This window comes from Myotis yumanensis, unplaced genomic scaffold (assembly GCF_028538775.1).
Source record: "Myotis yumanensis isolate MYYU_CA2020_CCGP unplaced genomic scaffold, mMyoYum1.0.hap1 SCAF_9, whole genome shotgun sequence".
Taxonomy (NCBI): Eukaryota; Metazoa; Chordata; class Mammalia; order Chiroptera; family Vespertilionidae; genus Myotis; species Myotis yumanensis.
In genome coordinates this window covers 29,806,113-29,947,887 of record NW_027223760.1, presented here as the reverse complement: position 1 = coordinate 29,947,887, position 141,775 = coordinate 29,806,113, and the positions used below count along the sequence as shown (strand labels likewise).

General features: G+C 44.3%; 1 protein-coding gene across 2 annotated transcripts; it reads left to right on the top strand.

The window, feature by feature from the left end:
• Nucleotides 1–21,813: 21,813 nt before the first annotated feature.
• Nucleotides 21,814–132,571, top strand: CREB3L2 (cAMP responsive element binding protein 3 like 2). Of its 2 annotated transcripts, none has more exons than XM_070423980.1 (12): nt 21,814–22,276; nt 87,906–88,122; nt 103,278–103,453; nt 104,632–104,719; nt 108,624–108,808; nt 109,785–109,931; nt 110,796–110,854; nt 112,487–112,555; nt 124,047–124,146; nt 124,386–124,512; nt 124,853–125,069; nt 127,058–132,571. In XM_070423980.1, the coding sequence occupies exons 1-12, from the start codon at nt 22,175–22,177 to the stop codon at nt 127,131–127,133; spliced, it is 1,563 nt and encodes a 520-aa protein (XP_070280081.1). In that variant the 5' UTR covers nt 21,814–22,174; the 3' UTR covers nt 127,134–132,571. The 2 variants fall into 2 exon arrangements, with proteins under 2 accessions (XP_070280081.1, XP_070280082.1); XM_070423981.1 differs by lacking the exon at nt 21,814–22,276 and adding an exon at nt 74,533–74,642.
• Nucleotides 132,572–141,775: the final 9,204 nt, after the last annotated feature.

The window sequence follows — 141,775 nt, the reverse complement described above, 5'->3', positions numbered from 1 at the left end:
AAAGAATGCAAACTGGAAACAGCACGAAAGTCCATCAATGAGTGGATCGATAAACAAGTTGTAGTACATTCATATGAAAGGAATATGTTTTGTTGCTCCTCAGCAGCACAAAGGAACCAATTCCTTATGCAACAGCATGAATGCATCTCAAAATCATCATGCTTAAGAAAAAGAAAGACACAAAAGAGCACACAAATTGTAATTCCATGAAAAGACAAATCTCATTTACAGTGATAGGACACTGGTCAGTGATTGTCTGAGGGCTGGGATGGAAGGTTGGAATTCACTGGGAAGGGACACAAGGAATCTTTTGAGATGATGGAAATGTCTCCTGTATCTAATTGTGCTGGTGGGATATATTTTGCCAAATATTATCTAACTATACTCTTATATGTGTACATTTTATTGTATGTAAATTATACCCCTATAGAGTTTATTTAAAATGTATTACTTTTAATCTCTTCTCAAAGGTTTAACTTGAACTCCATTTACCACTCTCCTGAGTTTTATATCATTGCTATCATGTATTTTGTACATATTTTAGTAGCTCCCACATTTTTAAAATTTATTTTCAGTCAATGATTATTGAGATTTACCCAAATGGTTGATTTGGGGAAGCTCATTTCTTCCCTCCCTTTCTTCCTTCCTTCCCACCCTTTTTTCCCTTTCCTGACTTTACTAGCATTGATTGAGTTATTTCAGTTTATTTCTTTTTCCTTGCAGTGGTTGCTGACCTCTAAGTCCAACCTCATGAAAGGCTGGGTGTTTAGCTTTGTTTTGGCTTTATATTATGTTTAGCAAGTAAACATGAGATTGATCTGTGATGAATCTGAACCAATTCCAGAACTCTGGGGCCAAGGTGAATCAATGTACTTTTGAAGGTTTTTTCCATAAAACCTGCTGAAAATTGCAATATTGTAGGAGAAGAAAATGCATTATTGCATAAGATCCAGGGCAATCTGATTATTCATTGATGTACTAGTATCTGTCTCTCCTAGACAATGAGCTCTTGGAGGTGAGGTACTAGCACAGCATAATGTAATAGAGGCTGAAAAAGTATTGAAATTCAATTTGTATGGATGGTGTAGCCTCTCGATAATGAAGCCAAGAACTTTAGAGTTGGAATAAACTTTGTAAAGATACTGCAGTATTAACAGAGTAACACAGTATTAATGTCCTAACTACACTATTTGTTTAATGGTTTGACACCTTTGAGGAGGAAATTGGTCTTGCAAGGCGGTCAGGCCATGAAAACTGTGAACAATGCACTGCCCTGGGGCGGGGGTTGGGGGGGGTGGGGAGGGAAGGTCGTTATCGCTGGCCCCAGGACAGATCATGGGATATGACCTGGGAACCCTCAACACCTGGGGGCCTTCCTGTAAGCCCATGAAAGGGGGTGGAACCATATCTGCAAGACAAAGACCCCAGCGGGAGATATATAGACAGCCTCTCTGCATGTTTCTTCACTCTGATTTGGAAATTATTCCCGGAGTCCACTAGTGTTAATAAATGGGGTCCCTCCCTTTCTCTAGGAAGCGTGCTTGGTATTTCTTTGCTCCTCTGTAACACCCTTATTACAGTTGAGCATCGACACATGAATTGATTTATTTAAGTTTGTTGGAGTCTTTCATTTATTTTTTGGTTATTGAATATTATTTAGATGAAAGGGAGAGGACTACGCCCTCCATCTTATCCTGTGTCCTCCATTTTGGGGCAGCCACATGCTTGGCAAGGAGCTTCTTCCCAGAAGTCTAAGACTCTGCTAGCCACACCCAGGAACAAGACACCTACTTGAGCCTGGCCAATCGGCAGAGCACAGTCCTTTCTCCTCCCCTTACTCCAACCCCCTATAAAACCTGTCTCCACACAGAGTTTTCTCTCTCTGCCACTTGGCTTGCCGTTGAGTCGGTAAGGAGGGTAGGGGAGCCAAACCCGGGTTTGAAATAAAGATTCTTATGCTTTTGCATTGGACTGGCAGGCTCCCTGGTGGGCTCTTGGGAATCTTGAAATCTGGGCATAACATTAGATAGGTGCAAGTGTGACTGTAGATTTCAGGCACCAATTAATACTTTGGTACTGTTTTTGTTTGTTTTTTGCATATGGCTAGATTGGCAAATATCAAGATGACATATACCTTTGACAATAAAATGCAATTAATTTACACTGAGAAAATTTAAATTCTTTCCCTGATGATTCTGTTATTTAATACTAAAGTAATTTGTAAAGCCATTATGTGGCTTTCTATCATCATGTCTTCCACAAGTCAGTTTTTCACAAAGAAACAAAGTTTTAATAACCACTTTATATGGATTGCTGTGTGAAATAAAACTCCAGATTACTATATCTTAGAACTTTGGAGTCTCTTACAAATGTATTAGGAAAGTCTTTTTTTTAAATTCTTTATTGTTTTAAGGTATTACATATGTCTCCTCCCCTCCCCCCCATGGAGGTTTAAGGTATTACATATGTCTCCTTCTCTCCCCAGCCACTCCCCCCACCCTCAAGCACATGCCCTCACCCCCATAGTGTCTGTGTCCATTGGTTATGCTTACATGCATGCATACAAGTCCTTTGGTTGATCTCTTACCCCGCTACCCCTGCCCTCCCTTCCCTCTGAGGTTTGATGGTCTGCTCAATGCTCCTCTGTCTCTGGATCTATTTTTGTTCACCAGTTTATGTTGTTCATTATATTTCACAAATGAGTGAGATCATGAGATATTTATCTTTCTCTGACTGGCTTATTTCCGCTTAGCATAATGCGCTCCACTGCTGTAGACCAATTCCAGCATGTCATAATTTCAAGAGTTTCATCAAAAGTTTGATGAGAGTTGGAGACTCAACAGGGTTGAGTCACACATGTAATCACCTGTTGGGAATGGCTAAAGGCATTTCCCCAAACCTGAATAGGAAACTGATTGTGGCTGCCAGACAGTTAAAGGGCATCTTAATCTACATGTTATTGCCTCCTACTGGCCAAACACCTGAACAGCCATAGGCTATTCCCCAAAATGACAATGCCTCTGTACCCTTTGAAACCTTACCCTTTGAAGTGTATTATCTCGACCTTGCCTTAGGACAAATTGTGTTAATAAAAGCAAGGGTCCTTTAGCTGAAGGTCCTCTGACCCCCAATGCCTTTCAAAATTATATCTCGTCTCCAGACTCTTTATTAGTCTCTGGATTTCTATGTCATCTACGCACAGCCTTTTCCAGATTCCTGAACCCATCTTGATGCTGGGACATGAACACCAGCATAAATGGAAGCCCGAAGTGGGACTTTCTGAACCCTGGCAGTGCCAACAATACTCCACATCCATCCATGCTGTTGTGAATGGTAAGCTTTCTTTTTTTTTTTACAGCAGCATAGTATTTCATTGTGTATATGTACCACCATTTTTTTAATCCACTCATCTGCTGATGGGCACTTAGGCTGTTTCCAAATCTTAGCTATTGTAAATTGTGCTGATATGAACATAGGGGTGCATATGTCCTTTCGGATTGGTATTTCTGATTTCTTGGGATATATTCCTAGAAAGTGGGATTACTGAGTCAAACAGGAGTTCCATTTTTTTTTCAAATTCTCAAATTGATGGCACTATTATTTAATTCCAAGAAATGAATACATTAAGAGAGAGGGGTAATCTGGTGAAATAATTGCTTGGCCATTAGGGGAAAACTCTAGATTCCACTGAAAGAACCCTATTAAGTAACCCACTTGTGAAGATCAAGTATTTATCAATACCGTCTTTCTGCGTTAGTTTTTGGGGGTGTCCTTGGATGGCCAAAGAGATCTTTCACACGACTGTGTCCCCAGCCCTCGTAGAGGGAGCCCCGGAGCCTGCACCCACCCCGCAGACCTTCCTCGATCCTGGGACGTCCTGAGTGCTTGGATCCCGGAGAAAAGGGCAGAGGGCACAGGGCTGCGGACCCGCAGCTGAATGGAGGCGACACCCACACTGAGCGGGCAGAGTGGGAACCTGCGGAGGTGAGTGAGGACTGTCCTTGTCTGCGGTTTTAGTCTGGACTCTGCAAGTTGTGAAATCAGGGCATCAGAGCCATGTTTGTCTAAGTTTCAAAAGGCCAAGTTGGCCTAAGGTGACATGAGTTGGTCACAGTGTTTATATCGCTGGAGTGGCCCTGGAAGTCGGGGTGCTGCCCACCAGGCTGTGATGTGGTGACTGTCCCAGGAGCAGCAGCGCAGGGCCTGCTCAAACCTGGACTCAGAGCTCCTGGGATTTCACACAGCTTCTCCCCAGACAGAACCTTTCTGCTCACCAGCTCAGGAACCCCAGGACTTGAACAAGTCCTAGGCTCTGGCCATTAGAAAGAGGCGGGTAGCGCAGCATTTTTTTCATTTTTCTCTTACTTTGTCTCAGGTGCATTTTCTGGGTTTTTTTTGTTTTTTTTAAAAAAAATTTTTAATTATTTATTGCTTAAAGTATTACAAAGAGTATTACATATGTCTCCTTTTTCCCCCTGCCCTTGACAATCCCCTGGCCTCCCCTGGCCTCCCCTACCCCCCAGTGTCTTATGTCCGTTGGTTATGCTTATATGCATGCATACAAGTCCTTCGGTTGATCTCTTACCCCCCTCCCTCTCCTGCCCCCCAACCCTCCCGGCCTTCCCGCCGTAGTTTGACAGTCTGTTCGAGGCAGCTCTGCCTCTGTATCTATTTTTGTTCATAAGTTTATAATGGTCTTTATTATCCATAAATGAGTGAGATCATGTGATATTTTTCCTTCATTGACTGGCTTATTTCACTCAGCATAATGCTCTCCAGTTCCATCCATGCTGCTGCAAATGGTAAGAATTCCTTCTTTTTTACAGCAGCGTAGTATTCCATCATGTAGATGTACCACAGTTTTCTAATCCATTCATCTTCTGATGGGCACTTAGGCTGTTTCCAGATCTTAGCTATGGTGAATTGTGCTGCTATGAACATAGGGGTGCATATATCCTTTCTGATTGGTGTTTCTGGTTTCTTTGGATATATTCCTAGAAGTGGGATTACTGAGTCAAATAGAAGTTCCATTTTTAATTTTTTGAGGAAACTCCATACTGTTCTCCACAGTGGCTGCACCAGTCTACATTCCCACCAGCAGTGCATGAGTGTTCCTTTTTCTCCACATCCTCCCCAGCATTTGTCATTTGTTAATTTGTTGATGATAGCCATTCTGACAGGTGTGAGATGGTACCTCATTGTCATTTTGATTTGCATCTCTCAGATGATTAGTGACTTTGAGCATGTTTTCATATGTCTCTTGGCCTTCTGTATGTCCTCTTTTGAAAAGTGTCTATTACTGTGCTTTACCGATTTTTTATTGGATTAACTTCCTTTTTTAAAGACGTATGAGTTCTTATAAATTATGGAGATTAGACCCTTATCAGAGATAATATGGGTAAGCATGTTCTCGCATGCAGTGGGCTTTCTTGTTGTTTTGTTGATGGTTTCTTTTGCTGTGCAGAAGCTTTTTATTTGATGTAGTCCCATTTGTTTATTTTCTCTTTAGTTTCCATTGCCCTAGGAGCTATATCAGTGAAGATATTGCTATGACATATGTCTGAGATTTTGCTGCCTATGGATTCTTCTAAGATTTTTATGGTTTACCATCTTACATTTAAGTCCTTTATCCATTTTGAGTTTCTTTGTTGTAAGTTGGCAGTCTAGTTTTATTTTTTTGCATGTATCTGTCCAATTTTCCCAACACTATTTATTGAAGAGACTGTCTTGACTCCATTATATGCTCTTATCTTCTTTGTCAAATATTAATTGAGCGTAATGGCTTGGGTCGATTTCTGGGTTCTCTGTTCTATTCCATGGTCTATGTATATGTCTGTTCTTGTGCCAGTACCAGACAGTTTAGAGAATAGTGGCTTTGTAATATAGCTTGATATCTGGTATTGTGATCCCTCCAACATTGTTCTTCATTGTCAGGATTGCTGCAGCTATCCAGGATTTTTTTTTATTCCAGATGGTTTTTTGGAGAGTTTGTTCTAGGTCTTTGAAGCATGCCATTGGTATTTTAGTGGGGATTGCATTGAATCTATAGATTGCTTTGGATAGTATGGACATTTTAATGATGTTGGTTCTACCAATCCATGAACACGGTATATTCTCCCATTTGTTTATGTCTTCCTGTATCTCTTTTTCAGTGTCCTGTAGTTTTCTGAGTATAAGTCTTTTACCTCCTTAATTAAGTTTATTCCTAACTTAATTTTTTTGTTGCAATGGTAAATGCAATTTTTTTTTAGTTTCTCTTTCTGTGAATTCATTATTGTTGTATAAAAAAGCCATATATTTCTGGGTGTTAATTTTGTATCCTGCTACATTGCTGCATTTATCTATTAGTTCTAGTAGTTTTTTGATGTAGTCTTTAGGGTTTTCTTTTTTTTTAAATTAAATCTTTATTGTTCAGATTATTACAGTTGTTCCTCTTTTTTTTCCCCCATAGCTCCCCTGCACCCGGTTCCCACCCCACCCTCTGACCTTACACCCCTCCCCCTCCCGCCACTGTCCTCATCCATAGGTGTACGATTTTTGTCCAGTCTCTTCCTGCACCCCTCATATCCTCCCCCCCCCCCGAGAATTGTCAGTCCACTCCCTTTCTATGCCCCTGATTCTATTATATTCACCAGTTTATTCTGTTCATCAGATTATTTATTCACTTGATTTTTAGATTCACTTGTTGATAGATGTGTATTTGTTGTTCATAATTTGAATCTTTACCTTTTTCTTCTTCTTCCTCTTCTTAAAGGATACCTTTCAGCATTTCATATAATACTGGTTTGGTGGTGATGAATTCCTTTAGCTTTTTCTTATCTGTGAAGCTCGTTATCTGACCTGCAATTCTGAATGATAGCTTTGCTGGGTAAAGTAATCTTGGTTGTAGGTTCTTGGTATTCATCACTTTGAATATTTCTTGCCACTCCCTTCTGGCCTGCATAGTTTCTGTTGAGAAATCAGCTGACAATCTTATGAATACTCCCTTGTAGGTAATTAACTGTTTTTCTCTTGCTGATTTTAAGATTCTCTCTTTGTCTTTTGCTCTTGGCATTTTAATTATGATGTGTCTTGGTGTGGTCCTCTTTGGATTCCTTTTGTTTGGGGTTCTATGCACTTCCTGGACTTGTAAGTCTATTTCTTTCACCAGGTAGGAGAAGTTTTCTGTCATTATTTCTTCAAATAGGTTCTCAATATCTTGCTTTCTCTCTTCTTCTGGCACCCCTATAATTTGGATGTTTGTTTGCTTGAAGTTGTCCCAAAGGCTCCTTACACCATCTTCATATTTTTGGATTCTTTTTTCTTTTTGCTTTTCCGGTTGGGTGTTTTTTGCTTCTTCGTATTTCAAATCTTTGACTTGATTCTTGCGATTCTTTGGTCTGCTATTGGGAGTCTATATAGTATTCTTTATTTCAGTCAGTGTATGCTTAATTTCTAGTTGGTCTTTTATCACAACATCCAGAGTCTCACTAGATTTCTTGAGGGTCTCATTAAGTTTATCGGTGGTTTCTAGAAAATTCTTGAAAAACCTTAAAAGTGTGGTTTTGAACTCTATATCCAGTAGTTTGCTTTCCTCCATTTCTGTCATTTGTGTCCTGTTTCTTTGTCTCAGCATTTTTTATGCTTTGCTGTGTTGATAGAGTGGCTTTCTGTGCTAAGTGTCCTATAAGGCCCAGTGGCTCAGCCTCCCCAATTACCTGAGGTAGACACTTGTGGTGCACCCCCTTATGGGCTTTGTGCACAGTCTTGTTGTAGTTAAGCCTTGATTGTTGTAGGTAACACTGGGAAGATTTGATCTCCAGGCCAATTGGCTGTGAGAATCAGCTGTGTCTACGGTGGGAGAACTTCTGTGCTGAAGACACCCTTCTGGGGCAAGACTTGCTTCAGTGGGGCTTTGGTGCTCACTGAGTCTGCCCCCTGAGTGTGTCCCTTATGGATCTGAGGAGTTGGAATTGGATGGTCCCACTCTGACCACTGGGTACACTGGCTCTGGGATCTTAGGAGGTGCTAATCTAGCCTCTGCCTGAGGCAACCCAGCAGAAGCCAGCTGTAAAGCAATGCAAGTTGCCCTGGGGCCTTGGGGCAGCTGCAGTTTGTTAAGTAATTTTCAGATTACAAAGGGCCGGGCCTTTCATATGCAAAAGCTTCTGTGCACGGCTTGGGCGATCAACAGGGTGGGCGGAGCGAGCAGTATGGCTGCTCTTGGTCCTGCCTTCAGAGGTCCTGGCAATCGCTGTGAGTGCCTCTGAGAGAAAGCTGCCCTCGAGTTCCTACCGATGCCAGAGTATGAGTCTGGGTCCCCAGAGACTCACCCGGAACTGGAGCTCAGAGCCTGAGACTCCCTCCCGATTGAAAAAGACAATCGTGTCCTCAGCCGCCAGCCCTCTCTGCATGCACCTCCGCACCTTTGTATTTTACTACTGCACCGCACCTCCTCTGAGTCTCAGTGTGCTTTTCTCTTTCCTTCTAGTTGTAGAATTTCCACTCAGCCAGCCTTTCTGTGTTTCTGGATGATGTCCGTTCTGTCTTTTAGTTGTATTTTTGAAGTGGTTGTGCGAGGCAGCAATCTCCGGTGTTTACATATGCCGCCATCTTGGTTTCTCTCCAGAGGTTCATCAATCTTGTTTATCTTATTAAAGAACCAGCTCTTGGTTTTATTGATCTTTTGTATTGTTTTCTTTTGGTCTCTATGTCATTTATTTCCGCCCTGATCTTTATTATTTCCTTCCTTCTGCTCACTCTGGGCTTTTCTTGTTGCTCTCGGTGCATATATTGAACCATGACTTTCTGGTTCATAGATCGACTCTAAACCACTGAGCCACACCAGCCAGGTTGGATACCAGTTCTTTTTTTAAAAATATATTTTATTTATTTTTTACAGAGAGGAAGGGAGAGGGATAGAGAGTTAGAAACATTGGTGAGAGAGAAACATCGATCAGCTGCCTCCCTGCACACCCCCTACTGGGGATGTGCCCTCAACCAAGGTACATGCCCTTGACCGGAATCTAACCTGGACCCTTAAGTCCGCAGGCCGACACTCTATCCACTGAGCCAAACCGGTTAGGGCAGATACCAGTTCTTTACAGTATCTTTCTTGCAGCAAACGTTTTAAATTTTAATGAACTCTCACATATCAATTTTTTCTTTCATGGATCTTGCTGTTGGTATTGTATGAAAAAACTCGTCGCCAAACCCAAGGTCACCTAGATTTTCTCCTATGTTGTAATCTAGAGATTTCATAGTTTTGCATTTTATATTTAGGTCTATGATTTGTTTTGAGTTAATTTTTATGAAAGTTCTAGGGTCTGTGGTAGATTCCTTTTTTAAAATTGATTTTGATAGAGAGAGAGTGAGAGAGAAACAGATATGTGTTGCCCACAGGCAACATGCCCAGACCAGGGACTGAATCCACAGCCTGGGTATGTGCCCTGATTGGCAATCGAACCTGTGACCTTTTGGTGTACAGGAGGATGCTCTAATCAACTGAGCCCCACTGGCCAGAGCAAGGTTCTTCTTTTTTCTTTTTCTTTTTGCATGTAGCTGCTCAGCTGTTACAGCATTATTTGTTGAAAAAACTATTCTTTTTCTATTGAATTGTCGTTGCTCCTTTATAAAAAATTATTTGAATATGTTTGTGCAGGTATATTTCTGGACTGTCTATTCTGCTCCATTGATCTGTTTGTCTAATCTTTTGCCAATACCATACTGTAATCATTATTGTAGCTTTACAGTAAGTCCAGTAGTATCAGTCTTCTGACTTGATTATTCTATTTTAATATGGTGTTAACTATTCTGGTGCTTTTGTCTTTCCATATAAACTTTAGAATCAATGTTTGTCATTCACAAAATAACTTGCTGAGGTTTTGATTGGGATTGTGTTGAATCTATAGATCAAGTTGCAAAGAATTCACATTTTTGAAATATTGAGTTTATGTACATGGAATATCTTTCCATTTATTCAGATCTTTTTTTATTTTATTATCAGAGTTTTATAGTTTTCTTGGTCATATTTTGTTACTTATATACTTGAGTATTTCATATTTTTGCATGCTAATGTTAATGTTCTTGTGTTTTTTTAAATCAAATTTCAATTGTTCAGCCCTGGCTAGGTTGCTCAGTTGGTTAGAACATGTCCAGATATAACAAGTTTGTGGGTTCGATCCCCAGTCAGGGCACATACAAAAAGCAACAATTGTCTGAATGAAATAAGTGGAACAACAAAATTGATATTTCACTGTCTCTCTCTCTCAAAAATCAATTTAAAAATTTCAGTTGTTCATTGTTGGTGTATTAGAAAGCAGTTAACTACTGTGTATTCACAGCCTATCCTGCAGCCTTAATTGCCATAATTACTTGTTAAGTCCAGACTTCTTTTTTTTCCGTGTGGGGAGATTTTCTACACAGTGAGTCATGGAATTTGAAAACAAAGAAAGTGTTATTTCTTCCCTCATAATCTGTATCTTTTATTTCCTTCCCTTGTGTTATTGATTTATCTAGGGCTTTCACTAAAATGTTGAATCAGAGTGGTGAGAGGGAACAGCTTTGCTTGTTCCCACTGAGCTAAGCAGGGAAGCATCTAGATTCTCACTATTAAATATTTGTTAGCTGTAGGTTTTTGTAGAAGTTCATTATTATGTTAGGAATTGCCTCTATTTCTAGTTTGCTGGTAGTTTGTTGTTGTTTTGTTTTTTGTTTTTTTACCATAAAGAGCTGGAGAGTCCCAGGCTACTCTCCTCTCTCTTCTACATTCAAGAAAGAATAACGACTACAAAATATAGAGACACTATTTCTGGTTAAGCAATGGTAATTGAAAGAAATTCCTCAAAGTTAGAAAATTTCTTTGTTATATTGAAGTCAGTTAGAGCAGAATGGATGAAAAGAAAGAACGTTAAAGGTAGTACAAGTTTGCTCCCATTCCAAACTAGAATTAAGGGGTAGAACATGTTAAAATAGAAAAGAAAAAAAACTCTCAAAGGGTGGTAGAGAGCCGCATGTTATAGAACAAAATAGATACTCATGTCTTCAGAATCCAGAACAATAATGTTCAGAGATGAGATGGGTGAGATTGCATGGTTTGATATAATAAAAGGCAAAGCTTCTGAAAAGAAGCCAGAAGTTTTTAAGAATACAAACCTGATTACCTAATCACAAATGTCTTCAACACAGAAGGTAAGGTGGCTCTATTTGGAGAACTCAGTGTTTGTTGGAAAGTACTAGATTGAGCTCTTGAATGGACATGTACAAAAGGAAGACAGAAGCGCATAAGGCATGGGATACACCTTGAAAAGTAATAACAGGGATGCTAAATCCAAAGTGTAATGAGGCCTGCCTTTTTTTTTAAGCCTATGGTGGCTGTCTGATGGGGTGGCTGTGTGCAGGAGGATGTCTGTGGGGTTGAGGACATGGTGGCATAGGTGACAGCTGCAAGTCACAATGGACAGCAAAAGCTTAAAAGCCGCCTGTGGCAGGGGTGGGAGGGAGGTGCTTGTGGTTCGGACCCAGGCAGAGGCTTGGTTGAGGATGTGCAGGTCTTAATATAAGACAGACATGGGCAGCAACATGACGCTATGGTAGTGCGGTGCCCAGAGCAGCCATGTGCTACATGTTTGACAGCTCCACGGGGAAGCTGCTGCAGTGGCTGTGCAAGGGCAACTTTGCCATGTTCAAGTGCATTCCCACATTTGAGAGCAACTTCATCCAGGTCAGCAAAAGAGGAGAAGTGAGCGATGTGCACAACAGTGTGCAAATGGTCACCGTGGGCATTGCATACCCACTGTGGGCTTGCATACCCAGCCCCGACCTCACGATGCCTATTGTTATGCTGCTGGCACGACCAGGGAAGGGGACTCAAGTCAGCGAAGAGCTTGGAGCTGACCAGACTGCCTCCTTTGAAGTCTGTAAAGCTCGGTCTACAGTCATGAGAAAAAACAGCTCACTTGAAGCTCGCCACTGGCTGCTCTTTTTACCTACATTTATGCCCCCTTCAGATGCAAAGGAAGATCTGTTTGCACCAAGGGAAGACCTGAGACCGCCAGTGGAGGCTTATAGTGGCAACAGCGTGGGACATGCTGGACATGCCCGTGTAGGAGGCAGAGGCAGAGGCAGGAAGAGCCCAGCAGTAAGCTTTGGCAGTGACTCTCAAAGGGGAGCCCAAGTGCTTCAGGGGAACAACGAAGGCTCTCGGGATGCTCTCCTGGGCTGCCTGGGAAACACTGCCCGTGGAAGGGCTCAGGCCAGATGAGCCACTGTGTGGAGGCCTTGCCACACTGGGGAGGCTCTGATTGTGTCTGAATATGCGAGGTCCCTTAGATGTGTGCTCCCCTGACCCCACACCTCATGTTGTAATGCTGTCAGCAGCATCCTGACTGTCCAGTCGGTTCTGGAACACGTAGGTATGGCTGTGGACTCAGGCAGTCTGATCTGCCATGGGACGCTTTTAATTACGAGAAAGCCTTTTATTTGTGCCATGAACTGACTTTTGCATAAATCTGTGGCAATGCAGCACACTTTGCACACAGATGCACAATTTGTTAGTAGCTACCAGGATGTAAAATGGGCATAGCTTTTGACCAGCAGTCTCCCATGAGGAATCTGTTTTGCAGACAAGTGTATAAAATAAAAGTGTAAAGATGCTTAAAAAAAAAAAAAAGACTATGGTGGTGTTATCAAAGAATCAAAGATCTGTTTAGGTGCAGTAAAATAAGAAAGGGATGTGCTTACACTAGGAATTCATGGGGTAATGTTGACAGTGACTTAATAGGCGTTATGGGTTGAGTTATGTTCCACAAAAAGATACATTGAGGTCCTAAACTCCAGTACTTGAGGGAGGACTAGAAATGGGCATTTCTGTATGCTTTCTCTGCACTAAGCGCTGGTATGAAGACCAATTAATAACTGACTTTGTTTGCTACTGTCCCATTGAACTTTTGGCTATTAAACTAAGGATGTTATCAAGGGATGTGTCCTCTAGGTGGCAGCCACGGAAGCCACTGAGCCAGCCATGCCTAAGCCACATAAGCTCCTTACATAGAGGCACCGTGACCTGTGATGGAGCAGAGGAAAAGCACGCAGATGATGCCCACTGGTCTCCTCAGTCTCTGGAGAGGATTGTAGTCAGTCCCTAGATATGTGTTTCATTAGAAGCCTGCGACTCAGGACACAGTTATGAAGGTAAGTAGTAAGCCTCTTTCACAGAAAGATGGGGTATGCGTTTTAGTCTGTTGTCTGCACTGTGCTGGAGGCAGAAGAGGGGAGTGTGGCTGGTTAGGGACTCTTTCTCCATTTAGTACCATCCTGTGGTACCCGCGAACATAAGCCCCATGGGCCACCAGAGCCAGGTGCTCATGAGGTATCTCTGGGTGGCAGCCACAAAAATTTGAGTTAAATTCACAACCTCCTTTCTAGAAGATACTGGAGTGAGGCAGAGGGAGAGTGTGAAGATAGTACCTGCTGGTGTCTGTCTTTGGAGTGAATTTCAGTAGGATCCTAGATGTGTGTTAAATTAGTGGCCTGCCTCTCACTTCAAAACTTTAAGAGAAGCAAACAGACCTATTTCACAGAATGACTGAATTCATTTCATGGACTGGCTCTTCACTGGGCTGGTGCGGGGTGGGAAGAAGCCAGATGAGTCCATATGAGTCCTTTAAGATGTTTTTTAGTTCAATATAGCCTTGTGGGTGTTGTGAACACAAGTCTCATTGGCTTTCAAAGCTAGATGTTTTGGGGTTTCATTTCTCAGGTTCAGCTCTTAAGAACTGGGGTTCAGGTATGGGATTCAATCCCTTTGTTCCTCAGGGAGAAGCAAGGTATTGTGAGTTCCCTCCTGACGGTGGGTCACTATGCCAGGTGTGGTGAGATTGTGTGTAGGGCTCTCCTACGCGTTTTGATGTGGATTTTTTGTCGTTCACCCAACGCACAGTCACTCAGCTAGTTTATGGGTTTCCTTCAGAGGAGGTTGTTCTGTATGTAGCTGTAGATTTGGTCTGTTGATAGAAGGAGGTTAGTTCAGGGTTCTCTTATGTTGCCATCTTAAGCCAGAACCTCCCCTGCCTGCTCTTCATTAAAAAAATGGCATATGCATGATTGCAAGTCATATTTTCTCATGAAACCACAAGATATTCGCCTGGCTTGTGTGGCTCAGTGGTTGAAGGTTGACTCATGAACCAAGAGGTCAACAGTTCCAATCCTGGTCAGGGCACATGCCCAGGTTGTGTGCTTGATCCCCAGTAGGGGGCGTGCAGGAGGCAGCTGATCCCTGTTCTCTCTATCCTTCACCCTTCCTCTCTCTCTAAAAAAATCAATAGAAACACATTTAAAAATTTTTTAAAAGATATTTTTCGGATTTTCTTGGTAATATTATTTTCTATCTTTCCATGTGCCATTCTATTTACAAATCTGCTCTAATGTTTTCTAAACCTTTATTATAATGATTGAGACAAATTATATCCAGAATTTAGATATAATTGATAGATTCCCGCCTCATAAAAACATAATCCACCTTTCAAAATGGCATGACACATGTGTCTTCATGCTTTCAATTTGACTGTAAATATTCAATAAATATTAACCTATTGAATTTTCCCTTTTTATGTCCTATAATTTATCTGTAAGGATGTGTTAAGTACCTGGTGAATTCCAGACATACTGTATCCACATTTTTCAGGTCTGAAACTCTCTGAAAGAAAGAAGTAGTCTTGCCACTCACCTTTTTCCTAGGAGGAAAAGGCCACCTTCAGTTCAAGTATGAAGATGTGGAACCCAACAGTGGAAAGTCAGATGCATTCCGGTCAGGTTCTTTGTCAGACTTTCCTGGAGTTGGAGATTAACTTTAACCTCAAAGCCTAGCCAGTAAATATCAAGCAGCCAAGGCAATTGAAGTTGGTGGTAGAAAGATATGATCATCTTGGTTCTCCTCCCTCAACTGGAATCTTTCTTGGGGAGTCAGTCCAATGAACTGAAGAAAGTAGCAAGCTTATCGCCTTTGTTGCTGAAAGGAAAAATCTGCCTAAGCCACTGTGAAAAAGCTGTGCAAAATAATAAGCAAAAGCATGCTTAGAGTTGTATCCTGACACCAATATACGACACAAGCCTCAAAGACTTGGTCTTCCCAAGTGAAATTGTGGGTAAGAGAATATGTGTGACACTGGGCAGCAGTCAGTTTACTGAATGGTGAGAATTATGTGAAGAGGAGGGGCAGGCAAGAGAGGATGCCATCACATAACAGATGCCTAACTCTTAGTTTCCTAGGGCTGACGGAACAGAGGACCACCACTGGGTGGCTTCAAACAGCAGAAATTGTCTCACAGTTCTGGTGGCCAGAGGTCTGAAATCAAGGTGTCAGCAAGGTCATGCTTTTCCTGAGGCCACAGGTAGCCTCCTTCCTTGTCTGTTCTTAGCTCCCGGCAGTGACTGTCCATACTGAATTTCCTTGGATTACAGCTACATCTGTCTTATCTCCGCCTCCATCATCACATGGCTTCCTCCTCTCAGTAGCTTTTATGTCTTCATATGGCATTCTCCTCTCTTTTTATGGACACCAATCACAGGTCAGGCTTACAAGAAGTACTAAAGGGACTTCTTTAAGCTGAAATGGGAGAGTAAAAATTAGTAACAGAAAAATCTGAACTATAAACCTCATTGGTAAAGGTAAATATATAATAAAATTCAGAGTAATCTACTGTTTTATAAACATAGTATGAGTGTAAAAGTAAAAGTAGTAAGACAAACTACCACTAATTTGTTAGTGGATACCCTAGGGCTTTAACATCCTACTTCTATTAATGGATAGACCATCCAGACAGAAAACTGATATGGAAATGCTGGCCTTAGACTGCACATTGGATCAGAGAGATTTAACAGACATATACAAAGCATTCCACCCAAAAGCACACATGAAACATTCTCCAGGACAGACCATATGTTAGACCACACAGTCTTAATATCCTTAAGAAGTTTGAAATCATCATCAAGCATCTTTTATGACCACGATGTTAGGAAACTAGAAATTAACTATAAATGGAAAACTGGAAAATTCAGATATATGTGGAGATTAAACAACATGCTACTGAACAACTAACAGTCAAAGAATAAGTCAAAAGAGAAATAAAAAATACCTTGAGTCAAATGAAAATGGAACTAAAACATACCAAAATTTACGGAATGCAGCAAAAGCAGGTATAAAAGGGAAGTTCATAGTGATAAATGCCTATCAACAAAAAAAGATTTCTACTAAATAAACTAACTTTGCACCTTAAGGGAAAGGAAAAACAATAACAAACAAAACCCAAAGTTAGTAGGAAGAAGGAAATAAAAAAGATCAGAACAGAAATAAATAAAATAAAGATTAAAAGACAATAGAAAAAAAAATCAATGAAACTAAGAACTGGGTTTTTTTGTTTGTTTGTTTTTTGTTTTTAAATAAGCAAAATTGTTAGGCCTCTATCTAGACTCACCAAGAAAGTGAGGGCTAACTAGATAGAATCAGAAATGAAAGCAGAGATGTTACAACTGATACCACAGAAATACAAAAGATCCTAAGAGACTACTATAAACAATTATATGCCAATAAACTGGACAACCTAGAAGAAATAAATAAGTATCTAGAAACACACAACCTACCAAGATTGAATCATGACAAAGAAAATCTGAAAGGACTGATCACTAATGAGGAGATTGAATCAGTAATTAAAAATCTCCTAATAAAAGTCAAGGACTAGATGGCTTCACAGATGAATTCTACCAAACATTTAAGTAAGAATTAGTACCAAATTCTTCTCAAACTACGGAAAAGGAGGGAACTCTTCCAAAATCATTTTATCAGGCCAGCATTACCCTGATACTAAATCCAAACAAGGAAACCACAAGAAAAGAAAGTAAGCCCTGGCCAGGTAGCTCAGTTGGTTAGCACATCATCCTCATACATCACAGTTGTGGGGTTTGATGCCCCGTCAGGGCACATAGGAGAATCAACCAATGAATGCATAATTATATAAGTGGAACAACAAATCTCTCTCTCTCTCTCTCTCTCTCTCTCTCTCTCTCTCCCTCCCTCCCTCCCTCTAAAAAGAGAGAAAATAAAATAAGAAGAAAAGGACAGGCCAATATCCCTTATGTATAGATGCAAAAATCCTCAACAAAATTTTAGCAAACTAAATTCATCAATAGATTAAAAGGCTCATACACCATGATCAAATGGGATTTATTCCAGGGATGCAACATTGGTTCCACATCCACAAATCAATCAGTGTGATGCATCACATTAACAAAATGAAGCATAGCAATCATATGCTCATTGTAGATGATTTGATGAACAAAAATCATTTGATAAAATTAAACATACATTTGTAATAAAAACTGTCAGCAAAATGAGCACAGAGGAAACGTACCTCAATATAATAAAGGCCATATATGACAAGCCCATGGCTAACATTATACTCAGTGAAATGTTGAAAGCTTTTCCTTTAAGATCAGGAATAAGACAAGGATGCCCATTCTCACCACTTTTATTCAACACAGTCTTGAAAGCCCTAGCCAGAGCAAAAGGTACATGGAAAAGAAATAAAAGACATCCAGATAAGCAAGGAAGATATACAACATTTGCTATTTGCAGATGAGATAACATTATACATAGAAGACCCTAAAAACTCCATAAAAGATTGTTAGAAATTGTAATGAACTCAGTAGAGATGCAGAATTCAAAATCAATATACAAAAATCTGTTGCTTTTCTGTACACTAATAAAATATTTTCAAATAGAGAAATTAAGGTCCTGGCAGGTATGACTCAGTTGGTTGGATGACTTCTGGTGCAGTGAAAGGTTGCCAGTTCAATTCCAGGTTAGGGCATGTGCCTGGGTTGCAGGCTTGATCCCAGTAGGGGGTACACAGGAGACAGCCAATCCATGTTTCGCTCTCACATTGATGTTTCTCTTTCTCCCTCTCCCTTTCTCTCTCTAAAAAACTCCTTTTCCAGCTTCTCTAACATCCTTTTGCTAAGTCCCAAAAATTAGAGGGAAAGGGGCAAACTCTTAACTCAAGATGTAGAATAGGATGTGAGCTAGTGAGATAAGTCTTGTATACAGTGAATGGGAGAAGGCTATATGAAACAAAGGAGGTTGAAAAAAACTCACCGTTAGGGTATGTGACATTATTATTAGAGTACAGATAAATTTAATTAAACATTTAGGATACCAATTATTACAGTATTTATTTTATGAAGGAAAGATTTAGTGGCTTAAATCAACATACATTTATTATCTTTGGTTTTTATAGGTCAGAAATCTGGGTGAGACTTAGCTGAGTCCTCTGGTTCAGGTTCACTTAGAAGGTTGCAGTGATCTGGGGCTGGTCTGCTTCCATATGCGGTTATTAGTAGGAATCGGGTGCTCCTGGGTTGTTGGACTGAGGGCCTCAGTTCCTTGCTGGCTATTGGCTGGACACCTTCCTTAGTTCCTTGCTATGTAGGCCGCTCTGTGGGGTCACTCACAGCAGGCAGCCTGCTTCCCTCTGAGCAAGCAAGGAAGAGAGGAAGACAACAAGCAAGTCAGGAGTGTAACTGCACAGAAACCTTATTTTCTTTAATGTGACCTTTTATTTTGATTTTTTGTTCCCTTTGACTCAAACTGGCCTCACCTAGTTCCCTGACTCATCAATTCCCTCTCTTGCTTAGTCATTAAGCCCTCAGGACAATGAGGTTCTGGTCAGCATCTAATAGTTGACCACAGAGAAAGAGATTCAGTCAAATCAGAGATAACACCTAAGCCAGTTGATTTCAGCTCCAGATTGACCGCACCGACCACATCCTTTTTTGTTTATTTTTTATTGTCTGAAGTTTTACATATGGGCACAAACACCAGGGGGCAGGATCATCGGTGCCATCTTAGAAGCTGCCTACCACGTGGAGCATAACCAGGGACCAACTTTCAAAATCAGAAATGTTTGGCAGATAAATGTTTATATCCAGTATTAAGGAGGGTGTACATTTTCTTACCTTACCAGCACATATTGAGTGTTTTTTTAAATTAAATTTATTGGGGTGACATTCGTCAACATGAACATATAGGTTTCAGGTGTGTGTTTCTTTGTTATAAGATCTGTATATTGCCCTGTGTGCCCACCACCCAATGTTTGTATTGTGCTATGCTAGCTACAAAAAGTGGAAAAGGTCTTTAAAAATTGAAAAGATGATCTATGAAAAGAATATGGTGAAGGAGGGAGATTATAAAATAAAAACCGAGGACAAAGAAAAGAATGAGAAAATATCATACAAGGAAGGTGCATGACCATAGAGTAGAATTTCCACTTAAGCATTAAAATATTCTCAAAAGACCCAGGAGATAGGACGAGACAAATGAAATAGTTGCCATGATAAATGCCTTCTTAAAAACAACAGTTCTTTCTTTCTTTCTTTTTTTTTAACAACAGTTCTAATACATTTGACTGACCCATCTACCAAACAATACTTGCTAAGGGGACAAAGTAGTATCTAATACCTGAATGTGCCATTATAAGGAACTTCTAGAGACAATTGGCCAAAGCTCCTTTATATTTCAAATGAGCAAACTGTATATTTAAGGACTTTATTTTCTTAAAAGAAGGAGTCTAAATGGGGGAAGAAAAATCAGAACCTTGGGGTAAATACTTTAGAAAAGGCTCTTTCCTAATCTAGGCAGGACTTGTGGTCTGGCTTCAACCTGTCTCTCAGGTCTCCTCTCTCATCACTCACTGCTGGGCACATACTGCTGCAGCCACACTGGCCTCCAGGTCAGCAGAACAGCAGTTCCTCCCCAAACCTCATTTCATTCAGTTCCCTGTTCCAATGTGTTAGGTGGCTCAGGAGGCGGCGTAGGAAATAAAGAGAATCGAGTCTATCAGAAAGAAAGAAAGGAAAGAGAATGAAGGAAGGAAGGAAGGAAGGAAGAAAGGAAAGGAAAGGAAAGGAAAGGGAAGGAAAGGAAAGGAAAGGAAAGGAAAGGAAAGGAAAGGGAAGGGAAGGGAAGGGAAGGAAAGGAAGGAAGGAAAGGAAGGAAGGAAGGAAAGGAAGAAAGGAAGGAAAGGAAGAAAGGAAGGAAAGGAAGAAAGGAAGGAAAGGAAGGAAAGGAAAGAAAGAAAGGAAAGAAAGAAAGAAGGAAAGAAAGGAAAGAAAGAAAGAAAGAAAGAAAGAAAGAAAGAAAGAAAGAAAGGAAGAAAGAAAGAAAGAAAAAGAGAAAAGGTTTTAATCTGCGTCCCCGGGCAACTCACGAACCCCAAGGCAGGGCCAGTGGATTTGCGCCAACAGGGAGGGGGGCTCTTTGTTTTATACTGCGGTTGGGTGAGGGGCTAGGGCATGAACTGAGGAAGTTCCCGCCGCAGGGGGTTGGCAGGGTATTCAGGAAGGAGTCAGTATCTGTGTGGGGGTCCTTGTGGATGCCAGAGAGGAGCCGGTATCTGTGTCTGGCACGCTGATCTGTTAGAAATTCCAGGGAGGGTCCATTATCTCGTCACACATCTGCATACATCTGATCCTGGGCTCCCTTCGACCTAACACAATGGACTTGACTGCTATCTATAATAGCATAGACCTGCCCCTTCCTCTTACCTTGCTTTTATTTTTCTTCATGGTACTTACCACTTTCTGAAATTATAGTATGCCTTTTTGTTTTTTAATCCTCACCCGAGGATATTTTTTCACTTTGATAATTATTTAATTATTTTTAAATATATTTTTACTGATGAGAGAGAATCATTGAGTCCCCTAATGGGGACAGAGCCTGCAACCCAGGCATGTACCCTGACCGGATAGGGAATCAAACCGTGACCTCCTGGTTCACAGGTAGATGCTCAACCATTAGAGAGAGTGGAAGGGAGGGAATAGGAAAGGAAGAGAGAGAGAAATAGAGAGATACATCGAGGTGAGAGAGACCCATTGATTGGTTGCCTCCCACAAAGGGCAGGGGAGGTAAGTGCCCTTGACCAGGAATGGGACCTGCGATGCTCTAACCACTGAGAAACCGGCCGGCTATTTTAAAAATCTGTTTATTGCCTGACTCCTCCACTGAGACAAAAGCTCTGTGAATTAAAGGCCGTTAGCTCACTGCTCTAGGACCTGGAAAAGCAATCCATTGCCTCTGGTCAATAGTATCCTTGAGTGAATGAAAGAGAAAATATAGTAAGTGAAGCCCATAAAAACATGTCAGCAGCAATGCATAACAAAAAGGGCGAAATGTGAAGAATAAGCAATGACAATTTGGTTGAACTGTGCTAATGCGAATTCATGTGTAAGTGGAGAATTTTTATACTTATGTATAATACGTAATTCATTTTTTAAAAATCCTGAAACACTCAAATGAGCGAATTTACTTGGAAATAGGACAATATACAAATCTTCCCCCAGAGCACTCCCTTTTCCTCTAGATGCGGTGTGCTAACTTCTTGTGGAGTATCCACCGGGAGCCTGAGCTCATCCTCCTCCTTTTAGAAAAAGGTATTCTTGTCGCTATTCGATTGGCTGGCCCTCCGAGAAGCCCTATTTTCATTGGCCTCAACACCAGGCCATCACCAACTCGAGCACTCCATTGGTTCGGTCCGCAGACAGCTGCTGCCGCCTGCTTTCCGGCGGGAGGGGTTTCCCCGATGACGTCCATGGCACCGCCCGCCCACATTCCAAAGCCGGGGCCTAGACTGTCTGCGGCCCCAGCCTTTGGGGGCGGGACGGGCGGAGAAGAAGACTTCTGATTGGGTAGGGAAGGCGAGATGCGTATCCTATTGGTCACTGCCCTGGACGGAGGTGGAGTCGTGGGTGGGTCCCAGAGTCGGGCTGAAGAGCTCTGGGGAGACGCAAAGTTTGCGTCTGGAGCGGTAGTGGGAAGTGGGCTCACCGAGGAGGGGTTTTTCTCGCGGCGAGAGCCGTTCTCCCACCTTCACTGTGGATGTACACGCAGCTTTAACCCCTGCAGCCTTCGGCCCGATCCCTCGACTGCCTGTCTCCCCCGGGGGTTCTCAGGTCTCCGAGCACCCGGGACGGGAGCCCTGGGCCGTTCTCTCCCGCGGGGGAGCGAACGTTTCCTTCCTCAGTGCACAAGCTACACGCACACGCGCGCGCACACGCACTCACGCGCGGAGCCGGATCGCCCTCCGCGGCGCCGCAGCCAGCGCCCGCCTGCGCTCAGCATCCCCGGCCCCGCGCGCCTCGGACCACCATGGAGGTGCTGGAGAGCGGGGAGCAGAGCGCCCTGCAGTGGGACCGCAAGCTGAGCGAGCTGTCAGAGCCGGGGGACCCCGAGGCTCTCACGTACCCCACGGTGAGGACGCGGCGGGGCCGGGCGGGCGGCCGAGGAGGGGGAGTGTTGGCATCAGAGGACAGCTGCGGACAGGGCGCTGGGATGGACATATTTGGGAAGAGGCTTGCCCAGAACGGAGAGACCTGGGGAGAGGCGTGTTTTTTGTTTGTTTGTTTTTATCTGAACAGATAAAGGTGGGCAGCCGGCCCTTTTAAACTTTCAATAGTCGCGATGACCCTGTTGCGTTAGCAATTTGTACCACTCCCCCGGGCCTTTTCGCATCTGCAGGATCATTTCCTATTACCGTCAGTATTGTAAAGCGGGAGAAGGGTAAGGCGTTCTGAGGATAATGCGCCTCTGTTTCAGTTAGATTTTTGTGGGAAGGCTTTTACAATCTAGACAAAATAAAGTAGTCTTTTCTTTCCTTGAGTGTCATATTCTCTCTTTTCCTTTACTGATTAATATTTCAACAAGTGCACGTGTGTGTGTGTGTGTGTGTGTGTGTGTGTTTGTGTGTTGGAAAGGCCCCTGGCATTGGAGGAAGATTGCTTTATTTGGCTCCTTTCACGGGACAGCCAAGAACTCTGCTTCCTCCCTCTTCAGAGGAAGGATCGGCGGAGGAGTGTGGAAAGTCTGAGGCAGTGGCATATTTCAGAAGGGCTTTGGAGGAGCTGGGACAGCTCACCAGTTCCTGCCTCAGAGACAGACCCCTTTGGGGAGTAAGCTGTCACAGAACAAAGACATTTCTTTGAAAGTTTTCAATCTCAATTTCTTGGTATTAAATTTGAAAAATGAAATTTTGTTTTTAGCAGCCAACACTGGGATTTTTTGTGAGATCTTTGGTTTTTTGGTTTTTTTTTTACAAACACAGAAGTTTGTAATAGAGGGGGGAGAGGTAAAAAGAGGGAAAGAGAGGGAGAAAGGGAGAGAAAACAACACCAATGAGAACAGGAGAGGCTTGGTTATTTCCCCTTCATGATTCTTTTAATGGGGTCAGTGCCAGGATATTTGAAACTTTTGCAAAATGGCCTGCAGGCTCCACCTCTTTGGCCTTTCCCTCTGCCTGACATTATTTTGGGAAAAGGGACGAGGACTCCCTATGATTCCCACCAAAGCATCAGTGGTGGCTGAGGATGACTGGTTTAAAAAATGCAGAGTGCAGGGCTGAGAAGGAATGGCCGCTCACAAGCCAGATGTGTGGTGTGGTCTGCCGAGCCTGTCCCTAGGAGACAGCGTGGGCGCATTTGGATTGGGGGCCCAGATGTGCTTCCTGTTATCAGTACAGAACTTCGAGCACGTTAGCCCTCAAAAATCTGATGATTGGGTGCTCCAGATGTTTTTCCTGACATGGGCTGCATTTTAACCATTTGCGAAGGGCAGCTCTTCTCTTTTGTTCTTACGCTGAAAAATGTCTCATCCAGCAGCTATAATGTCACAGCTTCGAGGCTGCCTCGAGCTGGTGGGATGAATTATGCACAGGCCTCCATGTTTCCTTTCTTGGACCCTGTGGCTTGCAAGTGTGAGATCACAGGCCAGGTTTGGAGATGCTCTCTGTGACGGTAACATTCACTCCTGGCAGCTTAGACTGGCGCTAACATCTTCATGCACCGTTCCAGGGACAGAGGCCCTTATATTCCTTTTGGTATTAAGGGCTCAGTTTTTCTATTCATTGTTATGAAGCAGTGATGTGTGATTATTTTTCTTCTGATTTTATTTTTTAAATGACTTGATGTTCACCACTTGAGGACACATCTCTCTTCTGGGGAGCTCACGCATATAAAATGCCTCTCACGATTGCCTCAAGTTGTTGGCAACAAACCATGTATATGAATTAGTGTTGAAAGAGGTGTTGGGTTTACTAGCACAGAGGACTGGATTATATTCCTTCTAAACTAAGGGAACTTTGGCAGAGATTTGAAAATAGATAACTCCCCATCTGTTTCTTGAACTCTGTTGGGTATCCAGTTGCAGAGCTGGTTATTACGGCCATTTGTCTGTAATGTGGAATGGACTGACCTACAGGTAGAAAAAGGATGGCCTGAATATGCATTCATTCAAAGGTTTACTTTTTTTTTTAATGAACAGTTATTGAATGTCTTCTGCATGCCAACACTGTTCTAAACAGTTTGCGATACATCAGTGAATAAAAGGAGGCAAAAAATTCCTGATCTTGAAAAGCTCACATTCCAGTGTGTGTGTGTGTGTGTGTGTGTGTGTGTGTGTGTGTGTGTGTGTGTTTAGGGGAAGATAAACAAGTGGAGGCCAGTGAAATAGCGTAATAGACAATATACGTGCTATGGAAAAAGTAAAAGTAGAACAAGGTGTGGGAGATGGAGGAAGGGCAAAATATGATATTGAATTGAGCAATCAGAATAAGCTTCAGATACAAGGGGATCTGAACAAAGGCTTGAAGGGGGAGAAAGTTATTTCAGTTGGATGAAAAGCAGAGCAAAGGCCCTAAGGTGGGAGTGCACCTGGCATGCGCTTATGGTAACATCATTTTCTATTTTAGATTCCCCCCATTTTGGTCAATTATTTTCCCTGTTAAGTGCAGGCTACTTATGAGGCACAGTGCCTATGTTTGGAATGACCCAGTAAAACTCTTCAAGTTGAGTGGATTGGGCATTCTATAGGAATAGGAGAGCCTGCAGGGAGGGTAAGACACAGATATAAATTAGGGAAGTGGCAAGATATGATAAAGGCTACCACCTATTGAGTATTTATTACCTGAAAGGGAGGGCTGGCTTCGTGAGCCTGCTGCCTGTGCAGCCCCACAGGCCACTGTATTTGGTTTATGCTCTGCTGTCCCTATCTTGCAATCCTTAACAGTTTCTGAATAACTTTCCATTTTGCATTGGGTCCCACAGATCATGAAGCTGGTTCTACTGAAAGGCATTGTATGCAATGCTTTTCAAACATTATACCATTGAACCCTCTTCATGACCCAATGAAAGAGTCATTTTTGTTATTTTCATTTTACAATAAAGAAAACTGAGGCTTAGTGAGCTTAAGCGACTTGGTGAAAGGTCCCACAGCTAATTATTGACAGAACCGGAATTTCAATTCAAGTCTGCCTGCTTTCAAAGCCCAAGTTCTTGCTTACCATTTCATCTGAATGCAGGGTCCAGAGTTAAACAGGAAGAACAGAGTCGGGGGCTGGGAGAAGATGCTGAGCCCGAACGCTGCTAATGTTTAACTGAGGTGATGGTGTCAGTCACCAAGACTTCCTAGCGTGATCACTCTATTTGCTCTAAATGGAGATTTAGTTACCACATGCATGATTGCTAATGCCCTGTTGTAGCAAACCCGTGACCAATCTGATTTTAAAAACATAGAAGGTTTAAGTTGCCTGAGGCTGGGATTTTAAGGTCTCTCCGGCCTTCTGTGAGCCACCAGAAACAATGCTTTTCTCAATCATTTAGTCATGAAGAAGACTCCTGGTCCAGGAAGGACAAAGGCCCAAAGTCTACAAAATAATGAAGCATGAATAGAGTGAAAATGGGCTTGCTTGTTAGATCCTGAATTACTAGGGATTTGGCCTTCCTCTTGAAGCTTAAAAAATAGTTCCTATACAGATGATGAAATATAGTACTTTTATGAACGTGACTTGGGGGACCAGAGGTCAAGAGAAGGCGGGAGGGAGAAGGAGTTATTTACACTCTACCCCTTTGTACTGTTCAGATTTTTAACCCCTGAATATATTTAGAAAATGACAAATGATAATTTAAAGGCACTACATAAAACTGGACTAGAGGTTATTTTAGCCTGAATTTCCTTGAAGGCAGAGGGAGATCTGGTGTGGTATTAACACTCAACACCACTCCAGCTGAGGGAGGCCTTGGGTGAAGAATAGAGAAGCAGGAGTGCTTGGTGGGCAGGTGGAGGATTAACAGTGGGTTTGTATGATAAACTTCCTGATCTTGATAACTTTCTTATATCTAAGTTTAATGATCTGGAAACAGGAATTTTTGTCAATTATTTTATTTTATTTTTTAAAGTATACAACAGGAACTACCAAGTCTTTCTAAAGATAATGACAAGTTCTGCTTGTTTTAAGTGCAAAATTCCTATAAATCCAGTTCTTTGTAAAATGATTTGGTTGTTATACTACTTAAATGTTGCGTCCAGTTGGATCTTAAAGGGAAATGACTGATCCCAGACAGTGCTAGGTGGGGAGTTAAGGGGGATGGTCAGCCTCCCTGGTGTCCGGATGTGAAGGTCATCTGGTTTCCACATCTGTCACTGATTGCCAGGATGGAGGTGGCTCACCTCACAGGCTGATGGTTTCCCCTTCCTCTCCGCTGGTCCAGAGACAGATAGGGCTCCAGTGGGACACTGAAACTTGCCATTTGTTGTTTGTCTCCTGTTGTTGGCCCCTGGCTAGGTTCTGGGGGAAACCTGGGTCCTTGTGGCTTGAGAATATCATCACTTCTGGTCACCTGACCTCCACAAACTGAATAGAGGTGACGATTTCCAGAAGGAGACAAAACTCTGAAGTATAATTTGTCTTCAAGGCCCTCCTTTCACCTTTTTTCACCTTCATCTCTTTTGTGTTTCCTTTGTTTCTTGGACCCCAAGTGCTCACTATAATAATGTTCTCTTTCCAACATTTCCTCTTAATTTTGCTCTCAGGAAAGATTTGATAAGCTTACACTATTTAACAATAATTACTTCAAATCGAAAAGTTGAATCTCTAAATGGAGAGTTTAAGGCACTAGTTAGGTAACAGGGGAGAAATATTTGGGGAGTTGGTGATGAACCCTCACTACCCCTCTTCTATTCCATACATGTGGCTGTTATCCATAAAGTAGCCTTGCACATGTGTTGCTTATTTATCGATGTTCTAAAGGATTTTTATTGGCTTGGTGAGAAACCTTTGACCTATTATATTATTGTCTCTGAAATTGTTCTTATGCTGTTAACACGAGTTGGGGAAAGGTGGGCTTGGGCATAGTCCTGAAAGATGAGAGTATGGTACTTGCCTTCTTTCTTGAAATATCCTGAGTGATAATATTCTATGCAGCTCTGATATGAAGTTGTTCTTGCAAGAGAAAAAAGACATTGCATGTTGATTAATAATTGAATTAAATTACAATGCTTGTAGCTGCAAGTAACTGAAAACTGATTGAGATTGCTTATATAATAAGTAAATTATTATGTCATATTGCAAGAGGCCTAGAAGTATATCTACTTGTTTGGCCCATTCAGCAACTCCTTAGTGTCATCATGGACCCAGATTCCATCCATCTATATGCAAATGCCATTTTGGGGGCAACCTGAAGGCATCTCATATCCATGTGAGTTACAGGTGTTCAATTCAAAATGACAATATCCAGAGGAAAAGAGGTTGTATCTTCCTTGTGTTCCTTCTTATGATGGACGAAACTTTTTTCAGAAGCCCACCAGCTGATTTCTCTTTGAGCTTTATTGTCAAGGATTGGATCATATGACCATTCCTTCATCAATGACTGGAAAGGGATTTACATGATTGGCTTAGTCACATGGGGATGGAGGAGATATTGGAGGCTCAATTACTGTGACCATTTATAATGACTGTTAGTAAAATAAGTCTGAGTTGGCAGTTTTTTTTTTATTAAACTAAAAGATAGTTTTTGTTTAACCAATGGCTTTTTTATCATAAAGATGGACTAGCAAATAGAACATATTTTAAAATCCACAGTTAGCCTTAGGAGCAAATACTGTGCCACTGGCAAAGCTTTAAGAACATTATTTAGCTTGACCAGTTTGGCTCAGTGGATAGAGCGTCAGCCTGCGGACTGAAGAGTCCCGGGTTCGATTCCGGTCAAGGGCATGTACCTTGATTGTGGGCACATCCCCAGTGGGGAGTGTGCAGGAGGCAGCTGATCGATGTTTCTCTCTCATCGATGTTTCTAACTCTCTATCCCTCTCCCTTCCTCTCTGTAAAAAATCAATAATATATATATATTTTTAAAAAGAACATTATTTAGCTGTACTAATAGTATCCAATGAAGGAAGACTAGAGAGGTGGCAGTAGTCTCTGAAATGCATGCAGAGGTTATCATGGAGGGAGTACTGCTGCGTCCCAATTCACTCACTAGGAAATCTAGAATTAACAATATTATCTGAGCTCTCTGCATCAGAGTTAAATATCAGGGCTGGAGTTAACTAGCCGAGCCTGTCAACGTGCTCACCATGCAAGACAAGAGTGACTTGTACTGTTCCAGGTTTACACAAGCTCACATCAGCAGGTGGGAAGCTGAATGTCATTTTTCAAAGAAGCTGTTTTTCCAGTTGCTTATGGCTATTCAAATATTGATAAGGGTGTGCCTGTTTGCAGGATGGCTCTGAGCTGTCTGCTGATTGTCTTGGGAAGAAGGCCTGAGGCCTTCCTGGGCAGTTGGTAGGCGAAAGGGTATGTGTGAATGATTTTATGAATGATGGAGTAGTGTCCACATTCCCTGCCTCTGTAGAGTTACATTTGAAAAGAAATGATGAGACCCACCATGTTTGTGTCAACCTTGAACCTATTGCTCCATCTCCCCGCTCACCACATGCTCACAGGCTCTTTCAAGTGAAATTCCAAGTGACCTCAAGTTTTCCCTCAATGGAATTGTCTAGGTTATCCATGAGGTACATAGGAGGTAATGAACCGTTTTATCTATGGAAAATCTGAAGCCCAGAGCAATAAAGAGGTTTGCTCGGCTGAAACACAAGCTCTTCTAGGACAGGAGACTTGACCTTGTCTTTTCTGTGTTCCCACAACGCTTAACCAAGCACAGGATGCTCAGAGATACATCATAACTGCTCGATGCACTTTAAGTCGAGTGAGGCAGTCTTGGAGAATGGATAAGCTCGGGGGCCTTTGTTATTAATATAGTTTTTAAACTGCATTCTTGTAACTGCTTCTGCAAATCTGAAATTTTAGTGACTTGGGTAATTCCATGTCAGAATCTTCCCTTGTTTAGTTGAGAGAACAAGTCCTCTGATGACCTTGGGCATATTGCCTCACCACTGTCTGGCCCATAGTAGACACCCTTTTCTACCCTCTCCCCGAAGTCAAGTGTCTTCTCTCTGGGACCTCAGGAGTCTGACATCATTCAGAAAGCACAGGGACCTATGATTATTCTCTCTCATGTATCTTCATTTCCTCTCCGCCCCATCTTCTACCTTCTGCTATAAACACAGGTCTCTGCCTTAAACACATGTTTGCCAGATGCCATTACTCCTTCTTGCTCATTTTTCCCCTCTTGTTTACTGCTAGCTTTCCTCAAACAAGTGGTCAATAGCTACAGCCTTCATTTCCTTACTTTCTACTTCACTCCTGCATCCTGTTTTCTGGTTTCTACTGCTCCCAGAGGTGCTCCAACTTCTCCCTAACTGCTAAATCCAGTCTTTTCTCTGTCCTTGCCTGCTAGGCCTCATGGAAATATTTGGCGATGTTGACCACCAGGTCACCTTGTAACTCATTCTTTGGCTTCCATGACAATCCGGTGGGTTTAATTTTTCCTCCTTCACTGGCTTCCTTACCACCTGTTCAAATGTGAGCACTTGGTACTTGGCCTTCTGTAATCTCTGTACAGTCCCCTGGGCTCCTCTATCAACTTTAATACAGGTGGTTCTCAGATCTTCATATCTATTATTTTCAATTGATGGACAGTGGGAGATCTTTGGATCCAAACTTGTATGACCCAAGATTCTTCTGAGCCCTCATCAGCTGCAGAAAAGCTCTGGTTGGGTAACCCTTGAAACTTCATGATGCGTTACTCAGACTAAGAAGGGCTGTGGTACACTTTGATCCTCCTTATCACTGCACCCCGTTTATCTCAGGGAATGTTTAATGACTCAGCTTCCCTGCAGTGTGAACCTGTGAGAAGCTCACGGGTCATTACTGGGACACAGCTGTTTCTAGAGTCAGTGTCACCCATCAGATGCAGACTGTGTTTTGTCTGGCCTTGTGCTTATTCTTCGGCAGGGGAAACCCATTGTGCTGTGCCCCAGTGGTATGTCTCATTTTTTTCCAGGACTATGAAGGTCAATGCAAAAGTCAGACTTAACTTCTTAGATCATGTACCATATATTCCTCTGGCGCGTTAACTGCTGGAGAGCTCAGTTACAATTGCCTCACTCTGAATTGCATGCATTTGAATTGCTCTATTCTGGAGTAATGTATTAATCCAAACTTTGCTGACATTACTTTCAATTTTTTTTTTTTTTTTTTTAAGAATTGAGATGGGTTCCTCTAGCTACCCAAGTTTCTGTGCCTACTTCTTGTTAGTGGCTCTTGGAAGAGAGTTTTTCTTTGGAGAATAAAGCATTTTGATGTGTGAGCTCATTATAGCACAAGTTACTTCATGTCCCTGATCTCAGTGTCTCCATCTGTAAAATGCAGCATTTGTATTACACAGTCCCAAAGGTTCCTCTCACTCCCAGTTCCTGGTTGAGTTGTCATGCTCCTCTCCTGGAAAGTCTCTCATCTTAAAAAAAAAAGAGGGTGATTTAAGACAACAGGATTCTGTTGATTGCCTAGTAACTAGGCCCTAGTTCATTGGACAACTAATTGGCAGCTGTAGTTTTGCATGTTGCAGCTTCTGTTTTCTGACTTAAAACCTTGCCTCAGTAAAACCCAGACAAAATAAAGAATGGAAAAACAGAGAGGCACAGAGGTAAGAAACATATTTTTAACATCAGAAAAAAAAAATCCCTCCTCAGACTTCTTGGCAAATAAGAGGAGTCTGGGGGGGAGGGGGGAGGGGAAGTCCACAAACAGTTTCCTAGTTGTCTGAGTGGAAAACCCTGGTTTTGGACATTTCATATCTTGGAAATGTCTGAATAGTTTTTGTTTAAAGGGAAATTCCTTTTGGCTGAGAAAGAGCCTGCAGGATTCAAACTGATAGGGCGATGTTTTTAGAAAGCGTGGAGGAAATAAAGCTTTGTGGTAAAGGCTTCTCACTGGCCAATTGTATTAAACAGAAATGTAAGTCCATGTTTACCAATCACAGTGTTTTAATGGTTCAGCCTTTAACTCCGTCGTTCTCGCTTCCTGTCTGTGCATCCTGGGGAAGCATCTCCCACGGCTGGTCTTTCCTCCAATTTGACAAACTTAATGAACTGCTTTTTCAAGCCTATACATGGTCAAGGCAGGCAGATATACATTCTTGACCTTGTTGCTCTCCCAGTGGAGTGGGAAGGAAGATATGTAAACAAGCCATTAAATTATAATCATTAAATACCTGGTATACATTTTGCATTAGAGTGGTATTCAGAGTATTTCTGGAGCACAGAGAATGGAATAACAATTCTGAAGGAGATGGAGAATTGGGGAATACTTCACAAAAAAGGTGATATTTGCAGTGGGTCCTGAAGTTTAAATTGGAGTTCTCTAGGAAGTGGGAACAGCAGGTACTGAGTAGGAATGTGTAAAACATCTTGGTTGAGTCTGGAAAAATCCAAGTAGTTTTATGCAGGTAGAGAGTAGTGTGCTCTGTGGGGGAGTTTTGGGAGATAGGACAAGATCATAAAAAGTGTGCATGCTTTGTTAACCATTTGGACAATCTTTTGTGAGAAGTAGGGTGGAAGGCTTTTAAGGAGAGAGGGCTGGGAGAAGAAATATGTTTTAGAAAGGAAACCCTAGTGGTTATGAAGGATGGGTTGGAGGGCAGAATTAATGGCAGCAAGATTATCTGCTGGTTGTTTCGTATGTGAAGTAGATACCAAGAAGGCCTGAACAGGGAGGAGCACAGGAGCCTTGTGACCCCAGGGGATGATCCAGAGATATGGGAGACTGCCTGTTTTCTGACTTGGTAACTGAGCTGATGGTGCTGCCATAGACCTAGAGGGGGAACATTTAGAGGAGGAATGGGTTTGATGGGGAAGATAATGAGTTCAGGTTTGGACATGGGGATTCTGATGTGCTCATCGAACATTCTGGTACCTAAAAGGCATTTGGAAATTTGGGTCTGGAGTTCTGGAGAAAGATCTGAACTGGAGATGTAGATTTGGCTGTTGCGAAGCTAATATCTCATACTAGAGGCCCAGAGCACAAAATTTGTGCACGAGGAGGTGGGGGGTCCCCTCAGCCCAGCCTGCACCCTTTCCAGTGCGGGACCCCTTGGGGGATGTTCGACTGCCGGGATTGGGCCTAAACCGGCAGTCAGACATCTCTCTCACAATCCGAGACCACTGGCTCTTAACTGCTGACCTGCCTGCCTGCCTGGTCACCCCTAACTGCCCCCCCTGCCAGCCTGGTCTCCCTCAACAGCCCCCCCCCCCCCCAGCCTGGTCATTCCTCACTGCCCCCCTCTGCTGGCCTGGTTGCCCCTCACTGCCCCCCCTGCCAGCCTGGTTGCCCCAAACTGCCCCCCCTGTGGGCCTGATTGCCCCATGCAGCCTGTTCGGTCGTCCATTCAGTTGCGATGGTCACTTAGGCTTTTATATATATAGATAAGATGGTCCTGGGAGCTCAGGCTGAGAGTGAGGAGTGTGACAGAAAGGCTGAGGATGGAGCCCTGGGGGACACTGGAGGGGTTAGCTGGGGAATTGGAATCTGCAGATGGAACTCAGAAAGAAAAGGCAGGGAAGTGTGGAGAAAGTCCAAGCCAGTCCCATCACAGGCCCCAGAGCAGGAAGAGTCGCTGCAGGGTGGTCAAGATCAGGGCTGAGTGTGCTCTCCAGCTGCCCTCTAAGCACTCCAAGCCCAGTGTGCGAGGTTGCGCAGGCCAGTGCCTGCGTCTTGGCCACAGACGCCTCCCTGTGCTCTGGACCCGCGGGCATGCTGTGTGACATTGTGCCTAGGCAGTGGAGACCTTGCTTCCAGGCGAGATTAGAAGCTGCAGAAGGGCAGGGACTGAGGAACATGCCTGGTGGATAAAGTGCAACACTGCCTCTTTCCTTCATTTTTCTCTTGTGCAAGATTAAAAGCAATCCTCCAAATTGCCCCTGGAAGCCGTCACTGGTACCCGTGCAGTTTTATGGGGGTCCTTCCTTCATTCTTCTCTCCAGGCCGAGTCCATCTATCTCTGATGTCCTTGTCACCGGTGAGGAGAACTTTGTGCCTTGTGCATGTCATTTATGGTTCACAGGCTCGGAGGTATGCAAAAGAGTGGTCTCTGGACTCAAACCTGTGAAAGAGTGGTCGGATTTATAAATGACTGTAAGGTTCGAACCTTTTCCTCTATTTCTTCTGATTCTCCCACTGAGATAGTATCAGGTGGACCCACTGGCTGCCAAAGATGAGTTTGATCACAGAGCCATCAGCAATATTCAAATGACAGAAAAACAGGAAAAAACTCATTGGCTCTGTTTTTGCAGGACATACTAATGGGGGCAGGAAAGGACAAATGGTTGTGTAATAAGAATATGAGTCTGAGGACGTTCCAATGGAAGGAGCATTCAAATAAATAGTGCAGCTTCAAAGAAAATGTGTAGCTACCAACAGGACTTACAGAGGGGCCTCTGGTCAAGCCCCCTGCAGCCCTCCCCATGCCCCCTGCGTGCTGGGGCTGGCTTCCACCTCTGCTCTCTGCTGCCCGGTGTCTGGGATGTTGCTTTTATCTCCAGTTTGCTCTGGCCCTGGGAGGTCAGGGGCAGGCATAAGAGGAGGAGCTCTGCAGCCAGGGCTGAAGTGAGGGCCTAGGAAAGGGAGCTGGAGTGTAAGGAGAATGCTGCTTCCCGCCTGCCCAGGGAGGAGGCAGCTTCACCCTGCAGTTCAGCTGTCATGTTGGTTTTGTGATCTCTTGGCTGCCTGGAAATCAGGTTAGTTCTTATTACATTATCCTATAGAATAAAAGCCTAATATGCAAACTGCCCCCTAGGGTGCTCGTTCCACCGGGAGTTCAACAGCTCGCTATGATGTGTGCTGACCACCAGGGGGTGGCCCAGAACATGGCGGGTGTCGGCGACACACTGTGACTCCCCGGCTACCTGGGGGTGGGGGTGATGGGGACAGAAGTGTGGTGAGAATGCGGGGTGTCCGCCCGAGCTTGCTCTAACCCCCCCTGCTACACTCTCCCGGGATGCCAGGGCTCATGTGCTGGGGAAGCCCCTGTGCTCAGGTGCCAGGTGTCCACAAGGAGCCCGCCCCGCACCTGCGCGGCCTCTTTTGGGTGAGCCGGGCTGGAGCCACAGGGACCGCATTGGCCGGTCAGGCTCCTGGTGGGTTTGTGCAGGAGCAGGTCTGCAAAGGCGGCTGGGAGCGAGCGCACTGCCCGCCTGGCTTCCATGCGGTGCCACTGGGCGGCCAGAGGCCCACGCTGCACCCTGGCCCGTGGTGTCTGTCCGTGCTCACTGCATCTCCGTGTGGGGACTCAGGTGCTGTGACTCACACAGAGGGGGGCACGTGGGGGTATGGGGTCCCAGGTGCTGCCTGCGGCCCAGAGGTCAGCTGGGACCTGCCCTTCCACGCCAGATGCTAGCGCTTCGATTGCTGACCAGGCCTAGGGACTGCACACGTGCACCAATTTCGTGCACTGGGCCTCTAGTTTCAGTAATAAAATGTCTTGGGAGGTTGAAGCACCTATGTTACAAGCTATAAAGAAATAGACTTAATTTTTTAGAACAGTGTTGGGTTTACACCATTAGGTTAGAGCAGAATGGATAGAAAGTGTTCCCGTGCACTCCTTATTCTCTCCCCGCCATGCACAACCTCCTCCACCAGCAAACATGCCACTGTTATAAACTTTTGGGTTGTGGATTCATCAACTGGGGTTACCTGTGGCAGCTTTTGCTTTTAACTTTGCTTTTAAAAATTAGTCACAGACAAGCTTCCTTTTGTAGTCCAAGAAGACAAATTGGCCCACAAGAGTCTTAAACATGTTTGTGTGTGTGTGTGTGTGTGTGTGTGTGTAGGATTTTTTTTTGTCTTGTTTTAATAAAAACTTATTAAAACAATTTAGGATCAGACCTATAGATTTCAGTAGAATACCATTAAAATGTTGAAATTTGGTGTAACTGCCCCTCTCCCTTACTTTCCATTTACAAATGGCTTAGGCCAGGGGTGGGCAAACTTTTTGACTCGAGGGCCACAATGGGTTCTTAAATTGGACCGGAGGGCCGGAACAAAGGCATGGATGGAGTGTTTGTGTGAACTAATATAAATTCAAAGTAAACATCATTACATAAAAGGGTACGGTCTTTTTTTTTTTTTTTTTTTTTTTTTTTTAGTTTTATTCATTTCAAACGGCCCAGATGGAGTTTGTCCTTGGAAAGGAATGGATCAAGTGAGGGAAACGCTATATTTTTTGTAACCAAAGAACCCAAAGCCCGTCTCTGTAGCGAGGACTTTTAACTTCCTAGCCTGAGCTGGTATTCATTTCTGAGGCACTGCCAGGAGTTGTTTTTTTGGTTCTGCTCTGGATTTGCAAGTTTTCTTTCCAGGGCTCTCCTGCAGCCGTGACCTACATTTGGGAGCAGATGGAAAGCCTGGAGCTACTTTGGGGCTGAGGGGGTCCCCCTGAGGAAACCACAACCATACCCAGAGGGAGGCAAACCCACAGGGCTTGGGCTCCAGGACATGGTGTCTTATCCTGAGGCACCCAGCAATCCCCCCGAGAATCTGCATTTTCATGTGTGATGAGAAAGAGAGGCAGAAAAAAAGCAGTAAACCATTTGGTCTTTCAGTGTTTACACAATAGAAACTTGAGGTGGGTTGAGACCAGTGTTTGCTTTTGATTTAAATGCAGACTTATAGGAGGAAACTGAAATTAAGCCCGGCCCAGCTGAGAGGTGGGTTGGTTGCGTGGATTGAGCATGATGAGTGTTTAGCTTTCTGATTCCGACCCTTCCTGTTTCTGGTGTGGGAATCTGCACGTCCTGTGGTCTGCTGATGGCTCACTCACTGGGGGAGAGGGCTGGTAGTGAAAAGGAATTTTAGAGACAAAATAGGCAGCTTTAGGGAGTCTTAGAAATAAAGAAGGTCCATGGGAAAGAATAGGTTTTTCCTATTTGGAGGCCCCTTTCCAGGGGTCCTCTTTGGGGACACCCCTGCCCAGATGGAGTTTGTATATGCTTCCAATAAATGTCTACATTTTTATTAAAGAAATCTGTTAGTCCACGAATTTATTCTTCATCTTCATTGGATAAGGACCCACGAGAAGAAGTCTGCACCCCCAAGCCCTACGTTTCAGTAGGAAAGGCAGGAATTTTGGTATCAGCACAAACTTTATAGGCCTTATTACTACTGGCAGATTATTTGTTCAGTGCTTTCCCAGCTCTGTCAGCATGGCAGTCTTAGCAAATAATGATGTCTGCCTGGTGCATTGAAGTAACGGATGAGGCTGATCACAGTTCAAGGGCCCCGTCAGCTCCAGTTTCCACAAGGAGAACTCCATAGGCACATTCAGAAAGCTACCAGAAAAGTGCCACGCACATCATAAGTATCCAATAAAATATTTGATGTATGGCCCAGCCTGTGTGGCTCAGTGGTTGAGCACCTACCTATGAACCAGGAGGTCACAGTTCGATTCCGTGATCAAGGCACATGCCTGGGTTACGGGCTCGATCTCCAATGTGGGGCCTGCAGGAGGCAGCTGATCAATGATTCTCATCATTGATATTTCTACCTCTCTCTCCTTCTCCCTTCTTCTCTGAAATCAATAAAAAATGTATATATATTTTTAAAATTTAATGGATGAATGGACTCTGGGTTTACAATATGGTTGGGGCACTCCCTACTCTGGGTACCTTTCTGAGACTATTTTATAAGGCTGTGATAGAGGATGAGTGACATGATGTAAATAGAGTGTCTCCATGCCTTGTCTATGGTCACTACCTAGGAGATATTAGGTCACTGCCCTTCGTTTTCCTACATTAATAATTTCAGGGAAGCATATGAAGAAAATCCTTGCTGGATTGTAAACTTCAAGAAAAAAATTAGTGTTAGAATAAAACCTCTTCAATGTGACCTAATTGTTTGTATTTATTTATTTATTTATTTATTTTCTCCTGTTTTATTGAGATATAATTGACATATAACACAAATGGACAACATAATGATTCGATATATATATATATATATGTATATTGTAAAATGATCACCACAGTAAGTTTAGTTAATATCCACCACCTCACGTAGTTATAATTTTTTCCTTATGATGAGAATTTTTAAGATCTACTGTCTTAGAAGCTTCCAAGTATGCAACACAGTGTTGTTAACCATAGTCATCATGTTATACATTCCATCCCCAGGACTGATTTATCTCATCACTGGAAGTTTGTACCTTTTGACCACCCTAATTGTGAACAGTCATCTAGGAGGGAAAATACCCCAAAAGCTCCCTTAGTTCCTCCCTGAATCTTTTTAGGTTTAAGGCCCAGTATTGATTTGCATGACCTGATTCACACTTCCATGTTTCAGGCACCTGCTTCGGCAGAATTGACATTCTCTGTAGGTTTTGACGGGGTGGGTGGGTGGCAGGTGTCACCAAGTCACAAGAGGGAAGGCAAAAAGAGGCAGCCCTTTCCCTGACCCTGTCATTCCCTGAAATACCCATGTGTGACTGGACATGGAGATCATTTATAGTGTTGTTCTAATACAAATAGCGTTTCTGGGGATGACTGTGATAGGACTCCATTAACACAGGGGAGTGGGGAAGGAACTGTAAGTGAGGCCTGGACCAGCCCCAGTGGTCCAGGAGAAGCGTGGAGGGCTCACTCTTGTCTGCTGTGACACTCCCATGCTCTGGGCCTTCCCAGCAGAGTAGCTTTGAGTGCTTTTGATAGGCTGAAGCAAAAGACACTTAACCCCAACACCCTCTCCTTCTGACCCATTCCCTGAACTACATTCAGCTTTTGACTTTCCAGAGTAGTCAATGTAAGTAGAGTTCAGTGAGACAACTACCCTGAGTCTGCTTTCTTGGGAAGCAGGGTTCTAAGTTGGTCTTCTCTGCCTTCCTTTTATCTGGACCAACCAGCATTCTATCTGCGGAAATTCCACGGAGTTCTGGCATGAAAATGGACCCCCTCCCATAATGCCTTCTGATTATTTTGGCAATTTCAATTGGGGTTTGGGAGAGCACTGTTAGAAGCCTGTGCCCAAATCTCCATCCTCTCTGGAAGTTGTGCATTTTATTTCAAACAGCAACAAAAAATCATTGCTGATAATAGGACTGATTGTGAAGGAGACCTCCTTTGTGATAGAGGCTAACATATTTGAATGTGTTACCCGGTCCCTCTCTATTAGCTACATTACTGCAAAACAGCTGGCACCTCGGAGGACTGGTTAGCCCTTCATTGGTTTTTCATGAAATGCAGACGACTTCCCATGAAGTTTGTTCTATGATATTTGCCAACCAAAATAGAAATATCCTGGTGAGTAGATTGTCCCCCCCCCCCTCCCCATTGCCCCTTTGAGAAACTGTTACCTGAACCAAATATGCTATTAGAGGAAAAAAAAAAAATCAAAACGAAACCAAGAACGAGAGTTTCAAGGTTGCCAGTGTCTATGTCACTTAACTCGAAGTACAGTAATGGAAACCTTAAGGACCTCCATATCTTCTGAACCAAGAAGCCCTGAGCTGGGCCTCCCAAGACTCGTGTAGTGGTTGAACAGTGCCAGTGGGGCCCAGGGTTGTCCCACCTTTTCATTCTGCCATCTTTAGCAGGGAGACCTTTGTCCTCATGAGCATTGCCTCATGACTGCAAAATCACTGCTTCACCTCCAGCATAACATCCAACTCCCCGGTCCAAAGAAAGTGTGAGGGCAAAGCAGAGGGACGTGGTACCTGTATTAGAAAAGCCAAGGCTTGCTCTGGGGTCCCCAGCAGAATTCACCATGGGTTTCACTGCTCAGCCCTTGCTCTAAGAGAGGCCAGGAAGGCAGGTGTTTTAGCTGGATACTTTGCCACCCTGAACAAGATTGGCATATCTGAGAGTGAGCGGGAGGGCAAGGTGAGTATGGAGATGGAGTGGTCAAGCAGCAGTGTCTGCCACATTACAGAAACCCAAGCAGGGAGAGTCATAGGTCAGGTAGGGACCTCAGAGATGGCCAAGCACAACCCATTCATATCACAGATAAGGGAACTATTTATTTCTTTTTACTTCTGCGCAGTGTGCCAAAAATCCAGTTGTACTTTTCACGACTCGGGGGCTGGGCTGCTCATCCCCTGTGCCTGGAATGTGAGTGGGTTATAAGGAAGTCCCTTTCATTGGAGAGGAGAGTGGCAGGGACACAGGTGCTGTGTGTATGGGAATCAAAAGGTCTGATTATGCTTTCTCAGGAAAAGCAGCTGGCCAACAATAATTACTGGGCCGCCTCTGAGTTCAGAGCCTGGAATCCAGCCTCCTGGAATGATCACAAAAGCCCTAGAAGGAAAACAGCCCTGCCCTTGAGGAGCCAAGCCTGGCAGGGCTGCCAGGACAATCGCATGCGCGAGACAACGCCGAGCCGCACACAAATGGTAAAGAACGTCCAGGGCAGGCCCTGGAGCCAGGCTTGGAGGAACTGGCTTTGAGCGGGGATTTGCGAAGGTCTGTTATTTGGTGGAGAGCGATGGTGTTTAAAAGTTTGAGAGTAAGCAGCTTTGCCTGGTTGGAGCCATTTAATAATACTGCCCTGAGACCTGGTGTGTTTTCTTTAGAAGAGCAGCCTGGAGCCGACTGTGTTTATGGACTCCGTGCTGGGTGCAGTGGAGGTATTACGTGAGCTGGCGTTACTGGAACGTGCCTGGAAGACCACCAGCTCTGCCCCAGCTTTCCCTTTGACCTTTTGATTTCAATCCTCTTATCCCCTTCCCACATTCTAGGGCTGCCTGGAGTCTCCTCAGTGCTGGACCAGTGTGCCCAATAGCACTCTGGAGGGCATTCTCCATCCTTGCCTCCGGGCCATGTGGTAGAAGGGGCAAAATTTGAGGGGACCCTTGTCTCAGAGGCTCTTATACCTCACAGTGGACCAGGTGGAGGTGTTTGATGGGGACAGTATCTAAGTGTCTTAGTTGGCTTGGGATGCTTTCACAAAATATCATAAATTGGGTGGCCTAACAACAGACTTCTATTCCTCAGAGTCTGGAGACTGGGAAGGACAAGATCAAAGTGCGGCAAATTCTGTTCCTGGTGAGAGCGCTCTTCCTGGCTCCTTGCTGTGTCCTCACATTGTGGGAAGAGAGAGAACGAGAGCGAGAGAGGAAAAGCAAGCTCTGGTCTCTCTTCCTCTTCCATTAAGGGCACTAATCCTATCATGAGGGCCCCACCCTTGTGACCTCATCTAATCCTAATTACCTCCCAAAGGTCCCATCTTTAAATACCATCCCATTGGGGATTAGGGTATTAACATATAAATTTTGGGGTGACACAGTTCAGTCCATATCACCCTCTAGAATGGTTGCTCTTAAGCTGGGTCCATGGATTCACGGGGGTCTGGGAATCTCCTGAAATGCTCTCCAGGAGACTGACATGCAGAGCATGTGTGCATTTTCATTACATTTTCAAAAGGGATTCATGGCCTTGAAGTGTCCTGGATATTGTACTTGTAACATGGAGGCTGAACAGGATCAGGTCTAGGCTGAGAGGGATCAGGTCTGTGCACAGCCATGTCCACTATGTGCATGAACAAGTACCCCCACCGGGGTGCTGTCCAACCCCCAGAGCATTCCAGAGAAGGCCTGCTCCCTCCTGCCACTGGGCACTAACTACACCCTGACCACCGACAGGTGAGCTTACCACCTCCAACTAAAGGGAGCGCTTCATTGGGATGCTGCACCGTGTGTCACATAAAACTAACCGTTTGTCTGTGTATGTGTGTGTGTGTGTGTGTGTGTGTGTGTGTGTGTTTAAACAAACTGCTATTTTTGGAGAATGCATAAAAAATGAGTGGCTTACATCATAAGTCAAGAAACCATCTTGCTTATTAAAGACATTTCACAGTATTCTCAAGATTCTTATTCAAAGTAGGAAAAAGTTAAAGTTGTCTTTTCTTATCATTAATGGAGGGCTTTGGTCCTCATGTTCATTCATAATAAAAACCAGGACCAAAGGGAAGCTCTCGCCCTGATTTTTCTACTACCTGGTCTTCCTACTTCAAGCATTTTGCTCTCTATCCATTTTGAATTTTATTTGACCTTTAAATCATTTTTGAAACATAGACAATATAAATTTTAAAAACATTGCCCCTCCTAGAATCTGGTCTTAGCCTAGAGCTGGCCCACTCCTGACCCAGGCCCAGTCCCTAAGGGACCCCAGAGCCATTTGCCAGGGTTCCGTTCCACTTTCCCACCGGGCCTTCCTTCTTGTCTTTTTCCTTTCCCTCCTTTTCCCTTCTGTCTTTTCACTCTGCTTCATCCTTCTTCTCACCTGGGCCTTTCCCTTCCTCTCTGGCTGTGCTCTAACTCTGCCACTGTTTCTAGAGCTTTGCTCAGCCCTCAGTCTGAAGACCCAAACTCAGGGTTTGGAATCTGTTCTTAGATTCTCCTGCCTCTTTGCAAGGATTTGAGGTCCCCAGCCAATGATGGCATCCTGGAGGATGTCATATTAGTAGTGTGTGTTGCTAAGAGTCTTGGGTTGTGGGGAGGGAGTGTTGGAAACTGCAGCATTTACTTTCCAAATGTAGGGAGTAGCTGGGGACTGAAGAGCATTCACATTGGGCCAGCATGAAACACTGAGGACTTCTAGCCTCTTGTTTTACCAGTTCTGGAGTCTACGTGAGCCTGGTCCACTGGTTGGGGAAATCTCGATCTACGTTTGTATTTACAGTTGTCTGTAATGCTTGGGGTAAGCCCTGGGCTCCAGCAGCCCTTCCTACCCGCTTTCTGCAGTCATGTTTCTCCAGGACTAGGGGTGTGGCCCACCAGCCTGAGACCTTAACAGGGCCTCTGGCCACCTTCTTGGCTGACTTCACCCCCGAGTTGCTTTCGGCCAGATGAAACCCCTGGTACTCTGAAGGCACCTCCTGTGATCATCCCCAATGCCAAGAGCAATGGCTCTTAATCTTGGCTGCACCTTATAATTACCTGGGGGCATAAGAAATATTGCTGCCTGGGTCCCAGCCCAAGAGGTTCTGATCTAATTGGTTCTGGGATGCGGGGTGGGCAGTAGGAATTTTTAAAAGCTCCCCTAGTAACTCTAAAATGAAAAAAAGCTTGAAAACTACTGGCTTGGAGCTTTGCTACTCAAAGTGTGGTCCGTGGACCAGCAACATCAGCATGCCTGGGAGTTGGTCACCGATGCAGAATCTCAGGCCTTACTCTCTCCAGACTATCTGAATAACAATCTGAAGATTAATAGCTCCCCCGCTGATTCCCAGGCACATTAAAGTTTGAGAAGCACTGGTTGGGTGTCCTAGTGCCCATCCCATGAGGCTGATTGGACCCAATCCTGTCACACCTCACCAAGCACTGATGCCAGGTCAAGCTAGATGGAGCCCAAGAATCTGACTTAGCCCATGAATCCTTTTTGGAGGTCAGTTCTACATCTGATTAGGCTCCCTGCTCCCTCCCATTTTGAACTAATACCTGTCTACTTGGAAGTCCCAGCATGTTTCGATGCCAGGGATGCAAGGATCTGGGCAACCATCCTATTCTGTAAGCAGTGGCACTGGCTACAACCTGTGCTTTGGGATATCTTGGCCTGATGGCCTGACCTTGTAGTGCTTTGCCTAATCTTGACCCTGAAGTGTGGAAGTAGGAAAATCAGCTTAAATACATCAGTGTCATGAAAGACAATTAATAAAACATGCTAGAGCTGGAATACCTGGACCAGAGATGACAGGTGCAGAGCATGGTGGTGTTCCTCCCTGCAGCAGACACCTCGCTTTGAACCCAGCTCTCTCACCTTCTGAGCTCACACTGGACTCTACTTCCTCTCCCAATAGGGCACTCCAGGCAGACATTGTCAATTTGCTCAGCCTTTGTGCTTAAAATACAACTTTTTTGAATTTTTTTTTCCAGAGTAGCTTTAGTTACTACTCATATTGTGATTCTAGAGTTTTGTCGCAGAATTTCTGAGTTATCAGATAACCTCTGAGATGCCATCAGTGACGTTGACCTCATTTTCCACTCTTGTCTCTTCAGGCCCTCACAGGCAACTGGTGAAATGAGCACACATGTCGCTGAGATTGCTATGCATTCTCCATTCCACAGGGAGTTCTCCAGCAACTTTAGGGGTCACCAACTGAGTGGGTCCAGCCCCCTGCCCCCACTGATTCACCCCTGCTGTCCATCACTCAATAGAAATTATACTGGAATAATTCAGCTTCCTGTTCCCCAGTGTCACTGCCTGGCCAGTGTCCCACACTCTTTTCTACTCTCCATTATTTGAAAACAATGTGACCTGATTTACTATCTTAATGTAGCATCATGGCTGACCACTACCACCTTCCTACACCACCTGCCTTCATGGTGACTTGAGCTCAGGAGTCAGGCAGGTAAACCATAGGGAGGAGGAGGGACTGGAGAGACTGGGAGAGGTCAGGACCTGATTAGAGGAAGCAGCAGCCACTTGCTCAGCTGCAACAGACTCACCAGACAGGGATCTGACCCAGTGTTGGCAGATGATCTGGCTTTGAAAGAAGCAAGAAATACAGATTTTGGTGTAAATTCTTGCTTTTAAAAGTTGCCTCTTCATGCCCCACCAATAAATTAAAGAATTGAAACATAAAGTTAGGTATCTTTATTTATAGATAAATTGTGCTGTCCCCAGATTCACAGAAATCCAACAAATGCTCCAACCCACATAAGCTGTGCTGAGATTGTCCAGACTGAGGCATGGCTCTTCCGGGTTGTAGTTTATCAGTTTCATAAAAACAGTGCTGCTTCTCCACCTGTCTGAAATGCTTCTGGAATGAGAACCAGAAATGGCACCAGGACATTTTTTTTTTTGCTTTGTCCTGACTGCTTTACAAGCTCATCTTTCCCATTGTTTAGTCAGTGTGAAGAGGGATTCTTCTCCCCAGCTTTGGTTCCAGCTGTGCAGTGCTGCCCGATTATAAAAATGTGGCCAGAACATAGGTCATTTACATTCTTGGGGTTCCTTGAGCACAGTGGTCTCTGATTTAATTTTACATTTAAGCAAATGTATCCTGGCCTCATTTGCTTCATTTGTAAAGTGGAATGATAATACTCGTTGATTTCGCGGAGTTAGTATGAGGATCAAATGAGGTTATTTATGTGGAATCACTTTAGAGAAAGTCAAGGGTCCTCCCTAATTGTAAAGTGTTAACGTTCATCAACCGAAGGACTTGTATGCATTCATATAAGCATAAGCGATGGATGCAGACAACGGGCTGAGGGTGAGGGCAGGACTGGGAGGATGAGGGGACTATGGGGGGATAAAGACACATTTGTAATACCTTAATCAATAAAAAAAAGGCACTGCTGGCCACTGCTTCTACATTTCTTAAAGAAAACAAAACAAAGTTTATTAGTGTTGTTTCATATTATCTATCATTTATCTATCTATCATCTATCATCTTCAGCAAGAAATTAATACGCAGGCTTTTCTAATACTTACCCTAATTATTTGATTAGGCGCCCAGTGAGTCATTCCAAGGTTCTTCTTATAGTCACTATTTGCCATTCTTTTTCTGAACTGTAGGTGTTATCTGTCCCCACAGGTTTATCTGGAAATTGTTGTGTTGTTGCATAACCACGTCATGTGTGTGCTCTGGGTCTCTGTGGGAACAGAAATGGGCATGCTGCTGCCACTGACACATTCTGCTTGCAAAACCTAGGCCGGGTTTTTTGCTAGAGTTTGAGAAGACCTGCAAGGCCATTTCGGTGCAACGTTCCACAGGAGATTGGAGGCAGTGTCATGGGGAGAAGGGAACTGACGAGGATGGAGGGAGGCAGCGGGCAGGGCGATGGACCAGTATGCAAGCTCAGGGAGTGTCTAGATCTGAATCTCCCCTGCTGCAGCCTCAGTTCTGAAGGAATGAAGATAAATCTTTCCAAGACCCGCCCCTCATCCTTTGCCCTTTGTGTTTGTGGGTGGTTGGTTGTATGTTGGTATGCCTGCTGCATAGCTGTGGCATTCTCCACTCCACCCTCTGACCTCTCTTACTCTCATTGGTCAGGGCTCTGGGGAGGAGGTGTATTCTCACCTATCCCTTTGCCTACACATTTGAATTACCTGCAGAGGCTTTTTTAAAAGTACTGATGCCTGAGTCCCAGTCAAGACATTAAATCAAGATTTCTGGAGGTGGGGGCAGAAGAATTTTTAAAATAGTCACCAGATCAGATTTGTACTTATAAACTAGGTCTGGAATTTACTATGTAACACCTAAAAATTAACGCAGAGTAATGGATGGTTCGACAGATGGATGGCTTTGTGACAAGAACAGTAGAATGTTAATGGTCGAATCGAGGTGGTTGGCATATAGTATCCATTATACAGTTCATCTTTGCTTTGATTTACATTTTTCAAATTAGAATGTTGGCCAGAAAACCCACCCACACTTCTCCAGATGATTAATTTGGGGCTGACGCCATCTAAGGCTTGATGGTAGAGATGAATGGAGAGAGATGGCATCTGTACGGGAAAAGAGTGTCAGGTCAGCAGATTTTAGCACATGCCTGGTGGCTGGGTGGCCATTGTATATTTAGGAAAAGGGGCCCCAAGAAGGCCCCAGAGAGAATGTGGGTGAGAGCAAACTCCTGGCTGATGAAATACCCATGTTGAACCCCAACTGTGATTAATTGGAATTCGGAGTGCCATTGCTTTACATATTAGCACAGAAAAAAACATGTTTTTGAAAGACTGATTCTTTTAGAGAACCATCTGGTTATTACACACGGGAGCAGAATCTTGGGGCTGGAGAAACCCCCGAGGCTCATCTAGTCCAGCCTCCCACTCATTGTCTTTCCCAATGGCCTGCGCTGAGCTGTGTTTGATTTGTGCAGCTGGGCGGAGTGAGTCTAAGGTCACTGTTTTGAGGGTGACATCACTTCTCATTCCAGCACATGAAGGGGTTTCCTAAGAGCAAAATAAAAGCTTGTTTGTGCAAGGCTCGATTGCCTTTCTTTTTCCTGCTATTTTAGAACTGGGTGTTGAGGCGATGGGAGATGAGGAGCGAGGGCCTCAAGAAATGTGTTGTGTAGTCCTTATGCTTTCACTTCTCACTGAGCCACGGGTGTTGGTCCTGCCCGAAATGTGCAGAATGAAGTCTCTTTCTAACTTTCCTGCTCCCCAAAGTCTGTCTTGCTTTTAAGGAGTACAGAAGCAAAGAGCCTTCTGTCCTGCTTGCAGCTCTGGGGAACAAGCGACAAAGGCCCTTTAAGGGAGGAAGAAGGGTCAAGAGTCCTGCAGATGTGAGGTTCCAGTGTGTCCGCCAGGCCCCTGGGAGCTGCAGCCAGCTTGTTGCAGAGGCCTCGGCACAGGACTCATTTGTGGGTTTTCAAAAAGAAATACCCTGATTATGAGTAACTCTAAGCCCACTTCCCAGAGCCTCTTGGGCTCACAGAGAACTTAGACAGTCTGTTCTCCTGAGTTTTTGGAGCTTTGATGTAGATTACACTTCTGCCCATTCTCTTCTCTTACAACTAATGCCCTTGTTGACCTTGATCTGCAACTTTTCTTTCAGTTTCTACATCTATAAAATGTGGAGAACTATCTCTAAGCCGTTTCAGCTCTTATAATAACTGATTTATATAGTACTTTGCAGTTAGCAAATTCCTCTCATATTCATTATCTCCTTTGAGTTATACAATCTGAAAGGGTTTGAGAATCTCAGGGCTGGATGCTGAACTGTCATCTCTTCTCATTCTGTACCCTTTCCTTGGGCAACTTCCTATAACTTCAATTACCATCTGTATTATGATAGGCCTATAATTTATATCTTTAGCCTGCATCCCTCTCAAAAACCTGATTATCCAGTTGCCATCTTGCTATCTCAATGAAATATATCAATGACTGAGCTGTGATGGTTCTCTCCCCCAGGATCCACCCCAAACCTGTTCCCTCTCTCAGCGAATAGTGTAGTCATCCATCTACCCGGGCAGGTCAGGCACCTAGGAGCCATCCTTGACATCATCTTCTCCGTAAACTGTCATGTCTAATAAGTCACTCAGTCTTATGGACCTTTCTGCCTAAATATCTTGATTCTACCTACTTCTTTCCATCTTCTTGGCTGCCTCATTAGGACAAAGCTACCTCCATCTTTTGCAAGGACTACTGCAGTAACCTCCATCTCTTTTGTCCTCTTTCTCCTTACCATCATTCTCAAATTTGGGAGAAATCTTTTCAAAGTGCAAATCTGATTAGGTTACTGTCCTTTAAATATCTCAATGGCTTTATATTGTTGTTAGGAGAAAAATAGTCTCTGACGAGACCTACAGCTTCCCCTCTAGTTTGACCTCTGTATCTGCTTCATCCATAAGAACTCCTTTCCCTTTTTATAAGGTCTTTAAATATATTCCTTCCTGTCACAGGGCCTTTGCATATGCTATTCCCTCTGTCTAGAACTCATTTCCTCCCCGTCTCTCCTTTGTTGCTTACCCTTTAGATTGACTCAAGCCTTAAGGAAACTCTTCTTGCTCTTAGAGATCTGGGTACCTTTATTTCAGAGGGGTTATAACATTTTATATTTATTATTTTGTTTGATGGACATTTTCTTTCCCTGTTAGTGTAAGTTCCAACTGAGCAAGGATCCGTTTGCTTTTCACTACCGTTGTACCCCACTACCCAGCACTCAGAAAAATTTGTTCCATGAATTAACCCAATGGGGTTTGGCAGGACTAGTCTTTTTATTCACATTATTTTTACACAAGGATGTTTTTATTTTACGAAGGCAGATACTTGGCATGATTTATTCATAATTTTGTACTGCATATATTTCCCCCTTTAATTAGTTCCTTCTTCCACCATTTCTCATTCCCAGTTGACTCCAACTTTGCAGCCAGAGTTAATAGCAGATGTTCTATAGTCAAGAAAGTAGTAGCATAGGCCCATCTGGCACCAGATATGTTACTATGTCCGGAGGCTCAATATGATATACCTGAGACACCAGAATGGACAGGTTATTTTTCCTAATGCCATGCAGACAAAAAGTGAGAATGGCAAGACCCACTTTCATTGTTAATCAATTATTCATACAGAGCTTCCAATTAATGACTCTTCTATCCATATACACAGTTAAACTCTCCAGTAGTTAGCTGTGCAAGTTTTCACAAGATTTCTAGCAATATAAAAACATTTGATGAGTTGGCACTGTATGTTTGAAGGAGCACATCCAAACCATTGACTGTGCTGTCTAAAACTATTTATACAGGAGATACACACACACACACACACACACACACACACACACACCAACAGAAAACTGAAGAAACAGGCTGGTATGAAAGACTAAGATGGTTTGAAATCCCTCACCTAATGAGGGACTTAGTCATAGAGATCCCTATTCTCATTCATTTGTGTGTATAAGACTTGGGTTTTAAGGGGTGGAGACCCTGCTATTTGAATCCACAAGCCCCCAGTGGGTATGTGCTCAAAGTTGATAAGCTTTGACTAATCAGTTAGTACTACCGCCAGGGACAGACAACAGTTTCCTAGACAGTGACCCACAGGTGCCTGTTCTCTTTCACACAATGGATCACACAATGGATATCCATGCGTCCCTTGGCAGCTAGAAGGAAGCACAGCTAGACTAAGTTAGTTGACTGCATTCCCCAGAGCAAGTAAGCAGCCAGAGGTCCTGGAGCCAACCTCTATCCTTGTGTGGGTATTTGGGGTCCTCCCCCAAATCAAACAGGAGGACTCTGTTGCCAGAGTATCCATATGGGAACCAGGTGGTGTAAAAACACTCCTTGTGTTGGCTGAGCCACAATGTATTTATTGATGAATGTTACGATACCTGGTTTTTGGTTCCCTTAGATGACTATGGAATTCAAAACCAGAAATCTGCTCTTATCCCAGATTCATTGTTTGTTTTCTTATTAAGAAAAAGCTGTTATTTATTTCAGTATTGTTCATTACAAGAAGAATATTACTCCATTGCAGAAACTGGGAAACTCACTATCACTGTTGTTAATTCCTGTTGCATTAGCATACACTTTTCTATGAACATTTCTTTTATTAGCCATAATTCATAGTTTTTATATAACTTTTATGATAGACATTTTTCTTACTTTAATACTTATCTATTACTCTTTAATGCCTCTATATTATTCATTTTGTGTATGTTTTATATGTCTTAACTAATATCCAAGTGTTAGAATTTTAGGTTATATTCCTTTTCTCTTTTAAATTTGTTGGCTTAATTTTTAATTAATAATTTCAGAAAAGTAAAAAGAACCAGAATATGCATAATAAGCATTCTGTGGCTCTTTGTGACTATCCAGAGAAGTCACGATGAAGAGCAGAGGAACATATGCTAAGCTGGTCTGCAGTGGGAAGGAAGGAGACCCCAAGCAAGGTATTCTTATCAGAGAGGCAGGACTTGAACATCCACTTGTGACAGCATTGCCACAGAGAGCGAGCTCCACGTGTCCACCGTCCCCTTACGTTCCCTCTAACAACTTACATGTCTCTCTTTAATTTTTTTTATCTGTAAGTCAAATTCTGGGACTAAGTGGGCAACTTTAGGCTGTGTGGACTTGATTATTTCCTTTTAAATTTGTGTGCATCACAGTGTTCCTGTTAATGTAATTCAGGAGCCACGATCATCCTGATATGAGAAGCATGCCATCCACGAGGCTTTTGAAAGAGTATAAAGTAAGGGCAGTATAGGTAGGTGCATAACAGGTCTCCTAGAAGCTGGAGAAATAGCCAGAGGAGAAATCCGTTCTTAGAACAAGGCACATGCTGCTGCTTCCAGACATTCTTTCTTGCTGGAGGACACAAAAGTGGTGTTTAACGGCCGCTGGCCCCACGCCTGCTCTCCAGCCTGTGGAATGTGCTCTGTCTGGGCCACACTCCCAGTCATCAAGGCACTTACTGTGGGGAGGGGAGAAGCCAGCCCTCCAGGTCCTTGGCCGGAGCTTTTCCTGCCAGAAGAAGGAGCCTGTTTTGACTTTGGACTTCTCGCTGAGCCCTCCCCAGCTCCATGACTGTCCGGCTTACAGAAGGAGGCTCATTTTTCTTTCTTAACAGTTGCTGTGTCTTCTTTGCATGTGCTTCAGCCTGAGTGTGAAGTTAAGAAAACAGCGTTTATAAGAAACTTTGTTTGATAGAGAGGCATCACCCTGTTCTCCTGTTAAAGATGTGATGTGTATGGATTGGTTCCAATTTCTGTGGTTTCTGGCACACGCCAGCTGAGGTTGCTTCTCTGTGTTTTACATAAGAAGAAGAGAGAGAAAAAATTTCGGAACAAAATATCTTATACTTTGGGATTCTATTTGGGCAATTTAAGTGGGAATGTGTTATTCTGTCCTCATATCAATAATAATAATAATCTATACTAATAAAAGAGTAATATGCTAATTAGACCAGGAGACTTTCGGACAAAGCCATGGTGGCAGGGCCAAGGCAGAGGCAGTTAGGGGCAATCAAGCCAGGAGGGGAGGGCGGTTGGGGGCAAGCAGGTCGGCAGTGGGGGGCAATTGGGGGCGATCAGGCTGTTGGGGGCAAGAAGGCTGCAGTCAGAGTGGTTAGGGACAATCAGGCAGGCAGGCAAGTGAGCAGTTAGGAGCCAGCAGTCCCTGCTTGTGAGAGGGATGTCCGACTGCCGGTTTAGGCCCGATCCGACTGCCAGGATTGGGCCTAAACCGGCAGTCGAACATCTCCCAAGGGATCCCAGGTTGGAGAGGGTGCAGGCTGGGCTGAAGGGACCCCCCACCCCTCTGTGCACGAATTTTGTGCACCAGGCCACTAGTAATAATAATAATAATAATAAACAACTTGTGAATTGTTCCCCTTAACTCTCTGAGTTAGGTACCGTGCTATCTTTGGCCCATTTTGCAGGTAAGGAAACTGAGCTTGAAGGTGTTAAGTAACTGGTTCTGTTCATCAGTGATGGTGTCCCAGCGCAGGTAGCCTGAATCCAGAGCCGGATGATAGTGTCACATAACAGTGCCTTCAGGGGCAGGTGGAGGAACGTATTAGGTAAATGGGGATGTCCAAAGGTTTATGGACATTTTACTTCTTAGGTTGTGGCTAGTTTGTAATTTTTCCCCCTAACCTTTTTCTTTTGAAAAATTTCAGACCCGAAGTTGTAAAAATAGTGTAATGAAGACATATCCTTCATCTAAATTCACCAATTGTTAATATTTTACCATATTAGCTTATTTCTCTCTTTCTCTGTGTGTTTTGTTTTGCTGACCCTTTAAAAGTTAGTCGATATATGACATTTAAACTCTAAATACTTTAGCTAGTGTCCTTGAAGAATAAAGACATAATCCTGAACGACCTCAATAAAAATTATATTGCTCAAAAATGTTTAACATTGATGCACTGCTATTTTCAAATATGTCCTTGTTCAAATTGCCCCAGTTGTTCCTAAAATATCCTTTGTAGCCGTATTTTTAAAAATCCAGTATCCGGTGAAAGAGCAAACATTGTTTTTATGATTTGGGATCATGATATCATGCACATTCTCTCTCAGACTAAAAACAGTTTGCTTTGGCTTAACGAGGAAGACCAGGGACTTGCTATGGTTCCAGATTTTCCTTTCCCTCCTCACTAAGCAGCCCCACAAATGTCCTTATTTGACACATTGTTTTACCGGGCACCATATATTCTTTCTTCCTTTTCACTCTTACACTCTACTTTTTTTTGGTTTCTTTTTCTTTCCTCATTCTCTTTTTACCTTTCTTCTCCTTTCTCCCTACACCCCCCGCCCCCCTCCCCACCAGCCTGGTCCCTGTAATATACACAGGCATGTTCTCACAGACTGTAATTATTTTATGCTTTAACTTGGAAACCGATGGTGTGGCAGGTGGGAGCTGCCAGGTTGGATTCCTTTACAGAGACCATGTGATGGGGTTGAGGGGGAGGTATGGGGGGGAGGGGGCTGACCTAATGTAAACCCTGTTGGAGGAGGCTCAGAGAAACCAGTAAAGTTCTGTTGTTTATAAGCTCCTCTGTGTTATTTTTTTTATCGCTGCCCAAGTGGACTGAGACCATGCTAAAGGTTAAGAATTCCTGCTCTAGGCTAGGAGGCTAGATTCAGTGTCTTGATCTCCCAATTGCCAATTTTGGCATAAATATCAGCACTTTCCAGGAATATATTTCTGCTGAAAATAGATTGTGATAGCCCTAACCGGTTTGGCTCAGTGGATGGAGCGTCGGCCTGCGGATTCAAGGGTCCCAGGTTTGATTCCGGTCGGGGGCATGTGCCTTGGTTGTGGGCACATCCCCAGTCGGGGGTGTGCAGGAGGCAGCTGATTGATGTTTCTCTCTCATCGATGTTTCTAACTCTCTATTCCTTTCCCTTCCTCTCTGTAAAAAATCAATAAAATATATATTTAAAAAAAATAGATTGTGATAAATTCTTATTTTGCGCTTCCTCAGATGCAGAATCAGACCATGGTAAGTCGAGTGAGATTTACGGTCAGTGCACTTGACCTTAGAAGAGAGCAGACTTTTGCCCAGGCTTGGCATCTTTCAGATGGGAACCCCTGGCTTCCTCTTCTGCTCTTTGCTCCTGGTATGGGCCGTGCTCCATCTCTGAGACTGTTTCATCTGTGCTTTCTGGGGCCAGGGTTCTTTGTAAGGTGGCCTAAGGAAGTATCCCAGAAGAACCACTAACCTTGGCCTCATGGATGTTTAGTCTCTAACCACCTGTGGGTTTGTTACAGGTACAATGTTCTTGTGCCTGATGCTTCAGAAGAAAGGTCAGTATTCAGTATGTCAGAGTTTGGCACAAGGAAAGGTTTATTGATCAAGAAGGCCCAGTTTGAGAAGACAGGAGACCTAATCCTCCAATGTATCTTCAGAGAGTCTGGAATTCAGGTGTCTTCTATTGTCAAGGGAAGGGAGAGGGAACAAGGCAAGGCATGGGTGTGAGCCTAAGACAGGTAGATGTTAGAAAGATTCAAGCTGGAATTTCTAAATCCCTTTGTTCTTGGCTGGTCCTTGACCCCTGGTAATCTGAGTTCAGTTCTGGAGACTCCTGTAATTCTTTGAAAAACAATCATTACTTTGCGCATAATTCTCCACCTCTTTGCTGACAAGGGCTGCTCAAGCTCAAGCAGAATTTCTTTAGTTAATTAGCATATCTACAGCAGGAGCTATCCTTTGCAGGGTATCAGAAAGAGCATTTCTATTACATGTTCTCTTAATAGTTTAATAATAATGTTCTAATAGTTCAGAAGTAGATCCCAAAGCCTCAAAGTTAAGTGGCTTTGATCATTGATTTCATATAATTATTCTAGAGGGGGGAAAATCAAATGCTTAAATTGGCAGAATTCCACATTTTTTCCCCCTGTCTTTTTTGTCTTTTGTAATGAGTGTAAGTGGGTTTGTGAGCTTATGTGTGTATGATGTGTGTTTGAGAGAGAGGGGGAGGAGAATGGAATTTCTACTTACAGGAAAACGTAGTTACCTGAAGGAGGGGTGATTACTGCAGTTGGCAGCTGTTTGAACAGTTGTGGGTACTGCCCACCACTGTGCCCCTTGACCTAACTGGTTTTGGAGAGCTCTGGATTTTGAGCGTCTTTACATTGGCAGTTGCCTCATCTATCTTGTTTCCCCTATTGGACAGTCTCTGTAGTAGACATAGACCTGCAGTGGAACTAAAATCACTAGTGGTTTGTGATTTTCTATGATCTGAAGAAAAGGGTAGGATTTGAAGAATTTGGAAGCGGTTTGTCCAGAGAATTCAGTGTCTGGTTACCTTGCACATCACAGCTGTCAACCTCTTTCCCTCCCTGCAGGCAGGAAGCTCAGAGAAAACCTTTATTCAGTGATCTGGTTTTTCTTGGTGGCTTAAAATTCTTGTATTCGATGGATCCATAGCCTCAGGTGCTTCAGTACCTGTGCTGAGTGTGGGAAAGTAAACATCTGAGGAAAACAGTCCCCTGTCAAAATGCATGATTGGTTTGTTGTGACAAGTGTTTGGGAAGCCAGGGTGTAGATATGTTGGTAGATTAAGTGAAGGTTGGTGTGTTTTTTTTTTAATGTTGTAATTTTAAAGGAGATAGGGGGACTATGTAGACTTTCCAGGAATATGTTTCTGCTGAAGATGGATTGTGATCAATTCTTATTTTGGTGGTGTTATCACCTTTTGTTCCTTCAGCAGACATGCCAAACACTGAGTAAAATAGACTTAAAAAATCAAACCAAACAAAATAACCCAAAAACACTAAGCGAGGGTTATAAACACAAATCAAGTAATACTTAGACATAATTATTCCTGTATTATCAGAAATTGAGGTAGAAGGATTTTAAATGATCCAGGGGAAAAGCTAGGTAAGCTCCATGGTCAAAGACTCTAATATAAATACAGGGGTGGGCAAAAGTAGGTTTCCAGTTGTAAGTATGTGAAACATTGAATTTATCCTTGTATTATTATTTATTAATTATTGTATTATTTTCCATATGAACAACTGGAAACCTACTTTCGCCCACCTCTGTGTAGTTCATGAAGCAGGAAGTTAGGAAAAAAAATAAATTCAATCTATAAAGAACAGGAAAAATAACACAAAGATAGGGAAAGCGACACCAGAGAGTGACTGGAAAATTCTCTGGTATGCTCAGATTTCAAAAGAATGTATCCGATGATAGAAGGATTGATACTTATTGTAAGACAAGTACGAAAAGTCTCATGAGTTGCTAAAGTATAAGGAATATCAAAGTGAAGTATGGGTTACCAGAAAAGCAGAGTGAGGTGAGTACAGTATAGATATTTGAAAAGTGAAAGATTTTACATGAATACCTGGTAAATATCTAGAGGTGATTATTAAACACACCCTTTGTGGGGAGGAAGCAAGCAGTGCTGGCTAGGTGGTAGCATGGATTTGCCAAGATGAGACCATGTGAATCTGGCTTAGAGCCAAAGGAGAGGGCAAGCTTTCGGAGGGCTGTATCTGTCATCTTTCTTATCAGCAAATTGGAAGGTGACATGGGCCATGTACTTACCAAGGCTTTTGTTGGGGTAGAAAGTTCTGGATTAAAAAGGCGAGTAAAGTAGGTGGTGGTGTGAAGGGAGCAGGAAGGAAAGAGAAATGGAGGAATTGAAGATTCAAGGCTGAGGGGGGCCACTCATATGTCAGAATTAGTCTTCAAATCCCCTTGTGAGCCAGGAACGTTAGGTGAGAGCATATATGTAATGTATGTGAGTGCTGGTGGATGTTGAGGGCGGAAGGGGGTGAGAATTCACTTATTGAATAGATATTTATGGAGTACCTGCTCTGTGCCAGGTACTATATTCTGGGTGCTGGAGCTGATGTGCTGGTGAGGGAGATGGAAAACAAACACACATGGATGAAATTTCTCAGGAGGTGACAGTGTTATGGAGAGCAGTAAAACCGGTGGATGGCCCAAGGACTTAGGATGGTCAGGAAGTCCTCTGCTGTTGTGGCACTACCTGAAGGCAGCGTAGGTGAAGGAGCACTCACCAAGATGTGTGGGTGGAGGCGAGGGAGTGGCTCCAGAAGGTGTGTGCTGGTGCATGGGGAGCAGTAGGAGGCCAGGTGTGCCTCATGCCTAGAGCAGAGTGAGCGAGGGGAAGTGGGGACACATGAAGGTGGAGGGTGGAGGGCAGAGCAAGGAGGGTCTGGGAGCCAGCTGCTCACTGGATGAAATTCGGGATGTTAAGCAGAGGAGCAACACGATCTGAGAATACTCAGGGTCCTTTGCGGCAGTCTTCAGAGAAGTTCCAGAGACAGTGCTGCAGTCATCCAGCGAAAGTGGTAAGGGGACAGCTTGTAGTTCGCCTTGTGGTGGCTTAACAGTTAAAGATGCTCAGTGGTCTGAGCTACTTTGTGAGTCTTCATCCTCAGAAGTGCTATGTATGCGTCGTGTCCCTGTGTTGAGCCTGGTTTTGAATTTTAAAACCTGCAAGTTCCCTTTCAATGTGGGTATGCTCTGATTCTTCCTCCTCCGAGGACAAGAGTTTCCTGACTTTGGCCCTGACTCTCGGTGGGATGGCAGATGGGGAAACAGAGCAGGGTGTGGATGTGAGTGGGGACGACAGGAAGGACAAATGCAGGGCTGGAGGCAGGTTCACAGAGACTCGGGAGCCGTTTGAGTTCCCAGGAAAGGGATTTTGTGGTTCAGAAAAGTTAGGAAGTCAGGCATAGAGGGAGGGCCAGCTGAGCAGTGGGAGCAGGAGGAGGGTAGCATCCTAAGATCAGGTGACAGAGTCCTGGACAGTGTACTGGGGAAGTGGGAGTTGGGAGGGGGTCCTTTAGCAAAGGTTGAGCCTGAGACTTTCCAGGGACAGAGTAGAGACAGTGGTCAAGGTGATCATTGACAGGCCTGTGAAGTGTGCCCCTGGGCAAGATAAGAAAGAGCTTCATTTCTCCAAGGGACCAGCATACCCAGGGGCCTGGCGCAGCGAGGGGGAGATGTGATGGGACTGGGGAGTGACTTAGGAACACCATAGCAAGAGTGGGGGCCTGCTCCCCAGAAGGGGTGCCCTGAGTGTCCTGTTAGTGTGGAGGGGGGAAGAAAGGAACTCCCCCAGAGCGGGCAAAGAGGGGAAAGGCTGAGATTCCTCCAGCTTTGGGCCCCTGGGTGAGGGAATGACAGTTGACTCAACCAGAAAGAATCAGACTCAGCTTTGCTTTGGCTGTAAGGGAGGGTCCCCATGGGGTGCCTCCCCCGGTTGTAATTCACAGAACACGCACTTTCCCCCAGATTGCTGCTTCCTGATACCCTGGCCTGATCTCGGGGACACTGCACTCATTCATTTAAACTGTGAACATTGGAGTCCAAAATTTTAAAAATGTCTTATCTCTCCTCTCCAGTTTATAAATAATTTGGAGAAAGGAAGTGAATTTAATACAGAACATAAAGATTTAATGTAAAAATTGAAGTTTCTTACTAAAACAGATTTTAAGCCACATTTTTTTTGAGTAAAAGAAAAAATTCAAGTTTAGGTCTCAAATAATTAATAAGATTAAGATTATATTTATTTGTTAATTTGAATAGAACGTATTTGACTTTAGTAGAGGTTGTGTTATGATAAAACTCTTTGCAAGTATACACAATTAGCCCGTGGCACCTTTGTGAATTTTCGATGGTTCCCCTCCTAATGTCTTCAGGTGTGCTTCAGGGTTAGAGATAATTGGTCCAATTATGACTTTTATTGGATAATGCCAGGCTAATGTACCACTAATCCTAACCATCTTATATTTCTGTTTCTCTCTTCTTCCTCTACGTCATGGAAAAGCTTTGGCCAAAATCAATAAAATTCCAGTTTTGGGGGGCAGAATTGCAAGTTTGCATAGCTCTCTTTTATTCTTTATCACACACTGCCCCCCCCATACATATCTATATTTATTTATTTTTGCACTTATTTATAGCCACTGTATTTTAAGCTTGCATTCTCATGAGAAGTCTATGTTATGAGCTCAGCACTTATTATTGTATTCCATAGAGACAGTGCTACGTAATGGGAAATTGATAAACTTATGTGATCACACCGATGGTGGTTTAAATTCTAGCTCCAGCACCTTCAAACCATGTGACCATGGCAAGTTACTTAACCTCTCTGAGCCTCAGTTTACTGCTGTATAAAATGGGTCTGATCATACTCACTAATGTGGTTGTAAGAATTCACAATACCAGTATAATGTGTATAAAGTACCTGGTAAAGTGACTTTACAAGTGGAGGTTCATCTTCATGTTGTTTTTGTCAGAGAACTACAATGGGGATAGGAAATAATGGGAATTTTAAAAACGAGGGAAGGGGAACATGGAAGAGAAATAAAGAGAAGGGAGTTAAAGTGAAAAAATTATTGAGCTAATTGAGTATTTTATCATTCAATTTTCTGTTGTATGATAAAATACTGGCAAGCTCGGTAATAAAATTTCTTTAAATTTTCTAAATATCATACTCTCTTTCCTCATTGGATGGTAAAGGATGTAATTTACCTAGAATAATTTAAGTTGATCTTTATGACTTTGATTTTCATCATGATTTCATTTATCGTAATTTGTAGAAAATTTGAGAAACCTTGGTCTAATTCCCTGTCTTCAAGGAATTAAATGCCATTCAGACATATGATCACCAAAAAGTTTTTGAAAATAGTGTATGAGTTTTTGCTGCATGACAAATTAGTGACTTAAATTAAAACATACAACCATTTACTTATTTATTTAGCCCACAATCCTATGGACCAGCAATGTGAAAGCAGTTCAGATGGATCCTACGTCTCATGGGCTCACTCATGAGTCTGTGGCCAGTTGTTGGTTAGCTAGAAAGCTCTTCTTCTGGAGGATGGCTGGCGATCAGCTGGAGTGAAAGGGGAAGGGAGTGGTTGGGGTGCTGGACCTCGGGTCTCTCATCATCCAACGGGCCAGCCCTGGCTTGTTCACAGAGTAAGTAGCTCAAATTTCTCAGAGGAAGATTGGAAGTGCCAGACTCTTGAGTCAAGTCCATGTTCAGAACTTGGACAGTGTCACCTCCACCACATTCTCTTGGCCAAAGCAACTCAAAAGGCCATTCCAGAATCAGAGAGCAGAGAAGTGGAGACCATCTCTTCATGGAAGGAGCTGCATAGTACTTAGGACATTTTTTCCAACCCTCCCAGATGAGGACTATACAATCTTCATTGATAAGTCAATTCTAGTTCCTTGGAGTCTAGTTCCTTTCTCAAGTCTGCCATGGTGTCTTCTGCTTTAATTTTGTCCCCATCACCCACCCATGAATTGCTGTTCTGAAGACTGAAAAGATGTGCTCAAGTTATTACTTCTATTATATTGCAGCCAGAGCTCAAGTTTGTAAAGTGCAGGCACTAAAAGTTAACCCTGACCTGCTGGACCTTCCTTGGATTTCACCCCTGACCAGATCCACTCATCCGTATCTAAGCAGTGGCCAGGCAGCGTGGGGAAGTGTCAGCTGGATGACCTTGCTGGAGGCTGCTCAGGTGGCCTCGGCTCAAGGGCAGCTATTTTATTGTTGTCTGATGCAGAAGGCGTGTGGGAAAAAGAGCCCAATTAACTGGATCACTTGGAACATTGCATTGTAGCACATGCTAAGCAGAAGAGTCAGTTCCTTAAATACAATTATTTTGGACTCTTTTTAGTCCATCAGATGATCTCAGGCTGCTGGGTTTGTTTAAGTAGCTAAGGATTTTTCCTGATCATTTTGAGGGAGTGGACATTCCAATCATTTTCCCCAGATACCAGATTTGAGATCTCAGTGGTTTGTCTCTAAGTCCCAAACTCAATGGGATCATTTTTTAACCCCTTGAGTGCCGGGGGAGCGCAGTCACGCTCCTCCTGTCTTTCGCCAAAAATGCCAGGAGAGCTATTAAAGCTTCGAAATGGCGTCCAGTTCTAAGTCTGCTTTTATTAGTGATGATGATATTGCTAAATATGTCAATGTAGTAAAGGTTTCCTTAAGTTTTTGAAATATGTAACTTCATTTACTTGCGATTCATAATTTTTTTTCCTAAACTGCTGTAAAATCAGCAAAAATGCCTTGGCAATTTTAGCATAGTTCCTAGGATATTGGTTGGCACTCAAAGGGTTAAAAAAAATGCATGCTCTTCTAACTGTTAGTCTGTTAGCCATACCCTTGGCCTTGTATGCCTGGGGTAACAGGAACTCCCTGAATTGTCTTTTGGCCTGTAAATTCTAAACTCAACTATATTCCCACTAACCCCAGGGAACTACATGAGCAAGGAAGGAAGAGGAGGGGTCAGGGAGCTGCCTACTTCCCTCAGTGACCATGGAGGGTAGGTACGGTGATGGCCTGGATTTAGGAGGAAACTAGAAAGTGATTGTTCAATTTAACAGACCTCAAAACTTCAGTGAGTCAGGTCTAGTATGCAAGATGCTAGACACGATGCCTTCACCTTCGGGGAGGAGATGCTGTACTATGATGATTATTCTACCCCATGAGACAGCAGACATCAATAAGGGCTTATCTGAAGTATTTTTGCTTATTGATAAATTATTACCTTGGCAGAGTCAAGAGATACAGGCCCCTGCATTTACCACTCTTCTTTTACACCTGATCATCTTTCTACAGGTGCGTTCTTGGAGAGAACTTGAGGAACAGGTAAATTGAACGGAGGGAGTAGAATTATTTGGATTAGAAAAATATTCTTCACTTTACAAAAATGAAGAAAAAATATCCATCTTCTCTTGAGTTTAAGGATTCTTTATTAGTTGAAGGAATGGCTTGGCTGTTTCGGTTGCAGGTGCTATATTTTTTTCTGGTGGGAGGTAGCCCGGGCTGAATTGAGATTTCAGTGTGAAGGGTGACCTGCAGTCCTGTAACTAGGCAGCCCTGTGGATGGACAGGATACTGTGCAGAGGGCAGAGAAAGCGATGGGGCGTGCCTTTCACCTATGTATACAGCATGTATTCGGCTTCGGCGGTGTCCAGGCCAGGGGTGGGCAAACTTTTTGACTCGAGGGCCACAATGAGTTCTTAAACTGGACCGGAGGGCCGGAACAAAAGCATGGATGGAGTGTTTGTGTGAACTAATATAAATTCAAAGTAAACATCATTACATAAAAGGGTACGGTTTTTTTTTGTTTTTTTTTTTAGTTTTATTCATTTCAAATGGGCCGGATCCGGCCCGCGAGCCGTAGTTTGCCCACGGCTGGTCTAGGCACTGTGTTAAATCCTGTGTCACATCCCTGAAGAGCAGGAAATAGATAAAAATGCACCAAGTAAGAGATAAAGGCAGTCATAGAAGTAATAATCAGGGGCTCCGGGGGCATTTTGGTTACATAGCAAGCAAGATGACTTACTAGGTGAGTGGGAAAAGGCTCGGTATGAAGTTTTCCAGGTGGAGAAGGCAGAAAAATGGAATTCTGGGCTGCAAGCCTCTTGTATCTAAAGAGAGGGGGGTGTGATGAGCACTGTCTGCTTGGGGAAGTCCACATGGCTATGTCTGGCTAGACAGCGGTTGGAGCTGTGTGAGTGCAGAGGCAGGAAGAAAGGAAGAAGGACATTTTGAGAATTTTAATGTACATCAGGGGGCACTGGATTAAATTCACATACTGTGTTTGGGGAACGGCCTCTGTTTTACAAATGAAGCGTTGTTCATAAAACAGCTTTTCACAGCTGGGTTAATTGAAATTTGCCATTTTCCTGCAAACCACAGATTACTTTTCCTAGAAAAAGGCGAACAGATTCACTGAGCCCTGGGGAATGTTGTTCCACCTGTTTGAATGGTCTGGCTTTTCAGGTCAAACACTGTGCTGTGTGTACGGATCATAACATTCAGAATCTGGATTGTGAGATGCCGGTTAAAATAAAATAACTAGCATGGTTATTTGGGGCTGTCTCAATATGGCATTTCTGGGCTTTGGCTTCTCAAAAAATATTCAGCCCGACACTCTGATGAATTCCCAGGACCCCAGAGATGGAAAATGTAGAGTGAAATGGCAGGTGGAAAGGGGTGAGGTGGGCTTGAGAGAGCTCAGTTTTTATTTGGAGGGAATTTGAAAGATGTTTTATATGAAAAACTAGAGGCCCGATGTACGAAATTCGTGCAAGAGTAGGCCTTCCTTCCCCCGGTTGCTGGCGCTGGCTTCCCTCCAGCACCCGGGACCCGGGCTTCTGTTGTAGCCCCAGCTTCATCCGGAAGGTCGTCCAGAAGGATGTCTGTTCTAATTAGCATATTATGCTTTTATTATTATAGATGTCAATTATATAGAAATTGTACTCTACTAGTTATACATTGTACATTTGACACAATCACTGCCTTTTAATTTCATTTCCACTTACTTACAAGCAGGAAACAACTGCTTATAAAATAATTATAAGGCCTTTTGGGTCCTTTTTGATTTGCAGTTTTACATTCCCAAGGGGAATTGACTATTCGGTCTTGCCACCAAATATATGACATCTGTTAGCATTTGGTGGCAGCAGAATCTGAGTCCCGGAATCATGTGCTTGGTTAGTGTTTTAAGTATCAAATGAGGAATGATTTCAAGTGGATTCTAAGGGACCAGGGAAAGGAGGAATTTTACTTGCAACAAGGATAACTAAGATTTGAATTCCTAGAGACATTCCCTGTGTGACCTTGGGGGATGTTATTTAATCTCTCTGAGATTTCAGTTTCTACCTTCCTCTGGTACCTGCCGCTTTGAGTGGGGTTTCAGTTTTATCTGTCACATTTCAGTTCTTTTTTTGAAAATCTGAGGCCAACATAGCAGAGTCTGGGTGGTGAGCTCAGGGCTATCTGTTAAATTATTTTCTGAATTAATCTTTAGTTCAGATTTTTTCCAATTAGAACAACTTTTTCTTTGGTTAATTCTTACCAAGGATATTTTTTCCATTGATATTTAGAGAGAGTGGAAGGGAGGAGGGGAGGGGGAGAGATGTGAGAGACATATGAATTGGTTGCCTTCTGCTCGCTCCCCAACCTGGACCGGGGATCAAACCTGTAACCCAGGTACATGCCCTTAACCAGGTATTGAAGCCTTGACTTGTCGGTGGGTGGGCCAGTGCTATAACCACTGACCAAGACTGGCCAGGGCTAGAACAATATTTTAATCACAACTTATAACCAAGGGCCAGGTGCCCTTACACAGATTTCTGCGCTCGGTGAGTATTTTTGAACCTGATGTTTGTGTTGGCTTGAGGAGCTAAGTGGGAAATGAGTGAGGTGGCAGTCCTGAGAACGAGTCATAGACTCACCATTGTCACACTTATCCTCTGGTTCTTAGCAAACGAGGCTTCAACCTGTTTCTATCCGCCAGGCCTCTGCTCTGGCTTCTGAAAGGAAATGTCTGTGAAAGCACGCTTTTTCCATGCCTGTCTGATGGCTTCCTACTCTGTGAGGGTGGAAAATGGGCAAGGACTTCCAATGAGGGAGGGGTAGTGTGAGTGCCAGCCTCTTACAAAAGGCTTTCCTGGGACAGTGGAGGTCGGGAAAGTGATTTATTATGGCCATCGATTATGTTCCTCCGTCTAAATGTAGGGGAAGCGCTGGAGGAATGGTGTCTCTGGCCGTGGCGGTGCCAGAAGAAGGCTGCGTTTAGAGTTCTTTTATGTTAAACAAGAGCCCAGTCCATTGGAGAGAGCAGCACGGGGAGGCTCCACATCACCGTTGCCGGCTCACTGAGTTTTAGAGCGGACACTTCGGAGCAGGGTTGCCAAGTCCGGACTCTCCGTGACTCAGTGTTGGCTGACTAAGTACGCCTGTGCTTAGGCAACGTCTGCGATTTTCTTCCTCCTCTTTTGTAGGTTGAGCAGTAGTCCTGGGCTGCTTAAGACTGAGGAGTGTTTCTAGATGCGGGGCTTTCAGTGCTGAAACGTCCGAGGCAAACTGGGGCGTTGGTCCCCCGCTTCCAGCCCCGCTGCCTGTCCCCTCTCTCTCTTGCCTCCTCCCACTGCCCCAGGCACGGTGCGCATCCCAACTCCTTTATTCACGGTTCCAGATAAACCCTACTTGGGGGATCTGGGAGCTTGGCAAAACAAAACGATCGGGTTCTAAAGACAGGGGTGCCCCGTAAGTAGCTCAGACCTGAGGAATGACTGTTCTTGTAGAGGGTGACACCGCCCTGCAAGGCCCCTGATTATTCCTTTTGCTGAACGTTTGTGAGACTAGAAAGCGGGGGGCATTGCAGTTAGAACAGGGGGTAAAGAGGCACCTGTGAGATGATGCAGCCACAGCCCACCCTGGTTCCACTCCCACTTCCCCTGGGTAGCTGGGCTGTTCTACCTGGAGGAACAGGCATCTTAACTGTGGATTATGCTCCTCGATTGATTACTGGACATACGATTATAGTAAAGTGAAATAAACATGAAAAGCTTACACTTTCATCCCCAGTGATGCTTAAATGCTATGGGTCATTTCACAATTGTAGTTATCGTGGTCAACATAAGAAACATCCAAAATCTGTCGAGAATTGTTTTAAATATATATGTAAATGCAGGATGTTCAGTGCTAAAACATCTGAGGCAAACTAAAAGGCTAATATGCTAAGTGTCTGACCAGTTGCTATGATGCGCACTGACCACCATGGGGCAGACGCTCAACGCAGGAGCTGCCGTGAAGCACACTGGCCATTTACAGAGAAACGGCACCGCAGACCTGGCACCCACAAAGCAATACTTGGCTTCCCCCAAGTCGGGCACAGGCCCCGCCACCACCCTGGAGCGATACCCCACCAAATCGCAGCTGATGCTGCTGAGACCCCGCGGCACAAAATACAGCTCACAGCCCAGCCCAGCCTGGAAAACCGGTCACTGTGGGCACCGGTAATGACGTCACGTAGCAACGAACGGCTTCCTCTCCCTAGTGACTAGCCTCCTTGCAGTTTCTGCAACCCAGGAACATGACTTGCTTTATAGCCAGGTGCAAACATTTCATACTTTAACCAAATGCCTGTGAAGTGTTTTCCCATGCCTTATCTCATTTGATCCTCACAGAAGTCCTGGAGTAGGTAGATAGGAGACTCGGTAGAATCCTATTTTCTTTTCATTAGCTGGAAAATGCAGATTTAGGAAGTTTAGAAACTTGACCCGACTGAAAAGAAGTAAGAAATGGTGGACCTTGAAAGTGACTTCAGGTTTTCTCACTGTGCAGAATATAGTCAAACACTGCTGCAGTTAAATATTTTACCCTTTGTTCTCTCTGCGTGATCTACAATAAAATGTGGTTTGTGTTGATATTTACTGCTGTGTTGCTGACAATTACCTGAAAGAGAAGTTGAGGTGCTTCACTAGGCTGGGAAAAGTTTAGCGACATCAGAAAGCAGGTCTAATTAAGCAAGTTTATCTATATATATAAAGCTCTTGTTGGTGCCAGTCACACTCGTGTGTTTCCATCTGTCATTGTCGATCGTGAATTTGGTTGATACTTCTATTATAGAGAAAGGGTGAATAGTGATATTAAAATATTTCCTCTAATTAATTTCCTTTCAATGTGCACGAATTCATGCACCGGGCCTCTAGTAAGATTATAAGAGTTTATTTGAGCCAAACCGGTGAGATTGCCAGAATAACAGTTTTGCAGTTACTTTTAAGCATTTGGAATTGAAGACAGAATTATGGAAGATTACATGAAGGTGGGAGAAAGCAAGGCAGGGATTGGATTACAGGAAAGTTAACAAGATTATGTTTTTTGTTTTTTTAAAAAATTATCTTTATTCTTTCATGTGCTTTTTTGAGGGTGGTTACACCTTTGAGGGGTATTACTTCGGGCATTTCCAAGGTATGTCTAACCTAGGTGCACAAGAGCAATAGTCAGGGCTGGCTTAAAAACCTTTCACTAACGAAGTTATAAGTCTGGGGCCTAACCACTCACCATGATCTGACCAGGGAGGAATTTATGATCAGATCATGCTGTGAAGTTACTTTCCCTAGAACTCCTTTTTGTCCACATCGGATAGTTATCCCTCATGCACAGCTAGAACAAATCCAACTTGTATCTCAAGATCAAAGGGCAGAATTCCAGGTATGCCTGTGGAACTTCAGAATCCCAGATAGAACGCTGTGCCAGGGCTGCTCAAGTTTTTGATTTTCTCTCTATTCAGAGTGACTGGATTTTTCTCTCCTTATGATTCATCATAAAAAGTTCCATTTATTCTTCTCTCTTTGCTGCTCACAAGCCCCTGCTCCTTTTTCCTCCAGGCAAAGTTACAAGGCTGTGTGATATTGCTGGGCTGTGTGAAAACCCATTATCATATCAACATCAAGGGGTTGCCTGGAAACCATTATGAAAACAGGATTAAGTAAAGCGGTTTTTTCCTCTATTACAGCTGCTTTCTGATGAAGACGTGATGTTAGAAATAGCTCAGTGTCCTTCATGGCTTAAAACACACAGGTGAAGAAAGCATTTTACAACAGAGAGAAAATGATTTCTCCATAGTCACTTTTCCAGATGGTCATCACCAACCTAAATGTCTCCTCCTCCACAATTGCACACACCTCTCCTTCAGGAGGGTCATGTGTTGGGGATTGCTGGCCCTTTTTAAAGAACATTAACATAAACCAACAGCAAATCTCAGACATTATTATTCACCCATCAGTCCAGGAGGACTTCAGCCAGACTGGAGTGTGTGTAGAGAAGTTAGGAGACTATCGCAGTAATTTGGTCATGAAGAAGGAATGTGGAGTTGCAGTTAGCTAAGTGATAAGCAGGTTTCCAACAAAACACCAGCAGGGCTAGTCTCACTGTAAATCAACTGCAGTGAGTTTCAGAAAACTAAATCTCTAATTCTGAACCTTGTTGTCTCCCAGAAATATATCAGGATGGAGTCATCAAGAAGTATAAATTGAGCCCTAGCCAATTTGGCTCAGTGGGTAGAGTGTCAGCCTGTGGACTGAAGGGTCCTGGGTTTGATTCTGGTCAAGGGCACATGCCCGGGTTGCCGGCTCAATCTCCAGTAGGAGGCAGCTGATCAATGATTCTTTCTCATGATTGATGTTTCTACCTCTCTCTCCCTCTCCCTTCCTCTCTGAAATTAATAAAAATATATTTTTTAAAAAGTACAAATTGAGAGGACATATTCCATGATTGACATATTCCTAAACTCCTCCTAGAAGAAGACAGACAGGTAAATGAATAATTATGGCTGGTTTGGGGGCAAAAGAGGAAAAGGAATCAGGAAAACCTAAGAGTCAATAAGTCAGCAAATACTTACTGAATATTTCAGCCTTCTAGGTGTGGTGGTGGGCGGGGTGGGGTGAGGTGGCTGTGGAACAATGAGCAAGATGACAGTCCCAGTGTAGTCCAGTGAGGGGGCCAGAGGTCAGGCAATTAAAGGTGGAACAGATAAATAATTTCAGATAATAGTAAATGCCATGAAGGTTATAAAACAGGGTCCATGACTAGAGTTGGAAACATAGGCACTGCCTTTCTGTGATGACATTTGAGGTGAGGGGCTGAGAATCAGAGGGCCTGGGAGTGACGTCATACCAGTGTGGGGAAGTAGGGGAAGGAGGCTGAGTACATGATAGTGGAAATCAAAACAGGAAAGGACCTTCAGTGTTGGATGATACATCAGATCCATATTAGGAAGTTCACGTTCAAGTTTCTCAGAAAAGTGAATCAAACCTCATTAGTCCTCCCGATGGTTCTAATTACCTTTGGGCTAGTTGCCAACATAGCTTTAGTCATAAAGTTCACAATAAGGACTTATTTATTTTTTCTCACAGATATTAATGGTAGCAGTTATTTTCCATTTCAAGTTGTGTTTTTAAACCAGGAAAATACATTACCTATGTTTGAGGAATACAAAAACTTCTATATTTTCACTAACCGAGAGACACTATTATCTATTTCGTATATTCCTTCCAACCCTCTTTCATGTTTATGGTTTTAGACAGCTAACAGGTAGTCCTTTAAATGCATAACAGGTATTTTCCCACACTTCCTGAAATTTATATTTTGTACTTACAAATTTTAATGACTAAACACAATCAGTTCTCTGTTTGGAGGTAGCTATGTCCTATAAAGTTCCGTGAACACTGAATTAGTGAATACTGAATCGTTGCCTCTAGGGGAAGTAGGTTCCTGTGGGCCTCTGGTCACAACATTTGCATCAACCAGTCAATACACAACCTTGTTTTATGCGTGTTTCTGTTTAAAGACCTTATTATTTAACATATTTTGTTGATTCATTGACATTGAACTCATGCCAATATCCCTATAGCTCATGCCTGAACCAAACTTACCTAACACAGATTTTCTCCATGGGGCACAGCAGTTTTCTTGCGCTTAAGAGCACTAGCCAGCCCTTTAGCACAATGCTTGGGGGTCATTTTAAACAGCAAAATCACCAACACCAAGTGCAAAAATGTGAAAAATGTGGCACTAAGTGGACCATGAAAAGGACACTTGTTTGCAGTAGGAGGTCTGGAATAAGAAGGCAGAGGGTTGCCTCGTTCAAGCTCAGCTGAGAGCCTGCACTTCAGGAAACTCAGAGTTTTGTTGCTCTGCGTATTTGTGAGTGACTGAGAAAGCACTGCAAGTATTGATATCTAGGTTACAAACATAACAAGTAGGTGAGTACTACTCCGGTGTCTGTGGAACCTCCACAGTTCATCTTCACTCCCCACCCCAAACAAACAACCCTGAAAAAAGCACAGCCTTTCTGCGGTGACATCTGAGGTGAGGAAGTAGCTCAGATGCCGGGGAGGTGAGAAACAGCCCCCTGGGTCTCAGTCATCTCAGTTGGGGATAAGGGTAATGATCCCACCTTAGGTTTATAAGGGCTTTAGCATTTGCAAAGTTCTTTGATATGGTCTATGTCATCTTATCTTCATAATGACCCAGTGAAGGAGATGGGCTTGTTACCTTCATTTCACCAGAAAAAGACACAAATATGAATTGAGGGTAAGCTTACCTGACCATACCTATCTTTCTGAAATGACTATCAGGTATTTTGTCCCCAGCAGAGGCCCAGAGAGTGAGTCTTGGTTTTCTCTTTGATAAATGAGAACAGAGGTTCATTGGAAAACACAGAACCTCTCATATGTCCACATACATGACAACAGTCACCCACATTTTAACCATGAAGGTTCAAGAGGCCTATGGCTTTCACAGTCAGAGGGACTCATTTTGATTTCTGGCTCTGTCTCTCCCTCAGCTGTGCAACTTTGGCCAAGTTATAGAACTTCTGAGCTTGCAATTTTTTATTGGTAAAATGGGAGAAATAATATGACTTAATACATATATTAGTTGTGAAGATTTCATGAAACAATATCCTTAGCCACTTCCCTCATCCTACCTCTGATGATAAGAACTATGTTGATAAGGAACTTATCAATAGATTCTTAGAGAAAATCAATAAGTAATCTTGTTAGTGACCTTTGTTTCCTAGCAACTGTGCCTGGAGATGACACCCCTCCCCCAATACCACCATTATCGAATAAATGGTGTGCATCGGCCTCTGCATCAGTGAGTGTCTAAGCGAATGTCACTGTTTATTTTCAGTTTTCCATTAACACATTATTTTCCCCTAGTGCAGTGGTTCTCAACCTTCCTAATGCCGCGACCCTTTAATACAGTTCCTCATGTTGTGGTGACCCCCAATTTCATTGTTACAAATTGAACATAATTAAGCATAGTGATTAATCACAAAACAATATGTAATTATATATGTATTTTCCGATGGTCTTAGGCGACCCCTAAGGATCGTTCGACCCCCAAAGGGGTCGCTACCCACAGGTTGAGAACCGCTGCCCTAGTGGAAAAAAACATAAATGTTTCAAAATAAACATTAATGAAGTCTCCTTTAGATTTTTCCCCCCCTTAATCTTGGTTGGGATGTTGACAAACTTTATGTACACACTAGAGGCCAGGTGCATGACATTTGTGCACTGGAGGGCGGAGTGGGGTGAGTTCCCTCAGCCCGGTCTGTACCCTCTCGCAGTCTGGGATCCCTCTGGGGATGTCCGCCTGCCGACTTAGGCCTGCTCCCCAGACCTAAGCCAGCAGTTGGACATCCTCTAAGGGGTCCTTAGCGCTGCAGCGAGAGAGGCTGCCGCCACAGCCACTGTGCTTGCCAGCTGTGAGCCCAGCTTCTGGCTGAGCAGCGCTCCCCCTGTGGGAGTGCACTGACCACCAGGGGGCAGCTCCTGCATTGAGCGTCTGCCCCCTGGTGGTGAGTGCACATCATAGCAATCAGTCTTTCCAACATTTGGTTGATTTGCATATTAGCCTTTTATTATATAGGATTAACTATTGAATAAAGTGATGGAAGAGACTTGCTATAGAGACCCAGGTCAAATAGGTGGTGTGGAAGAGGCCAGTATGACACTGGTACCCATTTTACTGATGGGAAAAGTGAAATATAAGGAAATGACTTGTACAATAAGATCCCCAAACTAGATATAGTCTTCCCAAGCAGCCAACCTTTGAATTACTAGGACTGGAAGAAGTATAAAAAGGTTCCTGTTCTCCTGATAATTTTACAATTAAATGAGAATATGTGGGTCCTTTATCAAATGATTTGAGATTCAGTTTACGCCTACACAATAAAGTTTCCAGCATGGTTTTTTTGTTTTGTTTTGTTTTGTTTTTAACATCTGTGTAACATTAGCAGATGAAACCCAACTGCTAGAGTGCTCTTAAAGGGTCACTGTAAACCTCACAGTGGCAGGGATGATGGGGTCAGTAATCTGAATGTGAAACTTCAGGTCCAACTGTTTCTTTCTGAACTTTCTTTATGAATGTTTCCTTCTGAACTTTGATAGCTGGTATCTGCTTGAGGGAAAACAACATCTGTTTTTGTTGGGTTGGCCTTTGAGATTACTCTGAGACTAGTGACCTCTGGACCCTGATGTGAGCGATAGGTTCAGTTCTCAACTAGAAAAAGGGATGCCTTTATGTAGAACTTACTTGGGACTTTTCCCATTCTCGTGTAAATGTCCCATTATATTTCTACTAGAGGCCCGGTGCACGAAATTCGTGCAAGAGTAGGCCTTCCTTCCCCCAGCTGCTGGCACCGGCTTCCCTTTGGCACCTGGACCTGGGCTTCCCTTGAAGCCCCGGTGACTTTTTCCAGAAGGACATCCGGTCTAATTAGCATATTATGCTTTTATTATTATAGATTGACTCATACACCACCATCTTTAACAAAACTGACATGGACAATTCCCAGGGATCGTCGATGGCTTTCATTGTCATCACTAGAACTCATTTGAGTGGCCACTCACCCATCGTGTTGTGCAGATCACAGAATAAAGGCAACAACATGCATCTAGAATATCTTCTAGGAGCTTGTGGTTTAAGACAGATGATGGATGGGGATGGTCAACTTATTTTCACGAGGCTATTTTTCAGTAAAACACTAATACTCATGCTTGTGGATTTGATAGGAAAATTCAAACTGAAGAATTCTTGTGTTGAGCCCAGCACACATTTGAGTAGTCAGGGTTAATATTTACCTCTACTGATTCATGTTGGCCAAGGCAAATCAATATTTGATTTCCTCCTGTCACTTGCCGTGGGTATCTGATAGTGAGAAGTCAATAGGGAGGTGGCACTTAGACACTGAAATTCTATGACCTTTCCCCCTCCAACTTTATAGAGGATACTTATAGGAAATAGAAAGGTGCAGGTCAGGTTTGGACCCCACCATGGTGCTACTTTGGCTAGTAGCTAGATGAAGCTTAGACACTAGCTGAGAAAAATAGGTTGATCATGAATTGAGTTTTGGAATAATATACCAATGACATATAACAGTAATATTATGTAATATATTATAGTAAACATTATATTTATATAGTATACTACCAATATTAATAAAATAATGTGGTACTGCCTCAATAATGGACTAGTAAGCATGTTTTAGGCAGTCCCAGGAGGCCTTGAGCTTCTTACAGCCTCTCTGTGTCTCTGGAATTCAGCATGGTTTTCTAACACATAGTGAATTCTTAATATCTTACATGAATCAAAGCCCAGGAGATGAGAGAACATGAGTAAGACACAGGAGCACAGAGACCTAAAGACAGTGAATGAAGCAAAAAGTGTTGTCTTGTAAGGCCCCCGTTATGAGGCCTGGGAGAGGCATTTTTGAGGTTGGATAGGGGAGTACCTTGTTCATCCACTCAGCTAGAAACCAGAGCAGGAGGACCTGGAGGGAGGCTCCAGAGCCAGAAAGGTGCCAACTCAAATGCAAGTCGTGCCAGAGGGAGACTGGCACAGTGTGAGCCTCCTGTAGAGACAGGGCCGGGAAGGAAGCGGATGTGGAGAGCAGTGTTCCAGGAGCGGCACCGGCCAAGCCAGGCGTGACTAGCCTTTCGTTAAGTCAGAAATGTGTCCTATGGAAATGCATCTGTCTTCATTCCCAAAAGTGCTCCTCCTTCTTCCCCTTAGTTTTCTTGTAAAAGTTTCTTTAAAAAAAAAATCAACTTGGTCTTGGCCAGACTATCAGGAAAAAGATTTATGCAAACATGGATCTGTGCTCTGGGAGGCCAGGTATGAAGTCACAGCTGCCATCTTAGCTCCACTTCCCAGGAGTGAATAGAGGAAGGTGAGGCCAAGCATCAGGTTTAAGAAACAGGTGGGATGCCTCAGATAAATCGAGGGTGGGGGTAGGGGGAGGGTGGGTGGTCAGGGCCACACTCCCATGTTTGAGACTGATTACAAGGCTCACAGAGACTCCAGACCTACATTTATTCTCAGGATTAATTTTTCCTCCATATGAGCATCCTCAGTGTGGACAAGAAGAGTATGGGCAAGAGAATGGACTGATTCATGGCCAGTTCATAGATATATTAGTTTCCTGTTGCTGCATAAATTACCACAACTGAGTGGCGTCAAACAAGAACCTCTCTGACATCTAGTGGCGTTAGACCCACTCAGGATAATCTCCCTTTTGATGAATTCAAAGTCAGTGGAATTGGGATCTTGAGGCATTACCGCACAGTGTCCCTGGGTCAGGAATCTGGCCACAACTCGCCTGGCTCCTCTGCTCAGGGTCTCCGTCACCACCCTGCAGTCAGGTGTCAGCTCCTCCACTGAGCATGGGGTCCTCTTTCAGGCTCACAGAGCTGGCAGAATTCAGTTTCTGTAGAACGCTTGGGGGCCTGCTTCTCCCAGGCAGGAGGAGAATCTCTCTGACGTCCAGATCTTCTATGAACGGGCTCACCCCACTCAGGATAAGCTCCCTTTCGGTGAACTCAAAGTCAATGGAATTGGGACTTTAATTATTGCTGTAAGATTGCCTTCATCATAACATAATCTGGCACTCATCAGAATGCAGCCATGGTCCTAGGTCGTACAGGTCACACTCAAGGGGATCTTAGGGTATGTCCCCATCATGCCGACAAGCAAAATTGCTACCATATATTTCTAAAAGCAAAAGAAGCTAACTTTCAATACGAAGACTCAGCTGGATCATGAGGAATCTTGATTTCCACTTAGAATCTTGGGGTCATCTCAGACTTCAGCTTACTACAGTGGGTGAGAGAAAGCGAGTGGCTGGTGCTAGTCTATTCTCTGCGTTTAACAGACTGTAATTTGGGAAGGGAGCAGGGGAGTTGGAGTGCAGGATCAAAGATACTATTTTACGTATTTGTGGCTGGTGGCCCCAAGTCATGAGAGACCAGCAACCACACCTGGATACAATCTCAGGATAAAAGCATAATTGTAGTGGTCAAGGACAGAAATTCTGATTTATAAAGAAAAAGCGTTATTGATCGTGCAGTTGTTGGAGACCAGTCAGGGCCCACCCTTGTGGGGGGGGGGGGGGTGAAGAAAGGGGAGATTGTTTCGAGCATTCTCAGTTCTATTGCGTCCGGAGTTCCTGACTGAAACTGTTCGTGAAGACAAACCCTGCATGTCCACTGGCTTATTGGAGAAAGGCCCCGGGTGACATGGGTCCTAATTGCTGTCAATGTGGAGGACAAATGAGAGAGGTGATTTCTGTCCATTTAACATTGAAAGCTTCAGGGGAAAATGGGGTGTAATTGTCCTGGGAAACCTGTCTTTAAGCCTGCACCTGCCCATGGATTATTATTACGTATCTGTGGGTTTTTTTTTTTTTTTTTAATTATCAGGAGTGAAAAATAGAATATCCATCTTCTGGGCAGAAAATGTCTCTATTCAGCAATCCTCACGTTCTTTGTTCCCTGGGGACTATGTAAACCAGATCTCACTTAATTTGATTAAATGGAGTCTGTTTTGTTTTTGTTTGTTTTTTTCAACAAGTGCTTTCCCCCCATTATAAACCTGTAGGTTTTTATTGTAGAAAATATTGATAAGAAGAATAAAAAAACACATCTGTTACACTATGCAGAAGTACTATAAACTTTTTTTGCCAGATATCCCTCTATAAATTTCTACATAATAGCATTTGTAGACAGTTCTTTACTTGATAATTGAAAATATAGGGAATTCAGTTTTTGTAATATATTTTCACTTTGATATAGAATGTGAAAATTCTATATCAAATAGCAAATAGCTTTCTACAATAACATTTTATTTTTTTATTTTTTATTGATTAAGGTATTACAAATGTGTCTTTATCCTCCCATTGTCCCCTCATACAATAACATTTTAAATAGCTACTTGCTTAGGAATACTGTAATGTACTGAGATTATCTTATATGGGATATTTTAAGTTTCAGATAGATAAACGACAGCTATCAAGTCAGGGTTATCCACCTTCGATCAGTAAACTTTTCTCAGTAGTCATGATCCTGTTGTTTTCACCCACTGCTCACTTCATTTGTCTCCATCTGCCCGGTGCTGTAATGTCGTTGGTGCAGTGTTTGCTGCTCGCACAGGCTAAACTTGTGCTTTCTGTTTACTTTTCCCCTGGTCTGTTCCCAAGGCTACGTAGAGTTTTTAAATACCACTTTTGTGAGCTCGAAGCCCTAACAAACAAACCACTTTGTTGAGACTGGAGTATTAGCACTGGCACAATTTACTAATTTTACTGCGCGTTACAGACTTCACGAGTCAGCGAGGTGGTCCAGCTGCCCCTTCGTTTTCCACACAGACTCTGTGTACGGCTTTGTGAGTTGCTGTTTTTCTTTCCCTTTCCCTTCTAAATGGGCTGCTGGTGGCAAAAATCTGTTTAAACAAAGGTGAGGAAAGGATCACTTTATTACAAGCCCAGAATGTTGAAAGTTAGAGGTTTAACCTATTAGAAACCCAAGCTTTGCAAATGTTGAAAGTATTAGGATTAGTGGGGAAAGGGGCACCCAGATATTGGTGGATTTGGGGCAGTGGAGGGGATATAATTCAGTGACTCAGGTGGTCACCAAGAGAATTTTTTGACCGTGCGGTGTTTCTCATGAATAATGAAAACAGACCCATGGAAAGAACCTGAGTTAACATATAGATTCCTCACGATCCAGCCAAGTCTACATATTGAAAGTTAGCTTCATTTGCTTTTAGAAACATATGGTAGCATTTTTGTTTGTCAGCAGGATAGGGAGGGGAAACTACAAGCATTTAGTGCATAGGACCCTGTAATGGGCAGGACAATCCCAATCAATGAAGAAGCTTTTTGTCTACAATGATAATCTTTTTACCTCAGCCAACATGGTCTGCTTGAGACCTTTTAACGGCTTGAGAACTGTTGGTTTCTTCTAAGGAATGAAGCAGAAAGCATGAAACTATGGCCAGGAATTTTTCTGGGCTTTCATAGAATTGTCTAGTCCCCTCTCTCTCCTCCATTTCTCGCGGAGATTCTGTGTAGCTAAGGCTAGAAGGATTTGGGTCCATGTAAGGGGGTGCAAATCATGGGAAAACACATAACACTTTTTAAGTCTGATATTTCTCTCCATCTATACTTGGCCTGTAAAATTGAGTCTTCTCCCTCTCTCCCCATAAAATCCTGTCAGGTTGTTTGTCTCATAGACCAGCTGTTCAAAGGCAGGAACCAGCCAGTACTATCCAGCTGTTAGCTCAGCCATCCTTAGGGGAATTAGTTCTTTGCCAAAAGAGCCTCAGAGAAGGCTAGAGAGGGAGTTTCAGGGAACATTGACTCAGGCTTAAGATTTGTTTTCAGGCTATTTTATTCCCGTAGGCTTCCGACATAATAACCGGTCTCAGAATGTCAGAGCTGTAGTGGCCTTGGGAGCCCAACTGGTCCTACTCTTTTATTTTATACTAGAGGCCCAATGCATGAAATCTGTGCAAGGGGCTCAGCCCTCGAAGCCCCAGCTTCATCCAGAAGGCCGTCCGGAAGGTCGTCCAGAAGGACATTTGGAAGGTCGTCCGGCTGTCCAGTCTAATTAGCATATTATGCTTTTATTACTATAGATTCTAAGGAGAGAGACTTGGGTTCCGTGACTTGCCCAAGGTCACAGAGCCAAGTGTGAAAGAGTTGGGTCCTAACCCAAACCTTTTCATTTCAAATAGAGCATTCTTTCTACTACAATAGCAGCTGCCCTGTTGACCTCTTATTTATTAATGAAGCTTTGCTGACTTTCTTTCCAAAATATTCCCCACCCACACCAAGGCATTGCATCATTATCACATTCAAACCGTATGTAATTTCTGAGACCATCGGCTTCATGGGTAACTGAAAAGAATCTTTTATGACCAGAAAGCAAATGCTCCATATTTATGATGCAATAAGCAGTTATCCACACTGTCTAATCATGAAAAAAAGTAGAAGCATTGTTCTAAGTTGTTTTTTTGGGAGAAAAATGCTCAATTAAGCTGTTTGGTAACGAGTTTTAACAGGTGGTGTTTGCACCTGTTTCTCAGAGGGACTGAAGAATAGTTTCAGTTTGCTTTTTTTCATAACAGTTCTGAGATCACCAGGTTCTATTTATGGTCTTTTGCAGAAAGAGAAGAGTATGGCCTCTTTTTTTCACCTTTCTTAGACATTCTCCAACTCTTCCAGGTTCAAATGAAGAGGAAGGGCAGGGATGTAGCTAGATGATAGGGACTATCTGGTGGCAAAAACACCGAGAGATATACCTTTTGGAGCACCTGGGCTCCACATCCAGAGCAAGACTTGAGAACCTGAAAATGTTCATCAATTGGGAAGAATTTGCCCGGCTGCTGCTTAGTCAGGGTCAGGAATCCCTGAGCATGTCCAGGACATTTTCTCACAACCAAACTGCTCAATTTTTCTTCCTTTCTGCTGGTGCTCTGTCATGAACTCACAATTGCCTGCTGGGTGATGATCTCATTCTTCTCACCTTGGGTTTTCTGCGCTTTTTTTTTTTTTTTTTTTTGGTCAAGGGTGCCGCCAAAGTGGAAAATTGGTAATCCAGTTTGGCTGTGACCAGTTATCTTATAAAAGTTTGAGTGAGAGGTTTTCATACAAATTATTATTGCTGGTCAAAACAAAAGGGCACCGAGAAACATAAGGATATGATGGTGGTGTTGGTGATCTGTGGAGGACTTGCATGGAATAGGAGAGGTGTCTTGAGACTGGAGATATGGGCCTGGTTTTCAAAAGGGGAAAAGGGAGACTTATCAATTATGAATTGATGAACTGAACATTGAGCCCTTTGGAAAGCAAGTGGGCAAACTAGAATCTAGCATGAGGTCACTAAGAATAAAAGGTATTTAATGAGCCTCATTTTCCTGTGTAGTGTTAATAGGCTGATGGGTCAGAGAAATGCTGAATAATTTGTCCCAGTTTCAGCTAGACATGTAGTAATAACAACAGTAAAACAGCTAAGATTTATTCCACTCTTAGTGAAAGGAGTTGTTTTAAGTGAAGAGAGATCAGACTGTCTATGTATTCATTTTATCTTCACCACAGTTTTGAAAGGCAGATTGTATTTTTCCTAATTTCAGATGGAGTGGAGAGTGTGAGTGATTTGCCCACGGTTACTGCTAACAGGTACAGAGCTGATCCAGAACATAGATCTTCTGACTCATGAATCCAGTGCATAAAACACTCCTTCGGGTGGTTCAGATCCTCTGGTGTGTTTGAGCAGGCCAGTGTTCCAGAGGGGTGGGCGTGCCTGTGAGACCTGACAGAGCAAAAGTCTAGATGGCTGTAAGCCAGAACCTGCGGGGAGTACGGCATCGGGTTTTGCAACCTGTGGGATCCCTGTTGCTCTTATCTAGGGGTGAAAGGGTGCCTCCTGGCAGTGAGTCACTCCCTGTTAATTTAAACAACAAGCAGACAGAGCCTGGCCCGTCCCTGTGAAGCACTCTCCCTTTTCCCTGGAAGATGAGGTTATCTCAGTAATAATGATGACACAGCTGGCTCTTTAATAAAGGAAGGGTTTTGAGGGAGGATGCCATTTTTTTTGTTCCTGAAAACTTTATGGCTCCTATAATTTTATTTATTTATTTTTTATACCTGACATCTTGCGCATCGGGTCTTGACTCGGAGATGGGACTGTTGTACATTGCCGAACACATGTCCTGTTCATAGAGTTCCCTGGAGGAAATCCTCCGTGTGGTGATCTTTATGTTTGGTCACCATCTTTCTCGTTACAGAATCTACAGTGTAAAGAGGTTAACTCTCAGCTCTTTGATTTCATGGACTGCCCTGGACCTTGGTTTTCTCAAATTAGAATGACCGGGTAGGCCCAGATGATGGCCAACGTTTCTTCACGTTTCACCAGTCTGTGGTTGAGAGCCTGTTATTGTAATCAGAAGTATAATCAGAAGTTTTTTTTCAGAATGGCAAAATACCCCGTTTCAGTTATTTTAGGGTACAAACAAAGACGACCTTAGCTCATGCCTTCCTTGAAGGATATGAGGGAATGCCCTGATTGTCTCCTGGGTGCTTCTTCTCCCTTAATCTCATGGCTGATTTGTTTCCCTGACACAAAACAAGGAATTTTTTACAATATCAAGTGTTAAGCTAAGAAGAACTGCTATAGACCATTCAGAATTAGATTGCATTTGGAGAAAGTGTATTGTTACCTGTTTTAATGATGAAAAATTATGTAATTTAAAGGGAATTAGTATTAATGCATTTCCTGTGAACAAAATATCCTATGTAAAAATTCCTATTTACGTAAATAAATTAGGGGTGACTCTTTTTACCCTACCAGTGGATTTATAATAGGGGTTCCTTTAAATAAGCATCCCCCAATGCCATTATAATTTGATCAGCCTATTTCACATACTTCTTTTACAAAGAAAGGTGCATCTGGATACCCCAAAGTATGTATGTTTTGAAATAGGGCTCTTTAAAAAATAATTTCTGCTACTGCTTGTGAAATTTCAGTAAACCAAGTATCAGTTAAAAAACAAAACAGAAAACCCTCCAAACCTCTTGTGCAACGGAGTTCCCAGCTTCTGCCCCAAATGCCCTATTTAGAGAAATATGTAATGCACCTATGTTTTGGTACTAGAAACAAATTAGGTCTCCTTGAAATTTTACTGTAATTGGGTTTGACTCTGAGCCATTTTTTTCTTGTGGTTTTGATAAAGCCACCATTTCCCTCCTGGTGGGCATCTGGCCATTTTCTGTGTGTAAGTGTGTAGGGCACATGCACACAGGGCACATATAAAGTGGAAGAACCCCTCCAGTCTAAGCTGCCCTCTCCTCGAAGGGAGACCTCATTCCTTTTTCCTCCCTCTTTCCTCCTCTTCCTTCTTCCTCCCTCCTCCCTCCTCCCTCCTCCCTCTTCCCTCCTCCTCTTCCCTCCTCCCTCCTCCCTCCTCCCTCCTCCTTTCTTCCTCCTCCCTCTTTCCTCCTTCCTTCCTCCTCTTTCCTCCCTCCTCCTTCTTCCCTCCTCCCTCCTGCCCAATACAGACAAGCTGTTTTTTGCTGGAGGGAAACCTTGGTTTCTAAAGTGAACTTGAGGCCTGCCCTCTGAATTATTTCTCTGCATTTCTTTGTGGCTTTAGGGGTGGTCAGCTTGTCCCCACCACATCCCCTCCCTCCATGACTCCAGTCTCTGGAGTGTTCTGTGTTCTGGGCAAGGCTCCTCGCTGCGATTTTTCACTAAAAACCCTTCTTTCCTTCTGCCTGAGAGCAAAGCATCAGCCAGAGGCCAGCAGCCAAGGCAGCCGTTTCCAGGCAGCGGGCCTAGAGAATGAGGTCTTTGTGGGGCGCAGACAGCGGAACCTGGCAGGCCTAGGGTCCCCACTCTTGCAGGGGGTCCCCTGGCTCTGCTTTCTGAACCCCTCACCTCCTGCCCTCAGCCTGCTTCACTGCTGGGCAGAGTAGCAGGGGACAAAGTTAAAACCCCCAAGAAGCAGCCAGAGGGCGTTTCCCCTGCTTTTCCAAAGTTGGAAAGCTTTCCCATGTTCTATTGCTTGCAACATTTCACAAAATTATAGGGTGTTAGAGCTGAATGGCTTGTTAGCAGTGACCTATCACTATTTGTGTGTTACTGCTATTCCCTCTGCGGGGAGTATTTAACTGGGGACCCATGGAATCCTCCTCTGCCCACCACGGGCAGGCTTCAGGGCGTGGGTGAGCCACCTGGAAGCCAGCCCGTGTTTGTGTGTAGTGCCTGTGGGTATATTTTGGGTGGGAAACTTTCTTTAGATACTCAAAAGGGTTCACACATTAAAAAAAAAAAAGGTGAGAAACTACTGATCAAGTATAAAGTATACACTATCACTGAGAGAGAGAGAGAGTTTTACAGACAAGGAAACTGAGTCCAGAAGAGGTGGAGTGACAGCGGGTGAAGTGCAGGACCGGATTCGCTCTCCCGTCCTTGCTCTGGTCCACTCTTCAGTTCGCTCCAGCACAAAACATGCCTGTGGGCCCGCCCTGGGAGGGCAAAATGGCTTTGAACATGCTCTGTGAGCACGTTGGTCCACAGGGGAACAGGACATCCCTTTCAGGTAACTCATAGAGCACGGTGCCTTGCTCGGAGTAGCTGCTCACTGTATGTGTTGAGTGAGCGGATCTCAGGAGCAGGACGAGGAAGAGAGCTTAGTAACTTCATGGAACCGGTTGTTCGAGCTCAGGAATTATGAATCCTTCATTTTCCTCCTACTTTATTTCCCCTGCCTTACCCCCATGGCCTGTGTTCTTGGGCCAACTGTTTGCAGCAGGCGGCGGCCCAGAACATAAACCACTCTCTCCTTGCAAGCTCCTCTCACAGCTAGTTAATGAGCTTCAAGCACAAGTGTGAATGCTTCAGAGCCATGGCGGTTTGTTATGAAGGAACTGATGTGAGGTTAGCAATGTCTCCCGCTCATTTACCTGATTTGTAGATTTGGCGGTACACTGCAAACAACTGATCGCACTTATTTATCACTGTTGGGAGGCCGAGGCTGTAATTTGGATTTGTTTTCTGTTTGGCTGGGATGTTGGAGAATGCTAATGAAAACGAGATAGTTTGTTGATGAGCACACACCATCTATGATCTGTGCCAGGCTCAGGGGGTGGGGAAAATGTTGACATCTGGGTTATAGTTTATAAGGCCTGACGACAAAAGATTTTAGTTGGCTATGAAAGGAACATCAAGGAAAAATAAAACCATCAAATTAAGTAACTCTTCTTTGAAGGGCTGGAGTGGGTCAGGGAAGTAAAAGATCAATTAAACTGTGTCTGTTTAGGACAGTGGTTCTCAACCTTCCTAATGCCACGACCCTTTACTACAGTTCCTCATGTTGTGGTGACCCCCAATGTCATTGTTACAAATTGAACATAATTAAAGCAGAGTGATCAATCACAAAAACAACATGTAATTATCTATGTGTTTTCCGATGGTCTTAGGCGACCCCTGTGAAAGGGTCGTTTGACCCCCAAAGGGGTCATGACCCACAGGTTGAGAACCGCTGGTCTAGGATGACTGAAAAGAAATAGATTTGTTTTGTCTTAGTTTCCTGATGGGTAGAGAGGAAAATGTAAGGATGTTCTAGGAAGAACATTGTGCAGGTAGAAAATGCCAACATTTCATTGCTTTAATTGTGATAGCGTTTTGTGTTTTTAAAGATTTTTAAAAAAATGATTGCTGTGTCAGTGAAGTGCTAAGTGCATTACATGTTATTTAATTTAATCCTCACAGCAGGAAGCTGGTGTTGTTGGTATCCTCACTATACAGGGGGGATTATCTGAGGTTTTGAGAACTGAAGGCGCTTGTGCAGGTCTGCACAGGGCTGTCTGGTTCCACAACCATATTGTTACAATGTCATAAGAAACTCCATTAGGGTTGGAATGAAAGTATCTTGTATTTATTCTAAGGGAGTCAAGACTTTGCAGGATATTTGGGGCCAGGTTGGAGGGTGTTATATGTTGGGTATTTTGTAATTGGGAGACAAGACCTCGACACAGATTCTTTTTTTCTTTACATTTTATTTTTTGATAATCCTCACCCAAGGATATTTTTCCATTGATTTATAGAAAGAGTGGGAGAGAGAGGGAAAGAGAGAGAGAAACATTGATGTTAGAGAAACACATCAATTTGTCGCCTCCTTTGCGCACCCGACCAGGGTCTGGGCCAGGGAGGAGCCTGCAACCAAGGTATGTGCCCTTGACCGGAATCGAACCTGGGACCCTTTGGTCTGCAGGCAGATGCTCTATCCACTGAGCCAAACTGCCTAGGGCTCGACACAGCTTCTTAAAGGAAGTTGCCAAACGTCTTCCCTGAGGCGGGGGAGGAACATCCATGTCATGAGGCAGGGGTTTAACCCTGTCAGGAGGTTTCTTCCGACCTGGAGATTCTGAACCGTTACTTTGAACCCTTTGGCAGACCCATGCACTAGGGGCAAGTAAATATTTCCATCCTTCTTGCCGATGTTCCATGGAAGTGATACCAGGAGCCTCTCCATCTAACACCCTTCTGGCGTGTTTCTACACTTTGAATGTGGAAGACTGTGTGTGGATGAGTGAGTGCATGGGCTGTCAATAAGTCTGGCTTCTTCTTTTCTTTTTTCTTTTCTTTCCTTTTCTTTTCTTTTCTTTTCTTTTTTTTTTGTTAATCCTCACCTGAGGATGTTTTTTCCATTGATTTTCAGAGAGAGTGGAAAGAAGGAGGGAGGGAGGGAGGGAGGGAGGGAGGGAGGGAGGGAGGGAGGGAGGAAGAGAGGGATAGATAGATATCAAAGTGAGAGAGAGAGAGACACGTCAATTGGTTACCTCCTGCATGTGCCCCAACTGGGGTTGGGGATCGAACCTGCAACCCAGGTAAGTGCCCTTGACCGGAATTGAACCTGTGACCCTTCAGTGCATGGGCAGATGTTCTAACCATGCAGCAACACTGGCCATGGCTTTTCTTTTTTTTTAACTCTAGTGTCCACTGTGCATCAACTTTAGAACTTGACTTTAATGAAGCAGCATGCTGTGGTAGACAGTGCATGGGCTTTGGAATCGGCTAGACTTGGGGTGGAATCTCAATTCGGCCTTTTACAGTTGTGCAACCCCAACCCTGGGCAATGTGCCTATCTACTCTGAGCCCCATTTTCCCCATATATAAATGGGACATGTCTACCTTATAGGAAAGTACCTAGCTCAGTGGTTCTCAACCTTCTGGCCCTTTAAATACAGTTCCTCATGTTGTGACCCAACCATAAAATTATTTTTGCTGCTACTTCATAACTGTAATGTTGCTACTGTTATGAATCGGAATGTAAATATCTGATATGCAAGGTAGTCTTAGGCGACCCCTGTGAAAGGGTCATTCAACCGCCAAAGGGGTTGCGACCCACGGTTGAGAACCACTTACCTAGCTCATTTTCTGAAAGTCTAACATGTTCAAGCACTTAGTTCATCAGGTGAGTCCAGCACCCTATTCTATCAAGATCATCAAAGACTAGCATCATGGTTTATACTTGTTAGAACATCTCCATGCATTTGGATTGTGACGCTCAAATATTTCTTTCTTAGAGAAACAATGTGAAAAAGTTCAGTCAATCTGAAATAAGTGGACTGTTGTTCAAGGTCTGTCTCTTTTTTAAAAAAATATATTTTTATTGATTTCAGAAAGGAAGGGAGGGGGAGAGAGAGAGAAATGTCAATGATGAGAGAGAATCATCTATCAGCCGCCTCCTGCACGGCCCCCACTGGGGATGTGCCCTTGACCAGAATGCAACCCAGGCATGTGCCCTTGACCAGAATGGAACCCATGACCCTTCAGTCCGCAGGCCGACACTCTATCCACTGAGCCAAACCAGCTAAGGCCAAGGTCTGTCTCTTAATAGTAGGTGACTGAGATCTTGGACAGTGGGATTGTTGTGAGCATTAATGAGTGAGAAAGCTAAGAAATTAAAGTGAGCATTAGATTCACTGGTGGTGGTGCCTTAATATAGATGCCTCTGGCCAACTAAATCAACCCCTAAAACTTGTAAACCCTTAAAACTTGACGGTTAGGCAGAATGGTGAAATGCTATTGTGGCCATGTTCTTGAAAGAGCAACTAAAATTGCTTAGCCCTTGGGTTCACATGAGTAATCCTTTGTTAACATGTGTTCACTTTGCTCCTTTCTCTGGTGTTCGGGCTCCAAGACCATCTGCCCCTCTCTCACTGGCTGACATTAAGGATGGGCCAGTTCTGGCTTGCCCTGCACCAGCAGTGGGATGCTGACCTGTCTGCTGAGCCCTGGAGCCCGCAGCTGTCAAGGAGACCCAGCTGAGGCTGGTTGCTGGGCCCAGTCACCGCATCTGGTTGGGACAAGTTTGGCATATCTTTTCCAACACCACTGTCTCCTGGGAACTACTCAGTGCTCACCATTTTGCTAAGTTCCTAGGTGTGCTGGGTGGTTAGGCACAGCTGGTCCCTTCTTCTGAGGAGGTTCGTTAACAGGGGAGAGTTTATCAGAATGCTTTTGATAACAACTCTGAGTTCTTCAGGATTGATCATCATTTAGGGCTAAATTGTTTGGTAAGATGATAATTACTACAAAATCCAAAGTAGGGGATTCAGGGATGGTTGGCAGTTTGGGAAGGTTTATTATTGGTTAGCCAGGGATGTTCATGGAAACATTCATTAGTGCTGCACCCGGGTATGAAAACAGTGTCAGCAGAGTAGCCCAACCTGGCAACTTCCATGGGAAAGCGAAGCCATCAAAGGGAGCCTTGCCTCAGGACAGAGTGGATTCCAGAGGTGTAGCAGGGCCAGCACAGCTGGCCAGAGTCGACATTGCAACTCAGGGGACAGAACTGTGGTTTGGAAATGCAGGGATTGCGAGTCCAACTCTTGCTTTTGCATTTTACATCCTACGATTTATTTCTCTTTTGTTACCTTAACTTTGGTCCTAAAAGGAAGTCCGTCAGGCACTTGCAGAATATTTACCATCAGGCCACCAGCAAGTTTGTCTTTGGGGAGCTGTTTAGGGAATCAGAACAGGTTATCCTGGAGTCAAGGAAACCTGGGTTCTGATCTGAGCCTGAAGCTGTTCTGCTCCTCGCCACAGCCTAGCAGCACCCCGGGGGCTTCTTAGAAATGCAGACCTTCAGGCCCACGAGACTTGGGAGTCTGCATCTATGTCTTAAGGGCGATTCGTAGCACATAATGTTGGTGGGCTCAGGGAAGGCATGGGCTTTTTCTGTCTTCTTATTTGTTGTTTTGTATCCCCAGTGTCTATTTAAAGTCTAGCATGTGTAGCTGCTAAATACACGACTCTTCCTCTGACCTGGGCACATCTGAACTTCTAGGGACTTGGTAAACTTCGAGGGACTTCACTGTGAAGTGGGGTGGGGAGGGGCGTGGGGAGTGGAGGTGGGGCCGACCTGCAGTGGTTCAGAAATTGAAGCGAGCATTAGAACCACTGGTGGTGGTGCCTTTGGCCAACTAAGTCAAAATCTCTGAAGGTGGGTCACAGCATTGGTACTTTTAAAAAATTTCCCTTCGTGTTCAAGAATGTTTATTTAGTATCATATGGAATAATAAAATCTTTACATACTCCTCAAGAAGAAATGGGTAGATACAATGGAATACAATTCAGAGGTTTAGATGAATGAAGTAGAACTACATGTATAAACATGAATAAATCTAGAAAAAAACCTTTTTGGGGGGAATAAAGTTGCAGAAGGATGTGTGAAGTACGGTACTACTTACTAAAGTTTAAAAAGTTCATATGTGCACAATGGAAACATACACACGCAGTAAAAGTGTGGATGGGAATGATAAACACCAAGTTTAGGGTAGTAGTTAACTTTGAGAGGGAAGAGGACAATTGAGTGGGAGTTTTATAGTCCTTGCATATTTTATTTCTTTAAAAAAAGAGTGAAGAAAAAAGGTTGCAGCAGCAAACATGAAAAAAATAAGATTTTTTCCCCAAAGGAATGAATACCTGATTATTTGTGGCACTATTCTCTATAATTCTTCCAATGTTTAAAATGTTTCATTATAAAATGACTAAAAACTGTTCTGGTAATTGTGATGTAGACAGTTGGCATCTGGGAATTCTTCCCTTTGATATTCTGAAAGGTCCTTAGGATGCCAGTTTTAATTTTAAAAATATTTTTATTGAGTTTGTTTGTTTTTTATTAGAAAAGGGAGAGGGAAAGAGAGAGAAAAAGAGAAATATTGATATGAGAGAGAAACATCAAGAGAGAAACATTGATCGGTTGCCTTCCGTACAAACCTGACCAGGGATCGAACCCACAACCTAAGTATGTTCCTTGATGGGGAACCGAACCAGTGACCTTTTGGTGCATGGGACAATGCTCAACCAACTGAGCCACACCAGCCAGAGCAGGACCTTTCAGTTTTAAATGTATTTGTACGCAGAGAATTCTCTCCCAACCATGCTGTTTTGTTCTCATAGATGACTGATGCTGATTAGGGCGAGCCAAAGTCCTGTGACGGTCTTGCATTCTGTCCTGATGGGATGCAGCCATTTCTCATGTCTGGGGTGTTGGTGAAAGCCACCAATCTAACTCTGCTTTAGGGATCCAGCCTACAAGGGCCTCCTCTGTGTTGTCTGCTTTTCTCCTTTATTACAGGAGAAGTTCTGCCCTAATCTTAGAGCTCTCACCATAGAGCCACCTCCTACATCCGTTCCCCAAGCTATATTCCTTTTCAGAACACTTTCACTGACACTCCAGTTCAATGGTAGGACTTATCCATGTCAATCCTAAGAGTTTTCATTGCCCACTCAAATATCACCATTTACAATCAGTTCTCTTATTGCTGTATCTGCTTTGGTAACTTCTTTTCTATACCAGAAACATCCCTAACGTTTAATCAATAAGGATGACATGTTAGTCTGTCCTCTGGATAAGTTAAAAAGGAAGAAATGGCTCTAACAGCTATTGTCAGAATGGACTTTTAAATTGAATTAACTCATCATTATTTTTAATATACTCTATAGCAGTGGTTTTAAACCAAGAATGACACTCCTCCTGGCTCCAGGACATTTGGCAGTATATGGAGACATTTTTCATTTCAAAAATAGGGGGTGCTATTCGCATTGAGTGGATAGAGGCCAGGGAGGCTGCTAAACCTCCTATAATGCACAGCATAACCCCACTCCCATAATAAAGAATTATCCAGTCCAAAATGCCAGTGGTGCCAAGGTTGTAGGATCCTGCTCTACAGATCCTCCTGCCATGAGCATCCCCCTGTCAGTGAGGGAGAGTGGATGGGGCTGCAGCTTCTTCACGGTGAGACAGTGGAACAAGGGATGTAGAGATCTCTGTGAATATATGTATGGATTATTCCTGTATCATCTTCATGGTAGGGTGGGGGCTAGGGAGTTGGTGGTGTTGGAAATGGGGGATAAAAAGAGATTAAGGAAAAACTGGAGAGGAACAAAGCCCAGGTGGTGGGGAGAACGGGGGGGGGAGCTGCCTTTAATGCCTTTGAACTTGGCACTTTGCTATAAATAACAAGATAGCTATTTTAAAATCTTCCCAATGCAGATGGTGGTAGGGAGTTACAGTGATGGCCCCTGTGCGTCATGCTGACACTCTCTTGCAGTGTGACTTTGCCATTCCTTCATTGAGAGGTGGAATCTATTTTCCTACCCCCTGAATCTGGGCTGGCCGTGTCACTCGCCTTGACCAAAAGAATGTGGAGGGAGAGATGATCTGTGACTTCTGAGGTCATTCAGCTTCGTTTTGCTCCCTCTTGGAACATTTCTACCACCATGTGAGCAATTCCAGCCTGAGGAGGCCTCTTTGAGCAAAAAGCCCAGGTGTCCACTGTCCTGGCCCAGCCCAGCCCCCAGCCAACCTTCTAGCTCACTATGGTTCTATCACGGAACCCAGAAGAAATCAGCTCACCCACCCAGGCGACTCACCAAGTGTGAGAAATAATAAACTGCGGTATTTTAAGCCCCTGAACTTTGGGGTAGTATGCTGTGTAGCCATAGGTAACTGGACATTGTATCTCAGTGACTTCAATTAAAGCTCTGGATGATATATTTGCTTTCAAATTCGTGTGTAAATATCAGATCCTGGTACCGAGAAACTGAGTTCTTCCTCCTTTGTTTCTTGCAGCACTTCTCAGAACTCCTGGATGAGTTTTCCCAGAACGTCTTGGGTCAGCTGCTGAACGACCCTTTCCTGTCAGAGAAGAGTGTGTCCATGGAGGTGGAGCCATCCCCAACATCCCCAGCCCCTCTCATCCAGGCCGAGCACAGCTATTCTCTGAGCGAGGAGCCGCGGGCCCAGTCACCGTTCACCCACGTTACCAACAGTGACAGCTTCAATGATGGTAAACTCAGAGCAGGCGCCTTGGCACCTTTGACTCGGAGCAACTTGAGGGTGTGGAGTGTGGGCTATAGTAACATCAGCACCCACGGTCGCCACATCTTACTCTGTGTGCAGCTTTGTGCTTGGGTTGTGGGGAAATGCAGAGAGACACAGGGCACATTTCTGTACCCCAGCCTGTGTACTCTGGGAACGTGCTCTCACTGGATGATAGTAATTGTTTTCTGTGATCCTGTGAATCGGGCAGCAAAGCATCCTTTTACAAACCAGGATGGCCCATCTGGTTGATAATTCCATGAATTCCATTGTTTCAAGAGTCCAAGCTCTTTTTTTTTTCTTATTGTCTAAAGTTTCACATATGTCTCATTTTTTCCCCCACTTGACTACCCCGCCCTTCCCCGGCAGCCATTCCCACCCCAGGCAAGCCCCCACCACCCCAGTGTCTCTGTGCATTGGTTATGCTAATATGCATGCATACAAGTCCTTTGGTTGCTCTCTAGTCCCCCCTCCCCTTCCCTTGCCATTTGTCTCTGGATCTATTTTTATTCATCAAATTATGTTGATCATTATGTTCCACATATGAGTGAGATCATGTGATATTTACCTTTCTCCAACTGACTTATTTCACTCAGCATAATGCTCTATGTCATTTTTTTATGAGAGTTTTTATGACTACCCTTCTCCATAGAAGCTTCTTGGGCATCCTCTTCGTCCACTTCCAGCATGTTCTGTTGAGCCTCATGTATATGAGATCTTGGTGATCATTCCTAGACTTTCTTGATGGTGACCCTTTCATGTCCATCATCAATGCCATTGGGATGGTATTTGTTGAAGGTCTAATTTTTCTGGTCTCATAGATAATAAGAAGACCATTGCTCTATAGGCCTTTAATTGGTACATGCCTTATCTTCCAGACTCTCTAAGGCAGTGGTTCTCAACCTTCCTAATGCTGCGACCCTTTAATACAGTTCCTAATGTTGTGGTGACCCCAACCATAAAATTATTTTCATTGCTACTTCATAACTGTAATTTTGCTACTGTTATGAATCATAATGTAAATATCTGATATGCAGGATGTATTTTCATTGTTACAAATTTAACATAATTAAAGCATAGTGATTAATCACAAAACAATATGTAATTATATATGTGTTTTCCTATGGTCTTAGGCGACCCCTGTGAAAGGGTCGTTCGACACCCAAAGGGGTAGCGACCCACAGGTTGAGAACCACTGCTCTAAGATATATATATATATATATCTTTTATAATTAATTTTCTATGTTTTGTTTTCTCAGAAGTATAACCAGCTATTTAGTACTTTGCATAAGTTTTAAAAACTGTATCCTCTAATCCTAGTTCAGCATATACCCTCATTTCACGGGAGGATGATGTGCAGGGGAATGCTTACTAACGCCACCTCCTCTGGCTTGACCTTGACCTGGGGTTCCTCCCCTCCTTATTCCACTGAACATATGGCAGAATCTTTAGAAAGTGACTCCCTACAGAACAAGTTCCCCCATGCTTCCCTTTGGTTAAAGGCAAATACCTGTATCTACTTCTTTAAATAGGGGGTTATCTTTGTGGTGAAATCCTTCCTCCAGGAGGGGTTCCGAGATCCACCACTGGCCTCTAGAAGAACCGACTCTGGGGCAGTAAAACATGATTTCTTGAGATAGAGAATGCTGTAGGTTTTTTCTTTTTCATCTCAGATACGTTCTTCCTTTGACTGGAGGTGTACTGATCAGCAGTCTAGGAAATTTGACTTTATATCCTCAGGGAAGGGAATGCCCCAAATCTGTGAGTAGATTCTTTCTTGGCTGGACCCTGCTGGAACCTAGACTATGTGCTCAGATTTTTCCTGAAAAGAGGTTAGGTGCATGATGACTTAATCCTTCTCTGTAGCTGTCCACTTTCAGGAGAATGGGGTGAGGGGAAGTCTCTTGCGAACAGGGGGAGGAAGAAATAGAACTAAAATAATTTGAGGATGTGGAGTTGTGGTGAGGGTAAAATGAGCTGATATATTTAAAGAACTTAGGACAATGCCCACCGCATAGCATTTCAGTTAATCAATATTTTCCTTCCTTTCTCTCCTCTTTCTTCTTCTGTTGTAGAGTTGCTATAATTGTTGTTCTTCTTTTTCCTTCTTTTCCTCCTGCCTCTGCTTCTTTTTCTTCTCCTCTTTTTCCTCCCTTTCTCCTGCTCTCTCTCTTTCTCCTCCCTCAATTCTTACTAAATCACTTTCAGGAGTGACCTGAATTCAGACTCAGGAATGTGGTCTCTGTTGTGACTGAATACTCCTCATGCTTCTGCTTTTTTTACTTCTCCTCCTCCCTCCCTCGCCCCTTTCTCCTGCTCTCTCTTCCTCCTCCCTCAATTCTTATTAAATCTCTTTGAGGAGTGACCTCAATTCAGGCTCAGGAATGTGGTTGGTCTCTGTTGTGACTGAATACTCCTCATTTGTGTCACTACAGGGAGGAGAATTATAGGGAGTCAACCTTCTCCTGGGTTTCAGCTTAGATAAATTCATGCAATGCTTGCCTTCATTTTATTATTTTAAGAATGAACTTTAGCATTAGATGAAAGGTACGAATGTCCTTTAGATTTGTTCCCATCCTGAGGTTCTGTGTGGGTGTGGTTTCTGTGTAACATTCGTACCTGCCGTTGCTCATGGTTTCTCCCCATACTTGCTTTTCTGCTTTGCCTGTTATTTCTACAATTTTTTTTGATGGCTCTGTTTCAAGCCCTACTTCCTTTGTGGAAGTCATTTCCATGACCTCTTGTATTAGTTATCTATTGCTGTGTAATAAACCTCCCAAAATTAATGACTGAAAACAATAATTTTCATTTATTATCTCTCATGATTTCTGTGGATTTTAGAATTCAGGAGTGGCTCACTTAGGTGGTTCTCATTCAGGATCACCCAGGAGTTTGAAACTAGATGTTGGCCAAGGCTACAGCCATCTACAGAGTTCTCCAGGTTGAGAAGGTCTACTTCCAAGGAGGCTCACTCACATAGCTGGCAGTTTGATGCTGGCGAATTGGTTCCTCTCCCTGGGCTTCTTGAGAGTCATCACAGCATGACAGCTGGCTTCCCAAAGAATGAGGGATGCACTGGTAGTATAGTGGGGAGCACAGCTACCTTCCAAAGAGTGAGGAATCCGAGAGACCAAGGCTGGAGCTGAGATACCTTTTCTGACCTAGCCCTGGAAATTTTCTGTCAGTGCCATAGGGCAGTCCTGATTCGTTGTGGCAGGAGACCCACAGGATGTGAATGTCGGAAGGATAGGAAACCTAGGGGATATCTCAGAAGGTGACTACCACACTTCTTGCAGTGGTATCTGTGAAGTGACTTCTTCTGGGTCTGAACTCCTTTAGCACATATTATCTGTGCCTTACGGTGTAGCTGTTCACCCATCTAGTGGTTCTGGACTTGTTAAGGACAAAGGTATGCAAGACTGAAGCAGGGCCCTAACCTTTGGTAATGGCCTCAGAGGAGACACCTGCTCTGCTCTCTCATGCACTGCTTGCCCCCTGTCTGTGCAGACCCACTGGGCTGCATGTATTTGATTAGGTGCAGTGTCTTCAATAGGATCAGTGCCAGGTAGAGGTAGGTGTTTTATTAATGCTTTATGATTCATTTTTAAATTTCATTCCAAAGCTATTTATTGAGTATCTATCTTTGCTTAACCTGCCAGGGATTTTTCTAAGCATTACTGAGTAAAGGAGTACGTATAATTTACTAATATAAAGATCTCTGCTCCATAGAATTTACATTCTATGATGTGAGGTGAGGAATAGAAAAGAAGAAAAATTAAAAGTAAAACATATAGTATATTAGATGATGATCAGTGATATACAGAAAAATAATTTGGAAAAAGGGATAGGTAGTTCCTGTGTTGGGGGTGTATATGTCTTAGTCATCAAGCTGCTGTAACAAAATACCACAGACTGGGTGCCTATAAACAATAGAAATTTATTTCTCACTGTTCTGGAGGCTGGAGGTCTGAGATCAGGGTTTCAGGAGGGTCGGGTGAGGGCCCTCTTCTGGTTGTAGACTTCAAATTCTATTCTCACTCGGCAGAAGGAGCTACAGAGCTCTGTGGGTCTCTTTCTTAAGGCACTAATCTCATTATGACCTAAGCAGCTCCCAAAGGCCCCACTTCCTACTACCATCACCTTGGTGGTTATGATTTCAATATATTAATTTTGAGGGACACAGACATTCAAATGATAGCAGGGGTGTGTTGAAATTTTAAATAGGATAATTGGGGAAGGTCTTTCTTTGAAGGTAACATTTGAGCAAAGATCAGCAGGAGATGCAGGAAAGAACTACTAGTAAATGTATAGCTCAAGGAAAGGCCTCCAGGCAGAGCAAACAGCAAGTACAATACTTACTGTATATTGTATTCATATAATTAACATTCGTGTAATTAGCCATTCTGCAGCCCTTGCCATTCTGGAATATGCAGATTAGAGATGACCTAAACCAGTGGTTCTCAACCTGTGGGTCTCGACCCCTTTGGGGATCGAACAGCCCTTTCACAGGGGTCACCTAAGACCATCGGAAAACACATATATAATTATATATTGTCTTCATGATTAATCACTATGCTTTAATTATGTTCAATTTGTAACAATGAAATTGGGGGTCACCACAACATGAGGAACTGTATTAAAGGGTCGCGGCATTAGGAAGGTTGAGAACCACTGAACGATCTAGCAAACTAACTGTCCCCTTCAAGTCTACATGCTTGTTGAACACCCACTGTGTGTCAGGTACCGACCTAGGCTCTTACGGGATGCAACAGTAACATTTAGATCTTCCCTCTGTGTAGCTCAGAGCCTCATGGAGATGCCAGGTACCCACATACTTGATCAGACAGTTGTGAATAATGTTCCAGGAGGAAATGAAGCTGTGAAAATTGAGAGGAGAGAGCACATTGAAGGTCACAGGAAAAATTGCCTAAATGAGGCAGAATTTATTTGGGCCTTGAAATGTTGAGTAGAATTAAAACCCTGGCGATGGTAAAAGATTCCTGGTGAAATGAATGAAAATTAGCAGATTTCCAAAAGTTCAGGGTCCCTTTCTTTTCCGTGATAACACCGTTGTTATTGTTATTGTTGTTATTATTATTCTGGGGCTATATCACAAGCTTTAATGCAGTGAAGGGTTTGGAGAATATAATTTAAATATTTTTTATTTTTCAGTTACAGTTGATATACAATACTATATGAGTTTCAGGTGGTCTATCTCTTTGTTTTTTAAATTCTAATCAATATCAATGCAAGGTAATGGGACTCATGGGTGCCACCTATGCGAACGGCTCAGTGTGAGGAGAAATAATCAGTCCATCTTTTCCAGGAAGCCTATCTAGTCATTAGGCCAAAGCACACATCCTGCAGTTCCACCAATTGGCCCCTTGTTCTATTTATAGATCCAGTGTTGCAATAGGTTGTGCTAGTACTTTGCTGAGAACCGGTACAGCATGTCAGATATATTTTGTACAGTTTCTGACCCCCAGTTCATCTTCATTATTTGCCAGTTTCCCTCTGCGTAAAACCTACCTTCCTATGCCAGCAAAAGCACTTTTATTAGTAGGGGATAACGACCATGGGAAGGAACCATTTGGGTGTGTGAGTCAGGCAGTAGGCGTGAGTGGATGGCGAACTTGTTCAGGGCAGCTTTGTCTAGGTCTTAGCTTCAGTTGTTTTTCTGAGTTTTGTGGATGGCCAAATTTTTGGGAACCGAATTATTTTATTCATTTGAACCCCATTCTACATCCCCCTTAAGGGAGGAGCAGTCCACAAGGATCCCTCTTGATCCAAGTGCTCTGTCGGGCAGATCACTTACCTGTTGGAGGAGGAGGATGGTTCCTTAGGCAACACTTAAAAACTGCTGTTCCCACTAAAGTTCACATTCTTCACCTCTTGCATTGGGAAAACAGCTTAGCAAAACTAGGAGTTCTTGTTTCTAGTGATGATAGTATGTATTTCATCACAACTGGGAAAGCCTGTAAATCAGATCATCTTGTCCAATTTTATTTAGATTAAAGGCAATCTATATATATAAAAGCCTAATTTGCAGTGTCCCCTTAGGAGTTCGACCCACCGGGAGTTTGAGCGCTCGCTATGACGTGCACTGACCACCAGGGAGCGGCGTGGAACAAATGAAGGCCCTGGCCGGCAGCAGCTAGGGACCCTACTCGTGCATGAATTTCATGCACTGGGCCTCTAGTTCTTTTATAATTGCTTCTAAGCCTGAAGCAAAGTGATAAGATAAAGTTTGAGTAGAGACTCCAAGTTGATTAGGATTTTCCTCTTTCTTTTTCTCCTTCTTCTTCCCCTTTCCCCTCTGTTTTTCTCCCACTCTAGCCATTCTTTCTTTCCTTTCTTCCTTCGTTGCTCTTTCTCTGCTAACTCTCCCTTCTTCCTCTCCCTCCCTCCTTGAACCCCAAGCCAATTATACAGGGCATTATATATATGAGATGTCCATACCCTACTATCCTATCATGGACACCAGATGGACTGTAGACCCCTAAAATTGTATACAAAAATTTGGGCTATCAACATGTGTCAGTTTTTCTGTTGAGAACATATTATAACTTTATTTTTAGATTTCAAAAAAGTCTGTGAACAAACAAACAAAAAAAAGCTGGGAAACACTGGTCTAAGATTACATAGGAGTCATCTGTCTTCAGAGCTAAATTTGTAGACTTTTCTGAAACACTCGAGCTAAAGAACTTCATGTGGTTCAGCAACCACAGGAGCCAGTCCTAGGAATGTCGGCTCGGCCTTCAAAAATACCAGAAAGACACCCTACATCCAGCCCAATCCTTTTTCCCTGTGATTATGGCTGTTAACCAGATGCTAGGCAGGGTTTTCTGTTTGGGGGGAAAAAAAGGAAGTTATAAAGAGATAAGCAGAAACATCCAAGTAAAATGTAAAATGGCTGTGGCTATGTCTATGCTTTGCTTGTGGAATACAAGCTGATATTTGAATGACCAAGTCTTGCGTCTCACCACGAGTTACTCTATCTTACTCATGTTTCTTTGTAATTAAATAGGGAGGCTAGGTATTCATTTGCTTTGCTCCTTAATTGCAGTCTTCTTTCTAAGGAGAAAACTTAGCAGTGCTGGACTAAGGCTGTTTGGAGAGAACTAGATATGGTCCCTGTCCTCCCAGATGATACAAGAACAAAGTTAGAAAATATATGAAAAATCAACAGACTCAGCATAACATATACTAATACAGAAGTGGTCTAGTACAGTATTTGTACCATGCACAAGTCAAGGTAACTTTATTTGGGTGGGATAAGGGACTGTAACTGTGGCTGTTTCAAGTCTAGAGAGGTGGGATCAGGGACATAAATAATCACTGTTTTCCTTCTGATTAAGCTAGTCAGGTTTCTAGCAGGGGCTACGGGTGATGGGGTAGCTGGCGTAGTATAGATAAACTAAATTTATGGAGCTGTTTTGACATGTGGGAATGAAAACAGACTACTGTGCGCTATAGATGAGCAATGCTGCTGGTATGAGGTAGCCTGGGGGAAATGGGACTGCCTGCTGGAGGCAGTGAGTGACTCAATGTTGGTTGGGCAACAAGGCCTTAGGAAAGTGGGATGGAGGTTTCGGGAGACTAGAAAAGAATGTCTCCTGGCTGATGATGGCAGAGCAGGGGAAGTGTACATGGCTGTAGTAATGCCAGGGAAAATGGGAAGGTGCATAGTATGCGTGACAAAGAAAACAGTGGGTTTTGAAATGTTTAAATGAAACCCGGGGCAGAATGTGCACACGATAGAGTATGCTGAGGACGGGGTAGAGGTGAGTCATAATGACGTAGGTTTCCAGTCTGCAGCGTTGGGGATGCTTGATGTTGAAATGTCCCAAGGAAGTGGGACCCAAGGGACAGTCACAGAGGAGTGATGAAGAGCTGTGTCTTCATCGTGTTTAGTTTGGGCCACTGACAAGAGCATTAGTAGGAGCCATCTTAATTAGAGGGGGTAGATTCACGTGCAGGGGTTGGGGAGTGGTGGGGAGATGTGCAGGTCCTTTGTTTACAGAGAGTACTGGGTCCTCTGACACGGATTGGCCGAAGAAAGAACCTGTTGGGTTGAACAGCCCAGGCTTGTGATATATGCTCTTTGGTTATCCATCGCCATTTTGGCATTGCCTTTTATTTCCTTTTTCCAACAGGTAAAAAGGATAATAATGCTTCTCCTTTAAAAAAAAAAAAAAAAGTGAAATGACTTCTTTGTCTGCCTAGTCATTGCAATGCTAGACTAGTATAAGAAAGCAATGTTTTCATCTATCTCACAATTAAAATTACTTTGGAAATTTATGAGTGAGAGTCATAACTTCAGAAATAAAAAAAATGTTTATTGCTAAATAAATCTTTGAAGTCAATCCTCTGCCCCACAGATATTTAATTCATATTCTAACCACTGTATCCTGCAGGAGGACCTGAGGTGCTAAAAGCAGAGCATTGTCAGAATATAGCGGTTCATCTCCAGAGTTAAATTGCCTGGATTTGAATCTGGGCTCTGCCTCTTACGAATGGTGAGATCTTGGGCAAGTTGCTTAACTCTTGTGCCTCGCTTTTCTAATCTTTAAAATGGGAATAATAACACTTACCTCATACTGTTGTGGTAGAGATTAATAATTAATAGTTAATAACATGTATTAAGTAAGCATTTAGAAGAGTGACTGGCAATTAGTAAGCACTAAATAAATGTTAGATATCATTATTATTATTTATGTAAATTACTGCATAATTAAATACATAATTTACCAACTGGCCATGATATGAATGACTGGAGTAAGGCAAGGAGGTGCTGTATACCCAAGCAAGAAAGAACAGTGAGGGAGGTATCCGAGAGAAATTACTAGTATACTGGATAGTTATCTAATATAGCGATTTCCAACTGGTCTGCCGCGAGACTTTTTAAAACATGCAGTACTCGACTATTTAGTCAGGGGCACTGACCTCTTTTCCCTTAGATTGTCAAATAAAAAATGACAGCAGCCGACACAATAGCTGTCCGGTGTGAATAACTAAAAATTGTACCTATATTTTTTGTCAGATCAGCAAAAAATATGTTTTGTTATGCTGCAGAATTTTAGTAATTCGTTTATGTGTGCCATGAGAGGAAAAAGGTTGAAAATCGCTGGTCTAATACATGGAAATATTTAGAATGGGGCTGGGCATAGTGAGCACTCAGAATGTTTTAGCAATTACTGGGTTATCTTAACCTGGAGTTTTTCACCTTGTGGAGATTAGATTAGAAATCTATATAAACTAAGGTAAGCAACATCAAAAGGACCAATATTTCACCTTTTGTAATGGCTAATTATGGGCTCAAGATAACATTAGTGGAAGAATAATCACTCTTGGTTACAGCTGTATTTAACCATTGACACCTTCCTGAAAAGCAGTATACTAGAGAGGCCAGAGCACAGGCTGTGCATGTGGTGTGCCTTAGTGTGAATCCAGGTCTGCCATGTACCAGCTGCATAACTTTGGGTGAGTTATTTAATCTCTTCGTTGTCTGTAAAGTGGGGGTAGTAGTAGCACCTGCTTTACACCGCTACTCTTAGGATCAAATGAATTAAAATATGTAAAGCACTTAGGACAATATTTAGCACCTAGTAAATACTCACAGTTAAGTGTTTACTATTTTTACACTGTCCTGCCACTCATGGCTGAAGGTTATTTCATTGTTAAGTCACCCAGGGAGGGCACTACGGGCAGACAGGCCTCTAACTTCCATTTGAACGTGTAGTTGGTTGTAGTTTCGTATGATTCCGACATATCCCACTGAATGCTTGCCCTCTTCCAGCCTCTAGAACCCAGCCTTACCGTTTTTCCTTGACGAGATTTTTACATCAAAAACTGATCAAGATTTGCTAACTCCTTTGAAAAATTTCAAAGAGCAAACAGTTATCAAATGCTGAGGCATATTTGTTTAATTTATAAAAAGTTTCTTTTCACTTTAGACATGTTATGTAATTAGCAAATGGATATATCTTATAAGTGGTACTTGTCACATGTGATTTCTCTTTTTTAGAATACACACACACTATTCGTATACACATATGTATATGCACGCACATGTATATACACGTATATACACATAATAACATACATATATAGTATAACATTTATACATATACCATGCGCTCCTAATTTAGAGTTGCATCTTTTCTTTCCCTCTCCCCAGGAATCAGTATCTATCCAATGCAATTATTTATGCAGAACACATGGAAATGATTGAGGACCTGCATTTTGGTGTTGCCTCCACATTGGCTTAGATTTCACGTCTTCTTCAGCTCCTCTACTCACCCTGCTGTGTGAATGCCCCTGGCGTCCACCCCCACGGCTCACGCTGCTCCATTTTGTCCTTGGTTGTGGAGGACTTGCTCATCATCATGTGACAGTGGCTTGTTTTTATTTTCTTGCTGATAGCTGAGTGGTGATGCTGAGGAAATGTGCCAGCCGAGTCTGACCTCTGACAGGAAGCTGTTTAAATGAAATCAGAAGACAGGCAGGGCTTCTTCTTACTCCCCACTGTGTGCACTGCTGACCTTATTGGGTGATATTCTCCTTCTGCAATGAAACTTAGAAGGCGTGTAAACACAATTTAGAGGAAACATTTTTAACTCAATATCTGAGCTTCAAGCTTTAGAAATTAGAGGGTGTAGCATATGTGTTGACACTTGCTTTTGTAGTTTAGCCAATAACCCAAATGTCTAAGGATAATTTCAGTTCTAAGCCATGGTGGTCTTGCTGATCTTTTTTGCCAATGAAATAAAAATATGAAAATAAGGTCGGGTGGAAACTTATAATACATGTTCTACTCATTCCCTTTTACTCTATCCTTTGTTAACCTCATACCTCATAGGTTACATTTGTCATGTTGTTTTCTATGATTTGATATTTATTTCCACTGAGGGACAGAGTACAAGCCAACACCCAGTAAGTAGTTCAGAATGAAAGCCCTTTTCTCCAATTCCAACTGCCACTGGAATGCTGAGGGATTTAGATGAGGCATACTTATTTAATTCACAAAAAGTTTGTTCTCACCAGGTTTTTTACTGGCTGATTTTCTTCTCATTTATTCTGTGACATAACTGGTAGGCCTAATGAGTCCGTCGAAAAATATGAGTTGATATGGTTCACAATTGATGGTTTAGAGGAATTATTATGGAAATGAGGTATAGTTATTTGGTTGCAATAGGTTCTGATGAAATGATTTAATTTCTTGAATATATATTCAATTATATTCTATCAGCCAGCTATGTTACTTCATAATAAAATATGCAAAACTTATTAGCTTTAACGGCAATCATTTATTATTACAGCTCACGTGTCTGAGCCTTGGCTGGAGGCTGGCTGATTTGGTGGGGGCTAAAGGGGAGGGCAGCTGAGTGATTTTGCTGGATGCACTCACATGTCTAACGCCAGCTGAGAGAGTTGGCTAATTTTAGCCAGGCTTATTTGGGGGTAACTCTCTTTTGTGTGTCTGTCATCCTCCTGGGATCAATAGATTGTTCTGACACATCCTTCTCATATGATGGCAAAAGTACAAGTGTGTAACTCCAGCTGTGCAAATGCATCTGTTGTTATTTTGTTGTTGTTGTTGTTAATCCTTATCTGAGGATATTTTTTTCCATTGATTTTTGGAGAGAGTGGGAGAAAGGGAGGGAAGGGGAGCGACAGAGAGAGAGAGGGAAACCATCAATGTGAGAGAGACACATCAATTGGTTGCCTTCTGCACATGCCCCAGTGGGGCCGGGGATCGAACTTGCAACCCAGGTACAGCCTGTTGACCAGGAATGACCCTTGGGCGGGTGGGCTGATACTCTATCCACTGAGACACACTGGCGAGGGCTGTAAATGCATTTTAAGACTCCACTTGTGTTAGGAAGCTAACATCCCATTGGCCAAATCAAATTGCATGGCCAGTCCCAAGATGGGTACTAGTCCACAGTAGGAGGGTACTACAAAATACATGGCAAAGGACACGAATAGCTGGAGGATTGAAGAACTGGAACCAGTATTGCAATTTATTCCATATATATTGAGGTACTCATTGACTCTTGTTAATTCAAAGGATGCTGAATGGACCTTGAGCCACTGGAGCTTCTATCTAATAATTACCATCCTAAGGCATAAAGTAGTGCAGGAAGAAGCAGGCCATCCCCATGTGTGAGCATCCACATACAATGTATACTCAGTACAGGCAATTTAGAAAGAGCATAAAATTTAAAAACAAAAATGTCACATGTGTTCTGAATTATTCTCCAGAGATACGCTTTCGGCATATTTCCTTTAGTCTTTTTTTTCTATTACTTTCTTCATTAATAGTATACAAATTAATATCCAGGTTTGTTTCTTAATATTTTATCACAAATCTTTGCCGTGTTATTAAAAAGGTTTGATATATGTAATGTTAATGGATATATAAATATTCTATTGTATGGGTACGCCATAATTTGTTAACCTTGCCCTTGCTCTTCAATGTTTTGGTTATTTTCAGTGATTTGTGATTAAAAATAATGCTGTCATGAGCCAATTTGTGCACAAATATTTGTCTGCGTGTTTAGCTGTTTCCTTAATGGCAAGGATATTGGTTGGGTGTGCAGAGATCTGGGTCCCGCATAATTTGCACTGTGCTTGCATGTCAGTTTCCTCACCTGGACAATGATATATTTGCACTTGATGGTCATAAACTTCTAACTCAAAAAGTATCTTTCAAGTAGAGGCCGAAATTACTCTATCAGAGTGGAGGAATGAAGGCAATGCCAGCTGTTTGTCCTCTAAAAAGCTCAGGGGAGGAGAGGCAGCTTCCTCGGCTTCTCCCTGGAGAGAGAGTTCAGTTGTGTTTGAGAAAGTTTTGTTTTATAATTCAAGTATCATGATTTGTCCTTCAGTCCCGTCTCTGATAGAGCAGTGACTTTATATGGATAAATTTCTTTTAAAACGGGGGAACAGGACACTGAACATTGAGAATGTAAACTATCTTGACCTATTTTATAAATGTGTGCCCTTTGAGAATGGCTTAGTGAGATTGGAGGAACCAATTTCATTACCTGTCTTCATTTTGTCATAACTCTGTATTTGCTTTTTGTGTTTATTTTTTGCCTTTTCGTTTGTTTGACTTGTGCCTTAAGTTTTATCACCGTCATCATAACTTCATGGCCAGGGGATCTGGCCTTGCCATACAATTTCCTGGTAATTGCCTGAGGCCTTTTTCTCAGGGATGTCACCTGACCGTTAATTTTAATAAACACGGAGGCTATATATTTCATCATCCTGTCTCTTTCAGCTAAATATTGCTCATTGTGGGCAGAGGAGACATCCACATGCCATTGCTGAATGGAGAACGTGTGATCTCTGCTCTCTCTCCGTCTCTCCCACCCTCCCCCACATCTGCCTTCACTGTCTCTTTCTTGCAGGTGACAGTCTTCTCCTTCCTAAGCTCCTTTTGGGAGAGGCATTGGAGTCTTCTCTTGGCTCCTCATGCAGCTGCTTCTCTGAGCTGAGCTGGGCGCCCATCTGGCCAGCAGAAATCTGTGTCAAGTACAGTGTGGTCTCCCTCCTCAGGCTGCCATCAAAGGCCCTTTGTTCCCTCCCCTCACCTCCCCTCCCCCTCTGCCAGGATGTGGCGCTCACCCCAGAAAAAGATGGAAACTCTCCATCACTCCACCACACTGAGCAGCATTCTAGAACTAGCCCTGAAAGCAAAACATCTTCTTGCCCGTCTTCATTTTACTTCAGCAACCAAATGGGGGCTGGGATAATTAAGTCAATTGTAATTTGGCTTTAGGGGGCAGATCATTTTCCTTTGTGAATGGGAATCTCACTCTTTCCTGTGTTGGAAGGAAGTTGCTTATGAAATACCATTTATTATTTGTAAACTTTAGTTTTTAGCTTCGGTGCCCGCGCTTCCCACCCCTGGCAGTAGTGGGTGATTTCCTTGTGCTTTTTCATGAGAAAACTTGAGTCCAGTTCTTGAGTGTAAAATCATTTCATAATACGAATAACTGCTTCCCTGAACAGTCATGACTCACCAAGCATGTTGTGTGAGTGTTTAAATTATCTTCATGAAGCCTGGGAGCCTATCTCTGTTTATTTTCTCCTCATTTTAGTAAAACTGGGATTAGGTAAGGAATGCTGATTCTGGAGAACCCCTCACTTGTTTTTTCTTGTTCTGCGCCTGTTTGCAATCTCCTCGTCTTTCCTTTCCTGCTCTCCTTCCTGCTCTTCCAGGGCTGTGCTGAGGCGGTATGTCTGAAACACGGTGCTGTGTGGTGTCCTGGGAAAGTGTGGGGTAAGTGGTAGAGGAGCTTCTGTCTGCTCTGTTGTGTTGCTTTGTTGCTACCTCCAGGCCTTGTCATGATCACGAAAGCCAGTAGCAAACCAAGACTCAAGACTCGCCAAGACTCAACCCTTTTGTCTGGATGCGTATGTAGTCCGTTTCGGCAAGGGCCAGGCATTGGTGACTAACTCTGCTTTCCCAGAGGGCTAGTAAAGTTCTGGACGTCTAAGTCTGGTTTAAAGCATACGTGGGGTTGTGGGAAAACAAAAGACTGAGAGTGAGAAGAAAAAAAAAAAAGAAAAAAGAAGAAAACAAATAACTGTCCATTGGGAGAAGGCTAGAGATACCTCCTAACCATTGTCTGCAGTCCTCTCTCCTGAGACCCTGGTGGCCAACCACTTGTCTCTTTTTATTATTATTTTTAAATGTGCTTATTTATTTATTTTTAAATAGATAACACATTAACTTGGTTTGAAAACCAAAAAGTATAAAACATGACACATTGTAATTCTCCCTCCTATTCTCTTTCCCATCCTCCCAGCTTCCTTCCTGTCTGTACAGGAAGCCAAGGTTCTTTCTTTTTCATGGACCCTCCTAGAGTTTCCTTAGCGAATGACGCTCACATGAATGCAAGTATGGTTTCTTACTTTGCCATTGGTTCTTCTATCCATGTCTCACACCCTCATTATATTTCCTTTTATTCTACTCTCAATCATTCTTTGTTGGAGCCTTTTTTTTTTTTTTTTTTTTTTTTTTGAGGAGAAAGATGAGAGTGGTCCTTTGTTTTACTTATGCCTGATGCCCGGAGCCAGTTCACAGGTGTGCTTGTCTTTTTCCCACAGATGAAGTGGAGAATGAGAAATGGTACCTGTCTACCGAATTTCCTTCAACCACCATCAAGACCGAGCCAATTACGGAGGAGTCACCCCCAGGACTTGTTCCCTCTGTCACTCTGACCATCACAGCCATCTCCACCCCGTTTGAAAAGGAGGAACCTCCTCTGGAAATGAATACTGGGGTACTCTCAATTGTCTTCCATATAAACAAATGAGATCAAAAGACCTAGCTTCTCATTCTCTAATAAGGCATTTCATCTGTTTGCAGCTAGTGGCTGTATATGTCTAAGGATAGCTAACTATGTATGTATGTATGTCTGTATGTATGTATCAAGGATATGTTGGTTTGGTGTCAGCATTGATTATATAATTTCCTTTAAAGGCATTGTCCAGAAAAATTGGTAGCAAGTGTGATTTATTTTTTCTGTGATTGCTCTTACAAAATAAACCAACAGCTGGATATCCATGGTAAATAAAGGAAATCCTCCATGTATTGATTTTTAAGGCAGTGGAAAGGTCCCGGTTAAGATGGTGGGGTGATTCATGGCTTACAGAGCCACGGCAATCGGGAATGCTAGTGCCTGTGCTATATTTTACTTTCCTACTGAAATCCTGAGTTGCAATGGCTCAATTCTTGGATCACACACCTACCAATTCTTATTGTGTTGCCCATGGAAAACATAAGAAATTGGGAATTTCTTCCTTGCTCAATTCCATGCCGACAGCAGGTAGAATTTCACCTTCTCTCTGGGTATTTCCAGTGTCTGCCAATAGACCAGAATCATAACTTGCTCAGTAGCTACCTGAGTCTCTTCACTGGATGGGGCTCCTGGCTATTAGAGGAGTTGGTTTTAAGTAGCTAGAAAGGTCAGGGTCATGGCCTTGCTCCCTGTGCATGAACCAGATACCTTTTCTCTTTTTCCTACCGAATAGTTCATGGGTAGATATCGCCAGTCATCAGGCAGCCTGGAGAGAATGAATGAGGGTGGTTCACCCAGTGCTTACTCTGCACAAACTGGTGCAGGCCTGTGGCTCGTTAAACATTTCTGACTATTTTGTGATAAGATGCATTTCTATTCCCATAAAAACAGTAGAAAAAGGACTAGTAAGTGAGCCCTGGGCTTTTAATTTGAAGATTCTGCGGGTTCCATCTGCTGGAATGCCAGGTTTGGCAGTGAGAGAGGGGTTAAGGCTAAACCAGCTCCTTGGCAAAATCGCCTGTGTTCAGCCGGGCCTCAGCCGGCTCCGGCGATGCGGGGCTGCCCCTCAGAGAAAGACACAGATGACAAATAGCTCCCTGGGGTGTTTCATTGAGGTTGTTACTGGTTTTTAAAAACTGTGTTTGAAATTCTTCCTTTAGGTTGATTCCTCGTGCCAGACAGTCATCCCTAAGATTAAGCTGGAGCCTCACGAAGTGGATCAGTTCCTAAACTTCTCTCCCAAAGAAGGTCTGTCTCCTCTCCCGGGCCCCTTCAGTTTGGTGTAGGTCGGAAGAGAAAGGCAGTGTGGGAGAAGTGCTGGGGTCAGTCGGTCCCAAAGCCATAGCTTGCTTCATGAACTAGCTCTGTTCTTAAAAACCTTGATTCTAAATACACATTTTGAAAGCGGCATTTTATTTTTTCGTATATGTACAGACTTCATTTCCCCCTAAATCTTTTACGGGACTTGGACTCCTAGCCAGGGTGACTTTTCAAAACCTCTCTAGCCTGCTGTGACTCCGACGGAGAGGAACAAGAACACAGGGGCCTCCTGCCGTCCTGGTGGGACCCTGTGCACACAGCCTCCTCCCGTGGGGAGTGGTGACCCACAGAGACCAAGAAGCAGAGCAGTTCTCATGGACACACAGTCCTCCCTCATTCCACCAGAAATTAAGTTAGGATTTGATTGGGACCATTTAATCAGGGTAATAATGTGTTTGCCTTTATTATCAATTTAAAAAAAAGATTAGATTTTAAAGCGTAATAATGTTGACTAGAGTCCATATTGAGACAGTATTTCTTTGCACCGGGTGATATACATTTGTGCCTTTCAGCTTTAGATTCGGCTGTAGTTTTCTTCATTTTTATGATTCCGGTTATTATTATCAGATACATGTCGCTGTTTTCATTTCTGTTGCAGTTTGCTTCAGAAAGCGTGGTAACTACTAGCGCGTCCCAGGGTGGCCTCGGAATCCGGGTCACTGGAGGAGAGGTGTCTTGAGAGTAAATAGCAGCCCTTCCTCGTTAGCCTGACAAACAGATCAGGAAATCCAATATCCTTGAAGGCCTCTGAGCTTCTAGGCAGAGCCGCTGATGTCCCAGCCCCTTTAGTAACCTAGGAGCTGCATTTCAAATGGTATTTAGAAATCTGAGACTAAGGCACCTGTGGCCAAGTCTACTAGTAACTCTTCATGGGTAGGAAAGAGGGAATTCAAATTTGCTGCACTTTTCCTGTCTTGTTTTGTTTGTGGGGCACTCTCTGTTTAGAAAGGAGAAAAGTATTAGAATAATTTGGGCTGTGCCAAGTAAAAGGGACAGTTAGCACTAGGAACTCCTGGCTAGTCCCCCAGAATGTCATACACAGCCCCAAGTCTGCTTGGTTTTTGTTGTTGTTTGTTTACAAGCACTTTACAGTGCTTTTTTAGAAGCATTATTGAAAAGTAAACAGGCATATTTTACATTTTGAGTTTATTTTGAGTAAAGTTGATCGGAACCGGCAGCACCAACCTGGAAGCGGTTAGAAGTGCTCCACCAACGAGGTGGGGAGAGATGCACAAGGAAGGGGCAGAGCAAAGGGAGCAGGTTCCGGCTGGCTGGAGCGTAAAGCCTCGTTGGCTGTTTGTGGTGGGCGTCCTTAGGTTTCAGTTTGGTAACCTTGAAGCATTTGAAGGCTTGGCTCGGGGTTGCTTACGTAGGCCGTAGGCCGCCACAGCACTGGAGGCCCCTTGGAATCATGGCCTCCTTGTTGAGTTCATTTAACACCATCGAGTGCCATAGGTTTTCAAGGCGTTGGGGAAACCCTGGCAACACACTCAGGACTCGTTTCTAGGTAAGCACATAGCTAAGGTGCATACCTACCCTCCTTAGCTGCCTGGAACTGTTGGCAGGGGAGTTGGCAACAGAGGTATATAGGCTTGTTCTAAAACAGTGATGGCGAACCTTTTGAGCTCAGCGTGTCCGCGTTTTGAAAAACCCTAACTTAACTCTGGTGCCGTGTCACATATAGAAATTTTTTGATATTTGCAACCATAGTAAAACAAAGATTTATATTTTTGATATTTATTTTATATATTTAAATGCCATTTAACAAAGAAAAATCAACCAAAAAAATGAGTTCGCATGTCACCTCTGACACGCGTGTCATAGGTTCGCCATCACTGTTCTAGAATATTCTTTAGCTCTAAGCCTATAGACACTAAAAAGCCCAGGGAGCTCTTTGGCAGAGAAAAGGGGAAGCATCTAGCAAAAAAGTAGCGTGTTAGAAAAAGAAAAGAAGGGTTAGAATGAGAGAGAATGAGAGGGAAAAAAAATGTGGGCTGTGAATGGAGATGAGACCCCGTGGCCAAAAGGGGTGGCTGAGTGGGCCCTGGCTTATCGCCTCCCCCTCAGACATTCAGGCATTTCAGTGGGAGAGAGAGCCGCCTGGCTGCTGCTTGTCACCCCAAAGGCAGCTCTGGCTGGGGCCGTCTTTCTTAGGCCCTTTCCATCGACAGTGCATCAGACCTTCTCTGTCTGAAGAGGGGAAGGCTCAGGCCTTCCCATGGCCCTGTTGATGTAAGAAATGTCCAAACTGTAAAGGATTTTTGTAAGTTGTTTTTTTTTTTTTTTGAGCCAAATTGACAACAACTGCCAGGAAGGAAATCTCAACAGATTGAGAAAATGCTCCAGAGAACTGCACCTTATTTTATACATTAGAATCAAAGGAGGAGGCGGAAGGAGGGTTACATGAAATCCACTGCTGGTAGAATAAGGCAGTGGGAAAAAGCAGAGTGGGGGAATCTCTGGGGTTTGATCAAAGGCAAAGCGGAGGAACTCACTCACATTGGTGGGTACAGGATGGTTAATAATTAACGTATGTGGGGAACAGGATAGCACTGAGGGTTCTGTGGTCTTGGCTCCGGTGTGGGTGGTTGAGCCCTCAAGGCGTAAGCAAAGGAGATTACGCTGACATTTCAAAGATATGTTATCCGAGCTGCATAAGAACAGTGGGCAGAGCTCCCTTAAGATAAAGATTGACCTTTGCTAAGGAAGCTGGAGGCCTGGGAGGTGAAGACGTACCAGGCCCGCCCAGGCAGGAATTTACCATCAGACCATCCTGGGCGGTTACTTTTGGCCACTGGGCTGGGCGGGCCTGCCATGTGGTCCCCGAGCTGGCAGGTTTATTGCACGTCCCCTTGTTGTCTACAACCCCTGGCAGTCCTCTGGCCAAGCCAGCCTCAGTGTGTGTGAGGCACCGTGCGGGGTTCAGAGCCCCTGTGCTAGGGACTGTGGTGGCCCCCTCCTGGGTGTGAGGTGACAGGCTGACCAAGGTGCGTCCCTTGGCTCCATAACCGAGGCTGGCTCTCAAGGTATTTCAGCACAGCGGGAAGGTCCACCGTTCAGACAAAGGAGGGAGACCCCCTCAGGTTGAACTGAGAGTGGATTCTCTCTTCCCGAACCCATCCATCCGCTGAGCGAGTGATACTGACCCAGGCTCCCGGGTCCCAGGAGGGTGCGTGTGCCTCCTTGAAGACGGGCAAAGGATGGACTCAAAGACGGGGGACTTTACAGGAGAAAGCCCCCCGCCCCCATTTGTTTTCAGTGCCTACCTATCTGTCCACAGATGGATTTAGTACTTTCTAATGAAGAGTGCCTGGCATCTCACCTGCAGGCCTACTGTGCACACTCCTCCGGAGACAAATGAGCTTTCCTCACATCCTCATGGGCTCCCAGGGTTTTGTTTTTGTTTTTTAGAGATTATAATACATTTATAAGGTTTACAAATCCAACTATAGAAATGATACAAAATTAATACAGTGAAAAATCATGCCAGCACTTTCCTCATCCCTGCATCATTCGATTAGTTTCTTCTCTATTTTCCAGCGTTTCTTTATGTAGATACAGCAAATAGAACTCTGTATTCTCTTTTCTCCCTTTTCATATGAAAGGAGGGCTGCTTTATATACTCTCTGCACCTTGGTTCCCCGCCCCCCCCCCCCCCCCCCAGCCCCCTTTAACAATTCATCTTGGAGATGTTTCTGCATCAACTCGTGCAGATCCTCATTGCTTTGTTCAGTCACCCCACGTCCCGCTGTGTGGATGTGCAGGTTGTTTAGCTGCCGAAAATCCTGCTTGGCTGCTGTCTGATGTGTGGAACCCGCTTCCTGTTCCTCAGCCTCCGTGGACCACCTGCACCTGCCGCCCACCCCTCCCAGCAGCCACAGCAGTGACTCAGAGGGCAGCCTGAGCCCCAACCCGCGCCTGCACCCCTTCGGCCTGCCTCAGACCCACAGCCCAGCCAGAGCGGTGCCACGGGCCCCCTCGGCCCTCTCCAGTTCCCCGCTTCTCACGGCGCCTCATGTAAGTCTTCGCCCGTCTTGGGACACGAGCTCTTTGCGTTCTGTCACCTGGCCCTTCACCCAGAGTGGCTGCCACTCGAGGCCACGTGATTATTACTCTGGCAAGGAAGTTTTAGGTCTAAAGCAGGTGATACTCTTACAGAACGCTTTTAGGAATGGCTCGTCACCTCACCTGGTGACACAGTTCTCTTCCTGTGCACGCCTCCCATTTTGTTCCTATGTTTATTTTACATGGCTATGGCATGAGGAATACAAGTGCGTTGTTTTTCTCCTCCGAATCATCTCACACATGTTTACATCCATGTAGGTGACCCTTACGACCTGCAGTAGGAAATGCCCTTGTTTTTTAAATAAGCAATCTTTGGTGAACTTAAACATCTCCCAGGGATTAAATGTTTTGGTGTCTAAAGCTTAAAAATGTAGAGTAACCTTTCCCCCCCTCTGGTACGCCTTTAAACCCAGAAACAAGTTAGAAGTCATGGCACCATTCATCCTTACAATATACAAGGGCACCGTTTTCCAAATGAAAAATAGGGGTAGATAGATCATTAACTTCTTATTGTACTGAGGAATTAATTGGTTTCCATTAATTCTTAAACATTATCATCAGTTTATTGAATTTATAATATCAAATAAAGAAATTTGAATGGAATTGGATAATTAAAAATTCTGTAAGAATTGCCTATCAACACAATTTTGAAAATTTGCATTTAGTCCCAGTAAGTTCTCTGGCCGGGAATTGAACCGTGACCTCCTGGTTCATAGGCCGATGCTCAACCCCTGAGCCACGCCAGCCTGGCTTTCTCCATTTCTGCTACGACTTCAAAGTACCTGTTCCTCACCAAGAGCAGATGGGGCAGCCTTTTCTCTCGGCTGTTTGAGAGGATGGTATACCAGCCTTCGCACCCCTCTGGAGGGCTGGCCTCAGCGTGCCCAGCTGTCCCTTTCTGACCCCCTCTGCTTCTGGGTTTGCACAGAAACTGCAGGGCTCAGGCCCACTGGTCCTCACAGAGGAGGAGAAGAGGACACTGGTCGCCGAGGGCTATCCCATCCCCACCAAGCTGCCCCTGACAAAATCAGAGGAGAAGGCCCTGAAGAAAATCCGGAGGAAAATCAAGAACAAGGTGAGCCCTTCAGATGTAGGTCCTTCCGTGAGCAAAGACCAGGAGCAGAATCGAGCCCACGTGCCTTCCCTCCCTCCCATCGCCAGCCCTCCCATCGTGGGGCCGAGGCTCAGCCTTCCCTTCCCTGGGCCAGGAGCAGCGGGAGCGTGGCCACCTCCTGCCCCTGTCTTCCTCCAGCCCCGCCCTCCATCCTCTGGGTCAGTGGACTCCCCATTCGGGCGTGCACGTGCTTGGTGCCCACGATGATTCATTCAGGGGTGGGAGGAAATCGTTAGAACATTAATGTAAATCATTTTAAAAAATCAGCCTTTCAACTGTTTTATGATGTACATGATATTTCCCTCTAGTAGGCCTGTCTGTAATTTATTTATTTATAATAAAAATTTTATTTTTCAATTACGGTTTATATGCCATAATATTTTGTATTTCAGGTGTACAGCATAGTGGTTAGACAATCACACACTTTACAAAGTGTTTCCCCCAATATTTCCAGTACCCACCTGGCACCATACATAGTTGTTACACTGTTACTGATTATATTTCCTGGGCTGTACTTTACTAGTATATCCCCACGACCCATCTGTACTGGTCAATTACTTCACCTATTTCACCCAGTCTGTCTATAATTTATAAATAAATATAAATACTTATGGGTGCTTACTTAATCTTTTTTTTTTTAAAGATTGTGGGGTTTTCTTTATTAAAATAATTCTGCAGACCATTGTTTTGTGTCAGAGGAGTAAGGAGTGGCCACAAAAGTGAGCAGGGCTTTCGTGGTTTCTGTGCTAATAGCTGCCTCTCTTCCTTTGACACAACTGGCTTCTGATATAACTGGAGCTTAATCCTTTCCCCCTTATACCTCAGATTTCTGCGCAGGAGAGTAGGAGAAAGAAGAAGGAGTACATGGACAGCCTGGAGAAAAAGTAGGTCCCTGCCAGACTGTTGCGTCTGTTGGGCAGTATGCACAGAGGAGGGTGTGTGTGTGTGTGTGTGCGTGCGCGTGCAGAGCTGAAGTCCCGCCCAGCTGCCAGTGTGAACTCCTTGCTTAATCAACTGGGTTTCGCCTGACACCTAGTGGTTTTCAAAGGCAAAGCTTATATAATGGCAAGAAGCAAAAGTACACTCAATCTTTTTTAAAAATTAAATTTATTGGGGTGACAAATTTAAAAATTAAATTTATTGGTTGATAAGATTATGTTTCAAGTATACAATTCAGCAACACATATCTGTATATTACATTGTGTGCCCACCACTCAAAGTCCAATCTTCTTCCATCGCCATGTGTTTAAAGCTCTCTCCCCTTTACGACCCCCCACTCCCTTCCCTCTGGGAACCACCATACTGTTGGCTGTGTCTATGGGTTTTTGTTTGTTTGTTTTTCTTGTGCTCATTTGTTGCTTTCAGTTTTATATCCCACATAGGAGTGAAGTCACATGGTTCTTTACTTTTTCTGTCGGACTTATTTCACTTAGCATGATATTCTCAGGGTCCGCTCAGGCACGTGATCTTAGGGGCATTTGGACCACATTCGTTTCCAACCAAAGATCTTCCAGTCCCTGAAGGCTTCCTTTTAAACGTGTACAGATATTCACAGTCACGCCCCCTGCAACAGCCAAAGGGAGCAGAGCTGATTCATCAGAGCCACGCCCCAGGGAAAGCAGGAGATGGAATGTCAGGTTGGCCTTGTTATTTCCTGCCCACTGTAAGTCGGGCGGCAGGCAAGAGGATTTTCACAACAACACTCGAAGGCAGCCTTTGCTCTTCTGAAAAGCCTGGGATTTCAGAAGGGCTGTTAGAAAATATGATTAAATACAATACAATGCACGCACAAGTAACACATGCACCTGCACTGGCCCTAGAAAATAGTTAACTTCAAGCTAACTTCACTTTTAGATGGGAATGGGGCCCCGGACACAGAATGAATCTTCATGTGTACCTGGGGGAAGGAGTGGCCAGTGAATCCTGGCTGGTTCTTGAGGTTTCTACTGAAAGTTAGTTTTCCTTAAGTAGTCTCATTCTGTCCCCTCATTTCTGTAGGCATCCAGAGGCAAGAAGTTTCTATGAAGATCTCTTTTTTGTCTCTTTGGGGCACGCATGCTCCAGCACCCGGATTCCTTCTCTTGAGGTCCTGTGTTCCTCTCCTCCCCTTTGGCCCTGCCCTAAGCCTCTTGGCTTCCGATGAGTCTGTCTGGCCAGGAGTACAGCTGTCAGCACCCAGACCCCATAGTCCAGAGAGAGAAGTGTGATGGGCATTGAGACCATTAGGGAAGACGTGAGAGAAAACAAGGTTGGAATACCCGAAGAGAAGTTCACGTTTTGTACCATCCAGTTCATTTTTTATTATTGAGGCACTTGTTACTAAACTCTTTCTATTTTTTTCTTCTGTCTTCTCACCCTTCTTCCCAATTCAGGTTGTCCAGGCTCTTTCCCTCACCCTCCTGGGGTAGCTGATGCTCTGTCTTCTTTCTCTGCTCCCCAGTTACCTCCACCTGAGTTCCTGGCTCAGCATTGCTCTACTGATCAAATGAATTTGCTTCTTTCTGCTCCCTGTTCAGGGTGGAGTCTTGTTCAACGGAAAATTTGGAGCTTCGGAAGAAGGTCGAGGTTCTGGAAAACACCAACAGGTAAGTGTTGCTGGAGTGAGGAGCTGGTTGAGCTGCCTAATGGAAAGTGAGAAGAAGGGGGCAGATAGATCCAGGACCAGGGCTGGAAGGATAGTGGAAGAGATCACATTGAAAGTATAGTTGTATCAGGATGCTCAGGATGGCTATCCTCTACCACACATAGAGTCAGATGTATACATGAAATGCACACGTGTACACATACATGCAATCACACACAGAGAGACACACATGTGCACGCACAAGTAACACATGCACCACGTACATTAACACAGATATCTGTGCACATACATGGGATCATATCAAATACACATGCACACATGTGCACACACCCATGCACATGTTCTTTACCTTTTCTAAAACACGTGGGACTGATGAAGACACTGATTCTGACAAGGGCTGTGATTAAGGGGTTAAGGAGAGGCGTGGAGGAGAATAGTAATAAGCTTGATTCTTCTGAAAAGGTCATCAAACTTTAGAGGTGGACAAGGAGGCACTGGCCATTTCATTGTCACCCAAATTTAGTAATAAATGGTCTTTATTAGTGGGGGGAGGGAGAAAATCAAATTTGTTTTTTAACTACTGTTTTAAAAATTAATTACCGAATTAATTAATTTCAAGCCCATTTTGAAATATAACTAAAGGACAGAATGAGTTTAATTACATTTCAAGCCCATTTTGATATATAACTAAAGGACAGAATGAGTTAATGAGTTTCTCTAGGACTCCCTGTGCCAGGAACTACTTTCAGCACTTTATAGATATTAACTCATTTAACCTTCCAACAGCCCCATAGGTGGTCCTATTACTATCATGATACAGAAGAGGTAACTCAGAAAGGCTAGGTCAGTGGTTGGCAAACTGCGGCTCGGCAAACTGCGGCTCGCAAGCCACATGCGGCTCTTTGGCCCCTTCCGTGTGGCTCTTCCACAAAACCGACTTCTGTGCATGGGCCACGAAGTTTCAATCACACTGTATGTGCGCACCCGCACATGGCATTTTGTGGAAGAGCCACACTGAAGGGGCCAAAGAGCCGCATGTGGCTCACGAGCTGCAGTTTGCCAACCACGGGGCTAGGTGATTTGCCCGTGGTCACCCAGTAAATGCTAGAGTTGCATTTGAATGCAGACAATCTGACAGTGATGTAGGAGGACCACACTGAGCTTTAGCCCTGGGTCATATGCACGAAAAGGGGCTAAAGTCTAGGTTTAAGAAATGGGCAGTCAGGGCGTTTCAAACAGAATGCGTGTTTGTGTGTGTACATTGTGTATACCTATGCTTTGAGAGTAAGGGGATTCGTTATGGAATCCTGTTGATCTTTGTTGTTATAGATCTGACAATTCAAGCAGAGAAAAATTGACTTTTAGGTAAGCAAAATGTTAATCATTTTAAGGCTTAGCATTAATGCCTTCTAACAATTTTGCAAATGCTAAAGGATCAGGTTAAATCTACGTGCCTGTCATTTGATAATAGCATCAAATCATGGTTTGTTGCTCAAACAGCAGGCTGATTAATCGTAAGTTAAAATTACCAGGAGGGGGAATAAGGGACATTGTGAACCCACTGAACTTCCCTCTGTATTTCTGGGAACGCACACACATATGGCAGAGCAGGGCAGTGGCCTCAAGTGCTCTGTAGACAGACAGCAGAAGTAACTAGCCATCACTGGCTCCGTGTGGCTCACCTTGACCCCCTGAGGCAAAGGAGATGCTCCAATACCACTTTCGTTTCGCGGTCACCATTGGCCACTAGTCTCCTGAGGTTTCATCCTTTCTTATCTCCACCCTCACTCCTGCTGGAGTGGTTCTCTGGATCTTGACCCCCCTACCAGGGTCTGTATCCAACTCTTTAGCATCAGGAGCAGGTAGGAATTCACAGGCCCGTCCTCTCCTAGCACTTCCTGTCACGGAAGCCTGGTATTCCTGAGTGGGACAAGTCCAGGCCATGAACCTGTGAAAGAGGATGAGGAATCTATTTAAGATAAAACCTTGGCGTTTGTCTGGGGCTTCGCATGTTATATCTCCTAACAGCCACACGGCGGCGGCAGAGGCACAGCACGAGCTGTGCTGCGAGCAGAGCAGTGGGTTTTTGTGATAAAGAGTCATCTCTCCTTTCCTCTCCAGGCTGACCGTAACACAACAAAACCACACGTGGCCATTGTAGAAAAAATAAGAAAATGTAGTCAATTGTTTTATTGCAGCCTTTTTACCCAAACACATATTTACGTTTTGGAATATTTTATGCATTTTATAAATTTGGAATATTTTATGCATGGATGCATTTCTATTGTACACACTCTTTTGTTAAGAAAATTTTCCATTTAACAAAATATAATGGCCATATTTTTAAATCAATGAACATATTTCTACAGAATCCTTATTCCTATCAGATTTGGTAAAGAGCTACCATCTGAGGAACATTGGCACATCTGAGTCCATGGAACAGCAACCTGAGTTTTGCCAATTGTTCTTATCTTTTTAAATAATGGCCATAGCTATGTTTATATGATATTAAATATTATATAACATGAGGTATGGGAACTTACGGCGTATTTGAGCATGGGGTCTGCATGTCTCATGTTATTCTCTGTGAGTCAGCGATGGGTTTCCTTCTGTCTTCTTTACTGTGTGGAGCCTTTCCCCAGCCATCAGTCTGCAGGGACCTCCCCTGGGAAAACCAGCCTCATGTCCATGGTCTCTGCTCTGACTTGGGACCCTCAGGAGCCTTCACTGTGACTTCCCCCACCTAGGCCCTGTGTGCTCTCCTGGCATTTCTTCTCCCCCAAGACTTACCTTTCCTGATAGACAAAACTTTTACGGTGATAACGGCTAACAACTGATTGATCTGCCATCTTCCCACAGATGATCTTGCCAGGGAGCTCCTAGGGTTGTCCTTTCTAAGTCCAGCAGCTTTCGATGTGTTTTGACTCAAGAGGTCAGGAAATGAAAGCAGAGCTGCTCTTGATGCCACAGGGATGTGGGCCTGCGTTCCCTCTGACTTCTTCCCTCTTTCCCGGCTCCCTGCCAAGGCCTCCCTTGCTCCAAGGACACCGCACAGTCTCCTGCCCTAAACCAGGCCTGAGGAGTTGGTGTTTGGGGTGTGTGGTAAGGGGAGACTTTTGGACCCTTTCCTCACATCACATCGTGTAGGTGACCCTGTGTTTGGAATAAGTACAGGGCTGGGCCTCATGAACACACACCTGTGTTTGTGTTCTGTTTATGCTTCTTGTATCATTGTCCTTTGGAGGTAGCTGGACAGAAGTAGAGGTGACTGCTGAGTGACTAGGAACCTGGGTCACCAGAAGGGGGATGGGACACCTTGGGTGCCATTGTTTCCTATGACAGGACATGGTGGGAAAGGTGAATAAGAATTTCATCACTGACCAAATTAAAGAAAAAATTACACCTCTTTCATGATACTGAAACCAGACAACCAATGGGTCTGGGCTTCCTGTCACTCTTTGAGCCAATCAGCAGAGACAGGGTTGAATCATATATGAGCGTTTATTCCAATAATGCTGGCAGGATAGGAGAGCAGCAGGTCATCCACAAAAATTTGCTCTCTACTCCCCCTCAACCCCCCCCCCCGCATAAGTCAGCTGCTTATATTGGGTAGAAGGACAAAGATTACATGGGGAAGTGGGCAAAAGGAGTAGGAATGGGTATGCAAAATGGGTGTGATGGTTACAGTTTACAGGTAATGTGGGCTGGGGGTTTGCAAAGGGCTTGGAGTTTGCAAAGGGTTGGCACCTCTGGTTTCTGCAACAAGGTTGTTAACCTTTCCATGATAATAGGCAGCTCCCTGATGTGGGGGGAGGGGCTGCAATTCCAGGTGAGCCCTCAGGTCCCGCATGCAACTCCCAGCCGGTGACATCGTGCTTTCTTAAATCAGAACCGAACACTCAGGCTTAACAGGGCATGGTTAATATTTCTTATTTTATTTCTTATAACTGATAGCTAGTCCCCAATATTCTATTTCTGCCTCTAACATTACTATTTCTGTGCTGCACCCCACAAGGGACTTTTCCATCCAGATGAAAATGAGTGCTCAGATTAGTCAGTTCTGAATCTTTCGGTTTATACCGCCCTCAGCAGCAGCCACCTCACATAGTATAGGTTTCTAGGTGAAAAGGCCCTGTTAGCTGAGCTCAGAACTGGAAGAGGATGGGGACAGAGAGGAGATGAGGTCCTCTCAACCCTCCTGCAGCCTTCCCCAGGGGCCTCTGGAGTGGAGCTGAGACGGTGTGAAAGCACCTTCGCACTTCTGCTGAGGCGATCCACTAATTGCGTGCCCTCAGGAAATGTGTGAGATGAGAGAGAATTTCCCAGGGGGCCTCCTTCCTATGCTCAATCAGGAAATGCATTTTCACTTATAAAGTGTAGGCGAGACGTGTGTGTGTCACTCCCCAGCTTTAAACTGCAGGCTCTCTGGCCCTGCCCTGGTCTCGTTCCTGAGAAATCCTGTGTTTCCCCCTTTATATTCTTCTGCACAAGTGATACACACACTCACACACCGCCTAGCCCAGTAGTTTTCGGGATTTGTGACTCAGGTTGTTCTATTCATTTTTTATTTTGCTGGGAGTCCCCCTCCTGGAGCCCTGATTTGTAGAATCACAGGAACTTGGATTTCAGTTCTATTTTAGAAATCATCTTATTTAACTTCTAATCACTTCATTTCTCAGAAGGGGAAACTGAGGCACAGTGAGGTTCAGGCCATCCAGACATTTAGAGGTAGAATGGGGTTCACTCAGCTGCTTACCTTGGTTTCTGGTCTGCTGTGCCCCTTTCCCCTTTGAGGACACTGCCCTTCCGAAGCACAGGGCCAAGTTTAGACCTGAACAAGAAGGCCTTGCTTCCGAGGACCCTGGCTCTCCTCTAGCCACACCCCTCTGCACGGGATGAGTGGTCAGCAGGACCAAGGGGATGTGTCTATCCAGAGCTCTCGCTGTACCCCTTCAGACCATACCCTGGTACCTGGGACCCTGGAATTCTCTGCTCCAAGGGTCTTAGTCCATTTCCAGGGCCTGTGTGGCTCTCTACGCAAACAAAATCTGTTCTATAAAGGGTTGACCAGGACATCAGAAGGCCATCTCCATTAAGCCAATGGGTGACTAAATGCCACTCGTTGTGAGCACTGAGTATGGAGTTTGAACCTTGGCAGTGTGTGCCTGGAATCCTGCACTGTGTATCAGCTCTGGGGTTGCATTTGGTCTGATTTACAGAAGTCATGAGATTCCTGGGCCAGAGACTCCAGCACAGCAAGCAGCATGAGCATCGATTCTCCTGGCCCCCACGTTCCATGATGAATCTGGGAAGATGCAGTGTTCTCAGTGGCTTTCCGTTCACAGCTAAGGAACCCTGAGCTTGGGGAATCCACTGCTTTTATAGCAGGCAATAAATAAGCCCGCTTTTCCACTCAGGGGGAGGCATTACCTCATCTCTCAAGGTTACCAGCTTTATAAATAACTCATGTTGTATCCCATGGAAAAGAGGGCTCAGGGCCTTGCAATCATGGCATAGTCAGTACAACATGTAGGAGCGTGAGAGACCCAAGGAAGACTATGTCTGCTGGCTGTTGTGGGGCACAGCCAGAGATGAGAAGTGGAGGGGAGCAGGCTGTAGCCAGAAGTCTTCTTCCCTTACCACTGCTTTTTGGCAAGGAACCCTGGGAGCCCAAGAATTCTAAACCTGGCCTTGGAGGGAGGTGGAAGAAGCAGGTGCTGGGGGCACCTGAAGGCAGAGTTTGCCTGGCTTGGGGTCAGTTGGATGAGAAGATGGGTGGTGTGTGGGTCTCATTTCTACCCTTTCCCCAGACCTCATGGGAACCCTGCTTGTCCTGACATATATCTCTGTTGTTGTCAGAAATAAGAATTCCTTAATTTTTCTCTGTGACCTTCATACTATATAGTCTTCTCTGTCCAATGCTATTTTTCTTGTTCTTTAAAAGTATATCTATGAAGAGGGCCTGGTCTGAAGCTGTCAGCACAGCAAGTAATTGGGAACCACCAGTTCATTCTTCTTCCCCTGTCTTGGTTTCTGACTCCAGTGGGAAATTAGGTACTTGAATGTTCAAAGTATAATGTGCAATAACGTTACGACTGTTCTCTCTCTGTAAATTAAGGAAGCAGAAGAAAACAAAATTAAACCAAATACAAAGAAAACACATGAGTCTGTTGATACATTTCCCACTTATTATAAGATTGTGTCTCACACTGTCGCTACTTTTGAAGGTTTTGCCCAGTTTCCTTTGATACGCCCCCCAAAGATACAGGGTGATGCTTTATTTTGGGCAAGACTGGCAGCTTCTCTCAACTGCTCTTTTGCAAGGAACTGTATGAGGACAGCCTCTAGGCTTATTTTTACATCTCACCACAGGACAAAAATCCCCATTTTCAGTTTGCGTGTGGGACACTCCGATTTAACAAGTCGTGTGAAATCTCTTGGCCCAGATAAACGATTGCTAAGAGTACTCCTTTCTCTAAATTAAGACCTTACTCCCAGAAGCCCACGAATTCATTAAGCCATAATTAGCCATGATCACTGATGATGTAGAATATAGTGATCCAGGAGAAGTTATATTGAGCTTTGGACGCACTTTTGGGTCTGCCCTCTGGTTCATTTTATAGCTTTTTGTTTTAAAATAGTTCTTTCATTCATCTGGTGGCTGCCGTTTCTCTACCTAGCCCTTCCTGAAGCAGGGTCACAGTGTTACCTGTGCTGGTTGTGGCCCTGTCCCGGGGACTTCTGGGAGAGTACCGCCCATCCCGGAGCACGCCATTTCGGAGTGCCCAGGCGTTCCCGTGAAGAAGCCTGGCTTCGTCTGTCACCGTGGAGAGACACTGAAGCACTCTTCAAAGGGGTGCTGCTTCAGCACACCCAGGGTCCCCCAGAAGGGGTTCTCTCGCCACTCTGTCAGCTGATGAAGTCTAACTTCGACCAGCGGCCTAAACTTGGGACTTACGTAGTTACCAGATGAAAGGCACAGAGCAGTGGCACTGAGATCTAAGCTCAGGTTCCTTTGCTGTGGGAGCCTATCCCCCTCCCACCCCCATAGTGACTGTATCAGCTTAGCCATCCTCAAGCCATCACATCAGCTCTTTGGGGGGCCACGGAGAGATGGTCGTCTAGTTTCTGTTTCCATAAACGAAGCCCAGGTTTGAGTTCCAGATGCCTGAGGCAGGGTGTGGAGCACCCGGGAGTCTTCCCTGCCTCTTGCATCTTATCTTGGTCTCTCCAGAGAAGTGCCTCGAAGTGTGTCGTGTGCCCTTATTGTTTGTATTTGTGTCATGGCCACTGGAACTTGGTTAGTACATGTCTCCTTGCCACAGGCTGGGCTTTACTGTGGCTCTTCCAGGTGCGGCTTGGTCCGTGTTGATAGGAACCTTCTGTTCTCTATCGGTGGGCTTATCTCTTGGTTGGGCTCTTGTTGATATGATATTAATATCACTGGATTTAAGAAAAATCTATTTAGCTAAATAAGTATTTTGGAGGCTAATTGTATGAGGTTCTAGATTGGGGTACCAAGTTGTTGGAAGCACACAGGGTGTGGAGTCAGGTTTTGGTTTCCGTCTTAGGTCTTCCATTCACTAGTTCTGTGTCTTTGAGACAATTACCTGGTATCTCAGCCTGTGAAGTTTCCAGAACTCCATCGCTGTTGAGCTGTTGATTTTCTCTCCTTATGACAAAAATGAGTGTTATATGAATGGATATGAATTTCCTTGACTTTATCAGACCACACAAGTCTATCTAGATTTTCCGGGTGGGTGAGCTAACTCACTTTCCTTGAGGGGCGGGTGGGGGGGTACCACTCCCAGCTGCTGATGGGTGTGGCCTTCGCAGCCCATCACTTCCACTATCGGTCCAGGTCACCTTCACCAGTCCCAGTGAGAAGCAGCAGCAAACAGCCGTTATAAGTCACTGTTGCTCTCCAACAAAATTTCAAACTAAAGTATCTCTTTTAAACCACGTGTTTGCTCATCTTAAAGAATTGGATTATAAACTGCCGGAAGCCAGGGACCACTAACCACCCATTCTCGCTGGCAGTGGATTCAGAGTGTAATTATCTTTGAGTCTGCAGAGGATGTGCGGCGGGTGCCAAGAAGGGGCAACCCAAACCGTGGGCAGGCGCCTTCTCTGCTTGCCCAGCCAGCCTGAGACGGTCCTTCTCCCAAACCCGCAGCATGTGGCCCAGGCATCATGCCACTGGGGTTCAGGCATATCTGGCCTGTGAGCGGTCTGTTTGTAGGAGGGACGGTGGAGACTCTTCCTTCTAGGGAAGGGAGTACCAGGCCTCACGATCTCAGCCAGAAATGGAAAGAGAAGAGTGACTTCAAGGATTGGATAGACTTGGTTTCCTTGGTGGTTCACATTCTAAAGTCTGGGCAGGAGCAGGGGATGGGCAGGGGGGAGGGTGGGAAGGTTGCAGGTGATTAGGGCCAATTGGTAAAAACAGAAATGGTGGTCTCACTTTAAAAACACCTTAAGACTTTAGAGCAAAGTAAACGGCTTTGGCACCACTGGGAAAGCTGCTATCTTACAGAGGCCTGGATGGAGAAACGTCCCCCACTGTGCGCAGAGCACAGCTGAATTTGGGCACCTCGGCTGCTAGCAGGAGAGCCTGTGGGGCGGAGGTGCCCAGCAAAGGTGGCAGCCGTCACTCATAGATGTGGCTCTTCAGCAGGCAGCCCAGGAAACAGGGAGGCCCCTTGCCATAGTTTAGCTGGCAACAACCACCTTATTACCTGGTGCCGCAGAGGTGTTAGAATACAAAAAAAAAGGGGAGAGGTTTGTGCACGTGGCCCACCCAGGTCTTTTCTGTGTACTCACCTGTCTGTGTGCCCCAGGACTTCCAGAAAACATCAGAGAGAACCCAGCGGGGCTTTGGGGGTGGTACAGATGGTGGTTACTAGCATGCGTGCTCCTGCTGGCCCCAGCTCAGCTCTGCAAACCAGAGTTCGCCAGGAAGTGGGTGTGCAGTCGGTCACTCAGCTCTCAATTTAGAAAAGGCAACCGCGCAGGGGAAAGAGTGGAGTGCTCTTGGGAGGTGCCGGGAGAAGAGAGAAAAAGTGCGATGAGGAAAAATACTTGCTGTGTCATGTGATCGTTTGGTTGCAGATGTTTTCTTTTTTCCAGCCTTATCGAGGTATAGTTACCACATAAAATTGTAAGATATTTAAAGAGCACAATGTGATGATTTGATAAACATATACATTGTGAAAGGAATTCCCACACTGTGTTAATGCATCTAATACCTCACATATTTACCTTTTTATTTTTAACTAGAGGCCCGGTGCATGAAATTCATGCACAGGTAGGGTCCCTAGGCCTGGCTGGCAATCAGGGCTGATCTTTGGGGCAACCAGTGGGGCAATGGGGGAGGGGGGGCGGCTGGCACCCGCCTTGGCTGGCCTAGGGCCTGTGGGGTGGGGGCAGCTCCTGCATTGAGCGTCTGCCCCCTGATGGTCAGTGTTCGTCATAGCAACCAGTCCACCACTCATTCCACTGTTTGGTTGATTTGCTTATTAGGCTTTTATTATATAGGATATTTTGGTGAGAACATTTAAGTTTTACTCTCATAGCAAATTTCAATTATACAATACAGTGTTATCACTATAGCCACCATGCTAGACATTAGATCTTACACCTTATTAATCTTACAGCTGGTAGTTTGTACCCTTTTACCAACCTCTCCCTGTTCTCTCCTCCTCCTAGCCCCAGCAACCACTTTTCACTTTTCTACTCTGTTTTTCTGAGTTTGACTTTTTTTTGGGGGGGGGGGGGGTGGATTTCACATATTCCTGGTATTTGTCTTTCTCCGCCTAGCTTATTTCACTTAGCACAGTGCCCTCCAAGGTCATTTATATTGTCACAAACGACAAGATTTCTTTAAGTAGAATTTAAGGCAATCATGCTATCAGTATTTCTCAGCTGTGAGTAACGTACAGAACACTTTCAATGACTGAATCAGGTCTCAACTATATGTGATTATATTTCTAGATAACCACAAAGCAACAAATTTACAACTAAGACCTTAAAAATCTCCATTTAAGAAAATTTCAATTAATGATATTAATTAATGGGATGGAAGACTTTGTTTTGCTTGAGTTAAAATCATGGCACAGGGTAAAAATACAGTGTCGTTGGGACCGCACACAGGTGTTTGGGTTCAGCAAGCCTCCCCTGCATGTGCTCAGGGTGGCTCCCATCTGCCCCCACTCTTAGCCATCTAACTGCTGAAAGCAGTATTGTCCTATAGCCAGCCCGTCCTTAACTGGTTTACACCCAGGAGACACCTTTCATTGGCACCTGCCGGGGAGAAGCTGCAGCCCCAGGTCCACCTGCCTGCCCTTCAGGCCCCTGGACGTTATTCAGGAGATAGACGGCACCGAGGGGCACTTACCCGCGCGAGCCCGGCTCCTGCGAACGAGTGGTGGGTTAGTGTGTCCCAGTGAACTCGCCTGGCGTTCTAAAGTCACATTACAGAGTGAAACCCTTTGAGACTCAAGGAAAAGCATCTGCTTGTAAAATCTTCCCACTTTGCCTTGTGCGTTGGGCTTGGGAAGAGGGGAAGAGCTCATGCAAAATTCAGCTCCGAGACTCTGATTCAGGAGAGTGTGCCGTAAACTCCTCGCCTGCGGCGTGCCGTGTGCAGGGTTTGCCAGGAATTTCCCCACCTGCTCTCGCTGTGATCTGAAGGTACTCAGAGCAGAACAGGCTATTCTCATCCAAGCCCTCCCCTTTTAAGATGATGCACAGTCCAGTTTCAGGGGCAGGGCGACTCCTTTTGCTCCTGCTCTCCGTCTCTTCCGAGAGAAAGATCAGAGCCAGAGTCTGGCTGGTTCCTAGTGCCTGCTCTGAGCTGCCCGACTCTTTCATGTTGTGGCTTCACCTTTGCCTGTGGCGGTGCCCTGAGCCTCCAGAGACCTCGGGCTGCAGGGCCCGGCTGTGTGCCTCCCGGCCATCCTTGTTTGCCGTCCTTCTCTCTTTCTTCAAGTCTCCACCGAGTGCGGCTCTGTGAGAGAGGTGTCATCGCCAATCATGGCCGCCACCTCTGCTCACTGCTCCCAGGTTCTCTGCTGGGCATTTTCCTCCGCTCTTTGCTTTTCTCCTTCCTCACGCCTCTTCGGTGTTTCTCTTCTTTGGGCAAATGAGTTCCCTGTGTCACCTGCACCAGCTGGTCAGAACGGTCTTTCCGCTTTTCCCCCCAGTGGCTGACCGACGAGTCCTGACATGTCAGGGATGATTTGGGGTGTTCACCTCTTAGAACAGCACCAGAACTGGGCAGCGGTGGAAGCGACTGATTTTGATCCCCAGGGGGCTCCGTAGCACCGGCCCTGGTAGGCACTGGTGTCCCCTGTTCTCCGTGGGCGACTGTCCTGCTCTCTCTCCTCAAATTCAGACACGAAGTCACGGCACCTGCCCTGGAGCTGGGGCCCGACCCCCCACAGCCTGTGTCATCTCCGAGACGCCTCATGGTTCTGTTCATTTACACGCAGGGCTCTCCTCCAGCAGCTGCAGAAGCTGCAGACTCTGGTGATGGGCAAGGTTTCTCGCACCTGCAAGTTGGCCGGCACGCAGACGGGCACCTGCCTCATGGTGAGTTTCCCGAAGGGACTCGCCCTAACCGCCCCGCCCGCTCCCCAGTCTCCATCTCTGCCCAGCCTGCCGCGCCCAGGGGCCGTGGGGTCGGTGGAACCGCACAGCTCGCTCCCGGTCCGGTCCGCCTGCTGGCCGGTGGGGGGAGGCTTTCTCCCCGGGCCTCCCGGGGCAGGGGGTGGAAAGGTGTGCTCGGTGGGCCTTGGAGTCGACCGCTCCGTGTTGTCCCTCGCCTGCAGGTGGTTGTGCTCTGCTTTGCCGTGGCGTTCGGCAGCTTCTTCCAGGGCTATGGGCCCTATCCTTCTGCCACCAAGATGGCCCTGCCCAGCCAGCATTCCATGCCGGAGCGGTACACAGCCTCCGTGGGTAAGGCCGCACTCAGCACGCGGGGAGGGTCTCCGTTTCATTCCTCTGGAGCTTTCTGGAAGCTCACCTTTCTGAAGGGAGTCTTATGTGAACGTTTGATTTTGAAAACGTGATGAAAGTGTAGCTTCTCCAAAGGTTCCTCCTTGTGCCCCCCGCCCTCCCCCCTCGCCCCCCGGGGCTGAGGCACCGCTGGGAATTTTGTAGAACTCAGCGGAGCCCACTTTACAAACTACTGCTCACGACTATGTTCCCTGGCAAATTGTCAGCTGCCCCAGCCCGGGGGGATGTGCTGTGCCCTCGTGGTGTCTCCCTAACACCCGGTGCTTTGCTTTGTCCTCAGTGAGATCCAGGAACCTGCTCATCTACGAGGAGCATTCTCCCCTGGAGGAGCCGTCCAGCCCCGCCTCGGCGGGGGAGCTTGGCCGCTGGGACAGAGGCTCCTCCCTGCTCAGGGCGTCGGGGCTGGAGTCCAGGCCGGACGTGGATCTTCCCCATTTCATTATCTCGAACGAGAGCAGCCTGGAGAAGTCAGTGCTGTGGGAGCTCCAGCAGCACCTGTGAGTCCGCGGACACAGACCGCTCTCCTCCGCTGCGCCGGTCAGGGTCAGGGGTCAGCAGCCTGCACTGCGGGCGGAGACTCTCACAGGCCTAGTCAGTCCTGCTTTTTCAGGACCGATTTCCAGGCCCGGGGACTCTGGAGGGTGTACTATTTGCCAGTAGCTGCCTTTAGTAGAGATGGGAAAAGACCCCCCTGTCTGCTCTGTCATTGGCAGCAATGGTTTCAGGATGTGGGGAAAGGGCTTGCCCCACTTCCTCACTCTCTCATCGCCCCCTCAAAGCCGCATGAGTAAACACACAGTCAGTCCCAGAAGGATGCTTGCCGTGCAAATGCAGCCTAAGACACCTTCTCTAGCTTCCAGCTAACATACATGCTATGCTATATGTCAGTATGTAGTTTTATCATTTATATGTAAGTGAACATGCACGAGTTGTAATTACATATTTCTGTTGAGGGCACCGTTGAAGAGACACTGTGCATGTTCGTGCTTCCGTATTGAAAGCAGCACATTTGGCTCCGGTTCTCCATGAGTTGTTGCCCTCAGTCACGGAGAAACGTCCCTTTGTAAACATAAAGGCTTACGTGGGTGCCAGGTGTTGTTGTGTGAGGGGAGGTGCCTGGGATGGCAGACGGCACAGGAGGGGGTCTGCGTGCACACTCCCGCTCCGGTCGTGTGGTGTGGTTGGGGATGGAGCTGAATGGCCTCATGGCCTCTGCCCCGGGCCTCCCAGAAATGCCGCTATTCCAATGGAAGCGGGAGAGATTCCGTTTCTAATTCTTCAGCTCTGCCCCCATAATGCTGTGGGAAGGTTCCTGATGACATATACCTTCACAGGTTTACATCACACCTGCATATTGAACGTGTCCTGGCACTTAACCATTTTAAGCACTAAGCAAATATGATACATAAATCTCATTAATTACTTTAAGAGGTTATTATTATTCCACTATAGAGAAATTGTAGGGCTATGGAGACTCAACTGCTTGAGTATTTGGTTCATGACACAAGTCGCCTCCCCTCTCAGCTCAGCTATCCAGGCCCCATTGAAATGTGCTTGTTTGGGATGTCTCCGGGGCACTGGACCTGCCTGTTCCTCCTCCGAGTGCCTAGGACTCTCCAGGCTGTTACACAATCCTTATATAATAAAGAGCTAATATGCTAATTAGACTGGGCAGCAGAATGACCTGACGAAATGACCAGTGGGTGCGGGGGCGGGGCCACGGGGCTGTGAGGCACCCAGGGCTGCAAGGGCGAGTCCCTTGCACGAATTTCGTGCATCAGGCCTCTAGTTTAATAATAATGTAGTTATTTTCTGTTGTATTTTTATTATTATTTCCAGTTACTTATTTGGAAGCTCTAGGGCAGGGGTGGGCAAACTTTTTGACTCGAGGGCCACAATAGGTTCTTAAACTGGACCGGAGGGCCGGAACAAAAGCATAGATGGAGTGTTTGTGTGAACTAATATAAATTCAAAGTAAACATCATTACATAAAAGGGTACGGTCTTTTTTTTTTTTTTTTTTTTTTTAGTTTTATTCATTTCAAACGGGCCGGATCCGGCCCACGGGCCGTAGTTTGCCCACGGTTTCTCTAGGGGGTCTTTATTGGGATTATTTGCTATGCTAGAACAGGGATCAGCTTTATCCTTCTGTTTTGTCCTTCCCAGGGTCTAGCCATCCTCAGTCAATACAATACTTTAAAGGACCCTCAATAAATGCAGCCCTTTAAAGCAGTGTACAACAGATCAGTCTGAAACCGCCATCTCTAGTCTCTGGGCTGGGGTACCTCCCCTTGGGTGGGGATGGGGGAAGGTGGTGAAGAGGACAGTGGCCAGGCTGGTAATGGGAGGCTTTGGGAACAGAGTTGCTGCTGGGTGGGAAGGAACAAGGGCACGCTTGGGCCAGCCCACAACGTTGCAGTCAGGGAATTATCGTGTCTCCAACCCAGCGTGGCTGAGACTGCTTTTTCCTCTTGTTGCCTTCACAGGGTCGGCGCCAAACTGGAGGGGAACGAAACACTAAAAGTTGTCGAACTCGACAGGAGAGTGAACGCCACCTTCTGAGAGGCGGTCTCCACCGCCCTCTCTCTCTTGGCTCTGCTTTTACTTCCCCAAACCACCTTTGTTATAAGCTTTTCCTTTTTCCCACCCAACACGGATGAAGACATGGACGAGCAGTGGAGCAGTCGTGGCTTTGGCTGGGAGGACAGCCTGCGATTTCCACCTGCGGTGAGAGCCCTCCCCCTGCAGCCCCCAGGTCCTCCCTGCAAAGGGAGCCCGATCTCTCCCTCCCTTTCGCTTCCTGCCTTAGGAAATTACGTTAGGGTCAGGCGCGGGACAAGTGGGCTTGTTTCTACCAATCGGGCTGCAAATCTACAGCCTGGCTCTCACCTGGGGGTGTGACCACCTCTTTGAAGAAGATGACTCTTATTCATTGGAGACCCCACGCTCTGGCCATCAAGAGCCCAGGATGCCTGTTGGGATCTGGCGAAGCAGTGACTGATGTCCCGCCTCCCTCAGCCTGGTCTCCGGTGTGTCCGCCCCGTCAGCCCCGGAAGTGCCAGTGTGTCCAGTGAGCGCCCCGCCACTCTGCTCTGTCCAAGCCCGCCAGCCCTTGCCTGTGGTCCTCGCTCTGGACCAGGGCCCCTCACATTCTCAGGCCGCAAGTGCAATGCCTGAAGGAATCAGGCTTCTCTACTCCAGGCGAACCTGCCCGTCTTGTTGCTTGTAGGACTTCTCCATAACCTGTGTTCCCTCACCCATAGATCCGCCTCCTGGCTTCTCCTCCCCATTTGTAAATAGTATTTATTAGCTTGCGAGGCTTCCCGCTAGCAACCGCTGAAGAGATCCTCCCGCCAAGCCTGCCAAGTCTTGGGTTGGACTTGGGCGCTAGGAGGGCAGCCTAGGCTCTGGGATTCCCAGTCCTCCAGGCCCTGTTTCATTTCCTTTTCTTCTCTTTGTTCCTGGAGGCCTATCACTGTAGGTGGGAAATCCTTGTAAGCATGTTCTCCCTAAGATGAACTCCGAGGAAAGATGGCTTAAGCTTGTGATCTGTGGCCAGATGCATTGTTGTCCTGTGCCCAGAACAGAGCGGGGAAGGCCTGTCCCGACAACAGGCACGTCGGACAACCTTGCTAGCATGTCTCGCCACACCTGCTCCTGGCCCTCCTCCGCAGCTCCCCCTACCCCCACTTTTAACCCCCTCTTCTGCCTCAACACAGGGGTTGGGCCTGAGGTCTGCTCCTGGGGTCGGAGCAGGTGACATTGTTATCTACAGTCTTACCTTTTATAGTCAGGTTTGGCTACTTTGCAGCTCACCCAAAGAGACGTGACCCCCACAACCTACTTTATTATTATTTTTTTAATGATTAAAGTAACTTTTGTAGTTTTAAAAAAATCTCTCCTCTTTCATACAGATAAGACATGAAGTTGCCTTTTTATTGTATAATGTAGACAGTTTGCCTTAAGTGTTTTCCCCTAGCTTGTAAAGGAATTAGCTTACATTTTGTATTTTGTTTTTAGTAGAAGCTGAAGGGCCTTTAGCTTTAACTCCTCCCTCTCTCTCTCTCTCTCTCTCTCTCTCTCTCTCTCTCTTTCTCTCTCTTCCACATTGTCATTGGAACCTGTACTTAAGAGGATCAAGCCCACAGCTGGGCCTTTTCCCTATCCAGTACAGGATTTGGTGTCATTAACATTGGCCATCATATCTCATAAGCAGATCTGTTTGTCTGTCTGTCCAGGTACATCTGGGGCTCACTGTCAGGGACTCCTGTGTGTCCCTACTGTGATGGAGAGTGTTCCAGACCAGGAGATGGCCAAGTTCATCTTCTCTGCAGTGTGTGAATGCAGGGTCAGGACTGCAGTGGTCCTGGTGGCCCTGCCAGCCCTTCGCACAGTTCTCGCTGCCCTTTACACTGGCCAGGGAGGGCTGGGACCCTCTGGGCTGTGCCTCTGGCTCCAGCTTCTCTCTACTCCCTTCTCTCCTTTCCTTCTGCTCTGGATCCTCCGGGCCTGGCTGGTGTCTGGTAACCGTGGCCCACCACCTACCCATCCCTCTCTGTAAAATGTTGTGTAATGATCAGGCATAGGCAGCCTGGGGTGGGGGCAAGAAGTTAAAAAGGATTAACTCAGATAGTATTTGGATGATGCGAAAAGGAAGGTTCATAGTTAAGGGCAGAAGTGTGAAAATGGCTCAGCCTACCCACCTGTTGCACCAGCACCAGATGGGGCTTTTAAAGCTCCTAAACCAGCCAGCACGGGGCACCTGCTTGTGTGAGTGAGGAGGGCGACGGGAAGGGGCAGCACACTGGGAGCCTGTCCTTAGAGCCTCGAGGATTTCATTCTCTCCCTTGCCCACTCCCCCTTGATATCACTCTCTCCAGTGCATAGGTCATGTGTCATAGAGATATATCTTGAAACCTATGTGATCAGATTAACCAATATCACCCCAATAAATTTAATAAAAATAAATGCAAACAAATGGCTACACACTCCGCCCGAACTTCTGTCCAGCAGGGCATTCTCTCTGAGAAACCGTTCTTCTGATGAGAATCTGTCACTAGAGATGGGGGACATGAGCTGAGAGCTCAAATGGCCACTTTAAAGGGTTCCCAGAACTAATATTGCTGTTGTGTTGAGAAAAACCTCTGCCCTCCACTCCCTGCTTTGGGGAGTAAAGGAGATGAACCACGCTTTTAGGAGGATGTAAGGGGGTCAGGAGACAAGAGGAGTTGGACAGTAGTAGATGGGTCCCACATCATTCATGGATGTGCGCACGTTTCTGTCCCGGGTAAGCCCCGTTGTTTCCCCCACAGAGTGGTCCGCAGACTGGTCAGCCCTGGTGAGCCCTGGCGATTTCAAATAGTGACAAGCGCTGGCTTCCGAATTTCAGTTTTGGAGAACATGACACTGTTAGTGCAACCATAAAGCACAGAGTAAATACCTCGCTTATACAGATGTTAATTCTATTTCTCATCATGCAAGCAGCTTTTCCGCTTCCCTGTCTTTGATTCCCCCATTGAAGGAGATTGTTACAAACGATCAGAGAACAAGTCCCTGTTTCCTGGATGAGACCCCAGTGACTCACAGTCCCCAGCGTGGTTCTGGGAAGGAATCCCCGTGAAGTGTTGGGACCCCGGGCCTCATGCACATGCAGTGCACGTCTCACAGCTGAACTGCGTTGCTCCTTCAGGGCATCAGGTGAAGTGAGGTTCGACCCCGGTGCAGGCACAATGAGATGACCCGTTGGTTTATACCAATGGCTTTGATTTGGAGACCTAATTTGTGGATTGTAAAAGCAGCTTTTACATCAAGTTATTTACCAGCCAAGTATAAATACCACATTTTTTAATTCCTAAATCTCTCAGTGTAGCCTGGATGCCAAAAGAAGGCTGTTAATCTCATGTGCCCGTGGAATAGGAGTATTGATTGGTTCGTCTCTATTGAGGCAGTGAGTCGGAATCCAGAATTTTTTTCCCCAAGTGTTTTATGATGAACTGTCAGCACTTCAGGGCTCCTTCCTCCCATGTCCTCAGACCGAGCAAAACCATAAAGACTGGACCCGCCTCTCAGGGCCCGCTCCTCTGAACACAGCTGTCCCGTGAGCGTGCATTTGAGCCCGCTGCACAAAGAGACACCCTGAGAGGAGATGGACCGTCCACGCTGGCCTTGCCGACATGGGGAGGCTGGACATGGGGAGGAGGCTTGCGGCCTCCCCTGTCTGCCAGAAGGCACTCACTTGGTTCTGTTGAGCCCAGTCTTTGAGAACCTCTATTAGACACCAGCATGCCTGCTTGCAGGGCCAGCAGTCAGTGTGACTGTTAGCAGGTGGTGCCCCAGTGACAGGCATTTTATTTTAATGCTTTTCAGTGGAGACAATTAGGAAACATATGATAGGATCCTCCCCCCCCTCCCCCGCCTGCTGCTCACGAGGGCAGTATAGGAGAGAGCAGGGGGCTGTGAAATGGGGGCAGTGAAGGAGCCAGAGACAGATTTTAGATCTTTCTTTCTTTCTTTCTTTCTTTCATTCATTCATTCATTCATTCATCATTCCTTCCCTCCTGAGGAACAGAGCTGCATGAGGCCCTGGGGAGTGAGGGAGGCTAGGAAAGATCATTAATCAGTAGCTATTCAAACACACAAGTGCTAGGATTCTTATTCTCTCTCTCTCTCCCCCGCCCCCCACATTCCTTCCTTGTCTTAAGACACTCATTTGTGCCTTACATGTGCCTTATAGATGAGCCCAGGATTACTGAGGGCTCTCATCCTTGGGAGACTTTATTTATAGCCTTATAGTATTAGATTGAAGTGTGTGGGGGGAGAAATAACTTTTTCTAAAGGCTCAAAAATGGTTTCCTAAAAGTGAGCAATAATAAGATTTGTACATCAGGAGAAAAGAGGCAGAGTTATGTCCATTAGAAAATCCCATTTTGTAGAGGTGCAATTATATCTAAAAATGGCCAACTGGGATTAAAGGTATTATAAATCCACAGAGCAGGACATTTTCTCGATGCGAAGGAACCTGGCCCATTTGGGGATTAATGCACGATGCCTCCACGGCCAGAGGGTCAGCACTGAGCGCAGGCAGAATCCACGTGTTGTCTCCTTTGGTCATTTTGGGCGGCCTAGACTTCAGGAGTGCTTTCTTTTCTCTTGGATTCGAGAAGGAAGGGAAAAAATATTTCTTGAGCACTTATTAAGTGCTGGGTGCTATGCTAAATAAGCTTTAAGTCTTTTCATTTTATAGACAGAGAAACCAAGGGCAACTGCTTACTCTGAGCTGGATAAACAGCTGAGGGGTATTGGAAATGCAACAGTATGAGCAGATTCCGTGGTGTGAACACACTGTAAACGTGCAAGTTCTCTGGGCAGGACGCACAGCACTGTGCTGCACGGGCCCTGCTGAGCAAGTCCAGTTCCTTGCCTCATGCTGGCGCTGCCCTCCAGGTGGTCCTCGCCTGTCCTTTTCATCCAATCTTCTGCGAGTTCCAGCGCACGAGCTTGACATCCTAAAAACAAATAAAATGGGTTTCTCTGCTCCTGTCCTTTGTTCATCAGCTGGGAGAGAACATGAACTTTGAGCACCATGGACCTACAATGCTTAGAAAATCTCTCTTTCAGGTAAAACGCTTTATGAGTCTGTGGAAGACACCAGCATTCTGACAAATTGTGAGTGACCCTTTTTAAACAACACTGAGTAGACCCTGAACTGTATAGCTTTAATGTCTGTACTGACAGCTGGGCTTGCCTCTCGTCTGTAACAGGTTGTGTAGACCAGCGGTGTTTAAGTCTAAAGACATTGCAAGCCTATTATCTGTTGTATCGTGCTGTTCTTTTCAATGACTTTTTATTCTTTATCATAGCTAAGCAAATACCAAAAATATAAATGCTTTGTAACTTGTACTTAGTTTGGGGGAAAAAAAAAAAACACGAATTGAAATTGTTATGCTTTTGTATTTCCATTTCTTGCAAATAAAAATATTTTTTTTTTCTTAAATAGTAAATTGTTGTCCAGTCTCTAAAACCCCGGTAATCTGGTTTTAAGAGCAATTGTTTGGATGAGCGTGGACTTGCATATGTGTGCCTACCCATACTTTTCTGCTGATCTAGTTGAGCTGAAAGAAGCCTGGAACCAGCATTTTGAATGGGGTCTAGTGCTAAATCCAAGTCTCGGTTGGAGGCATATGGAGAAATGCAATTGTTTTCTCAGCCAGCCACGGGAAGAAAAACAGGATTCTCTAGAGATGTCTAGCCTGAGTGCTATTTCCGTTGTCTCCTCTTAGCTAGTCCCTCACCAGATTTCAGAACTCTGTGCATCGGAATACGCTTTCCCGGTTCAGATACTTGAGAACGAGGGCATGGACTGGAGCCAGAAGAGAAGGGCCCTTCATCACAGGAACTTGAAGGGGATGCCTGCCACAGATTCATGCTGCGGGAATTCTGATGAGATGGTTGGTAAAGGTCAGAGTACTCAAGCAAAATCATCTTCTCCCACTGCAATCTGTGCATTCAGGTTTAATCTTCTCCACTCAGAGGGAGTGGGGCTTCATCTAGCCTCAGGAAGAGCACCCAGCATGTTAGAGACCAAAGCCATGGGCCGCGTTTACCTGGAAACAACAGAAAAACCAACAACATTTTTTTGTTTCTTAGCAGCATGCCTAACCCTGCTTTGGGCTCCCGGTGCATTAGTTTCCTCGCTGCCTTTCCCCTCTGAACACTTTGACCTTCTCTTCTTCTGTTCCTACACAGGGGCCTTTTCCTGCGGAGGCGTTCGTAAGACATCCATCTCATTCTTTCCTACATTGGGAGCCCATTATGGAAGCCTCCCCCTTGTTGTGCTGATATCTATCCAGTGATGTGTGGAGGGGGCAAATACTGCCGAATACTCCTTCTGTATTAGTCATGCCTTTATATTTTCTGCATTTCTGTTGCTTTGGCATCTGGGGCCTTGCTGATCCAAGAAGGACTGCCCCTCTAGCCAGTTCCTAGAGAGAGTAAAGGACTTGCCTTTCATATGCAAACCAACCAATCCAGGGCCCCTACCCAGCCTCCTTCTCTAAGCTCTTAGAGGGGCCATATCCCTCTGTCTTAATCACCCAGGGTTGGGTACCAGACAACCAGAGGCAGTCCCTATGCCCCAGAACCCACTGCAATTTTCCCAAGCAGCTCATCCTAAACCTGCTTACCTCACCTCCCGTTCCTACCTCTGGGAACCACAATAAAGGCTCTTGCCTACTTTTTCCTCTCCTCGCTCTGCCTGCTGATAGACCCTGGTGCTTTCCTGGGCGCCCCTACGTGGTGTAGCCTGCTCCCTCCTCTTGCAAACTGTGAGTAACAAACTATTTTTTTCAAAGGCAATTGTCTCTTGATCTGTTGGCCTCACCATATCTGAATAATAATAAAACCTACACTTTAGAACACATTTCCTTGGGCATTGAATGCCAAATCAGAGGCTGATTCCCAGACTCCTGGGTATTTGGGGTTTCATGGATGGGCCCACTAGGATTTAGGGGAACATAGGCAGATTTATTGTCTCCTTACACACTGGCTGCCACTTTTGTTCCAGAGAAGAAATTGAGATTTATAGAGGGCGAGGGGGCTTGTTCATGGGGGAAAAGGTGAATTTGAAGGGAAGTGTCTTAAGTTCTAGTCCTGGGCTCAGGTTCCAGGGTACATCAGACCATGTACCTCTGAAAATAAGAGCAATAGCAAGGAAACACTGGGATACAGTGAGGACGAGAACCCAGCCAGAGTCAGGCTTATGGGTTCTTGAGTTACACCATGAACGTGTTAGCTTTGAGAGAAAGGAGACACTTATTGCCTATACGTACCATGTGATTTTCATGTATGATCTTGTTTATTTCCTTCAAGATCTTTATGGAGGGTATATAGTTACCCCCTTTCACAGTTGAGAAAACTGGAGTTCAGACAGAGCAAGAAACGTACTTAAGGTCACATACAGCAAATGACAGATGAGAGAGTTGGACCCTGGTCCTCACTCCAGGCCTATGGTCTTTGAACTACACTATGCCGTTTTTAGGGCGTGAGGATCTTTACTTGTAAAAATACAGAGTTAGTCCAGATCAGTTTCCAAACCCTTAGCTCAGGCACAAGTGTTTCTGATTTGGTCCCAAGGTCTTTCAAACAGTTAAAAATAATTGGATAACCTTCCAACATTTCAAAGATTTCTCATAAAACTCCAGATTTCCATCTCCTCTTGAAAGACTGGAAGACCCAGCAAGTTCAGGAGCTGAGTAATGGTAGCCTCTCAGATGGTGCAGGTCATCTGTGGGTGGCCATGTTTTCCCATTTATGTCACTTACCTGGTCTTTCTGTCATCTGAATGGGTGGCTTCAAGGTTAGATGGTGGCTGACTTTCTGAGATTCACAAGAAATGGAATAAGTGAAAAAGACTGTATTAGTTATGGGACTAGGATGTGGGGAGGGTGGTTAGTTTCATGCCCAGGGACAGGAAATGAGAGGCCTGAGTAGGGAGGGCTGGGCTGTGATCAGTGGAGGAGTCTGCACACTCCCTTCTTTGTAACACACACACACACACACACACTGCAATCTTGGTTCTGTTCTTCTTAGTTCCAGAGGTAAACCTTCAGTAATCTCAAAAATCATGTTAAAAATCTTCTTAATGATCCCATTTGTATAAGACCTTGTACTTTACATAAAGCTTTTTCACATGTCACACAACGCACTTGCTGATTATTCGTGCGGAAGGTGTGGCAACTGTTACTGTCCCTGTTGCTCTGCTGTGGGAATGGGGGCAGTAGAGGCGTGAGCAGCTCTGCACTAGCTACACGGTGAGTGAGTGCGGAGTAGAAACTTGAGCCAGCTGTCCTGATTTCCTTCCTAGTACCATTTCCATGAGCTATGCCTCATTTGGGTAGGCGACAGTCATGACCCCTCCAATGGGATTGCTTTGCAAGATGCCACTGCCATACTTTCTCCTAGAATGATCAGGATTGAGTTTTGCCCAGAATGTAGGACACTCCGAAAGGCCCCTATCTATTCAGAGAGGGAAAAATAAGGAAGATGGCTCATCTCAGTCATTTCCTGCAAAATAATCCAAGTCGCCATTGAAGAGGCTAATTGCACTTGATCCTGAAGAGGCTAATTGCACTTGATCCCTTATGATCTGATGAGCCCGGGCACAAGTTGATGTTGACTTCCAATGGGCACAGCTGTTGCTAGATCTTTGGCAATTTCAAAGAAGAGTTCTGGCCCCAGGAGGAGCCCATGTGTTCTCTTCCTCCCTCTCTGCTGCTGTTTTTAGATGGAGGAGCAAAAATAACCATTGAGGAATACCACGGAAGCTGCCAGAGAGGCTGTTGTGCTGTTCTCCAAGAAGTCTGTTTCAAAATGTTTAATGTTTCTTAAGTGAAGGGTATTTGGGAATCGGGGCTGCCAGGGTGTTCATAACTAATGTCCTCCCCGGTATTACTGCAAAACAGATGGCAAGTTCAGTTCGCTGATGAGTGCCTGAGAGATTCCATGTGCCTGGAAAAATATCCCCCAATAGAAAAAAAATGAAAACATAAAACCACCTACATATTTAGACACCACCAGACAGAAATGGTGCCCTCAATCCCCAAAATGTTTTCTTTCTTGGCTTAGTTATCATTTAAATGCTTTCGGTGGCTGCTGCAGCTTTTTATCATGGTTTGAGGTAAATGAATGCAGAAAAGAAAATACAGTTGAAATAGTATTTGCAATACTACACACACAATTCTATGCAATCCTCCCCCCAGGGGTAGTACTTGACAGGGGATATGAGTTGAACTAGGAGGGGTGCTAGAGGAATCGCTCTCTGTGTAGAGTTAGATAGAATGACAGATTAGGGATTGTGTTAGGGTTCCCAAACCCAATATATGAGTATCTGGGCCATTCCGTTTCTCATGAGGAGGATATTTCAGTGTCCTGAATGGGGCATGTCACTATGGGCAGGTGTTTTGGAATCAGGCTGGGGACTGGTGCCAGGGAGAGTCTAATCACCCAGTGTGTAGTTTACCTAACCTTCCACTATTCACCTCATGCCGCACCTCTGCTTTCTTCTTTCTCTGGTGGCTTAGCTGTGTTCTATTCATGTTATCTCAACCAAAGAACCTCCGAGAATTTCCTAGGCGATTCAGCACTTCTTCTCACCCTACCATGGCCGAAGGGCTAGCAGTGACTGAGTCTCTCTCCCTGCCCAAACTCCATCACCCTTGCCGTCGCTCAGCCTGCAGTGGTCTCTGATGCTGTTTTCATTGCTCTGGAGGTGCCTGAGGCTTTGCACAAACAAAGGTAAAGTTAGTTCTGCATATCTAGAAGAGGAGATGTTATTAACAATTAAGAGCTAGGACTTTTGACCTGAATTTAAAACCCATTTTCAAGTTGGGATTAAAACATATATTAGAAGCAGAACATATTCTGTGTTAAAATGGGGAGAAGGTCATGTGGCAAAGAGAAGATCTCCTGTCAGAACTGCATGGCACGTGACCCGTCCATTGCAGCTTCACTCCCTCTGCCTTACCTGGATACATGATTGTGGCAGCTATGCAAGCAGAAGGTCCAAAACCTTACCTTTCCAATAATAGATTGAGGAAGCTCTGGTTTGGCAGATAAGTCTACAGTTTCTGTTGACACACTGGAGTGTGGTTGTTGTGGAGTGACTGCCAAGTTAGAACCTGCCAGCAGTCACAGAAAGCAAGAGTGCATTCTCCTCTGAGTTAACTGCTTCACATATGAAGTACTCCCTTCAGTTCTGGGTGCCACCTTTTAAAATACATCCTATATAATAAAACCCTAATATGCAAATCAACCGAACAGAAGAACAACTGGTCAGTCGCTATGACGCGCACTGAGCGTCTGCCCCCAAGAGGGAGGCGGCCAGCAGTGGCAGGGGGTGGTGCTGGCCAGCAGGGGCACCAGGCTGCCAGCCAAGGTGGCTGCCAGTCGGGGGGGTGGCTGATCACCCCACAAATCAGCCCTGATTGCCAGCCAGACCTAGGGACCCTACCCTATATATTGGGAAGAGTCTGTTAGATTTAAAAATTAAAACCTGGCAAGGCTACTCTACCACTGAAAAAACAGGATGACGCTGCGATGACATACATGGACTCTGGCTAGCACATTTTGTGGTCAGCCCTGATTCTGACACTTATAACTGTGTGACAAAGCCAATTACTTAACTTCTCTCTGCTTCAGTTTTTCCACCCATAAGATGGGGAAAATGGTACTACTGCCTCAGAAGGATCATGTTATGTACTACTTTTTATAATCAGGGCAATACAATGTAACTGCCCATACAACAGCAAGATGCCTTTCACCTGTATGAGAAGTATGGTCACTGGTGCATGCAGTGTCTTGGATTGCGAGAGGGATGTCTGACTGCCGGCAGTCGGACATCCCCTGAGGGCGTAGGCCAGGCTGAGGGATCCTCCCCAACCCATACACGAATTTTGTGCACCGGGCCTCTAGTATTATTATAAACCTTCTTAGGGATTGGCAAATTTTTATCAAAATGTGGTATCACCCTGGCCAGTGTGGCTCAGTTTGTTGAGTATCATCCCATGCACCATGAGGTTGCTGGTTCAATTACACATCAAGGCATATGCCCTGGTTCCAGATTTGATCCCTAGTAGAGGGCGTGCAGGAGGAAGCTGATTGATGTATCTCTCTTATTGATGTTTCTCTCTCCTTCTCCCTTCCTCTCTCTAAAATCAGTAAAAAATATTTTTAAAAATGTTGGTATCAATTTACACTTCTACTAAAAATATGTGTGTTCCTGTTTCCCAATACAAAGATCTATGCTTGATGTTATCTGAGTTTAATTTTTTGCCAGTCTGATGGGTATAAAATGACATCTTGTGGTTGTTATTGCTTGAGGTAAACACATTCTTTTTATTCTTCGGAAACATTATTTTTGTTCTTTTTGTGCATATTTGACAAACATTTAAATTTATTCAGTATATTTACTCTCTTTCTGAACAACTTAAGGACATAAGAATGCCTAAATTCTAAGCAGCTCTCATTTTCATGCCATTTCTGTGCAATGTTTTAGTTGTACAGTCAATCCTTGCTATTTGCAGATAACAATAAAAAAGATATTAAAAGATGAACATGTCCTGGGTTGGAAGGGGGAGAATATGTGAATTTTTATATGTGAATTTTCCTACCCATTAAAATTTATTTGTAACTTTGAAATCAAACTCACAGCACTATCATGATAATTCATGGACTTGCACAGAGCAGCAAAAATGAGTTGCCTGATGGGTATGTTTCTAGCTAAGATTGAACAAAGTGATGCTGTTTTCTTGTTTGAGCTCTTATACTGCATGAAAACTAATCTACTTAGTGCTATGTTTTCTCTATTTTTGTGCCTTTTCTTGGTGATCTTGCTGTTTAAAATGGCCCCCAAACATAATGCTGAAGTTCTGTCTAGTGTTCCTAAGTGTGAAAAGCTGTGATGTACCTTATAGAGAAAATATGTGTTAGGTAAGTTTCATTCAGGCACGAGTTATAGTGCTGTTGGCCATAAATTCAATGCTAATAAATCAACAATGTAGTACATCCAGAGAAAAGGAAAGGAAATCCCAGTATGTATGTCAGGCTATTCTGGAAAGTTACAAGTAACATATATAGTGTGTGATGAAGGTATGGAAAAGCAGCTAAATTTCTGGATTCATGAGATGAGGATTGATTTAAAAAAAAAAAAAAGCATAGAGGCAGCATTGTTATAAAGTTGAAAATCAAAGAAATTTGTGGTCACCTCATTCAGGATCAGGAAAATGTTAAATCCTCAAGAGAGGCAGGTATTGCAGATCAGGAGCCCACAGAAGAATTTTTAAAATACCTACTAAGTGTTATATAGGAAAAGGGTTATGTGAGAGTCTTAGTCTTGTTCTAAGCTTTAATTTGTCTATAATTCTTTTGTTCTTCCTAATTCTTAAAAGATAGTTTTGCTGGGTATACCATTTTATTTTATTTTTACTGAGGTATAATTGACATTTAAGTTTCAGGTGTACAATATGTTGATTTGATACATTTATATATTGCATTATGATAACCATGTTAGCTAACACCTTTGTCAAATCACATAATTGCCATTCTTTTTTGGACAATTTTAGATTGACAGTTATTTTTGTTCCATATTTTGATTCTACTATTTTTAGGGTTCCAATTTTACTGTTAAGAAAATCTGTTTTTCTAGCTCTTGATTATCTAAAGGTAATCTGCCATTTTTTTCTGGCTAATTCATGATCTTTTCATTGTGTATTAATTAACTCAATGATGAATTAATTGACCTTATTTGAGATTTGTTATTTTCTTAATCTGAGGACTGGTGTGTTTCATTAATTTTGAAAATTCTCTGACATTATCTTTTCCAATATTGCCTCTCCCCCCTTCCCTCTATTAAATCCTTATGGAACTCTGACTATTCCTATTTCAGACCTTATTCTATCTGCAACATCTCTTAACTCTCATATTTGCTTCTCTGTGGGCTATCACTTTGGATCAATTTTCCAAGTTCATAGGTCTCCTTACAATGTGCTCTGTCATCTGCTTCTCTTGAAGCAGATGCTGGAGTTGAATTTGGGGCATACGCTATTTATTAGGGCTCAAAAACCTATGAAAAGAAAGAGAAAGAAGCAGGGCTGGACAGAGGGAAAAGGCAAACTGCAATGGAGTCTTAAGAAAATGATGACTAATCCAGAAAAGAGCTCTGCAGTGAAATGTCACATCAGAGGGGTTAGCATCCATATGAAATGGGGTCTTTGTATCCCCTCATTGCTCAGTCACTGGATACAGTGGCCTTCAGAGAGGCAGCTTTTGGCATCTGAGGAGCTGACCGCTGAAGGGTGTCTGATGACCACACTGTTGGCTGTTGGATAAGTCCTTCCTTGAGGCGGAATCTTGATGGCACATGTTTGAGTCTAACCACATGTGGCTTCATCTGTCCATTGCATGTTTAATTTTATTGTTATTTTTGATAATAATAATTATTATTGTATTTGTTTGTTTGCAAAATGTCTACTTGCTTAGATTATTACTTGCTCTTATATCAAACTTTCAATATTTTTATTTTAAATATATTAAACATAATTATTTTAAATTCCATATCCATATTTCTCAGATCTGATTTTTTCACAGGATGATTCTGCCATTAGCTTTTTCTGTGGACTCTTTCTCATAGGGCTTTGCTTCTTTATGGGTTTTGTGATATTTGAATTTATCTTCGTTGAAACTCTATCTGCAGAAATTCTTTGAGGCCTAAATTTAAATTGTCTTTATTCAAAGAAAACCTGCCTTTATTTCACCAGGTGCCAACACTCTTAACTACCTGACACTACTTTAAACTTAGTTTCAAGTTCATGTAATCAGTTATTTCATATACTTGTGTCCATATAATTAGTATGAATTCTGGCCCCAAATCTACACAAATGTGGTTAGAAATTTATTTTCTCAGCAGACTCTCTTCTTTCCCTCTTCCTCCTCCTCTGTTCCTCCTCCTCCCCCTTCTCCTTCTCTGCGTCCTTTAGAGTATTATTTTACTATTCACCGAGCACCCACACTGCAATCAGCTGTACCAGCTTCCCCAGGGGTGTGGGTGTTTTCTAGATCTCCTACTGTGGATGCACTCCCTCAGGAATCTTGACTATGTGTGGGTCTTCAATCCAGCTTATCATCTTATTTGGCCTTTATCTCCTATCCCCCAACACCACAGCCCATCCAACATCCAGTTCTGGTAAACAAGGGATCAGCAAATGCCTCTAAGGCAAACTTTCTCATTATTTCCGGCTTTTTTAGTATTTCTCTTACTTTTTAAATCAGCTTAATGAATAAATCAGACATTGATTGAAAAGATGTTTTCTATATTTTCTCAAGAATTATAGGTGGTCTCTACTAAGGAAAATTTCTTTGTACAGCTAATCTATCACATTGCCAGGAATAAAGGTGAAGTTCTCCTTAAGAGTAATATTGATAAATTGATAAAAAATATTGTACCCAGAAGAGAGCAACAAGAGGACAAAAAAATGAAGACGCTACTTTTAATGGGGCAAAAGTAGTTTTACAGTTGTGAGTGCACGAAACACAGAGTTTATTCTTGTGTTATTATTTATTAATGATTGTATTATTTTCCATACAAACAATTGTAAGCCTACTTTTGCCCCACCCTGTATATTGAAAAGTAGAAGGAGACAGAGTTACTTCCT

Excerpts from the sequence above, each read along its gene's own strand:
- CREB3L2 (XM_070423980.1), top strand. The coding sequence starts at position 22,175 with ATGGAGGTGCTGGAGAGCGGGGAGCAGAGCGCCCTGCAGTGGGACCGC. Across the intron at positions 124,147-124,385 it reads AGACGGGCACCTGCCTCATG|GTGGTTGTGCTCTGCTTTGC; the intron begins GTGAGTTTCCCG and ends CCTCGCCTGCAG. Across the intron at positions 125,070-127,057 it reads TGGGAGCTCCAGCAGCACCT|GGTCGGCGCCAAACTGGAGG; the intron begins GTGAGTCCGCGG and ends TTGCCTTCACAG.